Source organism: Bombina bombina, chromosome 3, assembly GCF_027579735.1.
Source record: "Bombina bombina isolate aBomBom1 chromosome 3, aBomBom1.pri, whole genome shotgun sequence".
NCBI classification, from domain to species: Eukaryota; Metazoa; Chordata; class Amphibia; order Anura; family Bombinatoridae; genus Bombina; species Bombina bombina.
Window position 1 is genome coordinate 632,949,965 of NC_069501.1, and position 144,179 is coordinate 633,094,143.

Consider the following 144,179-nt stretch of genomic DNA (forward strand, 5'->3'; position numbering starts at 1 on the left):
TGCTTCAGATACTTCAGAAATAAGCGTGACCTTGCCATCCTACTTTTAGCCTAGCTGGGTAGATTACTGAGGCAAAAAGGCCCTCTTTAATCAGCCTGCCACAGATTGGGGAGAGCTCCTTCCTTTTCAAAGAAGTTTCATAGGCAAAATCCTGGAAAACCAGGATTTTAGTTCTATCTAATATGATAGGAGCATTCTTCCGGGAAAACTGCAAGACCCTAACTTTGTCTTGATAGTTTAGATATTTCGCTATTATAGGTCTAGATCTAATTCTATCACCAGTTACTAGGGGAGATCTCCCTAATCTGTGGACCCTCTCTACTGTTAAGGGTAATAACTCTTGTGAGATGTTTAAAAGCTGGGGAAAGGTCTCAGTTACAAATTTCATTAAATCGGACTGTTGGAGAGTTTCAGGGACCCCAATTATTCTGAGGTTATTTCGCCTGGATCGGTTCTCTATGTCCTCGATCTTATTCTGCATTTCTGTCATAGATAGTGAGTTTGCCTGTAATTTATTATTTATTGCTGTAAGATCTTCAATATCAGAGACTCTTTGCTCAAACTCTTGAATCCTTATTGAGAATTGCTTAACTTCCATAGCCAACGTATGTATATCTTGTTTAATCTCTAACCTAAGAGACTCAAATTTTGGATTCAGAGCTTCTATTATGTTATTCACTAGTGACTGCGAACTTGTGACATCAGAATGTTTTGTAGTAGGGGTTGGTTCAGGATGTAATTCCACCACAATTTCAGGTGTTGTTTTATTCCTCCTGTCTCTGGGTCTGGAAGTCATGGTTGGTGGAGTGGTTTTGTGGTTTAATGGTGAATTTAAAAATGCATCCATACGTGGAATATGAAGAGAAAAAGAAAAAAGAAAAAAAAAAACGTGCACCGCAAAAAAAAAAGCAAAAAGACAAGAAAAGAAGAGAGAAAAAAGTGAATATATTATCGTGAGTGTCAATTTGTGTCTAAGAAAAGTGAGAAGAAAAAAAAAAAAAGGGGGAGGGGAAAGTGAGGAGGGGAAGAAGTGGAGGGTGAAGGTGTGAGGTGAGAAAGTGCCAGTCAAACAAGTAAAAAAGGGGTGTGTAAGACCACCAGGAGTTCTCAGTCCCAGCAGATGGGGGATTAACTCTATGTCCGGTGATTGGTGCCTTAAAGCCCCTAGGCTACTATTCTAGGGTCTAACACAGCTGTTCCTATGCAGCTATTGTGTTTAGGAGACCCCCTTCCAAGGTAATGACCTAGGATATTAATATATTCTAGGTCCTAAATCCAATAGACATATCAAACCAATTTCATCTAAGAGATTAAATTTAACATTTAATTGGGCTCTATAGATATTATCTAAAGTCGGCTTTTCACTTCAACTCAGTATATTATAGACTCCAATTTCCAACAAGTTTAGTTGAAAATGATAGAGAGAATTAGTCCAACTACCAAATTTGCTTCCTTTCCTAACACCTCAGAAAGCTTAAGAGAAGGAACCATAAAGCACACTTTTTGTCCACTTCTAATAATTACTGTGCAATCAATCATAGAGTGCACCCCAGTCCAACAGGAATTAGTAAAGCCTAACACAATGTGTTCAACATATGAGCAGGAAAATTATGTTCAGCTATATTCAAGCTTAATTAAGCATCAATGCTCTACAAAATTCTATATAACAAGCAACAGATATATAGTGTAAAGGTATATAGGTAAAAAAAAAAAAAAAAGGGCAACCCTTAATAAATCATGAGGGATAATAGAGTAGCAAACCCTTAAAAGTTAATATTTCTTTTTTTTCCCCTTTTTTTCTTCTCTTCCAGATCGTCCCTTTTATTTTCAAGAGTCCTTTAAAGTCTCTCCTTCATCCCTTTGGAAAAACCCCCAGAAATTCCTTTATTCAGGGCCCTGTAATGATTTTCAAACTTATCCAACCCGCACTTTCTATAGTGTGAACCCTCTTGGGGATACCAGTTATATTTCTCACTTTGTAAGGAGAGAAGGGACCTTTGCTTTAAGACAGTTATCAAGTCACCGTGTTAAGTCTTAGAAGAAGAAAAGAAATTTCTTAGCTCAGCATTTATTCACCCAGGTCACTTTTTCTTTAAGTTAAAGTTCCTACTCAGCTTTATCTTATCGCTACTTCACCTCTTATGCTGGATCCAGGGAATATTCTCTGGTGAATCAGCTCACTCTGTTCGTGCCGTCTCAGCTTATTAAACCAGATGTTTGTTGTCTGTGGCCTTAGTGAGAGGGAGAGCAAGCAGAACCACGGGTGCTAGACTTTTCCTATGTCTAGTGAATTTTGTACTTACCGACAGCATACTGATGTATCTTCTACTGATGGGGGTCCCTCTGATTCAGAGAATCCTACATCATAGACAGAACTTGATAAATCATCTTTTATATTTAAAATTGAACATATTTCACATACAGTATCTCACAAAAGTGAGTACACCTCTCACATTTTTGTAAATATTTTATTATATCTTTTCATGTGACAACACTGAAGAAATGACACTTTGCTACAATGTAAAGTAATGAGTGTACAGTCTGTATAACAGTGTAAATTTGCTGTCCCCTCAAAATAACTCAACACACAGCCATTAATGTCTAAACAGTTGGCAACAAAAGTGAGTACACCCGTAAGTGGAAATGTCCAAATTGGGACCAATTAGCGATTTTTCCTCCCCAGTGTCATGTGACTCGTTAGTGTTACAAAGTCTCAGGTGTGAATGGGGAGCAGGTGTGTTAAATTTAGTGTTATCGCTCTCACACTCTCTCATACTGGTCACTGGAAATGCAACATGGCACCTAATGGCAAAGAACTCTCTGTGGATCTGAAAATCTGAATTGTTGCTCTACATAAATATGGCCTAGGCTATAAGAAGAATTGCCAAGACCCTGAAACTGAGCTGCAGCACAGTGGGAAAGACCATACAGCGGTTTCACAGGACAGGTTGCACTCAGAACAAGCCTTAAAAAAGCTAGGAAATGATGATACCAATCTAATTTATGTTTTATACAATCTAGTTTATTTAAAAATTCTTATAACACATAAAAACAACAGCAAATGCTTTTCCTAATTAATAAAGGGACGTCTCCCTTATACAACACTTATAAAAACAGACTAGAACCATATAATCCTAGAATTCCAGGTATAAAGGAATTAATTCTATAGATAACAAATGGCAAGCAACACATTTCTAAGATAAATGGTGAATTGAATATTTAAAAGGCACAAATGTATCAGTCCTAACAGCTTTACAGTTCTTCAGTAACAAATACAGTTATAAAGTTACACAGTTACTTTCCTTGGACATATAATATGCTCAGGTGTGCTGGATAGTTAAAAAGGCAAAAAACAGCCAATATTCTGATTTAGGTGCCAAAGCAATCGTGGTTAATGGAAATGGTTAATTTAACAGATGAATACCTTGATGTCTTTAAAGAAGAAGAAAGGAAAACAAAAAAAAGGATAACTACATCACCAGAACGGATCATCACCCCTGACCTCTGAATCAAAGAGAAGGTCAGGTGACTTATCAGAAGCACCAGGAACAAACAGTCTGTGAATCCCTCACAGTGAAGAATATCAGCGGTTGCAACCAGGACAGATTAAGGTACCTCTACACTAATTTGCACTACGTTTTTTAAAACACGCAAACTGAACTTTAAAGACATCAAGGTATTCATCTGTTAAATTAACCATTTCCATTAACCACGATTGCTTTGGCACCTAAATCAGAATATTGGCCGTTTTTTGCCTTTTTTTTTTTTTTTTTTTTTTTCCAAACAACTTTATTGAAAGTAATAAAGTAACATACAATGAATGGGAGACGCAGCTCCTCCATTAAACATGTTCAATAGTTGTCTTGTATTTTCTTACATTTACATGTACAATTTAGGAATTCTGGACATATGAATTTATCATATTAGTTTAGAGAGGAAAGGGGGAAAAAAGAAAAAAAAAGGGTTAAGGGTTTCCAGTGAAAAGGTAAAAGGAAAAGAAAGTGGTGGGCGGGTCCCGTCCCACCCGCAACCAGTCTGAGATATGTTTATAGGTTTTACTTTGAGTGTTTGTAGGTTTCCCAGATTTGGGATATCTCTGCATATGTATCCATTTTGGCATTCTTGAGGTAATAATATTCTTCGAGATCTAAAAGGTCTGTAACTTTACCAACCCACATACCTAATGAGGGGCCTTTATTACTTTTCCAATTTTTGGCTATTAGTATTTTCGCTCCATTTGTCATTATCGTGAACAACCGTAAATAAGGTTTATGTTTAATGTTTGGGGGTTTATTCAGGAGCCATATCAAAGGGTCTAGAGGGAGAACAATCTCCAGGATGGATTCTATTTCTTTAATTACTTGTCGCCAGAAGTTTTGAATGTCATTACACCACCACCACATATGTGCATCATTACTATCTACATGACCGCATCTCCAGCATGTGTTTGGATGGGAGCGAAATAATCTGTGTAATTTCTTTGGAGTAAAGTACCATCTATGTAAGAGTTTGAAATTAATTTCTAGAATAGAGGATGAGATAGATGATTTTCTAGTGGCTTGTAGGATGGCGTGGCTCGTTTGGGGTGTTATTATGGTACCTAGGTCTGTTTCCCATTTTTCCAGAAATAGTGGGATATACCCCGGGGGTTTCTGAGATAATAGTTTGTAAATGAAGGATAGTGTATGTCTGAGTGGTGGTGTTTGTATGCATAAAGATTCAAAGTTTGTCAACGGTCTAGACATATTATTATAATCTTTGTGTTTAAGTATATAGTTTCTAGCTCGTCGGTATGTGAACCAATTGGAGAAACATTCATGTCCGTCTGCAATCAAATCTGACTGTGTGCGAATTGATTCGTTTGTAATCATAGTCCGTACTGCTATATCTGTGGTTTGGTTTATTGGATCTATTGTAGTAGCAGGCGGATACAATATAAACTCCCCATTCTCCAGAAGGGATGTCAGTGGGGATGGTTTGGAGGAAATAAATAAGGATGTGTTAATGATTTTGTCCCATGTCTTAAATGTTTCATTCGTTATCGGGTTAATATCAGTTTTGAGCTGGGGTTTGTTGGAGATGTCCCAACACAGTCTACCTAGATGGGGCTTTTGGTGAATTAGATGTTCTAAAGGAATCCAGCGTTTGTGTTGATAGTGAATATTCCAGTCCAGAACTCTCTGCAAAACAATTGCTTGTCTATACAACTCGAGATTCGGGACTCCCATTCCCCCCTGAGATCTGGGTGAATACATTATGTTTTTGTTTATTCTAGGTGGCTTCTTGTTCCAAATGTAATCATTAAAAGCTTTTTGTATGGAGGGTAAATAGGTGGTGGGTAATGGGATGGGTAGTGTTTGTAAGTAGTAAAGTATTCTCGGGAATATGTTCATTTTAATAACCTCTATACGTCCCAACCAAGATATCTGCTTAGATCTCCACGAAGAGAGGTCGTTTATAATTGTCTTTTTAAGGGGTACGTAGTTCATATTGAACATATCATCGTAGGTTGGCGCTAGTTTGACTCCTAGATATTTAAGTGAAGCATTACACCATGAGAATGATGTGAGCTGTTTTATATTGTATATGTCATGTTTATCAATATTTATACTTAGCATTTCAGATTTGGCCTTATTAATGGTAAAATTTGACAATGTGTGGAAAATCTCTAGTTCTTGGTTTATTGGTGGGAGTGATTCTTTGGGATCTGTGATGGAGAGAAGCATATCATCTGCGAAGAGAGAGACTTTATATTGTTGTGAGCCAATGTTAATACCGTGTATTTGTGGGTTGTTCCTAATACTAGTTGCTAATGTCTCTATTACAAAGGTAAACAAAAGAGGTGAAAGGGGGCATCCCTGACGTGTTCCATTAGTTATAGTAAAGGGGTCGGATAAGGATCCATTTATCAGTATGCGGGCGCTCGGTTGAGAGTAAAGTGAGAAAATACGGGTTATAATTTGGTGGCCTAGGCCTAACTGTAATAACGTAGCTTTTAAGAAGTCCCATGCTATACGATCGAAAGCCTTTTCGGCATCAGTAGACAAGAATAGAGATGGTATTTTTTCTTTGGTGACATAATGGATAAGGTGTACTGCTCTCACTGTATTGTCTTTGGCTTCGCGGCCCGGAACAAAACCAACCTGATCAAAATGTATTATGTGGGGGAGAATTTTGTTCAGTCTATGTGATAGAATTTTAGCAAATATCTTAATGTCCGTGTTCAATAATGAAATGGGACGATAGTTTGCGGGTAGAGAAGTGGATTTATTTGGTTTTGGTATGAGTGTTATATGGGCCTCTAAGGCCCTGTCCGAAAACCCGCTGGAGGACTCTATAGATTGGAAGTATTTTAGCATCTGTGGGGATAGTGTCTCTCTAAATGTAGTGTAGTACTTATGAGTAAAGCCAACTGGGCCCGGAGATTTCCCTGTGGGTAAATCTTTAATTACTAGGTTTATTTCTTCTACCGTCAGGGGTTCATCTAAAGTATCTTTTTGTTCGGGAGTGATAGTTGGAAGTTTTAATTGTTTAAGGTAATTATCTATTGCGATTGGTCGTAATTGAGGGTTTTCTGATTGATGGTGTGGGTTATTTCTAATATTGTATAAGTTTTGGAAAAATTTCTGAAATACTCGTGCTATTTTAGGTGTAGAGTGTTGAGATTGCCCTTGTTCGTCAGTAATGTGTAAAATATATTTTTTGTGGTTTTTGTGTTTAAGGTACCTTGCTAAAAGCCTCCCGAATTTATTGCGGCCCTCATATTGTCTTTGTCGGTTATAAAATGCTTTTCTCTTAATTTCTTTAGATAGGTGTGATGCTAGTTTTTGCTTTTCTATGGTCAGTTCCCTTAGTATCTCCTTACTAGAAGGAGCATGTTTATGTCTGTCTTCCAATTGTTGGATTTTATCTAAGAATGTCTTAATTGCTTCCCTTTTAAGTTTATTATGGTAAGCTTTTATGGCCATCATTTCACCTCGTATGACGCTTTTGTGTGCTTCCCACAATGTTTGAGGAGATGTTAATGGTGAGGTATTTAATTGGAAGTATTCCGTTAGAGCTTTATCAATTTTTAGTGTATTGATAGGGTCGGTAAGTAAATAATCATCTAATCGCCAAACAAAATCTTTTATGGGTTTAGATGGCCATATGAGGGAGCTCACCACCGCTGAGTGGTCTGACCAAGTGATTGGGTTAATTTTAGCTGATTTAAATAGTGCCAGGCCACTTACGTCTGTAAACATGTAATCTATTCTAGTGTAAGTCACATGAGGGTATGAGTAAAATGTATAGTCCCTACTGGACGGATGGAGGGTTCTCCAGACATCTTGGGCGACAATTTGTTTGAGATATGTTTTTATTTTATTTAACTGTGAGGTAGGTAGTGATGATCGCTGTGAAGAGCTGTCTATTTCCGGGTTTAAAACTATGTTAAAATCCCCACACATTAAAAGTGGACCTTTCTGGTAATCTAAAATTTTATTAGTGATTTTTTTAATGAATTTGTGTTGGCCTGTGTTAGGCGCATATATTGAAGCCAGTGTCACTGGTCGGTTATAGAGTATACCGACAATAATAATATATCTACCCTCTCTATCTCTGATGGTGTTTAGTTCTGTGAAGGGGATACCTCTTTTGATTATGATACCAACACCTTGTTTCTTATGTTTGTGATGTGAAGCCCAAAAGCAGATTCCGAACTGGCTAGCAAATGTATTGGGTTCTCTTCCTTTTCTAAAGTGTGTTTCTTGGAGAAACAACACATCTGCTTTCTGGCTACGACCATCTCTCAGTACCAAGGATCTCTTTTGTGGTATATTAAGACCTTTTGCATTGATGGAGTATAGTTGCAATTCGTTAGTGTGTGTGATATGTTTTATTTGTTTAGCCATAATCCGAATGAAATGTGAGATTAATATAGATAGGATATAGGTTACTTACACAAGTATTTTTTCTATTAAGTGCTTTATGGTTGCAGGATAGGACAGGACCGCCAACTAGGTATGGAAAGAAGAGATTTGAGAAAAAGGAAAAACAAATAAAAACGAAAGTAAAAATTAGAGTCATCACAATAACAATCATGAGGTAGCAAGCCATTTTGTAGGTCTCTAGCTCATAGGTAAATATAACATGTAGGGAATTACTTAGTTATACACTATAGTATCTAAACATTATAATCTGTGTGTTTGGGTATGACAATATTGTTCAACTGGTTTTAAATAAACAACTGTTTCTCATTATCTCAATGTTTATGATCTTCTGAGTATCTTACTACCTAAGTCTGTTGTTGCTATTACCTTCATAGCAATCAATCAAGGGCTTTTTAGTTTCTCATATCTTAACTGTTTCGTTAATAATAACCCAATCTCTTATTCAAGACTTAGAACATTAACACAGAACATTTCTGTTTATATGACTTTTGGTATAATGGTAACGTAAACTTTTCAATAAAATAACAGGTATAACCTCTCAAGTTAAGGATAATATTTTGATCACATAGGTAGTCTGTTCTTTGGTATGTATGTCATATCGTGATCGAGTCTGTTCATCTAATGTTCATGAAATCAAGAGGTGACTAATGAGTTCTCAGTGCCTAATTCTAAGTTTAAATCAACAACAAACAACAGTAATACATAACTTTCTATATACTTATCAGATCTTGTCGAACATCTTTATATGTCTGAAGCAATATCTTCTGTCTTTTTCTTCTTTCGTTGAACAGTTGACCAATGTGGTCTCTGAGGGAGAGGGGGGCCATTCTGGTGTGTATTTGAATTCGGGGGGTCAAATTGTGGAAAATCAATGTTCAAGCCTTTAGAAAATGAGTCTATGTCTGTTGGGTCTTTGTATATGTATGTTCTACCTTCCTTCTGTACAATTAGGCTGAAGGGGAATCCCCATCTGTATTTCACCTTCCTTTCTTGTAGTCTTTGAGTGATGAAGCGAATTTCTTTTCTTCTTTCTATGGTGGCTGGGCTGATGTCTTGGAATATTTGAATACTGTATGTTTGAAATCTGATTTCTCTTTGGAGTCGCACTTGTTTCCAGATAGCCTCCTTGTCTAAATAGTTTGTAAATTTGATAATGATATCTCTGGGGGGTTTTGGTGGGATAGGGAGTGGTTTGAGGGCCCTATGTGCCCTTTCCATTGATGTTTCAGATAGCTTGACATTTGGGGCAATATATTCAAACATTTGCAAGAGGTAGGAAGGCAGCGATTCCTTAGTAGCTTCTTCTGGGACACCTCTTATTCTTAAGTTGCTGCGTCGGTTACGGTTATCCAAATCTTCTACTTTCAATTGGAGAGATTGAACTATGGATTCGTGTCTTGTCAGCTGGTGATTGACATCAGACACAATATTATTCAGTGAATCCTGTTCTTCTTCTAAGTATTCAAGTTTTGACCCCATTTCATTTATGTCTTTCCTCAGAGATGACATTTCAGTTTTAATAAATGTTTTTAGCTCAGCGAGATCAGACTTAGAGGGTAATAGTGAGATAGTAGATTGTATCTGAGACAGTTGGTCTGAGTTTGTAGGATGTGTAACAAAGCGCGGTTCTTGTTGTGAAAGTTCGTCTCCTAGGGGTGATTGCACCTGTTCATGTGTCTCTGTTTCTTGTCTAGTGAAGAAAGAATTCACTGATGTGACGCCTGTTAGTTTTTTGTCCGCTTTAGTGTTTTTCTTTGCTGTCATTGTCGAGTTATGCGGCCTGTATATTATGGGTTTCAGGCTGTTTCAATATATGGTTTGGGGAAGGAGATTTAGCAAGGTTCTTACTATTGTGTGTCTCAGAAAGTGGGTGTCTGCAAGAGAGTGGATATCGATAGAATTAAAGTTATATGGTTTTGATAGTCAATCCAAGTACACCTCTCACACTCCACCGTGGCCCCTTCTCGTTCACTGTTTGCTGTATTTACACTGCACTGGCCTGTTCTAAAGGTATCAGTTTTTGACCGTGGCCAGGATATGTGTGTTAGGTGCCGACCCTTTAAAACTTCTTAGACCAAGATCTATAGTGAGTTATTTTTTCCCTCTCTGATCGTGCTGTATTTTCCTCCCTCTTGTTCCCAAATTGCCTTACCGCGTGGTCTTGCGTAATGGCGGTGCACCGCTTGCGATCAATCTCCTCCAAATAGATCCCGCTGTAAGGAACTTGCAGATCCAGGTGGTAGTATAGTTAGGTTGTTGAGCAGAGATCTCAATACTTTACACTATTTTTGTAGGAAAATCATTTGCCTCGTGCCATATTGTAGTCTGCCCCACTCGGTATAGCGGTTTGTCTGTTTTACAATTACGGAGCTCTTTTTCTTCGTTTTCGGCTCACCGGAATCTGTGAGCAAGGTTCATCTGGCAAAGCATAGGCATTTGAAGTGTAAATTCCCAGTTTTGACTATGTTTATTCGTCTAGAGACCTATGGCTTGCACGGAGCTTTTCTATACAGCGGCCATGTCCCTGCACGGCTACGCCCCGCCCCGTTTTTTGCCTTTTTAACTATCCAGCACACCTGAGCCTATTATATGTCCAAGGAAAGTAACTGTGTAACTTTATAACTGTATTTGTTACTGAAGAACTGTAAAGCTGTTAGGACTGATACATTTGTGCCTTTTAAATATTCAATTCACCATTTATCTTAGAAATTTGTTGCTTGCCATATGTTATCTATAGAATTAATTCCTTTATACCTGGAATTCTAGGATTATATGGTTCTAGTCTGTTTTTATAAGTGTTGTATAAGGGAGACGTCCCTTTATTAATTAGGGAAAGCATTTGCTGTTGTTTTTATGTGTTATAAGAATTTTTAAATAAACTAGATTGTATAAAACATAAATTAGATTGGTATCATCATTTCCTAGCTTTTTTTAGCGCTGCTAAATAAACCCCATTTTTTCTTCTTATCCACCATTTAGTTCTCTTTGAGGGAAGAACTTTTTTAGCAGCAGGAATCCACCTTTAGGCGCTCCTATCACACTACTCAGAACAAGCCTTGCCATGGTCAACTAAAGAAGTTGAGTGCACGTGTTCAGTGTCATTTCCAGAGGTTGTCTTTGGGAAATAGACGTATAAGACCTGCCAGCATTGCTGCAGAGGTTGAAGGGGTGGGGGGTCAGCCTGTCAGTGTTCAGACTATACGCCACACACTGCATCAAATTGGTCTGCATGGCTGTCACCCGAGAAGGAAGCCTCTTCTAAAGGAGATGCAGAAGAAAGCCTACAAACAGTTTGCTGAAGACAAGCAGACTAAGGACATGGATTACTGGAACCATGTCCCATGGTCCGATGAGACCTAGATAAACTTATTTGGTTCAGATGGTGTCAAGCGTGTGTGGCGGCAACCAGGTGAGGAGTAAAAAGGCAAGTGTGTCTTGCTTACAGTCAAGCATGGTGGTGGGAGTGTCATGGTCTGGCCCTGCATGAGTGCTGCCGGCACGGGGGAGCTACAGTTCATTGAGGGAACCATGAATACCAACATGTACTGTGACATACTGAAGCAGAGCATGATCCCCTTCCTTTGGAGACTGGGCCGCAGGGCAGTATTAAAACATAACGACTCTCCAAGACAACCACTACCTTGCTAAAGAAGCTGAGGGTAAAGGTGATAGACTGGCCAAGCATGTCTCCAGACCTAAACCCTATTGAGCATCTGTGGGGCATCCTCAAACAGAAGGTGGGGGAGTGCAAGGTCTCTAACATCCACCACCTCCGTAATGTCATCATGGAGGAGTGGAAGAGGACTCCAGTGGCAACCTGTTAAGCTCTGGTGAACTCCATGCCCAAGAGGGTTAAGGCAGTGCTGGAAAACAATGGTGGCCACACAAAATATTGAGACTTTGGGCCCTATTTGGACATTTCCACTTAGGGGTATACTCACTTTTGTTGCCAACGGTTTAGACATTAACGGCTGTGTGTTGAATTATTTTGAGGAGACAGCAAATTTACACTATTATACAGACTGTACACTCATTACTTTACATTGTAGCAAAGTGTCAATTCTTCAGTGTTATCACATGAAAAGATATAATAAAATATTTACAAAAATGTGAGGGGTTTACTCACTTTTGTGAGATAATGTATATTACTTTTGAAGGAAGTTTTATTTACTTTGGGTATTGAGGAGTCTAAACCTCCTGATGATGAATCTTGTAATTGTTTAAATTCTGTATTTAAGACTACTGGTATTACACCTGAATTTTTCCTATTCCAGGTGCTATCTCTAATGTAATTGCTAAAGAATGGTCTAAACCTGAAACCTCTTTTAACCCTTCTTCTAAGTTTAAAAAATTGTATCCTTTGCCTGTTGCTAATTTGGAACTTTGGGAAACAGTCCCTAAAATGAATGGGTCTATTTCCACTCTTGCTAAACGTACTACCATTCCTATGGAAAACAGCACTTCTTTTAAAGATCCTTTAGATAGGAAGCTTAAATCTTATCTTAGAAGGGCATATTTACATACTGACTATGTTCTCAGACTAGTTATATCTATGGCTGATGTTGCTGCTGCTTCTAATTTTTGGTTAGACAGTTTAGTTCAGCAGTTATCTTCAGACCCTGAATTATTCTAACATTGTCCTTTTACTTCAACACACAAATCAATTTCTTTGTGATGCTATTTTTAATGTTATGAAAATCAACGCCAAATCTATGTTTTTATCTATTCTGACTAGAAGAGCATTATGGCTTAAATCTTGGAATGCTGATATGGTGTCTAAAACAAGATTGCTGTCTCTCTCTTTTCAAGGCAAAAACCTTTTTGGTTCTCAATTGGATTATATTATTTCCACCATTACTGGGGAAAAGAGTGTTTTTCTTTCTCAAGATAAAAAATCTAAGTGAAAATTTAAAGCTACTAATCATTTTTATTCCTTTCACCAGAATAGACAACAGAAAACTGCTCCCTTGCCTAAGGCCTCTGGCTCTTATTGGAGACCATTTCCAAATTGGAATAAATTCAAGCCATATAAGAAACAAAATCTGGCCCCTAAGCCTGCATGAAGGTGTGTTCCCCAATCCAGTTCTTCTGGTTGGGGGCAGAATAAAGCTATTTCAAGAATTTTGGGCAGAATCTGTCCAAAATCAGTGGATTCAGAATATAATTTCTCTGGGGTATAAAATTGGATTCAGAATAAGGCCTTCCATGGAAAGATTCTTACCCATGTACAAAAAACCCTGTAAAAGCCCAAGCATTTCTGAAATGTGTTTCAGATCTAGAACTCTTGGGGGTAATTGTCCCAGTTCCTTTTCAGGAACAGGGGTTGGGTTTTTATTCAAATTTGTTCATTGTCCCAAAGAAGGAAAATTCGTTCAGACCAATTTTGGATCCAAAAACTTTAAATCGATTTGTAGGAGTCCCAACTTTCAAGATAGTGGCTATAAGGACTATTCTGCCTTTTGTTCAGCAAGGTCAATTTATGTCCAGAATAGACTTACAGGATGCTGATCTTCACATTCCAATCCACCCAGATCATTATCAATTTCTGAGATTCTCATTTCTAGAAAAGCATTACCAATTTGTCGCTCTTCCATTTGGCCTAGCAACAGCTCTGAGAATATTCTCAAAGGTTCTTGGTGCCTTTCTATCTGTAATCAGAAAGCAGGGTATTGTGGTGCTTCCTTATTTGGATGATATCTTGGTACTAGCTCAATCTTTTCATTTAGCAGAATCTCACACGAAATAGCTATTGTCGTTTCTTTGAAAACATGGTTGGAGGATCAATTTACCAAAGAGTTTCTTGATTCCTGAAACAAAGGTCACCTTTTTAGGTTTCCAGATAGATTCAGTGTCCATGACTCTTTTCCTAACAGAAAAGAGACAATTGAGATTGGTTTTAGCTTGTCTTAATCTTCAGTCTCTATCATTCCATTCAGTGGCCATGTGCCTGGATGTTTTAGGTCTTCAGCTTTGCATGTTGCACCAATGGTGCAGGGATTACACTCGGATATCACAACTGATATTCATAAAACCCAACACTCAACTCTCTCTCATTTGGTGGTTAAACCACCACTTTATTATTCAAGAGGCTTCCTTTGTTCGTCCTACCTAGTCTGTGATCACCACAGATGCAAGTCTTCAGGTTGGGGAGCTGTCTGGGGGTCTCTGACAGCACAAGGAGTTTTGAATCCTTGATAAGCGAGGTTACCTTATATTAGTTTGTCAGACAGACAATATCACTACAGTGGCATATGTAAATCATCAAGGGGGAACTTACAGTCCCCTAGCTATGAAAGAAGTATATCACATACTTTCTTGGGCGGAATACAATTCCTGTCTAATCACAGCGATTCATATCCCAGGTGTAGACAATTGGGAAGCAGATTATCTCAGCCAACAATCTCTACATCCAGGGGAGTGGTCTCTCTACCCAGATGTATTATATCAAATTGTACAGATGTGGGGTTCTCCAGAGATAGATCTGATGGTTCTCCAATACTTTGAAAGGACACATTTCTGCTCTTTCTGTTTTATTTCACAGAAAGATTGGTAATCTTCCTGATAGTCACTGTTTTATCCAGGCTTTAATTCAAAAAAACCTGTTATTAAATCTATTTCTCCTCCTTGGAGTCTTAATTTGGTATTAAAAACTTTGCAGGCTCCTCCTTTTGAGCCTTTGCATTCTTTGGACATTAAACTACTTTCTTGGAAAGTGTTATTTCTATTGGCAATCTCTTCTGTTAGAAGAGTTTCTGAATTGTCTGCTCTCTCTTGTGAGTCTCCTTATCTGATTTTTCATCAAAATAAAGCAGTTGTGATTATTTCTTTCAAGTTTTTGCCTAAAGTTGTGAATTCTAACAACATTAATAGGGAAATTATTGTTCCTTCCTTGTGTCCTTATCCTAAGAATACTCTTATAAGATCTTTGCATTCTTTGGATGTGGTAAGAGCTTTGAAATATTATGTTGATGCTACTAATGATTTCAGACAGACTTCTAGTCTATTTGTTATTTTTTCTGGTTCTAGAAAAGGTAAGAAAGCCTCTGCCATTTCTTTAGCATCTTGGTTGAAACTTCTTACTCACAAAGCTTATTTGGAGGCGGGCCAATCTCCACCTCCGAGAACTACAGCTCATTCTACAAGATCAGTTGCCCCATCTTGGGCTTTCAAGAATGAAGCTTCAGTTGATTAAATCTGCAAAGCAGCCACTTGGTTTTCTTTGCATATCTTTACTAAATTTTACCATTTTGATGTTTTTGCTTCTTCAGAAGCAGATTTTGGTTGAAAGGTTCTTCAGACAGCTGTCTCAGTTTGCTTCTAGGGCCTATAATTTAAGTATATTGAATTTTAAAGAAACGTAATAATTTTTTGGATTTAATTTTTCAGCGAAAACAGCTGTTTTTCATTTTATCCCTCCCTTTATTGTTACTCGTGGACTTCCTCATATTGGGTATTATATCCCATCAGTAACAAGCTCATGGACTCTCGCAACCTAAATTAAACAAAACATAATTTATGTAAGGCGGGAGTCCACGAGGCCCACCCATTTTTTGGGGTTATGATTTTTTGTGTAAAGCACATTATTTATCTTATTCCTCTTTTTTATGCTTTTACTCCTTATACACCTCACCAACTTGGCTATACGTTAAACTGTGGTATGATTGAGATGGAAGGTGTATTTATAAGCATTTGAGGCTTGAGAAACTTTGCACCCTCCTGGTAGGAATGTATATCCTATCAGTAACAAGTTTGTGGACTCTTGCCACTATGAAATAAATTAATTTATCAGGTAAGTTCTTACATAAATTATATTTTCCTTTACACACTAAACAAAGGGGTTAATTAAAAAAAAAATACTTATATAGGGGTTATACAAGGGGTCTCTTGGCCCTTTTAATGAAAAGATACATGCAAATCAATTGTCTTTCAAATGTTGAGTCTTGGGGGTTTCTAGGGCTTAGGGAGCTGCAAATAAAGGGTTTGAATATACCTTCATCCTGCGCCCTTAATCTCCTTACTGTATCCAGGTCTCTGGGGTATGGCGGTTGGCCACTTGGCCATCCCATATGTATTTCACTCTTTTAGAAATAATTTGGATGCCTAGTTATCGCATACAAGCATTATACATTAAACACTCCTTACTGCTTGGACCTTCAGGATGTGGGATACTATATGTAGTTATTTTGGGCTATCTCCCTAGACCTCCCTAAATCACCTAGTAACTGGGTTTCTTAGGAGCATCCTGGATATAATCCTGGATATATAAGTCCACTTCTGGGCAGAACATGGTTTTGAAATAGTTAGAGACTTTTACATTAATGGAGTATGGGATAGCTTTGCATAAATCAGGTCTAAGACAACAATCCCACACACTTCTTATTTTGAATACTTAAGGTTCTGCAGTTTATTATGGATTTGGGTTTTCCTCCAATTTGTGTGCTACCCATTAATAAAGCAGAAAGGTGGCTATCCAGAGCCCTTTGAAAGCCATTGTCTCAACTCTCCCATATTTTCACATAGGGAGTAACTGCTCCAATACACAGTAAGCTTCGTGGACTATTTCTAAACCACTCCTCTCTTTGCTGGAGAATTGCAGCAGCGTGGGTAAAGAACTCCACAAATTGTAGTCATGTCTAAAATTAAAAGAAATGTGGAATAAAACATTTGATATCTGTATGAAGATGCACATTGAGGATATGCATTATCTATACAAGTTCCTTCTTAATCCTAATAATATTTTAAGATATTATTGTATCTTTTACCTTCTTCCTCTACCTTAAAGGGACAGTCTACACAAAAATAGTTATTGATTAAAAAGATGGATAATGCCTTTAACTACCCATTCCCTAGCTTTGCACAACCAACATTGTTAGATTAATATACTTTATAACATGTAAACCTCTAAATATCTGCCTGTTTCAAAGGCTCTATTGTCAGCCTCTTAATCACATGCTTTTGTATTTGCTTTTCAAAACAGGATACTGCTAGTTCATGTGGGCCATATAAATAACAATGTGTTCACGCCTGGGGGAGTTGTTTAAGAGTCAGCACAACACAGCACTAATTGGCTAAAATGCGAGTCAATAGATAATAAATACAAAGTCATGTGATCAGGGGGCTGCCAGAAAATGCTTAAATACAAGGTAATCACAGGTAAAAAGTATATTAATATAACTGTGTTGGTTGTATAAAACCGGGGAATGTGTAATAAAGGAATCATTTATCTTTTAAAACAATAAAAAATATATTGTAGACTGTCACTTTAACTTTTTTCTTTCACCTCTTTCTCTCTTCTCCTCTTCCCGCAGCTATAGTAAAAATGGCAAAGCCAATGCTTTGTCTAGAGTTTCCTCCTAAAAAAAAAACCTGGAAAAAAAAACCCTGAAAGTACAAAAATCTTGCCATGGGCTATTTTTGTGACTCCCCATATCTTCTTCATTGTTTTCCTTGTATCAAAAGACGCTATACCAGTGGATACTAGGTTTTGTTGATGCTTATTTTTCAGTGTTGAATATTAGAAATGTTACCTGTGTTGTGTTTCAAACACTGCAGGACAACCAGGGATGAAAAAACTCAAAAACTTGTATCTCAATATTTCTGGTGGCCTGAACATCAAGTAGCAGTAACATGTGATACTTGAGCAAGGAACAAAACTTGGACTTGTTTTTGACTTGCCTTATTCTACTATAATGCTACTGCCACTTCCAGCTTGAGTTTTCCTTTTCAGCCATGGGACTTCTGGCTTACACAAGGTATTATTACACTGTGGTTGCTTCATTGTTTCCAATTCTAAGCAATAGACCAAGCTTCATGAGACCTAAAAATCCCTTTTCTGACCCTTGTGTGTAAATGGTCCAGCTTTGAATATATGGGGCATATTTATCAAGTCTAGCTTTGACTATATGGGGCATATTTATCAAGTCCAGCTTTGACTATATGGGGCATATTTATCAAGTCTAGCTTTGACTATATGGGGCATATTTATCAAGTCTAGCTTTGACTATATGGGGCATATTTATCAAGTCTAGCTTTGACTATATGGAGCATATTTATCAAGCTCCGTATGGAGCTTGAGGCCCCTTGTTCAGGCTCGCCGGAAACAGAAGTTATGAAGCAGCGATCAAAAGACCACTGCTCCATAACTTGTCCACCTGCTCTGATGCGGTGGACAGAAATCAACCTGATCGAATACGATCGTGTTGATTGACACCCCCTGCTAGCGGCCGATTGGACGTGAATCTGCAGGGTGCGGCATTGCACAAGCAGTTCACAAGAACTGCTGGTGCAATAATAAATGCCGACAGCGTATGCTGTCGGCATTTATCGATGTGCCGTGGACATGATACACTACTTCGTATCATGTCTGCTTGCACATTGATAAATATACCCCTATGAGAGCGTGTAAAAAAAAATATTCCGATTTATATGGATTAATCAATTTATTTTTACTCGATGTAGAACCATATGTTCCGGGTTTGACACCGAAAAATGTAATAGGTATATGTGTGAAAGTATCACTAATCAGACTTGGGGGACGTACGCACTGTGCCACTTCAAGTAATCAATAACCTTCTGCCTCCAGTATTTCTGTAGTTCTAGTTTAAAAATTAAGAAATTTAATTATTGGTAAGTATAAATCTATTTCTAAATTTGAAAACTTCAGTTGTAATCTTGTTCTAGCCAAAGGTTATCTTCTAAATTCATTGAACTGTTGCTCACTTTCTAAAGAGAATGCCTGGCCCAGTGTGATCCACCATAATATACTTTTAAAAATACATACGGCTAGATTACGAGTTTTGCGTTAGGAGGGGTGCGTGAGTTACGTGTACTTTATTTCCATTGCGCACTTTTCATAACGTAGGTATTACGAGTCTCAAAACAACCTTGTAACGTGTCGCGGTAACACGACTACCGCGTTTATTTTTACGCGTAATCACGGCAGCATTAAACATTCTCCCAAAGAGATCAATGATAAATGAAAGAAGCACGGATTTTTCAGCTAACACTCGATCTCGCGAGAAATACGCACTGCTCTGTCATATTACGTATACCACATAATGCACAACAAAAACACAACTCAAATGTACTAACAACAATCACGCAACATAGCACATATGCATTACACATTCACAATCGGAAAAGAAAAAGAATAAACAACATTTACACTAAATGAGGAATACATAAATACGTTACGATCTTGCAACACGGAACAAAACAACAAGAAAAAAGATTTGCACACTCATACACAAACAAAACATTCGCATTCAAGATTATGGAACATTAGTACAAAGAAACATTTACACCACTTCACAAATACAACACCATCACAAATCACAATTTACATTTACAGATAATACTTTTGGACAATGTTATGCAAAACGATCACTATGACATCATTGCATTATACATATTCCACAAATACTAACTCAATATGAGCATGCGCACATTCACACAACTAATACACATTGCACACATACTAATTACTAACAAAGCACACCTGAACATACTTTACTTTGCAAACTGCTACATCATTAAACATTTACATAGGGTATATAAGCACGCTACAAGCATGGCTTCTTTGACTGTGTTGCTGGAGGATTTTTTGGAGATTAGAGAGATTTAGCGAGTTACTGGTATTGTGAGATTTAGTAAATGAGTTAGTTAGTGGTAGTGTGAGAAAGTGAGTTAGTTAGTGGTAGTGTGAGAGAGTGCGTTAGTTAGTGGTAGTGTGAGATAGTGTTAGTTAGTGGTAGTGTGAGAAAGTGAGTTAGTTAGTGGTAGTGTGAGAGAGGGAGTTAGTTAGTGGCAGTGTGAGATACTGAGTTAGTTAGTGGTAGTGTGAGATAGTGAGTTAGTTAGTAGTAGTGTGAGATAGTTAGTGGTAGTGTGAGATAGTGAGTTAGTGGTAGTGTGAGATAGTGAGAGCGGTAGTGAGCGAGAGTTTGTTTGGGTGAGTGTGCGAGTGGATTTTCTGAATACTTAACACATTTACACGCAAACACATTCAATATATACATGCACTTATCAATAACACTGCATACGCTCCATACCCCATCCCCTCTCATACTACACTCCATACCCCATTCCCTTTCATCCCATACCCCATTCCCTGTAAACCCATACCCCATTCCCTTTAAGCACATACCCCATTCCCTGTAAGCCCATACCCATCCCATAGTTAGATTTTGTTTACATATCCTCATTTTAGTCTTTTTCTACATTTTTGTCTGTTGAATACTCCTTACCCTCTTTTATTTATATCCCTTTCACACTTTGAGCACTTTTGTTTCATTTTTTTATTTATTTTGTCCCCCTTTCATTTGGGCACATTCACTTTTTGTTTGAGTATGTCGGGAGGTTGGGATAGGGGGCAGATTAGCCTACAGCTATTAGAGCTGATTAGGCAGGAGGTCAGAGAAGAGATTGTAGAGGAGGTTAGGCAGGGGGTCAGGCAGGAGAGGGGGAGGGAGAGAGGGAGAGGGAGAGGAAGAGGAACAGGATAGGAAGGGGGACAGGAATGGGAGAGGAAGGGGGGGAGGAAGGGGGGGAGGAAGGGGGGGGAGGAAGCGGTGGGTTAAAGATGAACAAGTGGCTGGGCCCAGTGGCGGCCAGTGTAGAGCTTCACAGTCCGGGAAACAGAGGCTCACATCACAGGGGAAAGCCAAGCTGACTAGGGAGGTGATATATACTATGGATGAGAAGGAGGCCCTCATAGAGGCTTATATGGAGAGGGCTAGGAAACTGCAGGCTCAGAAGGCCACCCCTAGGGAGAAGAGAAAGCTATGGCTGGAGATCAGGGATGCCGTTAATGCAGTGGGGGTCCATAACAGGGATGTCAAGTCCATACAGCATCGCTACCGGGACTGCAAAATGGAACTCAAAAGAAAGCTCTCGAGGGAGAGCCAATATCTAACAGGGACCGGTGGTGGTCCTGAAATGATCGTGGAATATTCCCGATGGGAGGAAATGTTGCGTCCCAGCATCTCCGAGGTGGCCATAGTCGGTATCGGAGGAGTCGATACCAGGAATCTGCCACTCTCATCTTCCGGTAAGCTCATTTAATAATCTCTTTACATCAAAAATAATTAATGTATTTAAGGATATGATTAACACAATTACGCTTTTTTAGGCATTATTACGTAAACGCATTCACAATTACCTTGCGAAAGTTGCATTTCACAAAAAGCCATCACATTGGTATCTAGGCTACAGGTTAGGTGTGCATTTAAACAGACTGAAAAAAACACAAATACACATTCAGATTGACCATATAGATAACAGAAACACGGTTTGGAAAATGCGGAAATCATATTGATTGTTGTATATGAAAGTGTATTAATGAGGCTGCCTTTGTAATTCTATTGTAAGCAAAAGCATTTACATGTTTATTTGGAACTGTGCTGATATCTCGATTTCTTTCTTTTTACAATATACAGAGTCTGAGCCCGGGGAGGAGGCAGCACAGCACCCACAGGCTCCTCCTTCACCCAGGTATGAGAGTGGTGCAGATGACCCGGAAAAACAAGACTTACAGAAATACACATTTCTTTCATGTAATTAGCAAGAGTCCATGAGCTAGTGACGTATGGGATATACATTCCTACCAGGAGGGGCAAAGTTTCCCAAACCTCAAAATGCCTATAAATACACCCCTCACCACACCCACAAATCAGTTTTACAAACTTTGCCTCCTATGGAGGTGGTGAAGTAAGTTTGTGCTAGATTCTACGTTGATATGCGCTCCACAGCAGGTTGGAGCCCGGTTTTCCTCTCAGCATGCAGTGAATGTCAGAGGGATGTGAGGAGAGTATTGCATATTTGAATGCAGTGATCTCCTTCTACGGGGTTTATTTCATAGGTTCTCTGTTATCGGTCATAGAGATTCATCTCTTACCTCCCTTTTCAGATCGACGATATACTCTTATATTTATACCATTACCTCTGCTGATTTTCGTTTCAGTACTGGTTTGGCTTTCTACAACATGTAGATGAGTGTCCTGGGGTAAGTAAGTCTTATTTTCTGTGACACTCTAAAGCTATGGTTGGGCACTTTTTTATAAAGTTCTAAATATATGTATTCAAACATTTATTTGCCTTGACTCAGGATGTTCAACATTTCCTTATTTCAGACAGTCAGTTTCATATTTGGGATAATGCATTTGAATGTATCATTTTTATCTTACCTTAAAATTTGACTTTTTCCCTGTGGGCTGTTAGACTCGCGGGGGCTGAAAATGCTTCATTTTATTGCGTCATTCTTGGTGCGGACTTTCTTGGCGCAAAATTTTTTTTTCTATTTCCGGCGTCATACGTGTCGCCGGAAGTTGCGTCATTTTTGACGTTTTTCGCGCCAAAAATGTCGGCGTTCCAGATGTGGCGTCATTTTTGTCGCTAATAGCATTTAGGTGCCAAATAATGTGGGCGTCAATTTTGTCTCCACTTTATTTAAGTCTCATCATTTGTTGCTTCTGGTTGCTAGAAGCTTGTTCACTGGCATTTTTTCCCATTCCTGAAACTGTCATTTAAGGAATTTGATCAATTTTGCTTTATATGTTGTTTTTTCTATTACATATTGCAAGATGTCCCACGTTGCAACTGAGTCAGAAGATACTACTGGAAAATCGCTGCCTGGTGCTGGAACTACCAAAGCTAAGTGTATCTGCTGTAAACTTTTGGTAGTTGTTCCTCCAGCTGTTGTTTGTATTAAATGTCATGACAAACTTGTTAATGCAGAAAATATTTCCTTTAGTAAAGTACCATTACCTGTTGCAGTTCCATCAACATCTAATGTTCAGAGTGTTCCTGATAACATAAGAGATTTTGTTTCTGAATCCATTAAGAAGGCTATGTCTGTTATTCCTCCTTCTGGTAAACATAAAAAGTCTTTTAAAACTTCTCTTTATACAGATGAATTTTTAAATGAACATCATCATTCTGATTCTAATGATTCTTCTGATACAGAGGATTCTGTCTCAGAGGTTGATGCTGATAAATCGTCATATTTATTTAAAATGGAATTTATCCGTTCTTTACTTAAAGAAGTCCTAATTGCATTAGAAATTGAGGATTCTGGTCCTCTTGATACTAAATCTAAACGTTTAGACAAGGTCTTTAGATCTCCTGTGGTTATTCCAGAAGTTTTTCCTGTTCCTGGTGCTATTTCTGAAGTAATTTCCAGAGAATGGAATAATTTGGGTAATTCATTTACTCCTTCTAAACGTTTTAAGCAATTATATCCTGTACCGTCCGACAGATTAGAGTTTTGGGACAAAATCCCTAAAGTTGATGGGGCTATTTCTACCCTTGCTAAACGTACTACTATTCCTACGGCAGATGGTACTTCCTTTAAGGATCCTTTAGATAGGAAAATTGAATCCTTTCTAAGAAAAGCTTATCTGTGTTCAGGTAATCTTCTTAGACCTGCTATATCATTGGCTGATGTTGCTGCAGCTTCAACTTTTTGGTTGGAAACTTTAGCGCAACAAGTAACAGATCATGATTCTCATAATATTATTATTCTTCTTCAACATGCTAATAATTTTATCTGTGATGCCATTTTTGATATTATCAGAGTTGATGTCAGGTTTATGTCTCTAGCTATTTTAGCTAGAAGAGCTTTATGGCTTAAAACTTGGAATGCTGATATGTCTTCTAAATCGACTCTACTTTCCCTTTCTTTCCAGGGTAATAAATTATTTGGTTCTCAGTTGGATTCTATTATCTCAACTGTTACTGGTGGGAAAGGAACTTTTTTACCACAGGATAAAAAATCTAAGGGTAAAAACAGGGCTAATAATCGTTTTCGTTCCTTTCGTTTCAACAAAGAACAAAAGCCTGATCCTTCATCCTCAGGAGCAGTTTCAGTTTGGAAACCATCTCCAGTCTGGAATAAATCCAAGCCTTCTAGAAAAGCAAAGCCAGCTTCCAAGTCCACATGAAGGTGCGGCCCTCATTCCAGCTCAGCTGGTAGGGGGCAGATTACGTTTTTTCAAAGAAATTTGGATCAATTCTGTTCACAATCTTTGGATTCAGAACATTGTTTCAGAAGGGTACAGAACTGGTTTCAAGATAAGACCTCCTGCAAAGAGATTTTTTCTTTCCCGTGTCCCAGTAAACCCAGTGAAAGCTCAAGCATTTCTGAAATGTGTTTCAGATCTAGAGTTGGCTGGAGTAATTATGCCAGTTCCAGTTTTGGAACAGGGGCTGGGGTTTTATTCGAATCTCTTCATTGTACCCAAGAAGGAATATTCGTTCAGACCAGTTCTGGATCTAAAAATATTGAATAGTTATGTAAGGATACCAACATTCAAAATGGTAACTGTAAGGACTATCTTGCCTTTTGTTCAGCAAGGGCATTATATGTCTACAATAGATTTACAGGATGCATATCTGTATATTCTGATTCATCCAGCTCACTATCAGTTCCTGAGATTCTCTTTCCTGGACAAGCATTACCAGTTTGTGGCTCTGCCGTTTGGCCTAGCTACAGCTCCAAGAATTTTTACAAAGGTTCTCGGTGCCCTTCTGTCTGTAATCAGAGAACAGGGTATTGTGGTATTTCCTTATTTGGACGATATCTTGGTACTTGCTCAGTCTTCACATTTAGCAGAATCTCATACGAATCGACTTGTGTTGTTTCTTCAAGATCATGGTTGGAGGATCAATTCACTAAAAAGTTCATTGATTCCTCAGACAAGGGTAACCTTTTTAGGTTTCCAGATAGATTCAGTGTCCATGACTCTATCTTTGACAGACAAGAGACGTCTAAAATTGATTTCAGCTTGTCGAAACCTTCAGTCACAATCATTCCCTTCGGTAGCCTTATGCATCGAAATTCTAGGTCTTATGACTGCTGCATCGGACGCGATCCCCTTTGCTCGTTTTCACATGCGACCTCTTCAGCTCTGTATGCTGAACCAATGGGGCAGGGATTACACAAAGATATCTCAATAAATATCTTTAAAACCGATTGTCCGACATTCTCTGACGTGGTGGACAGATCACCATAGTTTAATTCAGGGGGCTTCTTTTGTTCTTCCGACCTGGACTATAATCTCAACAGATGCAAGTCTTACAGGTTGGGGAGCTGTGTGGGGGTCTCTGACGGCACAAGGGGTTTGGGAATCTCAGGAGGTGAGATTACCGATCAATATTTTGGAACTCCATGCAATTTTCAGAGCTCTTCAGTCTTGGCCTCTTCTGAAGAGAGAGTCGTTCATTTGTTTTCAGACAGACAATGTCACAACTGTGGCATACATCAATCATCAAGGAGGGACTCACAGTCCTCTGGCTATGAAAGAAGTATCTCGAATTCTGGTTTGGGCAGAATACAGCTCCTGTCTAATCTCTGCGGTTCATATCCCAGGTATAGACAATTGGGAAGCGGATTATCTCAGTCGCCAAACGTTGCATCCGGGCGAATGGTCTCTTCACCCAGAGGTATTTCTTCAGATTGTTCAAATGTGGGAACTCCCAGAAATAGATCTGATGGCTTCTCATCTAAACAAGAAACTTCCCAGGTATCTGTCCAGATCCCGGGATCCTCAGGCGGAGGCAGTGGATGCATTATCACTTCCTTGGAAGTATCATCCTGCCTATATCTTTCCGCCTCTAGTTCTTCTTCCAAGAGTAATCTCCAAGATTCTGAAGGAATTCTCGTTTGTTCTGCTGGTAGCTCCAGCATGGCCTCACAGGTTTTGGTATGCGGATCTTGTCCGGATGGCCTCTTGCCAGCCGTGGACTCTTCCGTTAAGACCAGACCTTCTGTCGCAAGGTCCTTTCTTCCATCAGGATCTCAAATCCTTAAATTTAAAGGTATGGAGATTGAACGCTTGATTCTTGGTCAAAGAGGTTTCTCTGACTCTGTGATTAATACTAGGTTACAGGCTCGTAAATCTGTATCTAGAGAGATATATTATAGAGTCTGGAAGACTTATATTTCTTGGTGTCTTTCTCATCATTTTTCCTGGCATTCTTTTAGAATTCCGAGAATTTTACAGTTTCTTCAGGATGGTTTAGATAAAGGTTTGTCCGCAAGTTCCTTGAAAGGACAAATCTCTGCTCTTTCTGTTCTTTTTCACAGAAAGATTGCTAATCTTCCTGATATTCATTGTTTTGTACAAGCTTTGGTTCGTATAAAACCTGTCATTAAGTCTATTTCTCCTCCTTGGAGTTTGAATTTGGTTCTGAGGGCTCTTCAAGCTCCTCCTTTTGAACCCATGCATTCATTGGACATTAAATTACTTTCTTGGAAAGTTTTGTTCCTTTTGGCCATCTCTTCTGCCAGAAGAGTCTCTGAATTATCTGCTCTTTCTTGTGAGTCTCCTTTTCTGATTTTTCATCAGGATAAGGCGGTGTTGCGAACTTCTTTTGAATTTTTACCTAAGGTTGTGAATTCCAACAACATTAGTAGAGAAATTGTGGTTCCTTCATTATGTCCTAATCCTAAGAATTCTAAGGAGAAATCGTTGCATTCTTTGGATGTTGTTAGAGCTTTGAAATATTATGTTGATGCTACTAAGTCTTTCCGAAAGACTTCTAGTCTATTTGTCATCTTTTCCGGTTCTAAAAAAGGTCAGAAAGCTTCTGCCATTTCTTTGGCATCTTGGTTGAAATCCTTAATTCACCATGCTTATGTCGAGTCGGGTAAAACTTCGCCTCAAAGGATTACAGCTCATTCTACTAGGTCAGTTTCTACTTCCTGGGCGTTTAGGAATGAGGCTTCGGTTGATCAGATTTGCAAAGCAGCAACTTGGTCCTCTTTGCATACTTTTACTAAATTCTACCATTTTGATGTGTTTTCTTCTTCTGAAGCAGTTTTTGGTAGAAAAGTACTTCAGGCAGCGGTTTCAGTTTGAATCTTCTGCTTATGTTTTCATTAAACTTTATTTTGGGTGTGGATTATTTTCAGCAGGAATTGGCTGTCTTTATTTTATCCCTCCCTCTCTAGTGACTCTTGCGTGGAAAGATCCACATCTTGGGTAGTCATTATCCCATACATCACTAGCTCTTGGACTCTTGCTAATTACATGAAAGAAAACATAATTTATGTAAGAACTTACCTGATAAATTCATTTCTTTCATATTAGCTAGAGTCCATGAGGCCCACCCTTTTTTGGTGGTTATGATTTTTTTGTATAAAGCACAACTATTCCAATTCCTTATTTTATATGCTTTCGCACTTTTTTTATCACCCCACTTCTTGGCTATTCGTTAAACTGATTTGTGGGTGTGGTGAGGGGTGTATTTATAGGCATTTTGAGGTTTGGGAAACTTTGCCCCTCCTGGTAGGAATGTATATCCCATACGTCACTAGCTCATGGACTCTTGCTAATATGAAAGAAATGAATTTATCAGGTAAGTTCTTACATAAATTATGTTTTTACTTCTGTTATTAACCTTGTATCTATGCCTCTGAAAAATGACCACTTATTTCAGTTCTTTTGACAGACCGGAATTTCAGCCAATCACTGATTAATCCAGGGTAACTATACTGCATGAGCTCAATGGTTTCTATATGAAACACAAAAATATTGCCCTCTAGTGGTCAAAATGCATTCAGATTAGATGCACTCTTCAAGGTCTAAGAAATAAGCAGATGAACCTCCTCGGTTTAGCTATCAACTAAGAATACCAAGAGAACTAAGATAAATTGGTGATAAACGTTTGAGATATATTTTATAAAAATTGCATTTTTTGAGATTTAAATCATTACTGTTTTGCTTGACTTGACTGTCCCTTTAAACAAGAACATATGCTAACATATACTAATCCTTAGGGATTGTTGGTTTATCTATGCGTACTTGTTCAAATAAGAAGATATTTGAATAGGATACTAAGTCTGTATGCCATATTTCTATTGACGTGTTAAATAAAGTCTATTTTCTTAAAGATACATTATAGTGTTTGAATTATTTAAGAAAGACATTTTATTTAGAAGGAATATAGTTGCATGTCCTTTTAAGAGTTACATTAGAAATATATGCTCACAGTAATATATTTGGAGATTAACAATGTGGAAGTCATACATGACACAATACTGAGCATTTACATTAAAGGGACAGTATACACTCATTTTCATAGAACTGCATGTAATAGACACTACTATAAAGAACAAGATGCACAGATACTGATATAAAAATCAAGGATAAAATGGTTTAAAGACTTACTTAGAAACTCTCAGTTTAGCTATGTTGAAAAGTTAGCTGGAAAGCCCATTGCAAGTGGGAAATAAGACACTCCCCACTCCCCATTCTTTTGCATATGAAAAGACCCTTTACACAAACAGGAGCAAGCTGGAGAAGGTAGCTGATGATATTCACATCAAACTTTGGGACTTGGTTAGGAGTGAGAAAATCACAGCAATGGTATTTAAAAATATAATTTATTTAAAAATAAGCAAAACTATACATTTTAAAAACATTATGTCCCTTTAAGAAAAAGACCAGGACATAACATCTCATATATTTAGCATATGATAAAGGTCAATGCATATTGATTACTTGATTCAAATACAATAGCGCATCTTTAGGAATTAGATATGTAGAAAATTCAACACAGCACAGTAATTATTTTTAAAAAGGAAAATATTGTTGACAAACATATTAAACAAGATGGAGTATATTCATGGATTTGCACTTGCCTCAAAATATATTATGCATGAAAAACATATTGCTTTCATTCGTTTCTTCAACGAGACAGCCAACAAAAGAGATTGTTGTGTTCTTTATCAGCTATGGTTCAACAATGTACATGATTGACACAATCCATACTCGTCATGGTTTTAAACTTGTCTTCTCATTCACAAACGTGGGTTACGTGCAAAATCAAATATTGCGGGACTACGTAATCCATTCAGACGGATTTAATACCTTGGCATGTGGCGTCTTAAGCAACATGGCGCATCCGAGATCGCTTAAAAACATCAGCCAATCAAAGGCGCATCCGAGATCACGTAAAAATGCCAGCCAATACAAGGACTCATTTTACAGCATGGCATGTGACGTCTTAAGCAACATGGTGCATCCGAGATCGCGTAAAAACGTCAGCCAATCAAAGTCACATCCGAGATCGCATAAAAACGTCAGCCAATACAAGGACTCATTTTACAGCGTGGCATGTGACGTCTTAAGCAACATGGCGCATCCGAGACCTTGTAACAACGTCAGTCAATCAAAGGCACATCCAAGATCAAAAGGCATCCAATCCAAGGACTAATTTTACATCTTTGCATTTCAATAAGAAACATATTTATATTGTAAAAACTAGTATGTGCTATATTGTTATCTATGAATGTCACGCTAGATAACGTAATACTGTGATATATGAAATAGAATCCATTGTTGGTAATAAGGATATATTTAATTAGAATCAGAGGATTATTAACTATTTAGCAAGCATTTTATGTTACACAATTATGTACGACATTGCAATTCGAACTTCATTTTCAAATTTAAGTTTAATCTTTTGATGAAATGTGTTTAGAGGTAATCTGAAGAGCAGAAAAATACGATGTGGTAACTGCTGATTGGTGGCTACATATATATACCGATTGTCATTGGTTCACCTATGTGTTCATTTAGAAACCAGTAGTGCCCTGCTGCTCCTTAAACAAATGATACAAAGAGACTGAAGCAAATTCTAGAATTTATGGAAAGAAAATTAATTAAAAATTGGATGTTAGACATAAATGAGAAAATAGATTGTGTTTCATGTCCCTTTAAATCATAAATAATGCTACAAGATACATTATGAAAATAGGGATTGGTTATACATTATATGTTACTTATAGCTATGGTGTCCATCTTTACGCTTTAAAAAGGGACACATGAGAAATACATATGTCAGGGATGTTTTCAGATATGTTTAAAGATTTATTTGGAATAAGAATAATGACACATGTATTTAGCAGATGTGTCACTTATTCAAGTTGAAATATGGTCAGCCTACCTATAGCAATATATCGTTGGATCATTAAACAGAAACAATAATAAGAGAAAGATATTAATCAGCTAAAATATGCGCATTACACACAGTGATTGCTTTTGTTAGACTACTACAATAACATATACTGTAAGTGAAATTAGAATACATGTGCGTTCAACATTCAAAAAATAGTCTTTTGAAAAAAATGATATGTCTATGTTGATGTAAAAAGGACAAAAATACATTAGAAATGAATATCCATTCCTTAAGAATTGTGGTCAACATCACTTAAAGGGACATGAAATACAAACAATTAAGTTCACTATTCACAGAGAGGATACTATTTCCATTAAATTCATAATTTACATCGATTATCTCATTTTAATAATCCTGGGATCATTTGTTAAAGGTGCATCAATTCACGAATAGTTTATAAATGAACACATGGATGAGCCAACAACAACCAATATATATATATATATATATATATATATATATATATATATATATATATACAGTTGCAAGAAAAAGTATGTGAACCCTTTGGAATGATATGGATTTCTGCACAAATTGGTCATAAAATGTGATCTGATCATCATCTAAGTCACAAAAATAGACAATCAAAGTCTGCTTAAACTAATAACACACAAAGAATGAAATGTTGCCATGTTTTTATTGAACACACCATGTAAACATTCACAGTGCAGGTGGAAATAGTATGTGAACCCTTGGATTTAATAACTGGTTGAACCTCCTTTGGCAGCAATAACTTCAACCAAACGTTTCCTGTAGTTGCAGATCAGCGTGCACAACGGTCAGGATTAATTCTTGACCATTCATCTTTACAGAACTGTTTCAGTTCAGCAATATTCTTGGGATGTCTGGTGTGAATCACTTTCTTGAGGTCATGCCACAGCATCACAATCGGGTTGAGGTCAGGACTCTGACTGGGCCACTTCAGAAGGCGTATTTTCTTCTGTTTAAGCCATTCTGTTGTTGATTTACTTCTATGCTTTGGGTCATTGTCCTGTTGCAACACCCATCTTCTGTTGAGCTTCAGCTGGTAGACAGATGGCCTTAAGTTCTCCTGCAAAATGTCTTGATAAACTTGAGAATTCATTTTTCCTTCGATGATAGCAATCCGTCCAGGACCTGATGCAGCAAAGCAGTTGGGATGAGGTTTTGATGTTGGTGTGCTGTGCTTCTTTTTCGCCACACATAGTGTTGTGTGTTTCTTCCAAACAACTCAACTTTGGTTTCATCTGTCCACAGAATATTTTGCCAGTACTGCTGTGGAACATCCAGGTGCTCTTGTGCAAACTGTAAACGTGCAGCAATGTTTTGTTTGGACAGCAGTGGCTTCCTCTATGGTATCCTCCCATGAAATCCATTCTTGTTTAGTGTTTTATGTATTGTAGATTCGCTAACAGGGATGTTAAAATTTGCCAGTGACTTTTGTAAGTCTTTAGCTGACACTCTAGGATTCTTCTTCACCTCATTGAGCAGTCTGCGCTGTGCTCTTGCAGTCATCTTTACAGGACAGCCACTTCTAGGGAGAGTAACAGCAGTGCTGAACTTTCTCCATTTATAGACAATTTGTCTTACCATGGACTGATGAACAGCAAGGCTTTTGGAGATACTTTTATAACCATTTCCAGCTTTATGCAAGTCAACAATTCTTAATCGTAGGCCTTCTGAGAGCTCTTTTGTGTGAGGGATCATTCACATCAGGTAATGCTTCTTGTGAAAAGCAAACCCAGAACTGGTGTGTGTTTTTTATAGGGCAGGGCAGCTGTAACCAACACCTCCAATCTCATCTCATTGATTGTACTCCAGTTGGCTGACATCTCACTCCAATTAGCTCTTGGAGATGTCATTAGTCTAGGGGTTCACATAATTTTTCCACCTGCACTGTGAATGTTTACATGGTGTGTTCAATAAAAACATGGCAACATTTCATTCTTTGTTGGGGGGGCAAAGGGGCGTTTTTGGGGAGGGACAAGAAAGTAGGAATGGGAAGGACCGGGAGTGGTTTGGGGTTGGGGAGGGGCTTCTGACTGGGGAGGGGCAGGAGGCTGATGCCCAGAAGTGGAATGTCCATCTGAAATATATAAAAAATAGACAGATATGAAATCAATAAATATTATTATCTTGAAAGAAATAAAGATTCTACATTAGTTAAAGTCTGAATTCTTGTTCTCATAAAATATTGATACAAAGTCACAATAATGACTATGTTTTAAGTTATTGATTGATTGGAATCAAATATAATTACTTAGAAGATTTAATAGATCCTTTAAACTCAGAATGTTCACTGTTATTTTTAATGTAACATTTCATAAATAGATTACAAATCATATTTATCAAAGGTAACATTATGTGCTAATATTGATGAATTGATAATATATTTATCTTTTGTAGAATTTTTCGGTATGCATGTATGCATTTGAGATTGAAATTTAATAGAGTTCTTTTAGACACATGCCCATGGATTGATTTCAGAATATTCAACAATTGAATAATATGGGAGTGTGTAATATTATGAAATTGAAATGGCCACTCCACCTAGCGTTTTAAACCAGGTAAACAATGATTTACATATATATTTTGGCGATTGCCTTTGTAATCTTTAATGGTCTCATTTTAAGCTTGATGCTTCAATCAATTACTCTTCAGAATATATACACAGTAGATACTACCATTCATATTATCGATTAATAATATAATCTTCTCTTTCTGATTCAAATTTTAGATTAATGTTGTGAATCTCTCTTTTACATTAGGATTAAATGTATGTCATCCCAATATTAATAGACACATTCATCAATGCATGCTTTAATTTTTTGGATATATATTTTTAAATATATTTACATCTAATACATCATGAAATTAAAACAAGGATTTTAAACATGATTATGTTTTATGTATACTTAGAAGTGGTTTACAATTTATAAACAATGATGAGATAAGGATATGGTCTGCATCTAGGCACTCAGATGAATAACAATGACTGTCTGGACAATCAGAAGCTGATTACTGTGGTTTTGCATGGAATATGCATGTGACATCATGATGTCATTAATGACAAATCATACATAAATTTAAGAAAAATACAAACATATGTTCATGCTGCATGATATAGAAAGGGGGGCAGTAGTGTATTGGAAAAATAATGGAATAATACATTTTAAAGTGCCAAAGCTGTAGACTTTATTTTTCTTCAAGAGAATGATTTTTAAACAATAATACATGTTCGATACATGTTAGATATATTTGACATACCTTCAGACTCGAAGGGAGCCACTTCCTCCTCCATCTCACATGTTACATCAATCTCTGTAAAACATAACATGTTGTGTACACGTTAAAATCCTATATTCTAACATATGTTACTGTTGCTCAAGGACACACATCAATGTTGCATTAAAGAGATACTGATGCAAAGTTAGGAATTACATCATTTTGATGGAGCATACAAATTAAATTAGATTTGTAATTATCGATGAGTAATAATTACATTTTAGTGTCTGTATTTTTTTATTTTTTTTATTTATTTATTCATTTTTATTATCATTATTTAGCAGCATGGTACAAAAGGATGTCATTGTTGATACAAAAGTTTAAACAGAAACAAATGAGGGAGAAACCATCAGTCTCCAAAAGAAAGGAGAACGAACTCCCATATAGTAAAATGAAATAGTAGAGCTAGACTGTCCGTGATAAGTCCATTTGAAAACAGTAGCCCCACTACATATAAATGCATGGTGATTGACAATGACACCAATGTACAAAACATAACTCAAACAACAACAAAACTATGCCGAAATTTCTTAATTTAAGATCACTTTGTATATATTCTACACATCTAGTGGTATCCCTCGACTTTGTATTTAACTATCAACCTTTGAGAGAAGTGCTAAGCTAAAGAGGTCATTATTAAAGTATCAGGCAGGGGCGGGACCACGTCAGCCATACCTCTCTAAGATAACACTAGGCCTGTCATTCCTCCTAGGTCACTCCTGTAACTTGTGTAAAGCTCCCCCCTTCTATCCTCAGATCATTTTGGATGTCATCCCAGATGAATTTTAAATCATGGAAGAATTCTAACCTATTCGATTTAAAGAAACCGTATTCTTCCATTCTCAAGGTATCTGTTGTGAGAATGCCAGTCCTTTAGGGTCGGGCAGATTTGAGATTTCCAGAACCTAGCGACTAAGGACCTAGCAGAATTCAATGCCAACTGAATTAGTCGTGTTCTTAATTTACATTTACATTTAGGTAACAGGTTCAGTAGGGCCGTTGTCGGGTCTAGCTGATAGGAATCCCCCCGCCCCATTATGACTTGTAGGATATTCTGTATGCCCTCCCAAAAAGGTGACAATTTAGGACATGCCCACCATATGTGTGTCATCGTCCCCCTTTCCCCACAACCCCTCCAACAAAGGTCCGACGAGGCAGGGAAAATGCATTTAAGTCTGGTAGGTGTCAAATACCACCTAGTCAGGAGTTTGTAATTTGTCTCTAAAAATCTAGCTGAGGATGAAGATTTTCTTGTATTATTAAAAATTTTAACCCACTCTGCTTCTGTGATAGTCTTATTCAATTCCCTATGCCAGCTCAGTGTCTGTATTTTTTAAATATTCTTAAAAGCTGAGTACATGGAACATTTAAGAGTTCTCATGTGTGTATCACTTGATGATTGTTGTCTAAAATTATACTAAAAATAAACATATGCTAGCCATGTTCTGAAGCACAAAGGTGTAGACTAAGAAGCTTTGAGATCTTAATCTTAAAAAAATAATAATATATGTATATAATCAGAGGAGTAAATTATATGTTTTATTCAAATGGAATGCTTCATCAGAATCATGATCATAATATTTATTAAAAATACACCTTCAATTACATATGAATGAGTCAATGGACTTACCATTATCCTGCAAAGGCAGGTCACCATTGCTCCTGGATCCCTCTATGCTCACCACAACAACTACATATATTAATGATATTAAAATATATTAGTGAACACAGTTTGGACATCACTAAATCACATTGGTCGAGAATCTAACAAATAATATACTTAGAAATGTGAAGAATAGAGCACTAATATGAACCATAAATTTATGAGTTATTCAAAGTGATTGTTAACAAAATTATGTCTTTCACATATGTTTGATTTCTTACTATATTAGACAGCCAATTTTTCACATATGATTCTATGGCATATATAAATATAAGTATTGATCCATGTTTTGAAAATAATACACACACACAACACTTGGAATAACAAATGGTGACAAATCGAACCTAAGCCATGTGGCACATCGATCCATTTGTGCAATGTACAGTAATCTGTTTTAGGACACAACACATATTTATCACAATGCAAAAAAGAAGATATTTGTAACAATATGTCATCATGGTGCTGTTTGAGTATGCTTATATATATAAAGGACGTCCAAGAGGGAATATGTGATAAGATATCAATATTGTTTCATTAAAACAGTGTAAGGATTAATGAAGATATTTCTTATTAAAGGGACACTGAACCCAAATCTTTAATTTTGTGATTCAGATAGAGCATGCAATTTTAAGCATATTTCTAATTTACTCCTATTATCAATTTGTTTGGGTTCTCTTGCTTTCTTTCTTTGAAAAATAAAGCAGCTAATCAATATTTGGTTTCAGAACCATGAAAAGCACTTGTTTATTGGTGGGTGAATGTATACACCAATCAGCAAGAACAACCCAGGTTGTTCCACAAAAATGGACCGGCATCTAAACTTACATTCTTGCATTTCAAATAAAGATACCAAGAGAATGGAGAAAATTTGATTATAGGAGTAAATGAGAACGTTTATTAATATTGAATGCTCTATCTGAATCACAAAAGAGAAATTTAGTGTTCAGTGTACTTTTAATATTAAATATTAAAATATCTTTATTTGACAATGTCGCTGTTAATGAATTGTCTAGTCCATATGTTGATGTAATGAATGGGACGGAGCATGCAATTACAATCAAATATGTAATTTAAGGATATCATCATGATTCTTTAATTATCCTTTTCTCTTAAAGGTACATGAAACTCCAAATGTGTAATTGTATTAATTTGTATGATTCAAATCCAGCCTGTGATTTAAAAAAACTTTCAAATATAATTTTTGGTGTCTAGTTTGTCTTTGAAAGTTTTATTAAGGTGCAACTATGCACTACTGTTATCTGAAGACATGTGTTGAACAAATGAAAATAGGCAATTTTGTGCATCAAAAAATCAACTGGTGGGGGGCGGAGCCTATAGCTGTTGCGGCAGGACGTGTTTGTTGGGAGCTCCTGCATTTAATCTGCATTTAAGCTATATTTAAGAACTTGTTTCAACTTTTATTACTATCTTTCTTGCTGAGGAACCCAAGATAAACAATATTTAATTATTGAAGAGAGTTTCAGGAATCTACGACATTTCTCGGACCTGCCTATGCTCCTCAGCTTACTCCACTACAATTATCCACGAGGTCGAGAGGCCTCTCCTGTCTGACTGTTAGTGCTGTAGGGGCTTCCGCACTAATACCCCCCCAGGTCACTGGGTTACCAAAACAGTTTCTATATAACTGGATAATTATTATTTAGTACCGTACATGCTATATGCTTCTGATAGAAGGGGAATTGAGAGCTTTTTTAACTACGCAAGCACCTGTTAAAGATGGCATCTGGCGCCAACATACTTCTTGAGGCTGTAGCAAGCTTACTACATGCGCACCATGAAAGGATACTACAATCCTGGTCTGCCGAGTGGAATGCCCTCCGTGCGCTAACTCAGCAAATTGGACATCCAAGAGAGTCACCTGAGCAACCCGGCAAAGCTTCAAGTGTTCGGGAGCTCATTCCCGGCCTGCTAAGCCCTCCACCCCAAGCCCAGGTTCCGGTTAAAGCAACTCAGAATCTGAGCGTACCCGCAAACAACCCTCTAGCTGCTCACCCAGATAGTAATTTCTACAAGAGAGTGTTAAAGATACACCCCTCTACGAAGCAACTGAGGACAGGGGAACCGCAGACTGATGCCAGAGTGGGTGCGGGTGTCATATCCCTTGACCTGAAGGCGACTCACCATTCCCTGAACTTTAGAGACAATGCCAAGCTGGTCGAGAGGCATGAGGACTGGGGGGCCGATGGTCCTGCAGAGCTGCGGCCCATGGTCGAGCAGTCCACTGTTACGGAGCAGAGGATGGTGGCCAGGAGAGAGAGCCCCGTAGGGTTCGCTTTACATGAGATGGGACCGGCTTTTGCCCTGCAGCGTCTCAGATGGTACATGCTGGAGAATGCTGGCCAGATGGCTGTGTATGGCCTCACCCCGGGAGTTGATCCGGATCCTGGGAGAGAGCCCACAGTGCGAGACGCTTATACCTCCTTAGTGCTGGGTGGTTTGCGGAGGGATCATTTTTTCAAACGGACCTGCGGGATTGTGTTGAACTTCTGCAGTGTAGAGGGGTCGGCTGGACAGCGGGTGGTGAGTCAGCCCTTGAAGACACATTTTGTGGATGCCAGCTTGACTCAGAGATGCGGAGTCGGTTGAGACATACACATTCTGAATGCTAAAACTTTTGCTATCTTCATAAGGGACATGAGTCAGACGGCTCCAGTTAAAGTTTATGTCTATATATATATATATATATATATATATATTATTTTCTTTAGACTTTCAATTTCCTGTCTGGTGTTTATGTTCATATTACTCAGATGTGTTGTTTAAATTCTTGCCGCTAGCACTTATACTATTAGCTGGGCTATATACAATTTACATGCAGCTATTTAACACTCCAAGCAGAGCCGTGTTAATTTTTAGCCATATCAACTAACTCCAGTACACGTAACTCCAGTACACGTGGATAGGTAGGTATATGTTATGGTAACCTAAGGCTGGGCTTGTATGCCACTCATTATATACAGGGAAATAGTCTATGTGCAAGGGTATTACAGTAATCCTATAAATACGCTACTGAACTGCCTGTGGCCGAGGCAGTCATACCAGCTAAAGATTTTAAGCTCCCAACCCGAGAATAAACTAATAAATAATGCCCCCGTATACTTAACATATCTGTAGCAGATGAGGCGATCTTATAACATATTTATGAGTGTCCATTACTAATGTTTGACTTCAATGTACATGACTTTATTTTCACACTAGCCTGCCTACCTACTTAGCCTAGAAATGTGGTCCGATATAGCTCATCATGGTGCATTTTAGCAGCCACGGCTAGGATATTTGATCCTAATGTACCCTTGACAGGGAGAGGGAAAATAATCTTTAACTATTTTTATTATGTTACAGAGCTCCCCCCACTAGAGCTCCCCCCCCCTAGGGGTCAGCAAAGATTTCCCCTACTTTTGGGTAAGGTCTGTGAGAACTTTTTTAAGGTAGCGCTCACTATGTATATAATGTGCTGCATGGGTACTAAGTCCTTCCACTAGAGGACAATGTAGTTTCAATTATAAGATTTGCTAGTGAAACAATATTTACCTAGCCTTTACGAAACATAAGATTTGCATATTCCTAACAGACCTGTGCTGATATCCCCACATACTCTTTTCTTTCATTTACTAATAGTTCAGAACATATTCTCAGGCACTATCCTTATTTCTGGTTTGAAAACAACTGGTACCTGTTTTAGTAACTCACCATACTTAAGTGTTGGTTAATTACCATTCTAAATCACATTTCGGGCCCAAGAGTGGCCCATTTTATTATTTTCCCTCCTCCCCAGTGCCCTCCACTATGCTATACTAATATTTCAGGGGGTCCAAGAGTGGCCTCTATATTCCTTTGGGGGTAAACGTTATACTTCGTATATTCTATTATATTCTAAGGGGAACCCACTATAACAGAAAACATGAGGTTATAATTATTTTCTTATTTACATTTCTAAACCTTAGTCATTGATATGATCTCTTCTTCTTGTATTTACACGTCATGCAAATTATTGCTTATTGGTTATTGTATGTATTAAACCTCAATAAAATTGTTTAATAAAAAAAAAAAAAAAATCAACTGGTTGCTCCCAGTAATGCATTGCTGATCCTGAGCCTACCTAGATATGATTTTGAACTAAGGATAACAATAGAATGAAGCAAGGTAGATAATAGAAGTAAATTATAAGGTTTTTGAAAATCACATGTGTCTAAATCATAAAAGTTAAATGTTGGTTTTCATGTCCCTTTAATGATAAGAATAAATTATCAAAGCATATGAGATGTATATTTCTCTAATCTGCACATATGTAAAAATGTATTAGTGTTGTCTAAATGTAGCCAAAAAATGTCAAGCACTACGCAGGGGCAAAATATAAAATGGGCATGCCCCTAAGATTACATTAAAATGAAGATATCAAGAATCGAAGGAATATCTTCAAATACTCATAAATTGAGATTTGTATTACAATGGAATCCCAACTCTGATTCGTGATTCTTCTTTGAAAATAACAAGAAAAGAGAATTAGAGTATCCATATAAATATAGATCAATGTGAATGGATTATGTAATGTTATGTCCAAGTTTGTAAGACAAAGGTAAATTAAAATGAGACATACCATGCTTTGACGAACACGGGCTTGAGGTTCCAGCAACAACATCCATATCTGTAAAATATTCAATCAGGATTGGATATCATTAATACAAATCAGGCCATGGACACGAACAATCAGATTTTTATATTCTAATTGACAAACTAAAATTATATTTGTATTCACGTGAGTTCATTGTTTCCTAAATTAATGTATAAATAAAGAGATCATGTATTCTTATTTTCTATCTTTTATGTCGCTTTAAGTCATTTTGTGTCTTCTTGCATTGTCATCAATTGATAGAGATTGTTCAATTTTTATTTTGATCTTGCTAGTTTAGCTTTTATAATGTAGAATATTGTAAATAAGGATACTGTATTCTTCACATATATACTAATTAATGTATACATTTTAACAACAAGTCTAAAGTTATGCCACTGTTACAGCAAACACATGTTCACGTGTGAGCGCAATTCTATCTTTCGTGATCATTGCGCAATGATTCAAAGCGGAATTGCGCATCCGTGATCTGACCAACATGTTTAAAGTTAGGCCACTGTTACAGCAAACACATGTTCACGTGTGTGCGCAATTTTATCTTTCGGGATCATTGCGCAATGATTCAAAGCGGAATTGCGCATCCGTGATTCAGCATTGATTTGGATATAGTAGTGTAATGAGTATCATTTCTAAAGACTTCAAATATATTTCCAATTGGGTGTATTTCAAGATTCCAATCGTATATTTGTTAATATTGAATGATAACAATTAATATTTAGAACTGTGGTATGATTCGATAGTCAATGTATGAAATGTCGGATGATAGGGATTTCACGGATGCGCAATTTCATTTTAGCTCTGTGATGCATATTCTGGAGAGTGCAAGAAACATCATTCAGATTTCATGTGTGACGATTCTAAATTTAGATATCTAAACATCATATGTAGCGTGTGTTGTGAGATCTATATAGGTTGAATATATGACTATATACACATTGATTAAATATATACTAAAATATTAATATATTATATGAAGTCTGATATTTACCTGCTTCAGCCTCTAGACTTTCTTCTCCCAGGCCACTGGTTGGAGAAGCAGCTGCACTGGCCTCCGGGTCAGGACTTTCTGATCCAGCAGCTGGGAGGGAAGAAGAAGAAGTCGAGGAGCGAGCAGATCTAAATCTGCTGGGGACCCCGGAGATTGAGGAGGGCGCATAAAGTAACCTCATAAGGTTGCAGGTACAGTTTCCGTTGGGGTGGATCCTGCTTTCCATCCCTCCAACGGGCTTTTACCCACTCCCTTATTTGGTCTACTTTATGGCTTAGCCACAACCTCATATCCCCGAAACCTCTGCATGACTTGATCCGGGGTCCTCTGGATGCCACACACCAACTTAACATCATTGGTGATAGACAACCAGAGGGCCTTCCTAATACTCTGCTTCGTCGACTTCTTCTTGTTCCCAAACAGCTGCGGATAGAAGTCCTTGACGGCATTAGCAAGTGCTGTACTCTCCGCCCGTGAGAACCTGGGAGACGTCATGTCTGCTAGGTTTTAGAATATGATATATAATATTATATATATATATATATATATATATATATATATATATATATATATATATATATATCTGCCAGCAGGCATTAAAGAACTGACAAAAATGGCAACGTGTAATGTACTTTTATATTGTGAAGTAAACATGAGATGCACCAAGGAACATGGTATCTGTACATCTGATTGGATAAAATTTTGTAATTTTGTTATCATGTCTGTGAGACCATACTGACTCAAGTTATGTTTGTGTGATGAACTCTGATTGGCCATTCCTTAATGTTTCATATCTTTGTAACTTCCATACACATACCTCCGGGGGGTGCTGTTGCTACATTTTTCATGTAGACTTATTTGTAACTCATGGGACTGTTATGCGGATATGTGTGACGCAGATTTAATATATGTGATCTGTTAAATATTAATTTTACATTTGATCTCTATTTGATTTTTATTAAATATAATCCAGTCACATTAGGAAATGTTTTACACATTTCGATGTTTAATATCGATCCGGTTATTTAATATAAATAAATTTTATTGGAAAATAGTAAACATTGTATGTATTTATTGTTTATTAAATAAATTTTGTGACTTATTGTGAAGTATTAACATATTAACATTGCTCTATTAAATGTATTTATAATGCACATTGATTGCATGCTATTATTGCGTGACATTAGACTAGAATTTTTAAAGATGCGAATCTTGTGTTGAAAGATACGTTTCCCACGCTATATTTCTGAAATGCGTAATTTGTATTTATAATGGATGGAACTTGGATAATCTGCTTATAAATATTAAAATACATGGTTTTTCATTATTTGTAAATAAACCTTGAGCTTGTATTTGTCTGAACTGCTCACATATGTTATTGGGCAACGGCGTCTTTATTTTTAAAAGGACATTACAACCAAATATTTTCTTTCTTTCTTTATCCGGAGAGAGAATACAGTTTTATAAATTAAAAATCAACTAAATTTATTTATATTATTCTTTAGATATCCTTTACCGAAGAAATAGCAATGCACATGGTCGAGCCAATCTCACAAGGCATCTCTGTGCATCCACTAATCTTCAGCTACGGAGCATATCTAGATATGGTTGTAAAGGAAAGTATATCAAAATAATGAAGGAAATTAGATAATAAAAGTACATTTTAATGTTTACAAAGATATTTTATTTCTGAATTCTGAAAGAAACGCTTTTTAATTTCCGTCCCTTTAATGAGCTAATATGCAATCTTTAAATTTTTCAAAATACATCTGTCTAAACATTGTAAATATGCATTGTTGCCCACCCACAAATAAGTAGATATTTCCCAGTAATGCTTTGCTGATCATAAACCTATGCATCTCCATTTCTCAAACTTCAGCTAACATGAAAATAAAGCGTATTTGTATTACCTTCTGTATTGTTTGCCCCACTGTGAATGAAATATCTTCCAATGGCTGTATTTATACAGCTTTACCTTAAAGGGACATTAAGCTATATGTTCTATCCCGATTTAGATGGATAATACAATGTTAAAACAACGTCATATTTAGTTCTATTATCTCATTAGCTTTTATCGCTTGATATTCTTTCCAGAAAATCATATCTAGATAGGCTCTGTTGCTGCTGATTGTTGGTTGCACATAGATGCCTTGTGTCATTGTCTAACCCATGTGCATTGCTATTCTTTAACAAAGGATATGTAAAGACCGAATCAAATTAGATACTAGAAGTAAATTTAAATGTTGTTTTAAAAGATATGTATTATCTCTCTGAATCATTAAATTAAATTTTTGTTTGAATGTCCCTTTAAGGACAAAACCATTAGGAATATGTGGAGTTAACATTGTAGAAATAAACTAAACTAAAGGGGAATGGAAATACCTATAGATATGTGATATCTATCCAACAGGTAAGGAGTATAATTGCTAGAAATTATCTTTTGATATATCTATAGTTAACTGACCCTTCAACTAACTCCACTAGAGCTAAAAAGTAATCAATATGGAATATGGAATACTAGCTTGGTATAAATGTGAAATTAACTGACTTTTTATTTAAAGTTAATTTCTAACATATTACCTTATACATAATTAAAGTCGAATAACCTATATTTAGTGTAAGAATGTTTTTGGATACCTAAGAAAGATTATAGAGATTAGAATTTAAATCTAACATTAAACTACACTGTCACTTTAATGTAAGTTAAACACTTTCATTTCTTAAAAATGAAATGAACAAAGTTGTTCTGTATAATTTATACTACATATCCTCGTCATAAACATTTTATGATTTTAACATCTATGAATCACACAATAAAAGCATACATAGATATATGTATTTAACTCGAACTTAAATTTTGTAAGATACTTGACTTTAACATTATCTGAATAAGCTGGGAAGATATTTTTCATTAATACATTAAACCAAATTAGTATATTTGATATCAGGCATGTGCTTGTAAAATAGATGACTTTAACAGTCATGGGACTAATATTTTGTTTACATGTCAGAATATTAGATGGATATATTTTTTCTTCTCTTACTGTGATAGAGATATGTCTCAAAGAATATGTATTTTTAAAAATTACATTGAAAAATATATAGTATGAAAATAAATTTATTGAAAAAAATAAAAAAAATAAAAAAGGAAATTCATCACAGATGAAACTCTGAAAAAGAAAGAAAAAAAATATTAAAAACATTAGTCATTTAGGTTATTTAATGAAGACATGTCTTAACATCTTCATGAAATCTAATAATTGTTAAATCATCTTGTGTCTATGCTCTAACATGTATTTTTTGTCTTGATATTTAAAACAGGTTCAGACTTGAAATCTATATCTATCTATAATTTGAAATTTATCCCATTATATTGTCTAATCAATAGTTGAATTACACATTAGCATTTAAAATTAGACAAAATAATGCATATCAATTTTTAAAAATATATTTTATATTGGATTGCATGAGGAACATAATTGAATGTAATATTTCTTGTCCCTTCAAATAATATACCTCTATATCAACTATAAAATGTATCCCTTTGTCTGATTGGTCAGAATCTGAGTCCTCTCTAGCACAAAGTAGGGGTAATGTATCTAAAATAAATATATTGTAATATAGGACATGTATATATTACTAATTCTTTGAACATGCAAACTAACCTGGAGGTATGGTCTTTGAAAGGCAATTATCTTCCAAATATCAGTTTATCTTATTCATCATTTTTAAAATAGAGGATTGTCAAATACCATCTAAAAAAAATAATCCAATAGGATGCATCCACAGTCTTGTTCCATAGAATTGTTGGCACTTACCATGTGAACGTGTCTTTGTATGGTTTTCAAGGTCAGCACATTTAAAAGACAATGCCACAGACATGATCACATTGGCATTCTTCACTTTCAGTCTGGTATTCTTCACTTTCAGTCTGGAATTCTTTACTTTCAGTCTTGAATTCTTCCCTTTCAGTCTTGAATTCTTCACTTTCAGTCTTTAGATGAAGTCATCTCCCTAATGGAAGAAAGAGTGTAAATCAAATAATTAATAAAAGTGTGTGACTTAGTTCTGCATCCCCCCCCCCCAAATTTCTGAAACTATTTATATCACTAGCTTACTAAGCTTGTGTAGCATCTTGTGTTATGTTCTATCAATCAAGTGTGAAGATGAGTCATACATTGTGCAGACCTAACCTCTGATGTATTACTTGGAAGCATATAGTATTTCTAGAGGATCCTTCTCTGACTATCCAAAAATCTAGTAATGTGTAAACTAAATACTACATTTTAAAATGTATTCCATATGATGGCTGATTGTGCAAAATTCCCCCCATCCACAGTCCATACATTGTTTATACTTACCATCTGATGTTGTCTTTGAAAACCAGGTGGCAAAGTCATTACAGGACCCAATGCCAGAATCATCTGATGTATAAATTACCTATAATAATAATAATAATAATAATAATAAATTATTATCTTTTTTTAAAATCATTTGATGAACAATCCTAACATGTTTGCACAATTCTCTACTTCTCATTTCCCTAAAATTCTCACATATTCGCAATGCTCCTATCTAACTTCTAGTATTTACCGTCTGAAGTGGCAGTTGATGATGTTTGCTCTGACATTGAGCCCCTCATCCCGGAATGGCCCCTCTAGGACAGGGTCGTCCTCCTCATCTTGGAGGAGGTCTCGGGGGACCTGGACGGCCTGCAGCATCCCAGCCCGCTGAGCATTGTTATGCCAGACGCTGCAGGCTATAACGATCTTCGCCACGTTACTAGGGCTGTATTTGAGGGCTCCTCCAGACCTGTCCAGGCATCTTAGTCTCATTTTGAGGAGCCCAAACATCCTCTCCACTACAGCCCTAGTCCGCTTGTGCGCCCGATTGTAGCGCTCCTGGGCCTCGTCTGTGGGGTTATGCAACGGCGTAATGAGCCAAAGTCGGCTCATGTAACCCAAAACACCTATAAATAATGAACATAACAAAATGACAAATATAATAAATATAGTTCAAATTATTATATTAAAATACAATTCATTTGTGTACACAAAAATCCCCTAAACTAGACATTTGCTGAAATACAATTAGATGGTTGAAGCGCATTCTATATCTGCCCATTTAAGCTAAGACATGCTACATATCTGTTTGGAGATAAAACTAGACATTTGCTGAAAGAGACAAAGACATGGTTAAAGCGCATTCTATATCTGCCCATTTAAGCTAAGACATGCTACATATGCGTATTTCGCATAAACCAGACATTTGCTAAAAGAGAAAAAAATGGTTAAATTGCATCCTAGAGCTGCCCATTTACGCTAAGACATGCTACATATCTGTTTGGAGCTAAAACTAGACATTTGCGGAAAGAGACAATTAAATGGTTAAAGCACATTCTATATCTGCACATTTAAGCTAGGACATGCTACATATGCATATTTTGCATAAACCAGACATTTGCGAAAAGAGAAAGAAATGGTTAAATTGCATCCTAGAGCTGCCCATTTAAGCTAAGACATGCTACATATTTGTTTGAAGCTAAAACTAGACATTTGCGGAAAGAGACAATGACATGGTTAAAGCGCATTCTATATCTGCCCATTTAAGCTAAGACATGCTACATATGCGTATTTCGCATAATCCAGACATTTGCTAAAAGAGAAAGAAATGGTTAAATTGCATCCTAGAGCTGCCCATTTAAGCTAAGACATGCTACATATCTGTTTGGAGCTAAAACTAGACATTTGCTGAAAGAGACAAAGACATGGTTAAAGCGCATTCTATATCTGCCCATTTAAGCTAAGACATGCTACATATGCGTATTTCGCATAAACCAGACATTTGCTAAAAGAGAAAGAAATAGTTAAATTGCATCCTAGAGCTGCCCATTTAAGCTAAGACATGCTACATATCTGTTTGGAGCTAAAACTAGATATTTGCGGAAAGAGACAATGACATGGTTAAAGCGCATTCTATATCTGCCCATTTAAGCTAAGACATGCTACATATGCGTATTTCGCATAAACCAGACATTTGCTAAAAGAGAAAGAAATTGTTAAATTGCATCCTAGAGCTGCCCATTTAAGCTAAGACATGCTACATATCTGTTTGGAGCTAAAACTATACATTTGCGGAAAGAGAAAATGACATGGTTAAAGCGCATTCTATATCTGCCCATTTAAGCTAAGACATGCTACATATGCGTATTTCGCATAAACCAGACATTTGCTAAAAGAGAAAGAAATGGTTAAATTGCATCCTAGAGCTGCCCATTTAAGCTAAGACATGCTACATATCTGTTTGGAGCTAAAACTAGACATTTGCGGAAAGAAACAATGACATGGTTAAATAGCATCCTAGAGCTGCACATTTAAGCTAGGACATGCTACCTATGCGTATTTCGCATAAACGAGACATTTGCTAAGACAGAAATGGTTAAATTGCATCCTAGAGCTGCACATTACACAAACACAACTGTTTTTGAACATTACAGTGGCAATTGTCTAACTAATTAACCATGTTGTGCACAAGTACTCACCAACGAGCCACCCAGGGGGAAACTGCCTGCCCTCAAACTAGCGCCACAGGGACGACTGTCTGAGGATGTGGGCATCATGACAAGCCCCCCAGAATTCGCACACACATGCATAATCCGCATCCGTGCGTCACAAACAAACTGCACGTTCAGACTATGGAAGTGTTTGCGATTTCGGAAGGGCTAGTCGTCTTCTGGAGCACGCAGTGCAATGTGGGTGCAATCTATTGCTCCCAAGACATTGGGCATTCGAGCTATTGCATAGAATTCTCTCTTCAGGCGCCTCCAATCACCATCATTTTGAGGGAATCCTATATAATGCTTACTGACTCGTACCATGGCATCCAGAAAGTTGTCAAAAACCGCAGAAAAGGTACCCTGAGACAGCCCATGCATGTACCCCTCTCCGGATTGAAGACTTCCGAAGGCCAGGACGTGTATGCAACTTAGCATCTTGGTAATACCAGGGATTGCAGTCTGCATACGTCTACGTGGCTCCATATGAGGTTTAAGAACATCGTAAAGGCTAATGAGCTGTTGGCGATTGAGCCTATACTTGTCATAAACCTCGAAGTTGCTCATGTTATCCAAGGTGGGCCTCACCCTGTGAACAGGAGGACCTCTAACCAGACGAGCCCTTTGTCTCTCTTGGAGACACCGAGCCCGCCTGATACTATTGTACACCACTCATGCAACAGCACCAGCAGCAACTAACTGCGGCTCATCCATATTTGCCAAGCTAAGCAGCACAAAGCCAAACAGCAGAGCAAACACACAATGAGTAACAAGGTATGCAAAAACAGAAAAGCGATTTGATACAATGTCGATCACAAGGGATGCTTTGGTCATGTTGTGTGGGGGATTTATAGGTCAATATGTCCAATGGTAGCATGTTCGTAATGATTGCTGATTGTATACACTTGATTGTATCTGAGCGGCGTGAATGCTTTCAAAGTGGGCGTTTTTTTTTAGGTGTTTGCTGAAATTTTGTTTCCCCCAATGAATCGTAATGTGAAAGTGTAAAATATAACATATACAGTGCACCTTTGTGATGTTTGTTCATATGTGTAACAAATACTTATTAAACACGATCTTATAGTAAAAAAACACACGTCCACGCTAACATGAATGAAAGCGCATACTTGTGTATAATGTGCATAGAATCTGATCGATCAATGTTGCTGCAATATTGTTTCTAAATGATAAAGTAACTGCTGACATCTGTAATCTTCTATATATAAGTGATTGGCGAGATGTCAATATTGTACGCGTCCCATTGAAATCGTAATAACAATGAAGATCTTCCGGCTGACATCTGTAGTATTGTATATGTAACGGGGTTTGGCCTAGGCTCACAATTACCCCTGTGGGTCTTTACCCCAGCTACCTCCATGTGCCCTGCAGGCTGATCCTGAGTCTCCGCTACCTGGGAGTTGGGGTACATGACTGTGGCAGTGCCTCCACCTGACTGGGCATCCAGGGCAAGAATGGGTTTCCCAGACAGGAACATAATAAATAACTACAACACACACAGTAATAACAGTAAAACAGTATGAACATGTATTAAAGGATTATGGTAAATAAAAATAAGGCAAGAAATACAGTGGCTAACTAACACACCGACTCTCTCTAACCAGACCCAGCACCCTCCCAAACCACCTGTGAACCCACCCTCAGGCTTCACCCTAATGGCTGATGGGTACCAGTTGGTGCACAGAAATGTTGGGGCCCTTTAAGGTAATCCACATGCATTTAAACAGTTACAGCTCATAGGAAACTGCAATCCACAGGAAGAGCTGTTTATAAGTTTATGTGATGGACAGAATGCCCTGTCAGTATGACAAGGAGAGAGGATACTTCTTACCACTAACAGGATTCTGCACAGGCTGAAAGAAAACTCCAAGGTCTGCCAGTCATTTACTTTGTCTGCATTCTTCTCCACAGCTCTCTCACAGGGTCAGACTGCAGCTGGCAACATACACTAAATCAGCAGAGGAATGCTGTTACTTTACAAGATGAAGTCTGCAGCTCTCACACAGCCAGGCCTCACACACACCTTCACTGCTCTGACATGTCTGCTTCCTCCTGTGTCTTACACTCTTCTTTCAGTTTCACTTGATCACATGACCAACCAGTCTAATAGTTGCCTAGGCAACTTCTCTTGCAGACTGTATACAGGTGCAAATGTTCAACAGGAAGGGCTACATTCTCCCCCTTGTAAAATCCTTGCCTTCCACTGGCAAGGTTCCACCAAGAGGTAAATTGAAAAAACAAAACATATAAATAATAATAAATGCACTAACAGTCCTATAAACAAATGTTAACTATCTTACAGTTTATTCTAGTACAGAGAGGTTCCAACATTCATAATGTCCGCAACCGCATACAGAAAATCAACCATTTTAGACTGTACCTGGGGCATATGTACATAACTGGGTTCTCCGACTTGATCGTAAGTAAGAACCCTGGGAGGCTGTCGTATTCTAGTACCCAGTCTCTGTTCTCTCTGAGGAAGTCCAGAATGTTCCTGGGAATCTTCAGCTCTGGCCACTTGGGTGGGGAGGTCACCAGATGCTTGAGACCCTGGCTTTCCCATGATACAAGAGTCTCTTTTTGGGGTCACAGGCACAAAGTTGGGGCTGTTGGGATTCAATGTAGAGGAGGCTAAGGGAGGAGAGGAAGGAAAGTGCTGTGTTTCCTCAGCAGGAGGAGACCACCATTGATCATCAGCACTAAGAGCTTCTGGGGTCTCTACTGCCTCATTTTCAGGACTCTCCGTTGTGCTTTTTTCCCATTCACTACTACTCCCTTCCTCTTCATCGATATAGGCTATTGGTAGTAGATGGTTCCTATGCCAAGCTTTGATCCGGCCTTCTGGGCCTTTTATATTATACACTGGCAGCCCCTTTAGCTTAGACACAACTTCAAATAGGGTATCCTTCCATCTGTCTGCTAATTTGTGTTTCCCAGGTACCCCTTGTTACGGTACCAACAGTGTACCAAGGTTAATATCAGATGAACAATGTCCTGCATAGGGAATCAGCAATTCACAACCCAGCCAGTTTTCAGGTTTAAAACAGAATGACATTTATTAAAAGGCTATGCCTAGTATTTATGCAGGTCTGACCCCCCCCCCCAGATGGGGGTTGAAAGGCTGTTGTACATTACATGGAGGGAACAAGCCCTTTGACATGATACAATAGAATTATATTACTTAAACACTTCAACCACAAGACACTCTTGGCCCTTCTTATCACTTAGGCGTTTTCTCTCTGGAGGTGATCAAACAATAGAATGCTTAGCACTAATTAGATTATAGCTGGAGCCAGCAACTCTGTCTTTAGAAATTAGTTTCTTAGCTAAACACAATTAACTCCTTCAGTCCTGACAGAAGGGTCTGTCACATATCTCCCCCCTTGTGGAACACTCCGGCAGACCCGGCTTGACCCTTTGGCGGGTCAACCTGGGGATGACCGGACTAGGAGGTGGTAGGCATGTCAGTTTGCCAGGACAATCCATCTGTATTCCCGTTATGAGAGAGAATTCCTGTCCATACAAAGAAGGGTTCAACTTCCTCAGTGCCCAGACTAGGGCTAAACAGTCCTTCAAAATCCCATCAGCTTCTTTACGAGTTTTCTGTACCTGCTCTTTATAGGTATCCACAATCCCTTCATACTGACATAGGGTGCCCTTGAGTTGCTGCACCTCACTATGAGCCAGCGTCAGCTTCTCCTCAAGTGTCGCTAAGTTTGTCTTTAATGTTTCATGTCCCACTCTCAAGCTGGTGTTTTCTGCAGTCTGTCGGTGCAGCTTGTCTAGCAGAGATTCACGTTCTAAACGTGCTTTTTCCTCTGCGCTCCTCTTCTCCTTCATCAGCGCATTGTAACGGGACTTCCACATATCAATAGCGGATAGAGATTTACTGAGCTCAGCGTCCTGGGGCTTAGCAGCTGGGGGGTCAGTCTCTGCTGCACGGATCTGAGCATGGGTAGTCACAGGGTTAACATCAGCGTGACCCATGGGAGCATAGGCAGAAACAAGGGGAGCCAAGTCATTTCCAAGAAGAACATCAGCAGGTAAGTCCTTCTTGACCCCCACATTCACAGGTCTAGCGCCCACTCCCCAATCCAAATGTACCCTGGCAACAGGTAGGCTGAACACATCGCCCCCTGCTACCCTCACAGCCACAGTGTCTCCAGTGTACTGTTTCTCAGACACCAAGTTCTTTTGAAGCAAGGTCATGGTAGCACCAGTATCCCGTAGACCACTGACCTTCTTCCCATTCACTTTAACCAGTTGCCGGTTATTCCGGTGGGCAGCTTGCGCAAGGTCTGTCTCATGTAGGATGCTCCAGCATTCTTGCGCCTCTACGTAGCGGGCCGCAGGCTGAGAGTTACGTGGGATTCCGCCGGCGGGTCTTCTCCAGGACTGTGCTTGGTTCGCTGCATTTAGGGGACACTCTGGTCTTTTGTGCCCTAGTTGCTTACATCCAAAGCACCAAATAGGCTGTGAGTATCCCCGTGAATTGAACCGGGCTCTCTGAGGGTAGTTCGTGGCCGGAGGCCGTGTGGTATAGCGGTGCGCCGGGGGTTGGTAACTGGCAGCTGCTGGGGTGACTGGGGGTCTGTACTCCACTCTAGCAGGGGGCTTAGTGGTAGCAGTGTGCAGTTTGCGGGCATCCATATACTCATCTGCCAGGCGAGCAGCTTCATGCAGGGTGGAGGGTTTACGGTCCCGAACCCACTCTCTAACTCCTGCTGATAACTTGTCAAAGCAATGTTCCAACAGGAATAGCTGCAGCACCTCTTCCCCAGATACGGCTTGGCACCCCGCTATCCAGTGAGCTGCTGTGCGGTGCACCTTACATGCCCACTCAACGTAGGAATCACCAGCTAATTTAACAGTGTCTCTGAACCGCCTCCGGTATGCCTCCGGTGTAACCGCATACCTGGAGAGCAGAGCCTCTTTCACAGTATTATAATCCCCAACCTCCTCATCTGGAATGGCCCGAAAAGCCTCACTGGCCCGGCCGGATAATTTTCCGGATAATATCGTGACCCAGTCCTCTGCGGGTACCTTGTGTAGTGCACATTGCCTCTCAAAATCCGCAAGGAACCCATCAATCTCTCCTTCTGTTTCCAGGAAGTTTTTAAAAGCTGCAAAATTTACTTTTCTCTTTTCCACTTGGGCTGCTGCAGCGCTGCTTTGGCGAAGTAGGTTGGCCTCCACATCTGCTATGACCCGGTCGATAATTTCCGCAGATGGGTTGGGGCCATAATATGCCAGTCTTATTTTAACCGCCCGATCAAAGCTTGCTTCTTCAGGGGTTCTGTCTGATATGCTGGGCCCATTGGTTCCTTCTGTCCCTGGTACTCTTTCCATCTTAGTCAGTATTGTAATAATCCCCCTCTTCCTGAGGTTACTGGCTTGTGTAGTTGCTCTTCTGGGCGATAAGGTTCATTCCGTCGCTTACCACCAATTGTTACGGTACCAACAGTGTACCAAGGTTAATATCAGATGAACAATGTCCTGCATAGGGAATCAGCAATTCACAACCCAGCCAGTTTTCAGGTTTAAAACAGAATGACATTTATTAAAAGGCTATGCCTAGTATTTATGCAGGTCTGACCCCCCCCCCCCCCAGATGGGGGTTGAAAGGCTGTTGTACATTACATGGAGGGAACAAGCCCTTTGACATGATACAATAGAATTATATTACTTAAACACTTCAACCACAAGACACTCTTGGCCCTTCTTATCACTTAGGCGTTTTCTCTCTGGAGGTGATCAAACAATAGAATGCTTAGCACTAATTAGATTATAGCTGGAGCCAGCAACTCTGTCTTTAGAAATTAGTTTCTTAGCTAAACACAATTAACTCCTTCAGTCCTGACAGAAGGGTCTGTCACACCCCTAGATTCTGGAGGAGAACCTTATCTCCCGCTTGGACTTCCCGATGCTTCACTTTGGTATCGTATCTTCTTTTGTTGCGTTCCTCCATTTTTGCCGCAGCTTGAGTGGCCAACTCGTAGGCACTGTGAAGGTTTTGTCTGAGGGTCCTCACATACTGGAAGTGAGAGTCTGACTTTGTCCCATCTGGGGACACCCCCAACCGGACATCTATCGGTAGTCTGGCTTCCCTTCCAAACATTAGGAAATAGGGTGAGAATCCTGTAGACTCATGCCTTGTGCAATTATATGCGTGAACCATGGCTTCTACATGCTTACTCCAGGACCGCTTCTCCACTTGTTTCAGAGTCTCGAGCATGTCTAGGAGTGTCCTATTAAAACGCTCAGGCTGGGCATCACCCTCAGGGTGGTAGGGTGTTGTTCTGGACTTGTGAACCTGCAACATATCCAGCAGTTCTTTGATCAGCTTACTCTCAAAGTCTCTACCTTGATCAGAATGTATTCGATTGGGCAGACCGTAGTGCATAAAATATTTCTGCCAGAGGACCTTGGCTACGGTCACAGCCTTCTGGTCTTTAGTGGGAAAAGCCTGAGCGTATCTGGTGAAATGGTCTGTTACTACCAGAACATTCCCAATTCCGGTAGTATCATTCTCAATACATAGATAGTCCATGCACACAAGATCCAGGGGTCCTGTACTTCTCAGGTGGCCCATAGGGGCAGCTCTCACAGGCAGAGTCTTTCTCTGAATACATCTTCTGCAGGTCTTCACATAATGTTCAACATGTTCTCTCATGCGAGGTCTTGTACCAGGCCATAGGTCTTGTCTACCCCAAGATGCCCATGTTGATCATGGAGAGCTCTCAGGACCATTCCCCTATATCTATGAGGTAACACTAGCTGCTTTCGACCAGGGTGGTCATGGTATTTTATAATTCTATAAAGGATTCCATCTTCTAGATGTAGTTTACTCCATTCTCTCCAGTACAAATCTCTTTGTCCAATGGGAAGGGAGCTCATTAATTTAGGGTTCTTGGCTCTCATTGCCTTGAGGACTGTACCTATATACCAGTCCTGTGACTGGGCTTTCTTCTTGTCTTCATTGGTTATGTGAGACCACTGTTGGAGCATTGCTGGAGCACAGAATACCTCTGGTATGGCTTCTGGGGAGTGACATATGGAGTCTATTCCTCTGAGTTCAGAGAACTCATCCTGCCTCTCAGCCACTACATATGTTTGGCACAGGGCTCCTACCCCAGGCACAGGGATTTCTTCCCATTCCTACTTTTCTTCATGAGGAGGAAGTCCAGGTCTGCGGGACAGAGCATCCGCACTGACATTCTTAGGGCCTGGCTTGTATTTAAGGCTGAAACTATAGTTTGACAATGCTGCCAGCCACCTATGCCCTGTGGCATCCAGCTTTGCTGTTGTTTGAATATAAGTAAGCGGATTGTTATCCATCCTTACCTCGAATGTTGCTCCATATAAATAGTCATGTAACTTGTCCACAATTGCCCACTTGAGCGCCAAGAATTCTAGCTTATGGACCGGATAGTTTTTCTCTGCACCAGTTAGACTTCTACTTATGTAGGCCACTGGTCTTAACCCTTCCGGGTAGCTCTGATGCAATATGGCCCCTAGGCCTTCCATACTGGCATCAACATGGAGCACATATGGTTTCTCGGGATCTGAATATGCCAATACAGGAGCTTCTGTGAGTCTTTTCTTCAAGATTAAGAAGGCTTCTTCGCATCCTGAGGTCCATTTCTTTCCGAAGGAGTCTTTAGGACTTGGCGCCTTAACACCCTCTATAGCAGAGGTAGTCTTTAACAGGTTGTGTAGCTCTCGAGCAATCTTTGAATAGTCTTTCACAAACCTCCGGTAGTAACTGCAGAATCCAAGAAATGAGCGCAGCTCACTGATGTTATCTGGCCTGGGCCAGTTCATCACCGCTTCAATTTTGGTCGGGTCAGTTGTCACACCTTGTGCGGAAACAATGTGACCTACATATGTAACAGAGTTCTGGGCAAATCGACATTTGTCTATTGATAATTTCAGACCCTCTGCTTGGAGTCGATCCAACACCTTCAGCAATCGCTGTTCGTGCTCTTCTGGTGTCCTTCCAAACACTATGAGGTCATCAAGATAGACTAGGCACTCTTTGGGATTCATATCCCCCACAGTCTTCTCCATCAGCCTTTGAAAGGTGGCGGGAGCTCCAGTGACCCCTTGGGGCATCCTGGTAAACTCGTAGAATCCCAAGGGACAGATGAAAGCTGTCTTTTCCTGATCCTCCTTCTTCATGGGTACCTGATAATACCCAGACCTCAAGTCCAGGACGCTGAACCACTGGCTTCCAGAAAGGGCATCTAGCAGATCTTCTATCCGTGGCAGAGTATATTGATCTGGCACAGTCCTTTTGTTTAAAGTCCGATAGTCTATGCAGAGCCGGACTGTGCCATTCTTTTTCCTAACTACCACTATGGGTGAGGCATATGGACTTCTGGACTCTTTAATAATGCCAGATTCTTCCATCTGTTTGAGTATATCCCGGACATCTTCCAAATCTCGAGGGGGTATTCTCCTTGATCTTTCTCTGAAAGGAGCTGGGTCAGAAAGTCTGATAGCATGTGTGGCACTCTTTGCACATCCCACATCCATTTCTTTCCTGGAGAAGACTTTCTCTCGAGTAGCTAATTTGGATCGGAGGCTATCTCTCCACTTTTGTGGTAGAGGAGAATCTTCCAGTTCAAAAACTATAGGTCCTTCATGATCACCTCCCTGTTCTGCCTTTACAGACATTACTGAAGAGACTTGGTCCAACAAGTGAATCACACCAATCTTCTGGTGACGATCAATTCTAATCTCTGTGGGTGTTAAGTTTCTTATCATTATGGGAAAATATTTACACCAGTGATTCCGCCAGTCTTTCACCTCAGGTATGAGAGTCCACCCTTTTTTTGCATCCTCCTCAGGCAAGGACTCAATGAGGTATTGCCTGGTTCCTCCTGATATTTCATGGTGCATAGATGCTATGGCTCGTAGAGTCTTAGTCTCTCCAGGCCTTACAAATAAAGGTTCTTTCCCCGAGTAGTGGCATGATCCTGGTCTAGCTTGTAGGGCTAGTCGATGGCATTCTTTCCCTAGAACAGGGCTGACTTCCATCAGTCTGGTTAGAGATACATCTCCCACTTCAGTTAGGTAGGCCCTGAACATGTCCTGCACCATTCTTGCGTTGGTACCCAAAATTATTGGGGCGCACATTGTTTTCTTCATGGAGCATACAAGAGCTTCCAATTCCATAGGGCAGATCATTCCTGTGTTTAACTGTGGGATGGTTATTGTCACTCTTATACATCCCTCTACAGGCTGGGCCTGAGATCCCACTCCCCACAACTGCAACTCTCCTGCTGGCTCCAGGGGAATATGTTTTAGATGATGGTCATAGAAGTCTCTATTAATGATGGTGACCTGGGATCCAGTATCTAACAAGGCCGAGGCATGAATATCTTCTATTTGTAACTGTATCAGAGATTTGGGCCCGATCTTGGCCCCACAGATAATATGGGTGTGTTTTTTTTTTCTTTTCCTGAAAGGACTGGTAGCTTGAGCCTCCTCCAGCTCAATAGCTAGTACATCTACTTCTGTATCTGATGAATTAGTGGGACACTCCCGCTTGAAATGCCCTGATTTTCCACACTTAAAACAGTTCCCTCGGGGGGACTGTTCCTCTGGGAATAACCTTCCTGTGGTCTCCCTGCGGTGCTGCCTCCTGGTAGGAGAATAATCTGTTCTTCTTGGCGATGACTTAGACAATAATTCTAATTCAGCTACCTTTTTTTTAAGGACGAACAGTTCCATATCCTCTTTCTCTGCAGCTTTAGAAGAATTTCCTTTTTGTGGAGCAGATGGGAACATTTGGTTCTCCAGTATTTTTGCTTTTCGGATCAGTGTGGAATAGGACAAGACTTGATCATCCAACTTAACTCTTAACATGATCATGACTGGATCATTGGTAAGGCCTCCCTTCTGAATTTGTTTGGATAGTCGAGCATCCAACTCAGATGCAGTGACTGCTCCATTATGAAACAGTTTTCCCAGTGACAATTGTAATCGATTGATATAGTCTGAAGCTTTCTCATGTTCCTTCTGTTTAGTGGCTAGGAACTTGATTAATAGATCATCAGAGTCCTCAGATTTTCCATACGCATCCTGCAAAACTTTCAGGTAATCTTGTGCGGTAGCTTGTTCATTCACTCCCCTAAACAGCCTTATCATATTCATAGCTGGGAAACGAAGACTCTCCATTATTCGTTGTTTTTTTATGTTATCCGTACAAGACCATTCTTCCAATAATTGTACAGCATTATCCTTCCAGGCCTTAAAGGGTTCCTCCCCAGCAGGAACAGGCTGATTCCCAGAAAACACTTTCAGCTTACGGTAACTGTGGGTATGGGTAGCTGTTACTATGGCTTCTGAGAGTTTTTGCAGTATTTCAGATATGTTACTCTCTCCTGAACTTGTGGTTCTCAATAGGGAATCGCCTGGTTTTGGGGATGTTGGAGATGAGGGAACCACTAGATCTGGGGTCTTAGGGGCAGTTGTCCCTTGCATACTGGAAAAGTAGACATTTCGTTTGGGGATGGCCCCAGTCTCTACAGGGGTAACCGGTAATCTCCTGGGGGGTTTCTCTGACAAAGGGGACAGAATCTGGGAATAACTTGATACATTAAAGTCTCTTTGGCCTATAGTGGAGGGTTGCTGCAGTGTAACCCCTTCCTCCTTATCAGGGAGAGCGTACACTAAGCGACATCCTTCAGGAGCTGTTTCAAGAAGGTATAGACATGTAGGCCTATGACGGCCTCTCAAATCTGCATGGGAATATACTAACATGTAAGTTTGACCGTATGAATCATGCAGGATATCTCTGATGGTAGCCATCTCTATTCCCAGTATAATCTCTATGCACTTGGTGACATGTTTTATCTCACTATAGGGAGGTACCTGGCATATCATCACTGCATGATGCAATGGTACCTTCTGTTGCTGGGCCCAATCTGTTACAAATGGGAGTGTGGGCTGGGGAATTAACGTATCCTTACTGGGTCTACCCCAATTTATCTCAGCAGTGCCTCCAAATGTAACGGGGTTTGGCCTAGGCCCACAATTACCCCTGTGGGTCTTTACCCCAGCTACCTCCATGTGCTCTGCAGGCTGATCCTGAGTCTCCGCTACCTGGGAGTTGGGGTACATGACTGTGGCAGTGCCTCCACCTGACTGGGCATCCAGGGCAAGAATGGGTTTCCCAGACAGGAACATAATAAATAACTACAACACACACAGTAATAACAGTAAAACAGTATGAACATGTATTAAAGGATTATGGTAAATAAAAATAAGGCAAGAAATACAGTGGCTAACTAACACACCGACTCTCTCTAACCAGGCCCAGCACCCTCCCAAACCACCTGCGAACCCACCCTCAGGCTTCACCCTAATGGCTGATGGGTACCAGTTGGTGCACAGAAATGTTGGGGCCCTTTAAGGTAATCCACATGCATTTAAACAGTTACAGCTCATAGGAAACTGCAATCCACAGGAAGAGCTGTTTATAAGTTTATGTGATGGACAGAATGCCCTGTCAGTATGACAAGGAGAGAGGATACTTCTTACCACTAACAGGATTCTGCACAGGCTGAAAGAAAACTCCAAGGTCTGCCAGTCATTTACTTTGTCTGCATTCTTCTCCACAGCTCTCTCACAGGGTCAGACTGCAGCTGGCAGCATACACTAAATCAGCAGAGGAATGCTGTTACTTTACAAGATGAAGTCTGCAGCTCTCACACAGCCAGGCCTCACACACACCTTCACTGCTCTGACATGTCTGCTTCCTCCTGTGTCTTACACTCTTCTTTCAGTTTCACTTGATCACATGACCAACCAGTCTAATAGTTGCCTAGGCAACTTCTCTTGCAGACTGTATACAGGTGCAAATGTTCAACAGGAAGGGCTACATATATATAAGTGATTTGCGAGATGTCAATATTGTACACGTCCCATTGAAATCGCAATAATAATGAAGATCTTCCAAACTCTCGTTTACGTATAAGTAGTATTGTAGTATTGAATGAGAAACTTCTAAAAGGGGCGATACAGTCCAAAAGCTGTAATCTGTATGGTTGAAGCTTATAATGACATCATCATATTAGCAGCCTGCCTGTCTCGTTTGTAAATCTTCATTCTGTTGTATTTTACAACATTGTTATTGTGTGCTGATTAAAAATATAAATGTGTGCTTTGCTGTTGTGTGATGCGTGTTATGTACATATAAGTATGTATTGTGTTTCTCTCCCACATACAGGGCCGCCACTAGAAATTTTGGGGCCCCTGACTTAACCATTGATCAGGCCCCCCCCCCCCCCCCTCCTTTGACATGTGCAATTTTTGACCAAGTGACTAAAACGTATATGCACTTTATTCTTAAGTGTCTATTTAAACTTGGAAATGTTATAAAGGTAGTAACATACACTGACACACACACACACTCACACATAAGGATTCACATATAGACACTCTAGCAAACACGCAAAGAAACTCAGAAACAGAAACCCAAACAGACACTTATTGTACTTGTTTACATTGACCTGACAAGTAATGAGGTAAACTACAGTTTTGTAAAAAAAGGAGATTTAGAAAACAAAATATGGAGTTCTTATTATCTTTTTGTAAAGGAAGATGCCAACTAAATGATGACAACAGCATGCAGTGGCTGAAAGGAAGGGCCCTGAACTGCCTAAACAATAATTTAAAGGTTAAATGGTAGATTGGTGACTTCAGGAAAGGTCTCATTAGTCTCAAAGTCTGTAGAAAAATGTGAATAATCAGTAGTAGGGTCATAATGTCCTAAAAAGGAAGACAATGGACACACACACACAAACTCAAACTTGCACATACACCCAAGGAAACACCAACAGAGACAGCCTAAAAAAAACACAAAGACATACACACACACACAAAGACACCCACAGAAAACACAGAAAGACATACATACACCCTCACAGAGACACCCACAGAAAATACACACCCTCACAGAGACATCCACAGAAAACAGACATAGATACACACACACACACCCTCACATAGACATCCACAGAAAACAGAGACATACACACCCACCCTCACAGAGGCATCCAGAGAAAATACACAAAGACAAACACACGCCCACCCTCACAGAGACACCCATAGAAAAAGCTCAAAGACATATGCATTCACCCTCACAGACATCCACAGAAAATGCACAAAGACATACAAACCCACCCTCACAGAGATACCAACAGAAAAAATACATACACACTCATAGAGACACAAACCAAAGCACAAAGACATAAACACAGACACCCACAGAAATACTCACAGGAGGAAACATTTATGCACCTTGCATCCCCTAAATCAACAGTGTGTGACATGCATGATAAAAAAAAATGCAGAAATTAAGAGATCACTTTTTAAAGAATCATATTTGTAAATGTGCAAACAAAAATAATTCTGTGAATTCAAAATTGTACATTAATGATCTGGGTAGATGGCTAGATGAAGAAAAGTACTTTTAAAAGGTTGACATATGTTTGTTTGATATTTTCCCCAACCAAGAGCACCACTTCAAATATAGTGTACAAATGTTCCCATCTGTCAGCTGTACTTGTGGATTTTGAAAATGCTGTACTCTATATGGTCTTGGTGGAACCATAAGCTGTGGTACTCATACCATTAGATCTGGTTAAATGCAGGATTTAAGCTTGTTGGTATGCATTTCAAAATTAAGTCAGCTGTAGAGTAAACTGAACAGTTTTAAGTTAACCTGTCTCATTTCCAACACTGAGCAATCTTAGTCTGAGAGTATAACATGTTATGCAGATATAAAAATCTTAGATAAAATGCCTCCTTGTATCTGGAAAGTCCTTGCATAAAGGGGCAGTAAACTGGAATGTAATATATATATCATTTGTGTATTGAGGAGGAAACATTTCTGCATGGTTTTAAATATAGAATTTCTACAGCATTGTCAAATAATCATAAATACACTGCTGCTAAAAAAATGTGTTTTTATGGACCCCTGGCCCCACCATACAACTACTACCACACTGAAGTTACAATCTTAAATTGCACAAAGAAATAAAAAACATTTGCCAAGTAAGTCCTACCTCCTCTGCAAATGAAAGTGATCTGCCGTCTGACTCAGGCACATACTGTACAAACAAAGTGCCAAGTCTGTCTCACATTGTGCATAGTGGTTTAGTCCACACTCAGAAATCCTCTCAAATGCTAATACTTTACTCCTTGTAATAACATTTCCCATGCTCAATTAGCACTCTGTTGTAGTACCCACTGGTGGCTGCCAAAATTTAAAAAAAAAAAAAAATTTTTTTTTTTTTTTAGTTCTTGCCTCATGGGGCCCCCCAAGCCCATTGGGCCCCTGACAGGAGTCACCCCTGTCACCCCCTGATGGCGGCCCTGCCCACATATGCTGATTTATATGAAGCAGTATAGCAGTTGTTTCTTCCAAAAAAGTGACAGCTTTAATATTTTCTAATGATCTGTTCTTATTATACGTAATTCCTAATGGTATATTATGAGTGAATCATGATGTTAAAGGGACACTAAAGCCATAATTTATCTTTCATGATTCATAGAGAGAATCTAATGTTAAGCAACCTTCTAATGTAGTTGTATGATGTAAATGTGTTCATTGTTTATATGTGTTTTTTTGACCATAATATCAATGCACATGTATGAGTCAATGACAAAAGTCATGTATGTGCATCCATCAATGATCATGTGTTGAGCCTATGTAGATATGCTGTTCATCCAAGCATATGAGTTGAATAAATGAAATGTTATAATAGAGGTAAATGAGACGTGTTTGTGAATAATGAAATGTAAAAATTATTTTTCTGTCCGTTAAATTATGATGTAATTTTTCAAACCGATTTCGTATTGGTGATGGTGATTTGTAGTTGATGTAATGTAAATTTATATAACAATTTGATGTTGTAGTGAATTTCACACAAGTAAAAGCCATAACTCCACAGGGAAATAGTAAATTCTTCATCTATTTGTCATAGCGGGACTAACGCAAGAAAGAATGAGTTAGTTTCACAATTATAACGCTGGTATGACGAGTTTTCTTGTCTACGCATTTTGCGTGCATTAGGTAAATCTGTCTGTTGCGTGCACGAGCACTTCTTCCCCATAGAAGTAAATGGAGGAGAAAAATTTGTTGAGAAATAAAATCCAACACTTGTTTTGAGCGTAAAGTGAATGATGTCATGTTCTTGTGTGAAAAAGTAGCTAAATTGTGTTTATTTCCTAATAAAAATCTTATTTGTGTAGGTAATGTGCTGTATATTGTTTGTATGTATCTCATTGTGTATGTATGTGATAATATTTGTAGTTAGATGTAGCTATATGAGTGTATGTTCCCGTCTGTAATGTAAGTCAATGGAAAATGGATTGGTGTGGGGTTTTTTCAAACACCCGAGATCTTGTAAACTTTGATCCGTTCTATTTTGACATGAAAATGAAAAATCTCAAAAATAAATATTGTGTAGTGTTTGTATGAGTGTAAGTGTACTTTGTGTAATGTTTTTGAAGTGATTTGTGGATGTTTTTGTTAGCGGTATATGATTAACTACTGGGTCTGGGTTTACGTTAATGATTTGAGCACAGATGGATATTTTTGTGGTGTTACGTAAACTCGTAATACCAGCGGTAGGGAAAAAGCAGCGTTAGGAGGCTTTTTCACGCATAACGCACAACTCGTAATCTAGCCGATATTTATTAAAAATATCAAATTCTACTCAAATGCTGCTTTCTTAATTTTAAAACTACATGATGTTACTAGTTAAAGGGACATTAAACATGAAAATGCATTTTATAAGCATAGTATTGGGATTATTACTGCCTCCCTTTAGTCATGTGTGCTGCTATTTTGAATGCTAGCTTCACTGCATTATGGTGCCGATATGCAGCAACATAGGTTCCAAAATTGTGGTACCCATAATTAGAGGGAGATGCATGAATTGTATTTAGTGTTTAATGCCCCTTTAAATATTTATTTTTATTTTTTAATAAATTTGATTAAATTATATTTACTCTTCTAGAGCTACAGTTACAGAATTTAAATGAATGCATCTTTCTACCTTTATTTTCCACAGGTACCACATTTAAAGATCTTTTTCTTTCACACTTGTAGAACAATATCAGTAGTAAATGGATTGTGGTCTCTGGCTACTGGAGTAAGTGCAGCATCCATAATTCTAAAAACATAATTTATGCTTACCTGATAAATTAATTTCTTTCATACTGGTGAGAGTCCACAATCCATTACTCCTTGGAACTACTCTTCCCTACCACTAAGAGAAGGCAAAGTTTCTCAAACTCCCAAAACTCTATAAAACCCCTCTTACCACACCAGTACCTCAGTCTAAAGTATAGCCTAGCACATTTAGGAAGGAAAAGTAATAAGAGCCAACAAAATAGTAGCAGGAAAAAAGCTGTGTGCATAAAAGGAAAAAAAAAACAACCCAGAAAAATAACCGAGTGGGGTCTCATGGACTCTCACCACCATGAAAGAAAGAAATTTATCAGGTAATCATAAATTATCTTTTTTTTGTTACAGGTGGTGAAAGTCCATTATGCATTACTCCTGGAAACTAATACCCAAGCTGTGGAGTCCACCAGTAATAACAGAACATGGTGGGATCTAAGAAACATCTTTTTCACTGAGAAACTAAAACTACAACCCTAATAGAACTTAAAGGAAAGGCAATACAAAATAACCAACAGGCAAAAATAAATCAACCTGAGACAATTGCCTGAAGGACACCCTACCAAAGGCTGCCTCAGAAGAAACAAGAATATTAAAATGGTAGAAAAATATGCAAAGAAGACCAAATAGCTGACTAGCAAACATTGGTCCATTAATAAAACATTTTAAAAACACAAAAAGTGACAACTGGACTGAAAAAATGAGCAGAAAGCCATCCAGGTGAAGGCTGACCTGCCTCCAAGAAAACTATATGAATCAAAAGCTTCAACCAAGAAGCTAAAGAAACAGCAAACATTCTCTGAACTTCCTAGAACCAGCAGAAGGAACAAACAAACTAAAAGTTTGCCTGAAAACCTAAGTAATGTAAACATTACACTACGAAGCTCCAACTGAATCCAAAACACGAAGAGACCACTCTGAATAATAAAGACAATGCCCCAACTTATGTATTCAGAAAAACATAAACGTATCCTAAAAGAAAAATAAGATAAAAAGGAACACAATAAAGAGTAGACACTCTTCTAACAGATGAAATAGCTACATTAAACAAAACTTCTAGAAAGAAGTTTAATATACACCTGACCCAAAAAAGAGGAACTTGCAAAATCCTTAAGAACAAATAAAGGTGCCAAGGATGAAAAATTGATAATAACAGGCTTAAGTCTATGCCAGACTAGGACTAAACCATGAATGTCAGAATGATTAGCAATCTTCTTACAGAACATAACTAAAAAGGACAGAAAACTGACCCTTCAAGAGAACTTGCGGATAAACCTTTATCCAAATAATCCTATAAAAATAGCAACAAATCTGGGAATTAAAAAAGAATGCCAAGAAAAACTTGATTTGAACACCATGAAATAAAGGCCTTCCAGACCTTTAAATAACAATTCCCCTAGTAACAGACTTACAAGCCTGTATAAGAAACTCAATAACTAAACAAATATTTCAAAGGGTTTCTGATTTGATCTCCATGCCATCTAGCTAAGAGAACTAGAATCTTGATAGAAAGAAGGACCTTATAATAGAAGGTCTGGATGCAAAAAAAGCAGACAGAACATGATCTGCATGCCAAATACTGCAGGAACACAAGTTACCAAAGCTCTACCTGCCAAATCTTAGCAATCACCCTGGAAAAAAAGACCAGAGGTGAAAAAAAATGTAGGTTTGCCATAATTACCACTGAACTACCAGAGCATCCACAAACACAGTTCAAAGAATCCTGGATCTTACACAGTACCTGGGAAAATTGAGATTCAACCGGAAAGCCATCAGAACTGTCTCTAGGTGACCCAAAAATGTATTATCTGATAGGACTTAACCAGATGAAGAGACCACTCTTCCAGATGGAAGAACTAAAGACTGTGAAAAAAATACTTTCCAGTTATACAGTTCTATAAACACCCTTCACGTGTGCATCCAGTATTTATATACACTATATGGCCAAAAGTATGTGGACACTACTAATTAGTTAAAGAGACAGTCAACCATAGAATTGTTATTGTTTTAAAAGGTAGATAATCCCTTTATTACTCATTCCCCAGTTTTGCATAACCAACACAGTTATATTAATGTACTTTTTACCTCTGTGATTACCTTGTATCTAGGAACCTTCTTCCAGCCCCCTGATCACATGACTGTGACTGTTTATTATCTATTGTCTTAAATTTAGCATTGTTTTGTGCTAAATCTTAAATAGCCCCCTGTGCCTGAACACAGTGTTATCTATATGGCCCACGTGTACTTTCTGTCTTTTTGTGTTGAAAAGAGATTTAAAAAGCATGTGATAAGAGGCAGCCCTCAAAGGCTTAGAAATTAGCATATGAGCCTACCTATGTTTAGTTTAAACTAAGAATACCAAGAGAAAAAAGCAAATTTGATGATAAAAGTAAATTGGAAAGTTGATTAAAATTACATGTCCTATCTGAATAATGAAAGTTTAATTTATACTTGACTGTCCCTTTAAGGTGTTTCAGACACAACCCATTGCTAAGACCTGCTAATATACAGCACACATCCATGAATCTCCACAGACAAACATTGGTAGTAAAATGGATTATACTGAATATCTGTAGCATCACTCACAACAGAGTTTCAAACTGCCTCTGGAAGCAACATAAGTACAAGAACTGTGCGTTGAGAGATCATGAAATGGGATTCCGTGACCAGGCAGCTGTACACAAACCTCACATCAACATGCACAATGCCAAGCACCTGTTGGAGTGGTGTAAAGCACACTGCCACTGGACTCTGGAGCAGTGGAAATGTGTTCTTTGGAGGGATGAATTATGTTTTTCTAACTGGCAATATGATGGAAGAATATGGGTGTGGAAGATGCCAGGAGAACACTACCTACCGTAACGAATAGGGCCTACTATAAAGTTTGGTGGGGAAGGGATTATGGTCTGGGGCTGTTTTTTAGAATTTGGGATATGCCCTTAGTTTCAGTGAATGGTCATATTAATACTACAAGATATAAATATATTTTAGCCAATTATGTGCTTCTAACTTTGTGGCAACAATTTGGGGAAGGTCCTTTCCTGTTCCTTCATCACTGTGCCCCTGTACACAAAGCGAGGTCCATTAAGACATGGTTTGACCAGTTTGGTGTGGAGGAACTTGAGTGCCCTGCACAGAGCCCTGGCCTCAACCCCACTGATCACCTTTGGGAGCTAGCCCTTCTTGTTAAACATCAGCGCCTGACTTCACAAATGCTCTTTTTGCTGAAAGGGCTCAAATTCCCACAGAAAGACTCAAAAATCTTGTGGAAAGCCTTCCCAGAAGAGTTGCTTATTTATATTTATTGGTAAAAAGGTAATTAAATTATTCTTACATGCAAGTACTAGAATGAAAAGAGAAAATATCATAAAATGTATATGCCAATTTATAGGTTCTTATTAAAGGTGTATGGTACTTCTTTCTAACTTTTTTTCTAATAATTTAAAACCTTTGAAGTAATAATGTCTACATTATTATTGCATAGTTTAAAATATTGGCACATATGTACAATATATATATATATATATATATATATATATATATATATATATATATATATATATATATAACAAAATGAATGTTAAAGTTGATATGTGCATTGTCTTAGGTTTAGTTTATAATTTCTTTTGTTAAGAATTTCTAGAAAATATACAAAACTCAGAACACCTTCAAGCATCCATAGGCGATAACTCATTCTGCTTACATTCTGTCCTGCATTATCATCTCCACCTAAATATGATTTAATGGCAGAAGAACATATTTTTAGTCTTTATTTTATTAGGATAATTCATGTTTGGAACATGGTTCTATTAATCATGAACATAAAAATAACAGTAGAAGAATGTACGCCAGTTAAATCACATTGGGAGAGAGTAAATAAACATATAAAATTGGGTCCATTTTGTGCCAAACTGGTTTCATCGTGCTGAGTTCTTGTGAATTACAAAGGCTAATCCATGCATTAAAGTTAGTTCCTGTTCCGATATGAAAGAGAGTCTAATAAAGGCAGATTTCCAAATGGGTAAGCAGTGTGCAATTTATTTTTTATTGTAGCATGATGAGTAGAGCAACATGTTTTTATAGCTGCAAGTACTTTGACTGTAACATAGCTGTATTTTTGCCAATAACTTGTCCTGCATAAAACTGTTAAATTTATAGGGTTTATATAAGGTACTGGGCTCTATCATTTACAAATTGTTTTCCCTGAGAACCAGCTGAAATTGTTAAAATTAACATTGCTGTTTGAACCTTGTTTGTTCTGAAATATAACCTTTAAATGAAAAGTGTATACAGCGGCATTTAAAAGATTCTTAATCAGTAACAGGTTTTTACAAATAGACATTAAATCATATTATTGTTTTTTAAACTCTCTGTAAAATGACATACTGTGTAATAGGCAATAAAATAAGTTGAATTGATTAAGAAATGCTGGTCAATTAAAATTTTGTAAGGACTAAAAAAAAGTTCTTGTATTTAAAAAAACCTTAAGATGAAAATATCTATGTATAGATTTGATACATCACCAAGAACAAAAATGTACCTCTATAATAATGGTTCCTTGTGGGACCATAGGACCCAGGCAGCACTTTAACAGGATCAGCACATGGGGAGAAAATGGTTGGCTTAAATATCATAAAAGTTACCAAGTTACTTTTATATATCTATGTATCTCTTTTGCTTTTAGGATGCAGTGCAATGGTTGGGTTTTGAGTGTAGTGGAAAGAAAGTTGGACGGGGCATCATTCTTTGACCCAGGTTGAACATGATCAGAGCAATTCTTTGAGCTGGCCCTGAATGGAAGCCATTATGAAAAGGTGGAAAGAAGACTGGCAGAGACAGTTTTATTTAATATGTTTTTATTGAGGTTGTGCAAATAATACAACATAAATGAATTACTATAATATAGATATGACACAAAATTCAGTGTAACAATATATATTGACACAAGTGAAATCTACACAATGAAGAGGTAGGCGTCTGGAACCTCCATTTTTATGTCATTTTCTTAACAAGTGTCCTCACTTGACACAGAAGGTAACGCTTTCCCTCTCAAAACTTACATATTTTTAGAAGAGGAAATTTAGCATTTTAAGTGGTCACTTTTAGTCCTAGATATTTAATAAGAATTAGCAACTGATATTATAAATGATATTAACAATGGGCGATGAGAATATATAGTATAATGATATAATTAATGTATACCTGTATATTGTGTAGAGAACAAGTTAAGATATACTGATATAGTATATAAGTAACAAAACAATACTATAAGGTTTTAGCTTAGCTTAAATGATATATACGGTTACCAATTTAGTATAGAAGAAGCCTCCTTCTTGAAACATTCAGCTATAGTATTGTACCTTTTCTGTTAAATTATGAACAAGTTAGACAGAGGGTAAATGTATTATTGCTTTTGATTACAAGTAAAATAAGGTTAATGAGGCACATTATAGGAAATCCTAAGTAAACAATTCGTATCTGTATATCTCGTATGGGGTACTACTAAACACAATTATATGTTTTTGGAGAGCTGAGGGGTCTGATGGTCTAGTATTGGCAGTGGGCCTTCATCATGTATTCATATAGAAGCAGTCATGCAGCCAGATTTCAACCAAGACTCTTTTAACATAATATTGGCATATTAAGTTCTCACCAGAACAGCTAAATATTCAGATGATAAGCATATTATATTATATAATGAAAAGCTACTCTACTCCCGTTTTGGTGTATTTTGCGTCTTGGGTATCCAATAATGAGAGCAGGAGTTCTGGTAACTGTCTTATTGTAGATCTGTTGCATTTGAAAATAAAGAAGTCAACCATACTGTTATATCTAAGGACTCCTCATGCTCGTGAAGGAGGCAGTTGAACCAACTCAGCTCGCAGAACGGATTCTAGTGTAGTGCCTATTGGGTGTTCTAGTTCCCCTGCATCATGTTGGGAGCTAGTCTCAGCAATCGGATTTCCATGCCATTTTGTGGCTCCTTGCATGTTCTCTCTTCTCCCCTCGTTCTCCATGTTAGCAACAGTGGACTCACATGTGGGTCGGGTCAGTATTTCTAAACCACGATTCATCCGTAATGATGATGCTTTAGTTAATTCACTACTATAATCAGCTGCTGGACACCCAATAAAAGGGGGAAGGAGGATGCCATCTTATGGGTGATAGAATCATGCACACCAAAAGACTCTGTAATGTGTTGTGATAACCGGAGGTAATGCACATCTAGTAAAGCGCCCAGCTCCTCTTTGAGTAGATGTATTGTGGGTTCCATGTCCTGTACGGGTCCAATATCAGTTGAAGAAAGACTGAATTACCCCGTTTACCAGGGGGGGGGGTTAGAGAATTGCAAGGCCGCCACCAATAATCCAACGGTCCAGACCAGTTCGCAAGGTATTGGTATCATCTGTTAGAGCAAAGATTTAGAAGTTCTAATGTAGTATTGATATAGTTGGATGTAATATACAAGTTTAGAAAATTGGCGGATTATCCAAGATATACTAGCAGCAACTGGTAATGCAGCCTATCATGGCTGCTGTCCAGACATGCCTCCCCAGGTTTCTTTTTTTAACTGCTTGCCTTGATAGAGGAAGTTTCCTAACCAGACCTTGACCATTGAAAAACATTGAACAACATGTGTCTGACACATTTCCTTGTTGTGATAAAGTGGGGGCTTGTTGCCGCTAAATCAGGTTGCTTAAATGCAAACTACATGAAATCTGCTGTATCTAGATTTTTTTTATGTACTGGTGTCTCTATTATAACATGGATTATGGAATTCTTAATGGTGCGCAAATTGCCCCTTGCACTATCACCTATCTGCTCCCAAAGACAGATATATAATGGAAAGATACAAGAAATATATAAATTGGTGAGAGTGCGCTAGCAGCAGCAGGGGATGTGTCACTGGTATAGGCAAATATATAAAATCAATAAAGCAAATAAGTGATAAAATACAAACACATTTATATCAATAAACACATAGGTAAAATCCTGAATTGGTTCAATTGTGCTAAACAGCAGCAGGGAATGTGTCACTGATAGAGGCAAATGTTGTTTGAATATATTATGAAATCAATAAAGCAAATTTGTTATAAAATACAAACATATTTATTTCAATAAATAAACACATAGGTAAAATCCTGAATTGGTTCGATGGTGCTAAACAGCAGCAGGGAATGTGTCACTGATATAGGCAAATGTTGTTTGAATATATTATGAAATCAATAAAGCAAATTTGTTATAAAATACAAACACATTTATTTCAATAAACACATAGGTAAAATCCTAATTTTATGACAGGTCTTAAATATTTAAGAACTTAAAGAGTAAAGGCAAGTATTTCAATAATTTAAAAATGCTATTGCATAGAGTTAAAAGAAAATTGGGGATTTACATATACAACTTGTTTGCAAGTTTAGAAATATAGTGGTGCACCACTCTTTATGTTGCGGTAGTAGCTGAATAGCTGATATATCCCCAATCCACCTTATTATTTTGGTACAAAAGGTTTGACTGTTTGCACACAAAACAAAGTAAAGTCACACTTTGAGAAGAAAAGCAAAAAATATGTGTATATATATGAATCGTTTCAATAAACGACTAGTCCCAATTGTATTTTCCTTTAAATATACGTTCCTTGTGCCTGTATAATTTCTTAGTTCTGTAGTTTATAAAGTGCCCAGTTTCATTTTGAGGCAATAGTTCGTAGTTGGATCGTGTGTATAATTGGCAATATCGGCTACTTTACCTCTGCATGCCTTTCAGTCTCTTCGTGGGTATGTCTCCTCCACTCACCTTCTGGCATAGGTAACGCTGCAGCCTCGCTGATAGTCGTTTGATGTCACACACCAATTTTTTCTCCTGAAAGTAGATCCGGCTTCCACTCTGCGCAGAGAGTATCTGTAGTTTTGGATGAAGAAAAATAGTGCCAATGCAATCCTTGGTCACTATGTATTCCTTTTGTTGTGCAAAGTTAGATTCCTGTAGGCAGTAGGACCATCAACGCGTTTCACCACTTGCTAGCCGGATCTACTTTCAGATTCAGATTCTAATTCTAGATAGTGAATGTCACGGATACCAAACAGCTAAGGCTACCCCCAACCCCCAACAACATCACCCCTGTTGTTTCTCAGTGGTTTTGGGCTCCTCGGAGCAGCCACAATTTCTGGAAGCTTTTGTTTGCATGGTTTTGTGTTCCAAACTTGTTTAGAGAAGAGCTGGTGTATGACCAGGAAAACCCTCCTAGGCTGGCCGGGCTCCTGGAACTTCCGGTTGGCCGCCTCACAACGGACATCCGCCTAACACCTCTCAGGCTTGCTGGGCTCCTGGAACTCCCGGTCGGCCACAGGACAGCAGGACACTTGCTAACTTTATCCCTGGTCGCTCCAGCAGCTCTTTGCCCCAGAGCTCCGCTCTTTTGGGGATTGGTAGCCCCTAGGGAGGACAAGAGCTGGGGGAATTATCGGAGGGGAGCTCCTTTGGGAACCGGGGGTTTTGGGCTCCTCTAACCCCATAACTTCAACAGACTGTAATTCGGGTCCCCAGTAATGAATCATGCTGATTTTCGGACTGTGTCATCTGGGGACCAAGAGCTTTAAAACACCCTGGAAGTGCCGCTCCACCGAAATCACGCCAAAACCGCCACCCCTGTGTCCTGAGACTGTGGCTGCTATGGAGGTGCCGGTCCATCTGGAGGGGCGGGAATGGTGGGAAAATTGTGGGATTGTCCAGGGTCTTATCAAGATGAGCTGTGTGTATAAAAGGATTGTGTGTTTTCAATAAAATCAGTTCTGTTTCACTTGAATGCTAGTATGTATAGTTATTTGGGTGGGCTCCAGCTAAAATCACTTTCCTGGGCTACAAAGCAGCCTGTTCCAGGCAGAGGAAGGACACTCTGGCAGAGCTACCTAGTCTGGGTAGCCGGAGTCTGCCACAGGATGGGACTCTAAGTACTGGTGCTGTCGGGCATCAGGGGTGGCTACAGGCTGTGGTCATTTGCCAGCTACATAGCTGCAGTCGGCAGGGAGGAAGCAGGACCCGTTTGGCGGAGCTACCCAGTCGGGGTAGCCGGGGTATCCGTCACATTGGCTGGCAGAGGTGAGATCTGCTTCTTCCACATGATTCCTGCTGACAGAGGAGAAGGGCCACAGTAGCCGGTAACTATGGAAGTCGAATTTCTAAGGAGAGTACAGGAGGCGCTGGCCCAGCTGGACGGTCCTATTTACCAACAGGACGTGCTGGAACAGAGGGACCTGATCTGCCGGGATCTCTGGTGGGAGGCTCTTCAACAGGAGCAGGACAATGGAAAGGTCCTCCCCACGAATGACACAAGGTTCCGGGTTCGGCGGACCGTGAGAGTGCCTTTCCTGGGAAAACAGCCAAAGAAGGAATGGCTATCTGTTCTACATAGTCTGGTCCAGCAAGAGATGTGGGTGGAGGAGGGCTATCGGGCCCTCCAATGGCTTGCTATGCAAGTGCAACCATGGCTGGAGGATTGCTGCCCCACAGAGGGCTTTGACTTCGGTGGCCCTGGATTGCTATTTACAAAAAGGACAGAGGACCCACAGTTTAGGAGCGAGACGGACCATGGTCTGGAGGATATCTCTGGGCTCCAAGAGGAACTACTGGATCTCTTGGAGGAGACCTGGCTGTTAGACGATCTGGATTTTATAATTGACCAGGAAGAGGCACTGGTTGAGGAATACAAGAGGCTGCTAGAACTTGTTAAGAAGCGTGTCAAGGGTAAACATCTCTGGGGTGCAGCCCTCTGGGATTCATGGAGCTCGACCATGGAGGGGTGGCAACAAAGAAAAAGGGAACCAGGGCTGCTGGATCTGGATCAGCAGTCTGGCTCCGAGCTTATGGTCTTGGACCAGGGGGCCACCCTAGTCGAAGCGATGACAACTGGGCAGAGAGCCGCCGGCCTCTGCTCAGCCCTTGCAGCAGCTCTGGTAAACCAGGTAGAGGAGGTAGTCATCCTCCCTCCTCTAACACAGAACCCCATCCCGGGAGAGGAGACAGTTGGTCTCTCTCCCCAGGGGCAGAGCCAGGTACAGGGAGAGGAGACAGTCGGTCTTTCTCCCCAGCAGCAGAGCCATCCCCTGGGAGTGGAGGTAGTCATCCTCCCTCCCCTTACAGAGAACCCCTTGCAGGGAGAGATGGATGTTGATAACTCTCCCCAGCGGCAGAACCCCTTCCCGGGAGAGGAGACAGTTGGTCTCTCTCCCCAGCGGTAGAGCCAGGTACAGGGAGAGGAGACAGTTGGTCTCTCTCCCCAGTGGCAGAGCCATCCCCTGGGAGTGGAGGTAGTCGTCCTCCCTCCCTTTACACAGAACCCCTTGCAGGGAGAGATGGATGTCAATAACTCTCCCCAGCGGCAGAACCCCTTCCCGGGAGAGGAGACAGTTGGTCTCTCTCCACAGCGGCAGAGCCAGGAGCCGGGAGAGGAGACAGTCAGTCTCTCTCCCCAGCGGCAGAGCCAGGTACAGGGAGAGGAGACAGTCGGTCTCTCTACCCAGCAGCAGAACCATCCCCTGGGAGTGGAGGTAGTCGTCCTCCCTCCCCTTACACAGAACCCCTTGCAGGGAGAGATGGATGTCGATAACTCTCCCCAGTGGCAGAATCCCTTCCCGGGGGAGGAGACAGTCGGTCTCCCTCCCCAGCAGCAGAGAAGTTTCCCATGGAGCAGATTTTGCAGACCTCCCTCCCCAGCGGTAGATCTTCTTCTTGGGAGAAGAGACAGACGGTCTCTCCCCTCAGTAGCTTGGCAGGGTCTCTACCCTTTTTTCATCCCAGAGTATTTCTCACAGGGGGGTACCCGCTCATGCAGTTGGTGCCACAAGTTTGGGCACCCGAGTTTTGCCTGCCCCACAAAGGAGCAACTTCCACCTACACCTGGGAAACCAGCAATGGCTTTGTTGGATACCCTCCCCTGCATTTGGTTCCACCAGTTTGGGCACCCGAGTCTTGCCTGCCCCACCAAGGAGCAACCTCAACCTACAGTCTGGGATGGGTATACAGCTGGGAAACTGGCACTGGCTTTGTTTGTGGGTGGGTCAGCCGGTACTAAACAGAGTGTCACAGAGAGAGGCAGTGTGGCCATGGAACTTAAGGACACTGGAACTTGTGGGACAGCAATTGTTTGGGAGCCAGCCTTAGCAAACTTGTTTGGGAAATTGCATTATGTGACTATCCATGCGCCCAGGTCGCAGGGTATAAACGCCAGCAGAAACACGCCAGGAGGCCCCAAGCCCAGGAGAGATGTGATAACCTTCCCCAGTAACCGAGAAGTGGGGGGCCACCGTCGGACAGCCCCAAGCAGACCCGTTAAGGGTCCAGTCGGGTCTGCTGAACTGGAGGAGGGGAGATGTCACAAATACCAGACAGCTAAGGCTACCCCCCATCCCCCTACAACCTCACCCCTGTTGTTTCTCAGTGGTTTTGTGCTCCTCAAAGCAACCACAATCTCTGGAAGCTTTTGTTTGCATGGTTTTGTGTTCCAAACTTGTTTAGAGAAGAGCTGGTGTATGACCAGGAAAACCCTCCTAGGCTGGCCGGGCTCCTGGAACTCCCGGTCGGCCACAGGACAGCAGGACACTCACTAATTTTACCCCTGGTCGCTCCAGCAGCCCTTTGCCCTAGAGCTCCGCTCTTTTGGGAATTGGTAGCCCCTAGGGAGGACAAGAGCTGGGGGAATTATCGGAGGGGACCTCCTTTGGGAACCGGTGGTTTTGGACACCTCTAACCCCATAACTTAAACGGAATGTAACTCCGGTCCCCAGTAATGAATCATGCTACTGTGGCATCTGGGGACCGAGAGCTTTAAAATGACACCCTGGAAATGCCGCCGATCCACTGGGATCACCCCCAACCTGCCACCCCTGTGTCATGGGACTGTGACTGCTATGGAGGTGCCGGTCCGTCTGGAGGGGCGGGAATGGTGGGAAAATTGTGGGATTGTCCAGGGTCTTATCAAGATGAGCTGTGTGCATGAAAGGAGTGTGTGTTTTCAATAAAATCAGTTCTGCTTCACCTGAATGCTAGTATGTAGTTATTTGGGTGGGCTCCAGTTAAAATCACTTTCCTGGGCTGCATAGCAGCCTGTTCCAGGCAGAGGAAGGACACTCTGGCAGAGCTACCTAGTCTGGGTAGCCAGAGTCTGCCACAGGGTGGGACCCTAAGTACTGGTGCTGTCAGGCATCAGGGGTGGCTACAGGCTGTGGTCACTTGCCAGCTACATAGCTGCAGTCGGCAGGGAGGAAGCAGGACCTGTTTGGTGGAGCTACCCAGTCGTGGTAGCCGGGGTATCCGTCACAGTGAATTATTACTTATCAGTTATTGACTTAGGTATAACATGTTTATTTTTAAAGTGAGATTCTCTATGGGAAAGAAACCTAAAGCTTAAAGCTTTTTAAGGACCATTAAACACAGCAGAACAGCACAATCAACAAATGCTGAATAACAAGACAATATAAAGACAATATAAAGTAAATAGATTAGAGGAGCTTTTACTTTAGAAAGGTATGGCTTCTATAAAACACAAAAATTTATAGATTGATTCCACATAATTCAATTATACTGGGACCAGTACAAAGTAACATGAGAAGTTTCACTATAGACCTATTGTAATGTATTAACCCCTAATCCGCCTCACTCCCGCCTCAATAACCCTATAATAAATAGTATTAACCCCTAATCTTCCCTCCCTAACATCGCCGACACCTAACTTCAATTATTAACCCCTAATCTGCCGACCGGACCTCACCGCTACTCTAATACATTTTTTAACCCCTAAAGCTAATTCTAACCCTAACCCTAACCTCCTAAGTTAAATATAATTTAAATCTAACAAAATAAATTAACTCTTATTAAATAAATTATTCCTATTTAAAGCTAAATACTTACCTGTAAAATAAACCCTAATATAGCTACAATATAAATTATAATTATATTGTAGCTATTTTAGGATTTATATTTATTTTACAGGCAACTTTGTAATTATTTTAACCAGGTACAATAGCTATTAAATAGTTAAGAACTATTTAATAGTTACCTAGTTAAAATAATTACAAAATTACCTGTAAAATAAATCCTAACCTAAGTTACAATTAAACCTAACACTACACTATCAATAAATTAATTAAATAAAATACCTACAATTATCTACAATTAAACCTAACACTACACTATCAATAAATTAATTAAATACAATACCTACAAATAAATACAATTAAATAAACTAACTAAAGTACAAAAAATAAAAAAGAACTAAGTTACAAAAAATAAAAAAATATTTACAAACATTAGAAAAATATTACAACAATTTTAAACTAATTACACCTACTCTAAGCCCCCTAATAAAATAACAAAGACCCCCAAAATAAAAAAATGCCCTACCCTATTCAAAAATTAAAATAGAAAAGCTCTTTTACCTTACCAGCCCTTAAAAGGGCCCTTTGTGGGGCATGCCCCAAAGAATTCAGCTCTTTTGCCTGTAAAAAAAAAACATACAATACCCCCCCCCCAACATTACAACCCACCACCCACATACCCCTAATCTAACCCAAACCCCCCTTAAATAAACCTAACACTAAGCCCCTGAAGATCTCCCTACCTTGTCTTCACCACACCGGGTCCCGATCTGTCCAGAAGAGCCTCCGAAGTCTGGATCCAAGCCCAAGCGGGGGGCTGAAGACATCCATCCTCCGGCTGAAGTCTTGATCCAAGCGGAAAGAAGAGGACATCCGGACCGGCAAACATCTTCATCCAGGCGGCATCTTCTATGTTCTTCCATCCGACGATGAGCGGCTGATCTTCAAGACCTCCATCGCGGATCCATCCTCTTCTTCCGACGACTAGACGACGAATGAAGGTTCCTTTAAGGGACGTCATCCAAGATGGCGTCCCTCGAATTCCGATTGGCTGATAGGATTCTATCAGCCAATCGGAATTAAGGTAGGAAAACTCTGATTGGCTGATGGAATCAGCCAATCAGATTCAAGTTCAATCCGATTGGCTGATCCAATCAGCCAATCAGATTGAGCTCGCATTCTATTGGCTGTTCCGATCAGCCAATAGAATGTGAGCTCAATCTGATTGGCTGATCCAATCAGCAAATCGGATTGAACTTGAATCTGATTGGCTGATTCCATCAGCCAATCAGAATTTTCCTACCTTAATTCCGATTGGCTGATAGAATCCTATCAGCCAATCGGAATTCGAGGGACGCCATCTTGGATGACGTCCCTTAAAGGAACCTTCATTCGTCGTCTAGTCGTCGGAAGAAGAGGATGGATCCGCGCTGGAGGTCTTGAAGATCAGCCGCTCGTCATCGGATGGAAGAACATAGAAGATGCCGTCTGGATGAAGATGTTTGCCGGTTCGGATGTCCTCTTCTGCCCGCTTGGATCAAGACTTCAGCCGGAGGATGGATGTCTTCAGCCCCCCGCTTGGGCTTGGATCAAGACATCGGAGCCTGGATCGATCGCTGATACCCGGTGTGGTGAAGATAAGGTAGGAAGATCTTCAGGGGCTTAGTGTTAGGTTTATTTAAGGGGGGTTTGGGTTAGATTAGGGGTATGTGGGTGGTGGGTTGTAATGTTGGGGGAAGTATTGTATGTTTTTTTCCAGGCAAAAGAGCTGAATTCTTTGGGGCATGCCCCGCAAATGGCCCTTTTAAGGGCTGGTAAGGTAAAAGAGCTTTTCTATTTTAATTTTTGAATAGGGTAGGGCATTTTTTTATTTTGGGGGGCTTTGTTATTTTATTAGGGGGCTTAGAGTAGGTGTAATTAGTTTAAAATTGTTGTAATATTTTTCTAATGTTTGTAAATATTTTTTTATTTTTTGTAACTTAGTTCTTTTTTATTTTTTGTACTTTAGTTAGTTTATTTAATTGCATTTATTTGTAGGTATTGTATTTAATTAATTTATTGATAGTGTAGTGTTAGGTTTAATTGTATTTAATTGTAGGTATTTTATTTAATTAATTTATTGATAGTGTAGTGTTAGGTTTAATTGTATTTAATTGTAGGTATTTTATTTAATTAATTTATTGCTAGTGTAGTGTTAGGTTTAATTGTAACTTAGGTTAGGATTTATTTTACAGGTAATTTTGTAATTATTTTAACTAGGTAGCTATTAAATAGTTATTAACTATTTAATAGCTATTGTACCTGGTTAAAATAAATATAAAGTTGCCTGTAAAATAAATATAAATCCTAAAATAGCTACAACATAATTATAATTTATATTGTAGCTATATTAGGATTTATTTTACAGGTAAGTATTTAGCTTTAAATAGGAATAATTTATTTAATAAGAGTTAATTTATTTTGTTAGATTTAAATTATATTTAACTTAGGGGGGTGTTAGGGTTATGGCTAGACTTAGCTTTAGGGGTTAATACATTTATTAGAGTAGCGGCGAGGTCCGGTTCGGCAGATTAGGGGTTAATAATTGAAGTTAGGTGTCGGCGATGTTAGGGAGGGCAGATTAGGGGTTAATACTATTTATTATAGGGTTATTGAGGCAGGAGGCAGGCGGATTAGGGGTTAATAACTTTATTATAGTAGCGGTGAGGTCCGGTCAGCAGATTAGGGGTTAATAATTGTAGGTAGCTGGCGGTGACGTTGTGGGGGGCAGATTAGGGGTTAATAAATATAATATAGGGGTCGGCGGTGTTAGGGGCAGCAGATTAGGGGTACATAACTATAATGTATGTTGCGGCGGTGTACGGAGCGGCAGATTAGGGGTTAAAAATAATATGCAGGGGTCAGCGATAGCGGGTGCGGCAGATTAGGGGTTAATAAGTGTAAGGTTAGGGGTGTTTAAACTCAGGGTTCATGTTAGGGTGTTAGGTGCAGACATAGGAAGTGTTTCCCCATAGGAAACAATGGGGCTCCGTTAGGAGCTGAACGCTGCTTTTTTGCAGGTGTTAGGTTTTTTTTCAGCTCAAACTACCCATTGTTTCCTATGGGGGAATCGTGCACGAGCACGTTTTTGAAGCTGGACGCGTCCGTAAGCACCGCTGGTATTGAGAGTTGCAGTGGCGGTAAATTATGCTCTACGCTCCCTTTTTGGAGCCTAACGCACTGAAAACCCAGCCATTCTGTGAATTCTAAATACCAGCGGTATTTAAAAGGTGCGGCCAAAAAAAAGCACACGTAGCTAACGCATCCCTTCTAACGCAAAACTCCAAATCTAGGCCATTGACTGCTGTTGTTGAAAAGAGGAAACATGTTACTAAAAAAGACAGGATAAATAGGGATTAGTTCACATCGCTTTTCTGTTTTCTTTTTTTTCTTTTTTCTTCATATGCCACAACTCTTTTGTACTTCCTTTATTTGATAATACTTCATCTGTATCCTTCATCTGATTATTGTTTATGTAAAAATTACATCACTGTTGTTTATCCTTTGTAAATGATTGTAAATTTAATAAAGATGAAGGGGAAAAAGACAATACAAAAAGTACTTTTAATTTTTTTTTTATTTCGAATGTTGTAGTAGATTTTTTTTCCTGACACATTTCAAAGTTAGTTTCATTGTATTTCCCACTGCATTATGTGACAGCCATCAGCCAATCACAAAATGTATATATGTATACACTATTTCTCTTGCACATGCTTATTAGGAGTTGGTGCCTCAGAAAGTGTGCATAAAAAATTGTGCATATTTATATAATGGAAGTGAATTGGAAAGATGTTTAAAACTGCATGCTCTATCTGAATCATGAAAGTTTATTTTTGACTTGAGTGTCCCTTTAATTCACAGAACACATTTTACAGTGGTCATGACGACTGCATTTACAAGTTAAGCAGATGGTTATTACCCCGTATTACTACTTTGTACGTTTATTGCTTCCTTGTTAAACTGATATATGAAGAGGTGCTCTATAAGCAGAAATATCATGTTTGCAAAGTACATAGTACAGTAGTGGAATGTGAGCGAAATACACAAACATTATCAGCACAAACTGTACATGTGTTGCGTAATACTTATTAACTATTTAGAATTCATTATCTCATGGTCTTCATCTATTTTTTTTGTGATTCATGACAAATGCCTGACTTTCGGCTGACCATCTTTTGTTTGGTCTAAGAAATCCTTTTTTGCAAGGCTGGCAGTTTGTCAGTACATTCAGTTCCTTCTAAAAGCTTCATAGAATATTTAACAAACAACACAGTTTTCTAAAACGCATCTTTCATTATGTATTGCTTATAGGTCCAGAACCCAATTTGTGTCTGCCAAATAATCTCAGGCCGCCCGCAGCAGAACGCTAGCTGAGGCGTTCAGCATGGCATAAGCTGCAGGCACATAAAGGAGCTTTAAAGGGACAGTCAACACCAGAATTTTTGTTGTTTTAAAAAATAGATAATCCCTTAATTACCAATTCCCCAGTTTTGCATAACCAACACAGTTATAATTATACACGTTTTACCTATGTAATTACCTTGTGTCTAAGCATCAGCTGACTGCCCCCTTATTTCAGTTCTTTTGACAGACTTGCATTTTAGCCAATCAGAGCTGTCTCCATGGTAAATTCCCATGCATGAGCTCAATGTTATCTATATGAAACACATGAACTTATGGTGTAGTGAAAAATTATCAAAATGCATTTAGATTAGAGTCGGCCTTCAAGGTCTAAGAAATTAGCATATGAACCTCCTAGGTTTAGCTTTCAACTAAGAATACCAAGAGAACAAAGCAAAATTGGTGATTAAAGTAAATTGGAAAGCTGTTTAAAATGAATCTGAATCATGAAAGTTTTTTTTGGACTCAGGGGCGGTTCTACACAGGGGCCCACAGGGGCCAGTGCCCCTGTAAAAATGTCCCTGGCCCCCCCTGTGGCCCCCCCTGAGCTGGCCACTGAGCTGACTGAAAAATACCGGACAAGATCAAGGCTATTTATCTGCTTCCCTGAAACGCTGTCTAGTCAAAGTGTGGGGTTAACAAAATGAAGTAAATATATACTGCATATGTATGTGTATTGATTTGTGTGTGTATGTGTGTGTGTGTGTGTGTTTGTATATGTGTATGGATGTGTGTGTGTTTGTATATGTGTATATATGTGTATATATGTGTGTGTGTGTGTTTGTATATGTGTATGGATGTGTGTGTGTTTGTATATGTGTATATATGTGTATATATGTGTGTGTGTGTATATATATATATATATATATATATATATATATATGTGTATATATGTATGTATGTATGTGAATGGATGTGTGTGTGTGTGTGTGTGTGTGTATGTATACATTTATACACACACACACACACACATACATATATATAGTGTGTGTATATGTGTTTGTATATGTGTATGGATGTGTGTGTGTGTGTTTGTATATGTGTGTGTATATATATATATATATATATATATATATGTGTGTATATATATATATGTGTATATATATATATGTATATATATATATGTGTGTATATATATATATATATATATATATATATGTATATATATATATATATGTATGTGAATGGATGTGAGTGTGTGTGTCTGTATGTATACATTTATACACACACACACACACACACACACACACATATATATATATATATATATGTATATATATATATATATATATATATATATATATATAAAATTTTGTTTCTGTTTTTTTAATGTGCCCCCCTGATTAAACACTTGGCCCACCTTGGCCCCCCCAGTAAAATTTGTCTAGAACCGCCTGGACTTGACTGTCCCTTTAAGCATGAAGTACTTTTTTACTTCATAACTGAAAGTTCCCTTTATTGTTGCACTGGTAAATACTAGCGTTTCACAAATGCTAGGATTTAACATTACTTTAAACAAAGCTTTTTTAATGCACTTGATAGCATCCTATATTTCAATTGTTGGTGTATTCGTATTACAAGTCATACATTAAAGGGACATAAAACCCCAAATTTGTATTTCATGAATCAGATATAACATACAATTTTATCTCCTGTTCCTCCCGGAGACATACTGCAATATTTTTTTACAAAGGGGATCATGGAAAACCGATTTAACAATTAGTGTGACCAAATTTGAGCTTGCTTCCATTGAGCTGTTAAAAATGGAGCCGTAAGCTACCGAAGTGGCCGACAGCTAAAAGTAAATTACGGCTCCATTTTAGTACCAGATTTCCATTGAAAAGGTTACCGCTTTGCGAACAGTCGCTCTTTTTGTGTAGGTGTAAGTAAGGGTTGTGTTAATGCTTCACCCCGATGCCGGATTTCTAAAACATTAATAGGTTACTATGGAAACCCGACCTTATATTACACTCGATCGCATATACGGTGCTGCATACAAGGGGGCCCCGTATATTTTACCTGTGGCTCGCTGTTAAAATAAAATCAAACACCTAACGCATGCGCAATATCTACCTCTCAACCGCAATCAAAGTTATTAACCCCTAAACCGCCATCCCCCCACAACGCAATCTAGCTTTTTAAACTACTAACCCCTAATCCGCCATGCCCCCACAACGCAAACTATCTATTTAAACTATTAACCCCAATCTGCCATTAACCAACATCGCAATTAACCTAATACATCTATAAACCCCTGAACCGCCAAACCCCACAACGCAAATAACTAATTACTAAGCCCCCTAACCTAACACCCACTAAATTAACCCAATTACATAAATTAAAATAATCATAAATTACAATTAAAATAAAAAACCTAACATTGCTTAAAAAAAACAAAGTTTAAATTAAGCTAAATTAAACCTAATCCCTATGCAAATAAAAAGCCCCCCAAAATAAAAACACCCCCTAATCTAATACTAAACTACCAATAGCCCTTAAAAGGGCCTTTTGTAGGGCATTGCCCTAAGCTAAACAGATATTTTCCTTAAAAAATTACTAAATTCCCCTTCTAATAATAAAATCCCACACCCACCAAATCCCCCAAAATAAAAAAACCTAACACTAAAAAATCCTAAACTACCCATTTCCCCTAAAGGTGCATGTGTATGGGCATTGTCCTTAAAATGGCATTCAGCTCTTTTACTACCCTTAAAAGAACATTCAGCTCTTTTTTCAATTGCCCAAAATCCCTAATCTAAAAAAATAAAAAAATAAAAAAAAATAAAGCCTAACTTTAACCCCCAGATAGGTACTCACGGTTCCTAAATTCCGGCGGTGAAGTCTTCTTCCAAGCGGCGACCTCTTCTATCTTCATCCAGGACTGCGGAGCTGAAGACCGGCGACCGTGGAACTGAAGACCGCCGACCGCGGAACCATGGAGCATGGAGGATCCTCTTCGTATGATCGCTGCTGTACACTGAATAGTAAATTTAAGGTACAAGATTAAATATGGCATCTCTTGCATTCCTATTGATTGATTTGATTCTTCAAATTCAAATCAGCCAATAGGATGAGAGCTACTAAAATCCTATTGGCTGTTCAAATCAGCCAATAGGATTTCAGAAGTCCTCATCCTATTGGCTGATTTGAATTTGAAGAATCAAATCAGCCAATAGGAATGCAAGGGACGCCATATTTAATCACGTACCTTCAATTCACTATTCAGTGTATGGCGGTGATCGTACGAAGAGGACCCTCCATGCTCCATGGTTCCGCGGTCGCCGGTCTTCAGTTCCGCGGTCCTGAATGAAGATAGAATAGGTCGCCGCTTGGAAGAAGACTTCACCGTTGGACTTGAGGAACCGTTAGTACCTATCTGGGAGTTAGAGTTAGGCTTTTTTTTTTAATTTTTTAATTATTAAAATTTTTTTAGATTAGGGATTTTGGGCAATTGAAAAAGAGCTGAATGCCCTTTTAAGGGCAGTAAAAGAGCTGAATGCCCTTTTAAAGACAATGCCCAAACAAATGCCACTTTAGGGGCAATAGGTAGTTTAGGATGTTTTAGTGTTAGTTTTTTTATTTTTGGGGGTTTGGTGGGTGGGGGGTTTTACTGTTAGAGGGGGGACTTAGTATTTTTTTAAGGAAAAGAGCTGTTTAACATAGGGCAATGCCCTACAAAAGGCCCTTTTAAGGGCAATTGGTAGTTTAGTATTAGATTAGGGGGTGTTTTTATTTTGGGGGGCTTTTTTATTTTCATAGGGATTAGGTTTAATTTTTAATTTTTGAAAATGTTGTTTATTATTTTATGTAATGTTAGATTTTTTTATTTTCTGTAATTTTAGCTTCATTTAAACTTATTTTTTTTTTTTAAAGTAATGTTAGCTTTTTTATTTTAATTGTAATTTAGGATTATTTTAATGTATGTAATGGGGTTAATGGGGGTGTTAGGTCAGGCGGCTTAGTGATTAATTATTTGCGTTGTGGGGTTTGGCGGTTTAGGGGTTAATAGATTTATTAGGTTAATTGCGATGTGGGTTAATGGTGTTGTAGGGGGCATGGTGGATTAGGGGTTAATAGATTTAATAGATAGTTTGCGTTATGGAGGCATGGCGGATTAGGTTGTTAATAGATTTTATAGATAGTTTGCATTGTGGGGTATGGCGGTTTAGAGGTTAATACATTTATTATAAATTGCGATGTGGGGGGATGGCGGATTTGGGGTTAATAGTTTAAATAGGTACTTTGCAATTTGGGGGCATGGCGGTTTAGTGGTTAATACATTTATTATAAGTTGCGATGTGGGGGGATGGCGGATTAGGGGTTAATAGTTTAAATAGGTACTTTGTGATGTGGGCGCATGGCAATTTAGTGGTTAATACATTTATTATACGTTGCGATGTTGGGGGGATGGTGGATTAGGGGTTAATAGTTTAAATAGGTACTTTGCAATGTGGGGGCATGGTGGTTTAGTGGTTAATACATTTATTATTAGTTGCGATGTGGGGCGGATGGCGGATAGAGAGATTTTGAAGTGTCAGGTTAGATTTCAGTGGGGCTCTTTGAGGCCCTTTTCCTGTTTTACACCTAGTTGAGCGGCTTCCTATACTTTGTATGAGACACGATAATGTTTTCGGCAGCCAGAGTCCGGTTGCCGAAATTGAATTATAACCAGTGATCGGCAAGGTGTCCATACACGGACACTGGGACGCCGCTCAGTAGTGGGAAAGTGAGTGAGAGAGAGGGAAGAAGCAAGTTGTCTGCAGTGCAGCCTGTGTCAACAACCCGTGAGCTGTGACCTGTCCCGATTCCTTGATCTGTGCGGCAGCCTGGTGCTGGTGTCTATGTGTAGAAGACCGCCGCCTACTCTGATAAACCTTACCTAATCATGTAGGTAACCAACCATGATGATCATGCGATTAACATCAAGGTGAGTGAGTTTGGTTAGGAGTTGCATACTCTCAATAAAAAAAAATAAAAAAAGAAAGGTTAGAATTTTGAAAACAGTATATACTAGTATACCACAAGCAGTCTTTAAATAAATGTTATTTTAAACTTGTTTAATTAGATGACTAATTTGTACTTGTAGAACAAGACCAGGGGCATCCAACAAGCAGACCATTTGACAGCAAAGTGCCGCTCTCTTGACTTATAGAAACTTAGAATGGGTTGGCAGATGTGGCCCATCTAGTCTTCCCAATTTTCTGAATACTTTTATTAGTTCCTTCTCTTATACCTAGCATAACCTTATGCCTATCCCATGCATTGTTAAACTACTTCACGGTCTCTACCACTTTTGCTGGATGGCTATTCCACCAAGCATCCACTACCCTCTTGGTAAAGAGAGTGTTTTTGATGTTTTTAATTTGAAATGTACCTTGGTGTCCTTCACTAAGGTCTGTACTTTGGAAAATGTCTGCCACAGCATTGTTCCGTGCCTATCCCTGTTTATAACGGGCCTTTGGAAGCAGTCGATAAACGATATTGCTTCTGACAGCTTATTTATCGGTTTGTGAGTGCACGCAAACAGAATTACGGCTCAATGGAAGCGAGTTCTTTGTTGTTCCGAGGCTGGGGTGTAAGCATAGTGTGCCCTGAAGTGCTATGATAGGGTGTGACTAATGGTCACATGATATACTTACTACAGGCAGCTGGGTCACATAACAAATAACACTGGTCTACAGTCAACAGTATAAGCTTTAATAATTTTTATGATAACTGAATATAGGAAAGCAACTGTCACAGAGCTGAGGTTGAGCTGGACACAAATTCTGTGGACACAGAAAGGGTGATTGGTAGCTATTAGCAAGAAATGACATTGATTTCAGTTATATATATATCGAAATTGTATTGAAGTGATAGACAGTGAAATTGATGTATCTTTATCTAATGATCTACAGGTTTCAGTAATGCATTTTAGTTATATGCTTTAATATGCTGGCTGTCTACAATATATTTCCTTTTTTTCCTGCATGAAGTTTTGAGACTTACTGTAGAACCAAATAATCTTTCACACTCTGGCAACATCAGTTGAATTACAGGATAAAGCTAAATTTTGCCTTTTCATATGTTTTTTAGGTGGTTTGACCTATTTTCCTTTCTGACCGGATTGGCAAGCAATTTGCCTGTTATGTTGCCATTTCATAGTAACCACACACTTATTGTGGTTTGTTCTGTATCACAGATATGGCTGCCAAGAGCTGTCTTTTTCTGTCCAATTTTTCATTTGGCTTTGATTGGCTGTATGCATCAGTGTGTGCTTGAGTAATGGTTCTGTAATCCTTAAGCCTGTTTTTGTAACTGAGTTCATGCTATAATATGACCCCCATGTAAATAGATTGATGCATGCATATGAGTTACTTAAGGTAATGTTTGGATCATTAGAAATAAATGAAGAATGCTTAAGCTATTAGAGATGTTGTCTGATTTTATTGAGAATGTCGGCCTCTTTTGTGCAGGCACGCTACATGCTTGAGAACTACAATTCTCTGGGAGTTTGCATAGTCCACCACTTCATGATCAGGCTACATTAGTATAGGGAACTGATGCATGGAGAGTATATTATTTAAATCTGAATAGAATGCATTAATGATTTATTAAGATGATATTAAGAAATGATGAAGAGATATTTTACTCTAGTAATAAAGTTCAGTAACATAATAGTAGACCAGGCTACCTCCTCATAAGGGGCGTAACTAAACCTCACTGGACCCCAGGGCATAGGATGTGATGGGACTCCCTATTTCAACAGCACCCTTTCTGGCTGTTTGAAATTAGGAGAAGCTGGACCGGTAGCCACAGGAGAGAAGATATACTGCTTCTCTATGAATGCATGATTGTATGTTATCCATCCCCCTTGGTTAGCCTGCACCAGAAGATATGCACTTGCGCATCCTTCCTGTACATATATGGTGGTGGTTTTCCTGTATGCCCTGTACGTATGTGGCAGCCATATTGGAAACCCTGCTACCATATTTGCAAAGGCAAATCCATACAGTTTACTTACATTGAGCCCTATTTTGCCAGGGTGGGCACACTTAGGGGCTCATCAGTCTCCCCCTGTAGCTAAACCAGTACTGATTGCAGGGGCAGATGGGCCTGGTCTCTGAGACCCTTGTTTTTATGCCATGAACCCTCATGGTGACTTGATAGCTTGTTTAAAAACTCTGGGATAGATTACAAGTGGATCGGTAACTACCGCTTGCGCTAAAGTTATAATTGTGGTAGCAGTAAACCGTTTGCGTGAGTCGGGTCGCACTGATATTACAAGTTGAAAGTTAAAAGTTTTTGCTATAGCGCTAACTTGACTCGCGAAAAAGGTTACCGCTAGGGCAAAAATAAAAAAAGGTAACACCCTACTTGCACGCTAACCCCAATCACTATAAGCCCCTAATGTAATAACCCCTAAACCGCCACATAGTCCACCACAAACGTCCCATTACACTATTAACCCCTAAACCACCATTACCCCACATCGCAAAGTAACTAAATAAACTATTAACCCCTTAACCGCCATCCCCCACATGGCAAAGTAACTAAATAAACTATTAACCCCTTAACCGCCATCCCCCACATGGCAAAGTAACTAAATAAACTATTAACCCCTTAACCGCCATCCCCCACATGGCAAAGTAACTAAATAAACTATTAACCCCTAAACCACCATCCCCCCATATGGCAAAGTAACTAAATAAACTATTAACCCCTTAACCGCCATCCCCCACATGGCAAAGTAACTAAATAAACTATTAACCCCTTAACCGCCATCCCCCACATGGCAAAGTAACTAAATAAACTATTAACCCCTTAACCGCCATCCCCCACATGGAAAAGTAACTAAATAAACTATTAACCCCTAAACCACTATCCCCCCATATGGCAAAGTAACTAAATAAACTATTAACCCCTAAACTGCCATAATCTAACAACCCGGAACTTAACCCAAAATACAATACTAAAAAATTACTAAATAAATCCTATCATTAAAAAAAAAAAACTTACCTGGAAAAATAAATAAAACCTAATGTTACCTTTAAAACAAAACATTGCAAAAATAAAAACCTCTAACATTACAAAAACTAAAAAAAAACTAATATCACAAGAAAACCCCCCATAAGATTACAGAAAATAAAAACTCAAAATTTACAGAAAATAAAAAAGTAAACACCCAAAAAAAATAAAATAATTAATCCTATTCTAATATCCCTTAAAAAAAAAACCCCTTCAAATAAAAATAAATAAACTACCAATAGCCCTTAAAAGGGCCTTTTGTAGGGCATTGCCCGAAAGCGATCAACTCTTTAGTGAAAAACCCCAATAACCCCTCTAACATTACACCCCCACCCCCAACTCCCCAAAATAAAAAAAATATGTAAAAAAATACCTAAATTACAAAGTACCCTGAAAAGGGCATTTGGATGGACATTGCCCTTAAAGGGACACTGAACCCATTTTTTTTCTTTTGTGATTCAGATAGAGCATGCAATTTTAAGCAATATTCTAATTTTCTCCTATTATCGTTTTTTTGTTCTCTTGTTATCTTTATTTGAAAAAGAAGGCATCTAAGCTAAGGAGCCAGACTATTTTTGGTTCAGTAAGCTGGAATTTATCCACCAATCAGCTGGTGAATTTATCCACCAATCAGCAAGAACAACCCAGGTTGTTCAACAAAAAATGGGCTGGTATCTAAACTTACATTCTTGCTTTTCAAATAAAGATTCAAAGAGAATGAAGAAAATTAGAAAGTTGCTTAAAATTGCATGCTCTATCTGAATCACACAGGAAAAAAAAAATGGGTTCAATGACCCTTTAAGAGAACATTCAGCTTTTTTGCTGCCTAAAAAACTTAAAACTCAAATCTAAAAAAAAGCCCCCAAAAAACAACAAAAAACTAACACTAACCCCAAAGTTGGTACTCATTGATGATGATGGCGGTGGATGTTGGTCCTCTTTCAAATTCAAATCAGCCAATAGAATGAAAGCTTTTTTCTTTCATTCTAGTGACTGATTTGAATTTGAAGATTAAAATCAGCCAATTGGAATGCAAGGGTACCCCCATATAAAAGGGGTACCTCACATTGACTAGTGTGTGGCTGGAGACTGCATGAAGAGTAGCTCCATGTTGAAGTTCTGAAGAGGAGGACTGACATCGCAGCCACCGTCACCGCCGGTATAAAGTTAGAAGATGGACCACTGGGATGAAGATGGATGCACCGACAGGATAAGGATGGATGCACCGACAGGATAAGGAAGATGGAGCGCCGCCGCAATCATCATCGGTGAGTACCAACTTTGGGGTTAGTGTCATTTTTTTTTTTTTTTTTATTGTGGTGGGTTTTTCTTTGTTTTATAAATTAGGGTTTTTATTTTTTTGGGCAGCAAAAGAGCTGAATGCCCTTTTAAGGGCAATGCCCATCCAAATGCCCTTTTCAGGGCACTTTGTAATTTAGGTTTTTTTTTTTAGAATTTTTTATTTATTTTGGGGATTAGGGGGTGTAATGTTAAAGGGGTTAGTTGGATTTTTCACTAAAGAGTTGAACACTTTAAGGCAATGCCCTACAAAATGCTGTAATGTTATTTTTTTTTATTTTTTTGTAATTTTATGTTTTTTTTATTTTCTGTAATACTAGAAGTTTTTATTTTCTGTAATGTTAGGGTTTATTTATTTGTGTAATGTTAGGGTTTATTTATTTTTGTAATGTTAGGGTTTTTTTATTTTTGTAATGTTAGGGTTTATTTATTTTTGTAATGTTAGGGTTTTTTATTTTTGTAATGTTAGGGTTTATTTATTTAAAGTAAGATTAGGTTTATATATTTTTACAGGTAAGTTTTTTGTTTTCTTTAAGGTAATTAGGATTTATTTTGTAATCTTTGGGTATTTTAATTTGGGTTAGGTTAGGGGGTGTTAGGTTAGGTGTTTTAGATGATAGTTTATTACTTTGCAATGTGTGGGCTGGCAGTTTAGGGGTTAATAGTGTAAATTAGTGTTTGTGATGTGAGGGGGATGGCGGTTTAGGGTTTATTACTTTATTTAGGTAGTTTCCCATGGGGGGTGGCAGTTTAGGGGTTAATAGTGTGTTTAGTGTAGCTATTTCACCTAGACAAATTCTTGCACAATCACATTTACTTTAAACATTTAATACAAGTGCTTAGCGCTTTACGTTCCCCATATAAAATATGGGGAGTGTAAATTACAGCGAATTTGGGCAAACTCATTTGCGGTAATTTTTAGAGCGTTCCACTTGCTATATGGATTTAAACGTTAAAGAGCACCGCATTAAAGAGCACAGCAACCTTGTGATCACTTTTACGCTCCTAGCGTTATCAATAGCACTCCACTTGTAATCTAGCCCTCTTTGTGCAGTGGACCAAGCATACACAGGACATAGTCCACAAGTAGTTAAAGGGACAGTCTAGTCAAAATTAAACTTTCATGATTCAGATAGGGCATGCAATTTTAAACAACTTTTCAATTTACTTCTATTATCTAATGTGCTCAATTCTTTAGATATCCTTTGTTGAAGAAATAGCAATGCACATGTGTGAGCCAATCACACAAGGCCTCTATGTGCAGCAACCAATCAGCACCTACTGAGCATATCTAGATATGCTTTTCAGCAAGTGATATCAAGAGAATGAAGCAAATTAGATAATAGAAGTAAATTAGAAAATTGTTTAAAATGACATGCTCTTTCTAAATCACGAAAGAAAAAAAATTGGGTTTAATTTCCCTTTAAAGTTTTTTTTATCATTTTACCAAAATAACAATAACAAGCATCCAAATAAAAAATAACGCACCATTTCTAGTACATAGAAGTATACACAGTATAGCAAAGATGTCCTGAAACTCTCTAGATACCAAAGTTCTAAATCCTTCCTTGTTAAATAATGGTTATAAATAGGATATCAACTGGAAAAACATGTAACCACCAAGTTGGCAAACAAAACTTGGCTGAATCTAGGATTATCAGGTATGAGAAATCAAACCACAGAGTCAATAGTCATCCTACTGGTAATAAAGGACAAATAGACCAAACGCCTCCTGGAACAAAATAGTTGTTTTAGGGATGATTGTTATAGTGCAGTAAAAGACATAGAAGTACTGGATATTGCCATAAAGATGGTCATTATAATGTTATGAAAGTTATTTGTTCTGTGGCAATAAGTTGTATTGGTTTATAGTACAGCTCACACTAAGTAATGAACATTCAAGATACAATAGGCACTTTCAGAAAAGATCCCTCAACAGCAGACACAAACAGGGTGTGACTTACTAGACACCTCCAGCCACACAATACAGTTTATGGCCTTCCTTATTTCACAATCCAGTTGTATGTGATCTATGGTGGAAGTGGGTGTTATGCTGAATTATATTATTCAATTAATTGTACTAATATTTTTATATACAGTATTAGAAACTTTGCAGCACTCTGCTAATGATATTAAATACAGAGAGGGTACTCCTACTAACATCTGTTTAAACAAACAATATTGGACTAGATTGTGAGTGGCATGCTCATTTTTAGCTTGCACGCTAACTGCGCTCAAAGTAAAATCTTAACGCAGTCGGGTTAGCGCACATATTACAAGTTGAAAGTAAAAAGTTAGCGCGTGAGCGGAACGCAATGCACACTAACTTTAAGACTTTGGATATTGCGACCGTGTTTACACATTCGCCCTATAGACATCAATGGAGTGTGCTGTTAAAAAAATTAAATAAATAACACTCGCTCGTGCACTAAACCTGACACTGCGTTAGACCAACTGTGCTAAACCAAAAGGTAGTTATGAATACTATATATATATACTGTATATATATATATATATATATATATATATACACACACACACCGGTATATATCTATACCTATATATCTATATTAATATATACACATATAGATATTTATATAGATATATATTGTATATACATGTGTGTGTATATATATATATATATATATATATATATACTGTATATATACTGTATACACATATATAAATTATACACACATACACATATTTAGACATATCTATATACATTGGAGCTCTTCCCAGTGTAAACACTTTGTCATATACTATATCCATTTTAACCCCTATAAAACCTTTTAATTATTTAAATCATATCTTTTTTGTTAAAAAAATGTATATATATCTGTGTAATACATTATTTTATTTGTTTCTGATGTGTTTTGTGCAATTTTTTTTTTAAACCTTACAGTTTACTTCAGGTCTCAAGGTGCACTAAATATTCTATCACAGTTTTGGCTTGCGCTCGAGCACAAACTATAACTTTCAACTTGTAATACCAGTGCTAATTAGCACATGAGTGATATCCATTGAACGTATAGGTTGTGCTTGAGCGAACTCAAGCGCACCAGCCCTTCTCTGGCTAAAGCGCTTTACCGTGGCGAGCTAATGGTAGTGCAGTCAAGCAAAACAGGTTATTGTGCACGTTATCATTAGGTTGACACTTGTAATGTAGCCCATTATTAGCAAACCCCTTCAAGTATCTCTGGCCCAGATTAATTTTCACCAAAGATACTGTATAATTGTAACACATTTATGAGTCTCCTATGGATAACAAGAGAAGGAAGCAAAATAAATTAAATAATAGAAGTAAATTGGAAAGTTTTTTAAAATTGTATTCTCTATCTAAATCATGAAAGACAAATTTTGGGTTTCATGTCCCTTTAAATCCACATTCCTGGTTTCCTTTGCTGTGGACATTTAGAACCTCATTTATCAAGGAGTTGCCGCACTGTCAGCTGCAGGTTTGCATAAGTGAACCTGTACGTGAGATTTAAGAAGCAGCAGTCACCACTTCTCCACCTGTTATGTGGCGTATGTCAACCCCCCGGACTTTTCTGACTGGGTGATTGATGGCCCTTGCTCGCTTTTTTAAATCTGGCCCTTAGGGGCAACCTGAGCTAACCAATTACTGTGTTGGATGCTGCAGACAGCTGAATTGCTCAACAGGAGTGGAACTGCCACTGGTGCAGCAGGTGCAGTGGCACCAGGGCCCAAGTGCTGGGGGAGACTTTTATTAGTTCAGGTTAGCTATCTGTCTATCTATCTATTTATCTATCTATCCTTTAAAATCATTAAACAGGGCAGCATGTATATTATCACTATTGCCTACTACTGAGTTATCTTCAGGGGTTGGCCCAAAAAAAAGTTGCACTGGTGCCGTCTGTTAGGTAGGTCACTGCCCAGCGCTTAAAGGAACATTAAACACCTCCTTGTAAAAACAATGCTTTGTCCCACACTCCCTGAAGAAGACAAAAAGCAAAAAGCTAGGTTCTGAAAGTTTTTCAAATGACATAAATCAGCTATTTGATTTGCAGTGATTTTAAATGACTAAATTTGCTTTTTGGTATCCTAAGGAGTATGGGGCAAGCACAGTTTTTAAACAAAAGCAAAAGGTGATTAATGTCCTTTTATGAATAATAGAGGTGGCAGAAGCGGACCTACTCAATAGAGGGCCCTGGTTCAAAACCTTTTTTTGGTCCCGTTGAAGGTAATTAAGTAATAGCAATAAAATAAATGATTCTCTGTAAATTGAACATGCTGCACTATATAATGATGTAACTATGTACTGATGAGTATGCTGCACAATATAATGATAATGAGTATCTATACACAGATAATGACCCCACAGACACATGCCTATGTATAGTCTCGCTGCTATCCCCTGTGCCATTGCACTTACTGCAACACCACCAATGGTAGTTCCACCCCTGAGAGGTGGTCTAGTCTCTTGGAGAAAGTGGAAAAAGCACATTCTTTAGCCGTATTTTACAGTGAAATAAAACAAAATAAATAATGAATGAAGCAATGATGTTATATTTTACTTAATTAAACATTTTACAGAGAAAATAAATGTTGAGTTTAATTTCTCTTTAATATAAATTGTATTAGCTTTTAGCCAACAGAAACTGGCATAAGTTTGCCATGAATGTCATGGATAATTTCTGGTGACATAAGGCTATAGATTCCCTAACCTCAAGTATCTGACGTGGCTACAATAATTGGAAGTCTATATTCTCATTATCTAAACAAGCTGCTTAATTTATGAATGGGTGTAACTATAAGGTAAGGAAATGTATCACATTATAGGGCATTAGTCCTAAAGCCCGTGTACACGGGCCAATTTTTTTAAATACAGCGGTTCCAACTCTTGCTCCCTCTCTGTCCCCCTCTCTTTTGCTCTCTCTCTCTCCCCCTCTATTTTGCTCTCTCTCCCCCTCTTTTGCTCTCTCTCCTGCTCTCTCTCTCTCCCCCTCTCTTTTGCTCTCTCTCCCCCTCTCTTTTGCTCTCTCTCTCCCCCCTCTTTTGCTCTCTCCCCCCCCCCTCTTTTGTGCTCTCTCTCCTCTCTTTTGCTCTCTCTCTCTCTGTGAGTTACTGGAGAGAGTATCTATTAGAGATGTGCATTTGTTTTGTTTACTGAAGAGAAAATCCGAATGCACCAAAGAAATTAAAATAAAATGAAAAAATACTGACAAAAATTGTAAGTATTCATTTGTTTCCTTTAGTTTTTAAGGGGTTAATACTTACCTGGAGAGCTTACTTACCCGCTACTCTTCTTGTCACAGCCCTGGCCACGCTAACAGAACACTTAGTGCACTCGGCTCCTAAGACGTGCACTAAAGTTAGTACTTTACCAAGAGCGTTAAGCCTCCTTTTAGCGCTGCTGCGGCTCTGGCAAGAAGAGGAGCGGGTTAGCGTGCTCTCTAGAGCGTGTTAATGTAAGTATTGTTACTATTGTAGCTACGGGAGAACTTAATGTAAGTATTGTTACTATTGTAGCTACAGGAGAACTTTTAACCTGTGGCGTTAAAACATCTACATTAGTTTTAACAAAAACTAAAAAAACTAAAAAGTTTTAAACTAAACAAATACTGAATAGTGCAGCCACCGAATATTGGGGGAACAAATTTCCCTGAATATTTGGAACACAAACGTAATATATATGTTAAAGGGACAATAAGCACCTTATAATTGCAACACATTTATATTGTGTTGCTATAGGATAACATATCAGCCAAGTCTAAATGTTTTTAAAACAAATTAACATCCTTTTTTACTGCAATTATTTTTCAGTAGCCAAACTCCACCCACCATTTGCCTTATTTGAAAGAGCCAATCTGGGATTTAGTCTACAGACAACAAGGCTATCTACTGCCATAAAGTTAGAATAAATTACTCTCGGCGAGATTACGAGTTTTGCATTAGAGGCTATGCGGTGCTAATGAGCAGTTTTCTCTCACTGCTCACTTACGTATATACAGCGCTGGTATTACAGGTTTTTACAAACCCGGCGTTAAAAGACAAAAAGTGAGCGTAGAACAAAATTTTGCTCCACACTTCACTTCACTTCAATACCAGCGCTGCTTAAGTCAGCGGTGAGCTGGTCGTACGTGCTCGTGCATGATTTCCCCATAGGAATCAACGGGGAGAGCCGGCTGAGAAAAAGTCTAATACCTGCAAAAAAGCAGCGTAAAAAACTCAGTAACGCAGCCCCATTGATTCCTATGGGGAAATAAAATGTATGTTTATACCTAACACCCTAACATGAACCCCGAGTCTAAACACCCCTAATCTTACACTTATTAACCCCTAATCTGCCGCCCCAACATCGCCGACACCTGCATTATATTATTAACCCCTAATCTACCGCTCCGGACATCGCTGCTACTATAATAAACATATTAACCCCTAAACCGCCGCACTCCCACCTTGCAAACATTAGTTAAATATTATTAACCTCTAATCTGCCATCCCTAACATCGCTGCCCCCTACCTACATTTATTAACCCATAATCTGCCGTCCCCAATGTCGCCGCCACTATACTAAATGTATTAACCCCTAAACCTAAGTCTAACCCTAACCCTAACACCCGCTAACTTAAATATAATTACCAGAAATCTAAATAAAAAATAATATTATTACCTAAATAATTCCTATTTAAAACTAAATACTTACCTGTAAAATAAACACTAACGGCTAGATTTAGAGTTTTGGCGGTAACGACCCGCATAGCTAACGCTGGCTTTTTTTCCCCCGCACCTTTTAAATACCGCTGGTATTTAGAGTTCACAGAAGGACTGCGCTAGGCTCCAAAAAGGTAGCGTATAGCATATTTACCGCCACGGCAACTCTCAATACCAGCAGTGCTTACGGACGCGGCCAGCTTCAAAAACGTGCTCGTGCACGATTCCCCCATAGAAAACAATGGGGCAGTTTGAGCTGAAAAAAAACCTAACACCTGCAAAAAAGCAGCGTTCAGCTCCTAACGCAGCCCCATTGTTTCCTATGGGGAAACGCTTCCTATGTCTGCACCTAACACCCTAACATGTACCCCGAGTCTAAACACCCCTAACCTTACACTTATTAACCCCTAATCTGCCGCCCTCGCTATCGCTGACCCCTGCATATATTTTTTAACCCCTAATCTGCCGCTCCGTACACCGCCGCAACCTACGTTATCCCTATGTACCCCTAATCTGCTGCCCCTAACACCGCCGACCCCTATATTATATTTATTAACCCCTAATCTGCCCTCCACAACGTCGCCGCCAGCTACCTACAATAATTAACCCCTAATCTGCCGACCGGACCTCACCGCTACTATAATAAATGTATTAACCCCTAATCCGCCTCAATAACCCTATAATAAATAGTATTAACCCCTAATCTGCCCTCCCTGACATCGCCGACACCTAACTTCAAGTATTAACCCCTAATCTGTCGACCGGACCTCACCGCTACTCTAATAAATTTATTAACCCCCAAAGCTAAGTCTAACCTTAACCCTAACACCCCCTAAATTAAATATAATTTAAATCTAACGAAATAAATTAACTCTTATTAAATAAATTATTCCTATTTAAAGCTAAATACTTACCTGTAAAATAAACCCTAATATAGCTACAATATAAATTATAATTATATCGTAGCTATTTTATGTTTAATATTTATTTTACAGGCAACTTTGTAATTATTTTAACCAGGTACAATAGCTATTAAATAGTTCATAACTATTTAATAGCTACCTAGTTAAAATAATTACAAAATTACCTGTAAAATAAATCCTAACCTAAGTTACAATTAAACCTAACACTACACTATCAATAAATTAATTAAATAAAATACCTACAATTATCTACAATTAAATCAACTAAACTAAATTACAAAAAATAAAAAAGACCTAAGTTACAAAAATAAAAAAATATTTACAAACATTAGAAAAATATTACAACAATTTTAAGCTAATTACACCTACTCTAAGCCCCCTAATAAAATAACAAAGACCCCCAAAATAAAAAAATGCCCTACCCTATTCTAAAATTAAAATAGAAAAGCTCTTTTACCTTACCAGCCCTTAAAAGGGCCCTTTGCGGGGCATGCCCCAAAGAATTCAGCTCTTTTGCCTGTAAAAAAAACCCATACAATACCTCCCCCCCCAACATTACAACCCACCACCCACATACCCCTAATCTAACCCAAACCCCCCTTAAATAAACCTAACACTAAGCCCCTGAAGATCTCCCTACCTTGTCTTCACCACACCGGGTTCAACGATTGGTCCAGAAGAGCCTCCGAAGTCTTCATCCAAGCCCAAGCGGGGGCTGAAGAGTGACGTCCATCCTCCGGCTGAAGTCTTGATCCAAGCGGCGGCTGAAGAATTCCATCTTCGGGCAGAAGTCTTCATCCTATCCGGGCAGAAGAGTAGATCCGGACCGGCAAACATCTTCATCCAAGCCGCATCTTCTATGTTCTTCCATCCGATGACGAGCGGCTCCATCTTCAAGACCTCCAGCGCGGATCCATCCTCTTCTTCCGACGTCCTAAAACAGAATGAAGGTTCCTTTAAGGGACGTCATCCAAGATGGCGTCCCTCGAATTCCGATTGGATGATAGGATTCTATCAGCCAATCGGAATTAAGGTAGGAAAATTCTGATTGGCTGATGGAATCAGCCAATCAGATTCAAGTTCAATCCGATTGGCTGATTGGATGAGCCAATCAGATTGAGCTTGCATTCTATTGGCTGATCGGAACAGCCAATAGAATGCAAGCTCAATCTGATTGGCTGATGGAATCAGCCAATCAGAATTTTCCTACCTTAATTCCGATTGGCTGATAGAATCCTATCATCCAATCGGAATTCGAGGGACGCCATCTTGGATGACGTCCCTTAAAGGAACCTTCATTCTGTTTTAGGACGTCGGAAGAAGAGGATGGATCCGCGCTGGAGGTCTTGAAGATGGAGCCGCTCGTCATCGGATGGAAGAACATAGAAGATGCGGCTTGGATGAAGATGTTTGCCGGTCCGGATCTACTCTTCTGCCCGGATAGGATGAAGACTTCTGCCCGAAGATGGAATTCTTCAGCCGCCGCTTGGATCAAGACTTCAGCCGGAGGATGGACGTCACTCTTCAGCCCCCGCTTGGGCTTGGATGAAGACTTCGGAGGCTCTTCTGGACCAATCGTTGAACCCGGTGTGGTGAAGACAAGGTAGGGAGATCTTCAGGGGCTTAGTGTTAGGTTTATTTAAGGGGGGTTTGGGTTAGATTAGGGGTATGTGGGTGGTGGGTTGTAATGTTGGGGGGGGAGGTATTGTATGGGTTTTTTTTACAGGCAAAAGAGCTGAATTCTTTGGGGCATGCCCCGCAAAGGGCCCTTTTAAGGGCTGGTAAGGTAAAAGAGCTTTTCTATTTTAATTTTAGAATAGGGTAGGGCATTTTTTTATTTTGGGGGTCTTTGTTATTTTATTAGGGGGCTTAGAGTAGGTGTAATTAGCTTAAAATTGTTGTAATATTTTTCTAATGTTTGTAAATATTTTTTTATTTTTTGTAACTTAGGTCTTTTTTATTTTTTGTAATTTAGTTTAGTTGATTTAATTGTAGATAATTGTAGGTATTTTATTTAATTAATTTATTGATAGTGTAGTGTTAGGTTTAATTGTAACTTAGGTTAGGATTTATTTTACAGGTAATTTTGTAATTATTTTAACTAGGTAGCTATTAAATAGTTATGAACTATTTAATAGCTATTGTACCTGGTTAAAATAATTACAAAGTTGCCTGTAAAATAAATATTAAACCTAAAATAGCTACGATTTATATTGTAGCTATATTAGGGTTTATTTTACAGGTAAGTATTTAGCTTTAAATAGGAATAATTTATTTAATAAGAGTTAATTTATTTTGTTAGATTTAAATTATATTTTACTTAGGGGGGTGTTAGGGTAAAGATTAGACTTAGCTTTAGGGGTTAATACATTTATTTGAGTAGCGGTGAGGTCCGGTTGGCAGATTAGGGGTTAATACTTGAAGTTAGGTGTCAGTGATGTTAGGGAGGGCAGATTAGGGGTTAATACTACTTATTATAGGGTTATTGAGGCGGGAGTTAGGCGGATTAGGGGTTAATACATTTATTATAGTGGCGGTGAGGTCCGGTCGGCAGATTAGGGGTTAATAATTGTAGGTAGGTGGAGGCGACATTGGGGGCGGCAGATTAGGGGTTAATAAATATAATATAGGGGTCGGCGGTGTTAGGGGCAGCAGATTAGGGGTTCATAGGAATAATGTAGGTTGCGGCGGTGTGCGGTCGGCAGATTAGGGGTTAAAAAATTTTAATAGAGTGGCGGCGATGTGGGGGGACCTCGGTTTAGGGGTACATAGGTAGTTTATGGGTGTTAGTGTACTTTAGAGCACAGGAGTTAAGAGCTTTATAAACCGGCGTTAGCCCAGAAAGCTCTTAACTCCTGACTTTTTTCTGCGGCTGGAGTTTTGTCGTTAGATTTCTAACGCTCACTTCAGCCAAGACTCTAAATACCGGCGTTAGAAAGATCCCATTGAAAAGATAGGATACGCAATTGGCGTAGGGGGATCTGCGGTATGGAAAAGTTGCGGCTGCAAAGTGAGCGTTAGACCCTTTCCTGACTGACTCTAAATACCAGCGGTAGCCCAAAACCAGCGTTAGGAGCCTCTAATGCTGGTTTTGACGGCTAACGCCAAACTCTAAATATAGCCGTTAGATAGCTACAATATAACTAATAGTTACATTGTATCTAGCTTAGGGTTTATTTTTATTTTAAAGGCAAGTTTGTATTTATTTTAACTAGGTAGAATAGTTATTAAATAGTCATTAACTATTTAATAACTACCTAGCTAAAATAAATACAAATTGACCTGTAAAATAAAACCTAACCTAGGTTACACTAGCACCTACACTACAATTAAATAAATTAACTAAATTAAAAACAATGAAATAAATTAAATTAAATTAGCTAAATCACAAAAAAAAAAAGTCTCCCCAAAATAAAAAAAAACCTAGCCTAAGCTAAACTATCAATAGCCCTTAAAAGGGCCTTTTGCGGGGCATTGCCCCAAAGTAATCAGCTCTTTTACCTGTAAAAAGAAAATACAAACAACCCCCCAACATTAAAACCCACCACCCACACAACCAACCCCCCAAATAAAATACTAACTAAAAAAACCTAAGCTCCCCATTGCCCTGAAAAGGGCATTTGGATGGGCATTGCCATTAAAAGGGCAGTTAGCTATTTTGTGGCACAAAGCACTAACCTAAAAATAAAACCCACCTAATACACCCTTAAAAAAACCTAACACTAACCCCCTGAAGATCAACTTACTGTTCTGAAGACCGGACATCCATCCTCAAGGAAGCGGCAGAAGTCTTCATCCAACCGGGCCAAAGTCCTCAACGAAGCCGGGAGAAGTCTTCATCCAAGCCGGGCGAAGTGGTCCTCCAGATGGGCAGAAGTCTTCATCCAGACGGCATCTTCTATCTTCATCCATCTGACGCGGAGCGGGTCCATCTTCAAGACATCCGATGCGGAGCATCCTCTTCATCCAGAGTCTTCTTACTGAATGACGGTTCCTTTAAGTGACGTCATCCAAGATGGCGTCCCTTAGATTCCGATTGGCTGATAGAATTCTATCAGCGAATCGGAATTAAGGTAGAAAAATCCTATTGGCTGATGCAATCAGCCAATAGGATTGAAGTTCAATCCTATTGGCTGATCCAATCAGCCAATAGGATTGAGCTTGAATTCTATTGGCTGATTGGAACAGCCAATAGACTGCAAGCTCAATCCTATTGGCTGATTATATCAGCCAATAGGATTTTTTCTACCTTAATTCCGATTGGCTGATAGAATTCTATCAGCCAATTGGAATCTAAGGGACACCATCTTGGTCACTTAAAGGAACTGTCATTCAGTAAGAAGACTTCGGATGAAGAGGATGCTCCGCGTCGTATGTCTTGAAGATGGAGCCGCTCCGAGTCGGATGGATGAAGATAGAAGATGCCGTCTGGATGAAGACTTCTGCCTGTCTGGAGGACCACTTCGCCCGGCTTGGATGAAGACTTCTCCCTGCTTTATTGTGGACTTCGGGCCGGTTGGATGAAGACTTCTGCCGCTTCCTTGAGGATGGATGTCCAGTCTTCAGAACAGTAAGTCGATCTTCAGGGGGTTAGTGTTAGGTTTTTTTAAGGGTGTATTGGGTGGGTTTTATGTTTAGTTTAGGGCTTTGGGCCGCAAAAGAGCTAACTGCCCTTTTAAGGGCAATGCCCATCCAAATGCCCTTTTCAAGGCAATGGGGAGCTTAGGTTTTTTAAGTATTTTATTTGGGGGGTTGGTTGTGTGGGTGGTGGGTTTTACTGTTGGGGGGTTGTTTGTATTTTCTTTTTACAGGTAAAAGAGCTGATTACTTTGAGGCAATGCCCCGCAAAAGGTCCTTTTAAGGGCTATTGATAGTTTAGTTTAGGCTAGGGTTTTTTTATTTTGGGGGGGGCTTTTTTATTTTGATAGGGATATTAGATTAGGTGTAATTAGTTTAAAGATCTGTAATTTGTTTTTCATTTTCTGTAATTTAGTGTTTTTTTTTTGTGATTTAGCTAATTTCATTTAATTTATTTAATTGTTTTTAATTTAGTTAATTTATTTAATTGTAGTGTAGTGTTAGGTGTTGGTGTAACTTAGGTTAGGTTTTATTTTACAGGTCAATTTGTATTTATTTTAGCTAGGTAGTTATTAAATAGTTAATAACTATTTAATAACTATTCTACTTAGTTAAAATAAATACAAACTTGCATGTAAAATAAAAATAAACCCTAAGCTAGCTACAATGTAACTATTAGTTATATAGTAACTAGATTAGGGTTTTTTTATAGGTAAGTATTTAGTTTTAAATAGGAATAATTTAGGTAATAATATTAATTTTTATTTAGATTTATGGTAATTATATTTAAGTTAGGGGTTGTTAGGGTTAGACTTTAGGGGTTTAGGGGTTAATACATTTAGAATAGTGGCTACGACGTTGGGGGCGGCAGATTAGGAGTTAATAAGTGTAGGTAGGTTGCGGCGACATTGGGGGCAGCAGATTAGGGGTTAATAAAAATAATGTAGGTGTTGGCGATGTTGGGGGCAGCAGATTAGGGGTTAATAAGTATAATGTAGGTGTCGGCGATGTTAGGGGTGGCAGATTAGGGGTTAATAATATTTAACTAGTGTTTGCGAGGCGGGAGTGCGGCGGTTTAGGGGTTCATATGTTTATTATAGTGGTGACGATGTCCGGAGCGGCTGATTAGGGGTTAAAAATTTTATTTTAGTGTTTGCAATGCGGGAGGGCCTTAGTTTATGGGTTAATAGCTAGTTTATAGGTGTTAGTGTACTTTTTAGCACTTTAGTTATGAGTTTTATGCTACGGCGTTGTATCATAAAACTCTTAACTACTGACTTTAAAATGCGTTAGGGATCTTGACGGGGTAGGGTGTACCGCTCACTTTTTGGCCTCCCAGGACAGACTCGTAATACCAGCGCTATGGAAGTCCCATAGAAAAAAGGGTTTACGAAGTTTACGTAAGTCGTTTTGCAGTAAGGCCAAAAAAGTGTGCAGTGACCCTAAACCTGCAAGACTCGTAATATCAGCGATAGTGAAAAAGCAGCATTAGGACCTGTTAACGCTGCTTTTTCAGCCTAATGCAAAACTCGTAATTTAGCCGTTTGTTTTGTATTTGTTTTTATTTCAAGCTAAATGGTGAAAGATATGTAGCAGGATTAGCCTTGAGAAGTCAGCAGGGTACTTTTCATATTCTGGGATGTAGAATTTGCTCAATTTCAGAGCTAAATTACATGAAAAAGGGACAAAATAAATAATGAAAATATATAGTAAAGATGTTTCATTACACATAACTAAACATTTTATATAACAATCTTAACGTGTTTACTGTCCTTTTAAATAACAACATCAACAAACACCATTGAGTGAAAAGTCATGGAACATATAATAACAGAGCGATCAATTCAGACAGTGGGGCATATTTATGATATTGATAAATGCTAATAGCATGCACTCTCGGCATTTATAATTGCACCAGCAGTTCTTGTAAACTGCTGGGGCAATACCACCCCCTGCAGATTAGCGGCCAATCGGCTGCTAGCAGGAGGTGTCAATCAACCCGATCATATTCGATCGGGTTGATTTCTGTCAATTTCTGTCCGCCGTCTCAGACTCAGAGCAGGCGGACAGCTTATGGAGCAGCTTCATAAATATGCCCCAAAATTACAATTTGACACCCCATTTTGCAAAAATGTTTTTTGGGCCACCCTAAGGTAATTCAGTAGTAAGCAATATTAAGAGGTCGATTTATCAAGCTGCAGCGGACAGGGATGCATATACGCGCCCCAGTCCACCGCAGCTCGCCTCTGGGGGGCTGAATTCTCCTGGCGGAATTCAGCATTGCACACGAGCGCTATTTTGCGCTCTCGTGCAATCCCACCCCCTGCCTGCATGCCCGCGCAAGCCAATCACGCGCGTGCAGGAGCTGTCAATCTCCCCGGAAATTCACCACATACGAGTTGGCAAAAGGGTAGGGAAGATTGTTAAATATGGTGTGAGAACCTGCAGCCGTAGGCAGGGGAAAGCCTGCCAAAGAGGTTGATGAATCGACCCCTTAGTAATAATATGCATCACATAAGATCAGAAATCTTTTATATTTAAAAAGTTAAATAACTTTACAGAAAATGTATTCATTTTATATATATACAAAATTAACATATTTTCTAACAGATTATAAAAAAATAAAAATAATAAAAAAGATTATATTTATGAAAAGTAGAAGAATTCTAGATTAGCTGTTTTACTAATTGAAAACACCACCTGCTGTATTTTCCTACGTGATCACAAACATCTGTAGTAAACTGCCACACGTGCCACAAATTTTTGCAACAAAAGCCAGACGGAGTAAAAGTAGCGCATGACACAAGTTTATAAAGTAATGTGATTGTTGGCCATGGAATAGGCTACACCGCATGATGCTTACAAAATTAAAAACAGAACAAAGCTAAGGGCAGCCAGCGACATATTTAGAATTACTTTACAGGTGTATTTAACACTCAGCATAATTTGGCATTTTTTAATCTGAAATAGATGTTCTTAAGTTTACTGTTCCTTTAAATGAAATGCAAAAAAAAAAAAGGAACCAATTTATAAAGGACATCAGATTTATTTCTGTGACATCATCAGATATACAAATTAGTGCACACTATGAAATGTTTATTAAAGTTGGCAGGACAGTAATAAACCTGTGCCAACAGTGTGTGCCTGGCCCTAACAACAAGACATTCTAATTAATTACAATAGTCTTTCAGAACTAAAAACATCCAGTGATTCTTGTACACTGTGTGGTGTGTTGTATGGGGGAGGGGTAAGGGACTTTCACGGTAATGGAAATTATTTTGACTAATTTCCTTTGTTAGAAGAGGGGGAATTCCTAGTGTGTGCTATAAATACATAATCATGATTCAATAGGCAGCATCAGTGCAAATCATTTACAGTTACCTACAGATATATCAGTTTGTCTCTAGGCTAAAGTACAGCATTTGCCATTTTTTTATTTTAAGTCTGTAAAATGAATTGCTATGCTGTAAGTATAAACAAAAGGAAAGGTTTAACACAATAGTAACAATGCAACACATATTTTATTGCACACTGCTTACCATTGCATTTATGGGTGGGTTTTATAGCGAACTAAAGTGAACTGAAGTTTAGAAAATGTATATTAATGTTTAGAGAACGGTTATTATTATTATTATTATAATCATTATGTATTTGTGTAGAGCTGGGTACAAAAATAAGGGTACATAAAGACAAAGATTTGTGGTAAGTTATAAAATATACAATGGACTAAAGAAATCAGGGTAGAGTGTTCCAGAAGACAGGAGCAACACATGAGACGTATTGGAAGCGAGAGAGGAAAGTAGAGGTAATAGAGAGGGAAGTAGAGGTAATAGAGAGGGAAGTAGAGGTAATAAAAAGAGGGAAGTAGAGGTAATAGAGAGAGGAAAGTAGAGGTAATAGAAAGAGGGAAGTAGAGGTAATAGAGAGAGGGAAGTAGAGGTAATAGAGAGGGAAGTAGAGGTAATAGAGAGAGGGAAGTAGAGGTAATAGAGAGGGAAGTAGAGGTAATAGAGAGGGAAGTAGAGGTAATAGAGAGAGGGAAGTAGAGGTGATAGAGAGAGGGAAGTAGAGGTAATAGAGAGGGAAGTAGTGGTAATAGAGAGAGGGAAGTAGTGGTAATAGAGAGAGGGAAGTAGAGGTGATAGAGAGGGAAGTAGAGGTAATAGAGAGAGGGAAGTAGAGGTAATAGAGAGGGAAGTAGAGGTAATAAAGAGGGAAGTAGAGGTAACAGAGAGAGGAAAGTAGAGGTAATAGAGAGAGGGAAGTAGAGGTAATAGAGAGAGGGAAGTAGAGGTGATAGAGAGAGGGAAGTAGAGGTAATAGAGAGGGAAGTAGAGGTAATAGAGAGAGTGAAGTAGTGGTAATAGAGAGAGGGAAGTAGAGGTGATAGAGAGGGGAGTAGAGGTAATAGAGAGAGGGAAGTAGAGGTAATAGAGAGGGAAGTAGAGGTAATAGAGAGGGAAGTAGAGGTAATAGAGAGAGGGAAGTAGAGGTAATAGAGAGAGGGAAGTAGAGGTAATAGAGAGGGAAGTAGAGGTAATAGAGAAGGAAGTAGAGGTAATAGAGAGAGGGAAGTAGAGGTAATAGAGAGAGGGAAGTAGAGGTAATAGAGAGAGGGAAGTAGAGGTGATAGAGAGAGGGAAATAGAGGTGATAGAGAGAGGGAAGTAGAGGTAATAGAGAGGGAAGTAGAGGTAATAGAGAGAGGGAAGTAGTGGTAATAGAGAGAGGGAAGTAGGGGTGATAGAGAGGGAAGTAGAGGTAATAGAGAGAGGGAAGTAGAGGTAATAGAGAGGGAAGTAGAGGTAATAGAGAGAGGGAAGTAGAGGTAATAGAGAGAGGGAAGTAGAGGTAATACAGAGAGGGAAGTAGAGGTAATAGAGAGGGAAGTAGAGGTAATAGAGAGAAGGAAGTAGAGGTAATAGAGTGGGAAGTAGAGGTAATAGAGAGGGAAGTAGAGGTAATAGAAAGAGGGAAGTAGAGGTAATAGAGAGAGGGAATTAGAGGTAATAGAGAGAGGGAAGTAGAAGTGATAGAAAGAGGGAAGTAGAGGTAATAGAGAGAGGGAAGTAGAGGCAATAGAGAGGGAAGTAGTGGTAATAGAGAGAGTGAAGTAGAGGTAATAGAGAGAGAGAGAAGTAGAGGTAATAGAAAGGGAAGTAGAGGTAATAGAGAGGGAAGTAGAGGTAATAGAGATAGGGAAGTAGAGGTGATAGAAAGAGGGAAGTAGAGGTAATAGAGAGGGAAGTAGAGGTAATAGAGAGAGGGAAGTAGAGGTAATAGAGAGGGAAGTAGAAGTAATAGAGAGAGGGAAGTAGAGGTAATAGAGAGAAGGAAGTAGAGGTAATAGAAAGAGGGAAGTAGAGGTAATAGAGAGAGGGAAGTAGATGTAATAGAAAGAGGGAAGTAGAGGTAATAGAGAGAAGGAAGTAGAGGTAATAGATAGAGGGAAGTAGAGGTGATAGAGAGAGGGAAGTAGAGGTAATAGAGAGGGAAGTAGAGGTAATAGAGAGAGGGAAGTAGAGGTGATAGAGAGAGGGAAGTAGAGGTGATAGAGAGAGGGAAGTAGAGGTAATAGAGAGGGAAGTAGTGGTGATAGAAAGAGGGAAGTAGAGGTAATAGAGAGGGAAGTAGAGGTAATAGAGAGAGAGAAGTAGAGGTAATAGAGAGGGAAGTAGAAGTAATGGAGAGAGGGAAGTAGAGGTAATAGAGAGAAGGAAGTAGAGGTAATAGAAAGAGGGAAGTAGAGGTAATAGAGAGAGGGAAGTAGATGTAATAGAAAGAGGGAAGTAGAGGTAATAGAGAGAAGGAAGTAGAGGTAATAGATAGAGGGAAGTAGAGGTGATAGAGAGAGGGAAGTAGAGGTAATAGAGAGAGGGAAGTAGAGGTAATAGAGAGAGGGAAGTAGAGGTAATAAGAAGAATAGAGGTACAGAGATGGGAAGTAGAGGTATAGAGAGGGAAGTATAGGTAATAGAATAGGAAGTAAGGGTGATAGATTGAGGGAAGTATAGTAATAGAGAGGGAAGTAGAGTTATAGGAGAGGAATAGAGGTAATAGAGAGGGAAGAGAGTAATAAGAGAGAGGGAAGGAAGTAAGAGAGAGAGGAAGTAGAGTGATAGAAAAGGGATGTAGAGGTATAGAGAGAGGGAAGAAAGTAATAAAAAGAAGTAGAGAAATATAAGAAAAGTAGATGTAATAGATAGAGAATAGAGTTGATAGAGAGAGGGAAGTAGAGGTAATAGAGAGGGAGTAGAGGTAATAGAGAGGGAAGTAGAGGTAAAGAGAGAGGAAAGAGAGGTAATAGAGAGAGGGAAGTATAGGTAATAAGAGAGGGAAGTAGAGGTAATAAAAAGAGGGACGTAGAGGTGGTGGAGAGAGGAAGTAGATATTAAACGAAGAGAAGGAGAGTGGTAATAGAGAGAGAAGTAAGGTGGTAGAGAGAGGGAAGTAGAGGTAATAAAGAGAGGGAAGTAGAGGTAATAGAGAGAGGGAAGTAGTGGTAATAGAGAGGGAAGTAGAGGTAATAGAGAGAGGGAAGTAGAGGTAATAGAGAGAGGGAAGTAGAGGTAATAGAAAGAGGGAAGTAGAGGTAATAGAGAGAGGGAAGTAGAGGTAATAGAAGAGGGAAGTAGAGGTAAATAGAGAGAGGAAGTAGAGGTAATAGAGAGAGGGAAGTAGAGGTGATAGAGAGGAGGGAAGTAGAGGTAATAGAGAGAGGGAAGTAGAGGTAATAGAGAGGGAAGTAGAGGCTAATAGAGAGAGGGAAGTAGAGGTAATAGAGAGGGAAGTAGAGGTGATAGAGAGAGGGAAGTAGAGGTAATAGAGAGAGGGAAGTAGAGGTAATAGAGAGGGAAGTAGAGGTAATAGAGAGGGAAGTAGAGGTGATAGAGAGGGAAGTAGAGGTAATAGAGAGAGGGAAGTAGAGGTAATAGAGAGGGAAGTAGAGGTAATAGAGAGAGGGAAGTAGAGGTAATAGAGAGAGGGAAGTAGAGGTAATAGAGAGAGGGAAGTAGAGGTAATAGAGAGAGGGAAGTAGAGGTGATAGAGAGAGGAAGTAGAGGTGATAGAGAGGGAAGTAGAGGTATAGAGAGGGAAGTAGAGGTAATAGAGAGAGGGAAGTAGAGGTAATAGAGGAGAGGGAAGTAGAGGTATAGAGAGGGAAGTAGAGGTAATAGAGAGAGGGAAGTAGAGGTAATAGAGAGGGAAGTAGAGGTAATAGAGAGGGAAGTAGAGGTAATAGAGAGAGGGAAGTAGAGGTAATAGAGAGGGAAGTAGAGGTAATAGAGAGAGGGAAGTAGAGGTAATAGAGAGAAGGAAGTAGAGGTAATAGAGAGGGAAGTAGAGGTAATAGAGAGAGGGAAGTAGAGGCAATAGAGAGGGAAGTAGAGGTAATAGAGAGAGGGAAGTAGAGGTAATAGAGAGAGGGAAGTAGAAGTAATAGATAGAGGGAAGTAGAGGTAATAGAGAGAGGGAAGTAGAGGCAATAGAGAGGGAAGTAGAGGTAATAGAGAGGGAAGTAGAGGTAATAGAAAGGGAAGTAGAGGTAATAGAGAGGGAAGTAGAGGTAATAGAGATAGGGAAGTAGAGGTGATAGAAAGAGGGAAGTAGAGGTAATAGAGAGGGAAGTAGAGGTAATAGAGATAGGGAAGTAGAGGTGATAGAAAGAGGGAAGTAGAGGTAATAGAGAGGGAAGTAGAGGTAATAGAGAGAGGGAAGTAGAGGTAATAGAGAGGGAAGTAGAGGTAATAGAGAGAGGGAAGTAGAGGTAATAGAGAGAGGGAAGTAGAGGTAATAGAAAGAGGGAAGTAGAGGTAATAGAGAGAGGGAAGTAGAGGTAATAGAGAGAGGGAAGTAGAGGTAATAGAGAGAGGAAGTAGAGGTAATAGATAGAGGGAAGTAGAGGTGATAGAGAGAGGGAAGTAGAGGTAATAGAGAGGGAAGTAGAGGTAATAGAGAGAGGGAAGTAGAGGTGATAGAGAGAGGGAAGTAGAGGTAATAGAGAGAGGGAAGTAGAGGTAATAGAGAGGGAAGTAGAGGTGATAGAGAGAGGGAAGTAGAGGTAATAGAGAGGGAAGTAGAGGTAATAGAGAGAGAGAAGTAGAGGTAATAGAGAGGGAAGTAGAAGTAATAGAGAGAGGGAAGTAGAGGTAATAGAGAGAAGGAAGTAGAGGTAATAGAAAGAGGGAAGTAGAGGTAATAGAGAGAGGGAAGTAGATGTAATAGAGAGGGAAGTAGAGGTAATAGAGAGAGGGAAGTAGAGGTAATAGATAGAGGGAAGTAGAGGTGATAGAGAGAGGGAAGTAGAGGTAATAGAGAGAGGGAAGTAGAGGTAATAGAGAGGGAAGTAGAGGTAATAGAGAGAGGGAAGTAGAGGTGATAGAGAGAGGGAAGTAGAGGTGATAGAGAGAGGGAAGTAGAGGTAATAGAGAGGGAAGTAGAGGTAATAGAGAGAGGGAAGTAGTGGTAATAGAGAGAGGGAAGTAGAGGTGATAGAGAGGGAAGTAGAGGTAATAGAGAGAGGGAAGTAGAGGTAATAGAGAGAGGGAAGTAGAGGTAATAGAGAGAGGAAGTAGAGGTAAAAGAGAGGGAAGTAGAGGTAATAGAGAGAGGAAGTAGAGGTAATAGAGAGAGGAAGTAGAGGTAATAGAGAGAGGAAGTAGAGGTATAGAGAAGGGAAAGTAGAGGTAATAGAGAGGGAAGTAGAAGTAATAGAGAGGGAAGTAGAGGTGATAGAGAGAGGGAAGTAGAGGTAATAGAGAGGGAAGTAGATGTAATAGAGAGGGAAGTAGAGGTAATAGAGAGAGGGAAGTAGAGGTAATAGAGAGGGAAGTAGAGGTAATAGAGAGAGGGAAGTAGAGGTATAGAAAGAGGGAATAGAGGTAATAGAAGAGAAGGGAAGTAGAGGTAATAGAAGAGGGAAGTAGAGGTGAATAGAGATAGGGGAAGTAGAGGTATAGAGAGAGGAAGTAGAGTATAGAGAGAGGGAAGTAGAGGTAATAGGGAGAGGGAAGTAGAGGTATAGAGAGAGGGAAGTAGAGGTGATAGAGAGAGGGAAGTAGAGGTAATAGAGAGAGGGAAGTAGAGGTAATAGAGAGGGAAGTAGAGGTAATAGAGAGAGGGAAGTAGAGGTAATAGAGAGAGGGAAGTAGAGGTAATAGAGAGGGAAGTAGAGGTAATAGAGAGAGGGAAGTAGAGGTAATAGAGAGGGAAGTAGAGGTAATAGAGAGGGAAGTAGAGGTAATAGAGAGAGGAAGTAGAGGTAATAGAGAGAGGGAAGTAGAGGTAATAGAGAGAGGGAAGTAGAGGTAATAGAGAGAGGGAAGTAGAGGTAATAGAGAGAGGGAAGTAGAGGTAATAGAGAGGGAAGTAGAGGTAATAGAGAGAGGGAAGTAGAGGTAATAGAGAGAGGGAAGTAGAGGTGATAGAGAGGGAAGTAGAGGTAATAGAGAGGGAAGTAGAGGTAATAGAGAGGGAAGTAGAGGTAATAGAGAGGGAAGTAGAGGTAATAGAGAGAGGGAAGTAGAGGTAATAGAGAGAGGGAAGTAGAGGTAATACAGAGAGGGAAGTAGAGGTAATAGACAGGGAAGTAGAGGTAATAGAGAGAAGGAAGTAGAGGTAATAGAGAGGGAAGTAGAGGTAATAGAGAGGGAAGTAGAGGTAATAGAAAGAGGGAAGTAGAGGTAATAGAGAGAGGGAATTAGAGGTAATAGAGAGAGGGAAGTAGAAGTGATAGAATGAGGGAAGTAGAGGTAATAGAGAGAGGGAAGTAGAGGCAATAGAGAGGGAAGTAGAGGTAATAGAGAGAGTGAAGTAGAGGTAATAGAGAGAGAGAAGTAGAGGTAATAGAAAGGGAAGTAGAGGTAATAGAGAGGGAAGTAGAGGTAATAGAGATAGGGAAGTAGAGGTGATAGAAAGAGGGAAGTAGAGGTAATAGAGAGGGAAGTAGAGGTAATAGAGAGAGGGAAGTAGAGGTAATAGAGAGGGAAGTAGAGGTAATAGAGAGAGGGAAGTAGAGGTAATAGAGAGAGGAAGTAGAGGTAATAGAGAGGGAAGTAGAGGTAATAGAGAGAGGGAAGTAGAGGTAATAGAGAGAGGGAAGTAGAGGTAATAGAGAGAGGGAAGTAGAGGTAATAGAGAGAGGGAAGTAGAGGTGATAGAGAGAGGGAAGTAGAGGTAATAGAGAGAGGGAAGTAGAGGTAATAGAGAGAGGGAAGTAGAGGTAATAGAGAGAGGGAAGTAGAGGTATAGAGAGAGGGAAGTAGAGGTAATAGAGAGAGGGAAGTAGAGGTAATAGAGAGTGAAGTAGAGGTAATAGAGAGAGGAAGTAGAGGTAATAGAGAGGGGAAGTAGAGGTAATAGAAGAGAGGAAGTAGAGGTAATAGAGAGAGGGAAGTAGAGGTAATAGAAGAGAGGAAGTAGAGGTAATAGAGAGGGAAGTAGAGGTAATAGAGAGAGGGAAGTAGAGGTAATAGAGAGAGGGAAGTAGAGGTAATAGAGAGGGAAGTAGAGGTAATAGAGAGAGAGAAGTAGAGGTAATAGAGAGAGGGAAGTAGAGGTAATAGAGAGAGGGAAGTAGAGGTAATAGAGAGAGGGAAGTAGAGGTAATAGAGAGGGAAGTAGAGGTAATAGAAGAGGGAAGTAGAGGTAATAGAGAGAGGGAAGTAGAGGTAATAGAGAGAGGGAAGTAGAGGTAATAGAGAGAGGGAAGTAGAGGTAATAGAGAGAGGGAAGTAGAGGTAATAGAGAGAGGGAAGTAGAGGTAATAGAGAGAGGGAAGTAGAGGTAATAGAGAGAGGAAGTAGAGGTAATAGAGAGAGGGAAGTAGAGGTAATAGAGAGAGGGAAGTAGAGGTAATAGAGAGAGGGAAGTAGAGGTAATAGAGAGGGAAGTAGAGGTAATAGAGAGAGGGAAGTAGAGGTAATAGAAAGAGGGAAGTAGAGGTAATAGAGAGAGGGAAGTAGAGGTAATAGAGAGAGGGAAGTAGAGGTAATAGAGAGAGGGAAGTAGAGGTAATAGAGAGAGGGAAGTAGAGGTAATAGAGAGAGAGAAGTAGAGGTAATAGAGAGGGAAGTAGAGGTAATAGAGAGAGGAAGTAGAGGTAATGAGAGAGGGAAGTAGAGGTAATAGAGAGAGGGAAGTAGAGGTAATAGAGAGAGGGAAGTAGAGGTAATAGAGAGAGGGAAGTAGAGGTAATAGGGAGGGAAGTAGAGGTAATAGAGAGGGAAGTAGAGGTAATAGAGAGGAAGTAGAGGTGAATAGAGAGAGGGAAAGTAGAGGTAATAGAGAGGGAAGTAGAGGTAATAGAGAGAGGGAAGTAGAGGTAATAGAGAGAGGGAAGTAGAGGTAATAGAGAGAGGGAAGTAGAGGTAATAGAGAGAGGGAAGTAGAGGTAATAGAGAGGGAAGTAGAGGTAATAGAGAGAGGGAAGTAGAGGTAATAGAGAGGGAAGTAGAGGTAATAGAGAGAGGGAAGTAGAGGTAATAGAGAGGGAAGTAGAGGTAATAGAGAGAGGGAAGTAGAGGTAATAGAGAGGGAAGTAGAGGTAAGAGAGAGAGGAAGTAGAGGTAATAGAGAGAGGGAAGTAGAGGTAATAGAGAGGGAAGTAGAGGTATAGAGAGAGGAAGTAGAGTTGGTAGAGAGAGGGAAGTAGAGGTAATAGAGAGAGGTAAGTAGTGGTAATAGAGAGGGAAGTATAGGTAATAGAGAGAGGGAAGTAATGGTAATAGAGAGGGAAGTAGAGGTAATAGAGAGAGGTAAGTAGTGGTAATAGAGAGGGAAGTAGAGGTAATAGAGAGAGGGAAGTAGAGGTAATAGAGGGGGAAGTAGAGGTAATAGAGAGGGAATTAGAGGTAATAGAGAGGGAAGTAGAGGTGATAGAGAGAGAGAAGTAGAGGTAATAGAGAGAGGGAAGTAGAGGTAATAGAGAGGGAAGTAGAGGTAATATAGGGAGGGAAGTAGAGGTAATAGAGAGGGAAGTAGAGGTAATAGAGAGGGAAGTAGAGGTAATAGATAGAGGAAAGTAGAGGTAATAGAGAGAGGGAAGTATAGGTAATAGAGAGAGGGAAGTAGAGGTAATAAAAAGAGGGAAGTAGAGTTGGTAGAGAGAGGGAAGTAGAGGTAATAAAGAGAGAGAAGTAGAGGTAATAGAGAGAGGGAAGTAGAGGTGGTAGAGAGAGGGAAGTAGAGGTAATAAAGAGAGGGAAGTAGAGGTAATAGAGAGAGGGAAGTAATGGTAATAGAGAGGGAAGTAGAGGTAATAGACAGAGGTAAGTAGTGGTAATAGAGAGGGAAGTAGAGGTAATAGAGAGAGGGAAGTATAGGTAATAGAGGGGGAAGTAGAGGTAATAGAGAGGGAATTAGAGGTAATAGAGAGGGAAGTAGAGGTGATAGAGAGAGAGAAGTAGAGGTAATAGAGAGAGGGAAGTAGACGTAATAGAGAGGGAAGTAGAGGTAATATACGGAGGGAAGTAGAGGTAATAGAGAGGGAAGTAGAGGTAATAGAGAGGGAAGTAGAGGTAATAGATAGAGGAAAGTAGAGGTAATAGAGAGAGGGAAGTATAGGTAATAGAGAGAGGGAAGTAGAGGTAATAAAAAGAGGGAAGTAGAGGTGGTAGAGAGAGGGAAGTAGAGGTAATAGAGAGAGGGAAGTAGTGGTAATAGAGAGAGGGAAGTAGAGGTGATAGAGAGACAAGTAGAGGTAATAGAGAGAGGGAAGTAGAGGTAATATAGGGAGGGAAGTAGAGGGAATAGAGAGAGGGAAGTAGAGCTAATAGAGAGGGAAGTAGAGGTAATAGAGAGAGGGAAGTAGAAGTGATAGAGAGAGGGAAGTAGAGGTAATAAAGAGAGGGAAGTAGAGGTAATAGAGAGAGGGAAGTAATGGTAATAGAGAGGGAAGTAGAGGTAATAGACAGAGGGAAGTAGAGGTACTAGAGAGAGGGAAGTAGAGGTAATAGAGGGGGAAGTAGAGGTAATAGAGAGGGAATTAGAGGTAATAGAGAGGGAAGTAGAGGTGATAGAGAGAGAGAAGTAGAGGTAATAGAGAGAGGGAAGTAGAGGTAATAGAGAGGGAAGTAGAGGTAATAGAGAGAGGGAAGTAGAGTTGGTAGAGAGAGGGAAGTAGAGGTAATAAAGAGAGAGAAGTAGAGGTAATAGAGAGAGGGAAGTAGAGGTGGTAGAGAGAGGGAATTCGAGGTAATAAAGAGAGGGAAGTAGCGGTAATAGAGAGAGGGAAGTAGTGGTAATAGAGAGGGAAGTAGAGGTAATAGAGAGAGGGACGTAATGGTAAGAGAGAGAGGGAAGTAGAGGTGATAGAGAGGGAAGTAGAGGTAATAGAGAGAGGGAAGTAGAGGTAATATAGGAAGGGAAGTAGAGGTAATAGAGATAGGGAAGTAGAGGTAATAGAGAGGGAAGTAGAGGTAATAGAGGGGGAAGGAGAGGTAATAGAGAGGGAAGTAGAGGTAATAGAGAGGGAAGTAGAGGTAATAGAGAGAGGGAAGTAGAGTAATAGAGAGAGGGAAGTAGAGGTAATAGAGAGGGAAGTAGAGGTAATAGAGAGAGGGAAGTAGAGGTAATAGAGAGAGGGAAGTAGAGGTAATAGAGGGGGAAGTAGAGGTAATAGAGAGGGAATTAGAGGTAATAGAGAGGGAAGTAGAGGTGATAGAGAGAGAGAAGTAGAGGTAATAGAGAGAGGGAAGTAGAGGTAATAGAGAGGGAAGTAGAGGTAATATAGGGAGGGAAGTAGAGGTAGTAGAGAGGGAAGTAGAGGTAATAGAGAGGGAAGTAGAGGTAATAGATAGAGGAAAGTAGAGGTAATAGAGAGAGGGAAGTATAGGTAATAGATAGAGGGAAGTAGAGGTAATAAAAAGAGGGAAGTAGAGTTGGTAGAGAGAGGGAAGTAGAGGTAATAAAGAGAGAGAAGTAGAGGTAATAGAGAGAGGGAAGTAGAGGTGGTAGAGAGAGGGAAGTAGAGGTAATAAAGAGAGGGAAGTAGAGGTAATAGAGAGAGGGAAGTAATGGTAATAGAGAGGGAAGTAGAGGTAATAGACAGAGGGAAGTAGAGGTACTAGAGAGAGGGAAGTAGAGGTAATAGAGGGGGAAGTAGAGGTAATAGAGAGGGAATTAGAGGTAATAGAGAGGGAAGTAGAGGTGATAGAGAGAGAGAAGTAGAGGTAATAGAGAGAGGGAAGTAGAGGTAATAGAGAGGGAAGTAGAGGTAATATAGGGAGGGAAGTAGAGGTAATAGAGAGGGAAGTAGAGGTAATAGAGAGGGAAGTAGAGGTAATAGATAGAGGAAAGTAGAGGTAATAGAGAGAGGGAAGTATAGGTAATAGAGAGAGGGAAGTAGAGGTAATAAAAAGAGGGAAGTAGAGGTGGTAGAGAGAGGGAAGTAGAGGTAATAGAGAGAGGGAAGTAGTGGTAATAGAGAGAGGGAAGTAGAGGTGATAGAGAGACAAGTAGAGGTAATAGAGAGAGGGAAGTAGAGGTAATATAGGGAGGGAAGTAGAGGGAATAGAGAGAGGGAAGTAGAGCTAATAGAGAGGGAAGTAGAGGTAATAGAGAGAGGGAAGTAGAAGTGATAGAGAGAGGGAATTCGAGGTAATAAAGAGAGGGAAGTAGCGGTAATAGAGAGAAGGAAGTAGTGGTAATAGAGAGGGAAGTAGAGGTAATAGAGTGAGGGACGTAGTGGTAAGAGAGAGAGGGAAGTAGAGGTGATAGAGAGGGAAGTAGAGGTAATAGAGAGAGGGAAGTAGAGGTAATATAGGAAGGGAAGTAGAGGTAATAGAGATAGGGAAGTAGAGGTAATAGAGAGGGAAGTAGAGGTAATAGAGGGGGAAGTAGAGGTAATAGAGAGGGAAGTAGAAGTAATAGAGAGGGAAGTAGAGGTGATATAGAGAGAGAAGTAGTGGTAAGAGAGAGAGGGAAGTAGAGGTGATAGAGAGGGAAGTAGAGGTAATAGAGAGAGGGAAGTAGAGGTAATATAGGAAGGGAAGTAGAGGTAATAGAGATAGGGAAGTAGAGGTAATAGAGAGGGAAGTAGAGGTAATAGAGGGGGAAGTAGAGGTAATAGAGAGGGAAGTAGAAGTAATAGAGAGGGAAGTAGAGGTGATATAGAGAGAGAAGTAGAGGTAATAGAGAGAGGGAAGTAGATTTAATAGGGAGGGAAGTAGAGGTAATAGAGAGAGGGAGGTAGAGGTAATAGAGAGGGAAGTAGAGGTAATAGAGAGAGGGAAGTAGAGGTAATATAGGAAGGGAAGTAGAGGTAATAGAGATAGGGAAGTAGAGGTAATAGAGAGGGAAGTAGAGGTAATAGAGGGGGAAGTAGAGGTAATAGAGAGGGAAGTAGAGGTAATAGAGAGGGAAGTAGAGGTAATAGATAGAGGAAAGTAGAGGTAATAGAGAGAGGGAAGTAGAGTTAATAAAGAGAGGGAAGTAGATGTGGTAGAGAGAGGGAATTAGAGGTAATAAAGAGAGATAAGTAGAGGTAATAGAGAGAGGGAAGTAGAGGTAGTAGAGAGAGGGAAGTAGATGTAATAAAGAGAGGGAAGTAGAGGTAATAGAGAGAGGGAAGTAATGGTAATAGAGAGGGAAGTAGAGGTAATAGAGAGAGGTAAGTAGTGGTAATAGAGAGGGAAGTAGAGGTAATAGAGAGAGGGAAGTAGAGGTAATAGAGGGGGAAGTAGAGGTAATAGAGAGGGAATTAGAGGTAATAGAGAGGGAAGTAGAGGTGATAGAGAGAGAGAAGTAGAGGTAATAGAGAGAGGGAAGTAGAGGTAATAGAGAGGGAAGTAGAGGTAATATAGGGAGGGAAGTAGAGGTAATAGAGAGGGAAGTAGAGGTAATAGAGAGGGAAGTAGAGGTAATAGATAGAGGAAAGTAGAGGTAATAGAGAGAGGGAAGTATAGGTAATAGAGAGAGGGAAGTAGAGGTAATAAAAAGAGGGAAGTAGAGTTGGTAGAGAGAGGGAAGTAGAGGTAATAAAGAGAGAGAAGTAGAGGTAATAGAGAGAGGGAAGTAGAGGTGGTAGAGAGAGGGAAGTAGAGGTAATAAAGAGAGGGAAGTAGAGGTAATAGAGAGAGGGAAGTAATGGTAATAGAGAGGGAAGTAGAGGTAATAGACAGAGGTAAGTACTGGTAATAGAGAGGGAAGTAGAGGTAATAGAGAGAAGGAAGTAGAGGTAATAGAGGGGGAAGTAGAGTTAATAGAGAGGGAATTAGAGGTAATAGAGAGGGAAGTAGAGGTGATAGAGAGAGAGAAGTAGAGGTAATAGAGAGAGGGAAGTAGAGGTAATAGAGAGGGAAGTAGAGGTAATATAGGGAGGGAAGTAGAGGTAATAGAGAGGGAAGTAGAGGTAATAAAGAGGGAAGTAGAGGTAATAGATAGAGGAAAGTAGAGGTAATAGAGAGAGGGAAGTATAGGTAATAGAGAGAGGGAAGTAGAGGTAATAAAAAGAGGGAAGTAGAGGTGGTAGAGAGAGGGAAGTAGAGGTAATAGAGAGAGGGAAGTAGTGGTAATAGAGAGAGGGAAGTAGAGGTGATAGAGAGACAAGTAGAGGTAATAGAGAGAGGGAAGTAGAGGTAATATAGGGAGGGAAGTAGAGGGAATAGAGAGAGGGAAGTAGAGCTAATAGAGAGGGAAGTAGAGGTAATAGAGAGCGGGAAGTAGAAGTGATAGAGAGAGGGAATTCGAGGTAATAAAGAGAGGGAAGTAGCGGTAATAGAGAGAGGGAAGTAGTGGTAATAGAGAGGGAAGTAGAGGTAATAGAGAGAGGGACGTAGTGGTAAGAGAGAGAGGGAAGTAGAGGTGATAGAGAGGGAAGTAGAGGTAATAGAGAGAGGGAAGTAGAGGTAATATAGGAAGGGAAGTAGAGGTAATAGAGATAGGGAAGTAGAGGTAATAGAGAGGGAAGTAGAGGTAATAGAGGGGGAAGTAGAGGTAATAGAGAGGGAAGTAGAGGTAATAGAGAGGGAAGTAGAGGTAATAGAGAGAGGGAAGTAGAGTAATAGAGAGAGGGAAGTAGAGGTAATAGAGAGGGAAGTAGAGGTAATAGAGAGAGGGAAGTAGAGGTAATAGAGAGAGGGAAGTAGAGGTAATAGAGGGGGAAGTAGAGGTAATAGAGAGGGAAGTAGAAGTAATAGAGAGGGAAGTAGAGGTGATATAGAGAGAGAAGTAGATGTAATAGAGAGAGGGAAGTAGATGTAATAGGGAGGGAAGTAGAGGTAATAGAGAGAGGGAGGTAGAGGTAATAGAGAGGGAAGTAGAGGTAATAGAGAGAGGGAAGTAGAGGTATTAGATAGGTAATTAGAGGTAATAGAAAGAGGGAAGTAGCGGTAATAGAGAGGGAAGTAGAGGTAATAGAGAGGGAAGTAGAGGTGATAGAGAGAGAGAAGTAGAGGTAATAGAGAGAGGGAAGTAGAGGTAATAGATAGAGGGAAGTAGAGGTGATAGAGAGAGAGAAGTAGAGCTAATAGGGAGAGGGAAATAGAGGTAATAGAGAGAGGGAAGTAGAGATAATAGAGAGAAGGAAGTAGAGGTAATAGAGAGAGGGAAGTAGAGGTAATAGAGAGAGAGAAGTAGAGGTAATAGAGAGAGGGAAGTAGAAGTAATAGAAAGAGGGAAGTAGAGGTGACAGAGAGAGAGAAGTTGAGGTGATAGAGAGAGGGAAGCAGAGGTAATAGAGAGAAGGAAGTAGAGGTGATAGAGAGAGGGAAGTAGAGGTAAAAGAGAGAGGGAAGTAGAGGTAATAGAGAGAGGGAAGTAGAGGTAATAGAGAGAGGGAAGTAGAGGTAATAGAGAGAGAGAAGTAGAGGTAATAGAAAGGGAAGTAGAGGTAATAGAGAGGGAAGTACAGGTAATAGAGATAGGGAAGTAGAGGTGATAGAAAGAGGGAAGTATAGGTAATAGAGAGGGAAGTAGAGGTAATAGAGAGAGGGAAGTAGAGGTAATAGAGAGGGAAGTAGAGGTAATAGAGAGAGGGAAGTAGAGGTGATAGAAAGAGGGAAGTAGAGGTAATAAAGAGAGGGAAGTAGAGGTAATAGAAAGAGGGAAGTAGAGGTAATAGAGAGAAGGAAGTAGATGTAATAGATAGAGGGAAGTAGAAGTGATAGAGAGAGGGAAGTAGAGGTAATAGAGAGGGAAGTAGAGGTAATAGAGAGAGGGAAGTAATGGTAGTAGAGAGAGGGAAGTAGAGGTGATAGAGAGGGAAGTAGAGGTAATAGAGAGAGTGAAGTAGAGGTAATATAGGGAGGGAAGTAGAGGTAATAGAGAGGGAAGTAGAGGTAATAGAGAGGGAAGTAGAGGTAATAGATAGAGGAAATTAGAGGTAATAGAGAGAGGGAAGTACAGGTAATAGAGAGAGGGAAGTAGAGGTAATAAAGAGAGGGAAGTAGAGGTGGTAGAGAGAGGGAAGTAGAGGTAATAAAGAGAGAGAAGTAGAGGTAATAGAGAGAGGGAAAAGGGGTGGTAGAGAGAGGGAAGTAGAGGTAATAAAGAGAGGGAAGTAGAGGTAATAGAGAGAGGGAAGTAATGGTAATAGAGAGGGAAGTAGAGGTAATAGAGAGAGGTAAGTAGTGGTAATAGAGAGGGAAGTAGAGGTAATAGAGAGAGGGAAGTAGAGGTAATAGAGGGGGAAGTAGAGGTAATAGAGAGGGAATTAGAGGTAATAGAGAGGGAAGTAGAGGTGATAGAGAGAGAGAGAAGTAGAGGTAATAGAGAGAGGGAAGTAGAGGTAATAGAGAGGGAAGTAGAGGTAATAGAGAGAGGGAGGTAGAGGTAATAGAGAGGGAAGTAGAAGTAATAGAGAGAGGGAAGTAGAGGTAATAGGGAGGGAAGTAGAGGTGATAGAGAGAGAAGTAGAGGTAATAGAGAGGGAAGTAGAGGTGATAGAGAGAGAGAAGTAGAGGTAATAGAGCGAGGGAAGTAGAGGTAATAGAGAGGGAAGTAGAGGTTATAGAGAGGGAAGTAGAGGTAATAGAAAGGGAAGTAGAGGTAATAGAGAGGGAAGTAGAGGTAATAGAGATAGGGAAGTAGAGGTGATAGAAAGAGGGAAGTAGATGTAATAGAGAGGGAAGTAGAGTTAATAGAGAGGGAAGTAGAGGTAATAGAGAGGGAAGTAGAGGTAATAGAGAGAGGGAAGTAGAGGTAATAGAGAGGGAAGTAGAGGTAATAGAGAGAGGGAAGTAGAGGTAATAGAAAGGGAAGTAGAGGTAATAGAGAGGGAAGTAGAGGTAATAGAGATAGGGAAGTAGAGGTGATAGAAAGAGGGAAGTAGATGTAATAGAGAGGGAAGTAGAATTAATAGAGAGGGAAGTAGAGGTAATAGAGAGGGAAGTAGAGGTAATAAAGAGAGGGAAGTATAGGTAATAGAGAGGGAAGTAGAGGTAATAGAGAGAGGGAAGTAGAGGTAATAGAGAGAGGGAAGTAGAGGTGATAGAAAGAGGGAAGTAGAGGTAATAGAGAGAGGGAAGTAGAGGTAATAGAAAGAGGTAAGTAGAGGTAATAGAGAAAAGGACGTAGAGGTAATAGATAGAGGGAAGTAGATGTGATAGAGAGAGGGAAGTAGAGGTGGTAGAGAGAGGTAAGTAGTGGTAATAGAGAGGGAAGTAGAGGTAATAGAGACAGGGAAGTAGTAGTAATAGAGAGAGGGAAGTAGAGGTGATAGAGAGGGAAGTAGAGCTAACAGAGAGAGGGAAGTAGAGGTAATATAGGGAGGGAAGTAGAGGTAATAGAGAGAGGGAAGTAGAGGTAATAGAAAGAGGTAAGTAGAGGTAATAGAGAAAAGGAAGTAGAGGTAATAGATAGAGGGAAGTAGATGTGATAGAGAGAGGGAAGTAGAGGTGGTAGAGAGAGGGAAGTAGTGGTAATAGAGAGGGAAGTAGAGGTAATAGAGACAGAGAAGTAGTAGTAATAGAGAGAGGGAAGTAGAGGTGATAGAGAGGGAAGTAGAGGTAACAGAGAGAGGGAAGTAGAGGTAATATAGGGAGAGAATTAGAGGTAATAGAGAGAGGGAAGTAGTGGTAATAGGGCGGGAAGTAGAGGTAATAGAGAGGGTAGTAGAGGTAATAGATAGAGGAAAGTAGAGGTAATAGAGAGAGGGAAGTATAGGTAATAGAGAGAGGGAAGTAGAGGTAATAGAGAGGGAAGTAAAAGTGATAGAGAGAGGGATTTTGAGGTAATAAACAGAGGGAAGTAGAGGTAATAGAGAGAGGGAAGTAGTGGTAATAGAGAGGGAAGTAGAGGTAATAGAGAGAGGGAAGTAGAGGTAATATAGGGTGGGAAGTAGAGGTAATAGAGAGGGAAGTAGAGGTAATAGAGAGAGGGAAGTAAAGGTAATAGAGAGAGGGAAGTAGAGGTAATAGAGGGGTAAGTAGAGGTAATAGAGAGAGGGAAGTAGAGGTAATAGATAGGGAAGTAGAGGTAATAGAGAGGGAAGTACAGGTATTAGAGATAGGGACATAGTGGTAATAGAGAGAGGGAAGTAGAGGTGATAGAGAGGGAAGTAGAGGTAATAGAGAGAGGGAAGTAGAGGTAATATAGGGTGGGAAGTAGAGGTAATAGAGAGGGAAGTAGAGGTAATAGAGAGAGGGAAGTAAAGGTAATAGAGAGAGGGAAGTAGAGGTAATAGAGGGGGAAGTAGAGGTAATAGAGAGAGGGAAGTAGAGGTAATAGATAGGGAAGTAGAGGTAATAGAGAGGGAAGTAGAGGTAATAGAGAGGGAAGTAGAGGTGATAGAGAGAGAGAAGTAGAGGTAATAGAGAGAGGGAAGTAGAGGTAATAGATAGAGGGAAGTAGAGGTGATAGAGAGAGAGAGAAGTAGAGCTAATAGGGAGAGGGAAGTAGAGGTAATAGAGAGAGGGAAGTCGAGGTAATAGATAGAGGGAAGTAGAGGTAATAGAGAGAGGGAAGTAGAGGTGATAGAGAGAGGGAAGTAGAGGTAATAGAGAGAGGGAAGTAGAGGTAATAGAAAGAGGGAAGTAGAGACAATAGAGAGAGGGAAGTAAAGGTAATAGATAGAGGGAAGTAGAGGTGATAGAGAGAGAGAAGTAGAGGTAATAGAGAGAGGGAAGTAGAGGTAATAGAGAGAGGGAAGTAGAGGTAATAGAGAGAAGGAAGTAGAGGTAATAGAGAGAGGGAAGTAGAGGTAATAGAGAGAGGGAAGTAGAGGTAATAGATAGAGGGAAGTATAAGTAATAGAAAGAGAGAAGTAGAGGTGACAGAGAGAGAGAAGTAGAGGTGATAGAGAGAGGGAAGTAGATGTAATAGAAAGAGGGAAGTAGAGGTAATAGAGAGAAGGAAGTAGAGGTAATAGAGAGAGGGAATTAGAGGTAATAGAAAGAGGGAAGTAGAGGTGATAGAGAGAGGGAAGTAGAGGTAATAGAAAGAGGGAAGTAGAGGTAATAGATAGAGGGAAGTAGAGGTGATAGAGAGAGGGAAGTAGAGGTAATAGAGAGAGGGAAGTAGAGGTGATAGAGAGAGGGAAGTAGAGGTAATAGAGAGAGGGAAGTAGAGGTAATAGAGAGAGGGAAGCAGAAGTAATAGAAAGAGGGAAGTAGAGGTGATAGAGAGAGAGAAGTAGAGGTGATAGAGTGAAGCAGAGGTAATAGAGAGAGGGAAGTAGAGGTGACAGAGAGAGGGAAGTAGAGGTAATAGAGAGAGGGAAATAGAGGTAATAGAGAGAGCGAAGTAGAGGTAATAGATAGAGGGAAGTAGAGGTAATAGATAGAGGGAAGTAGAGGTAATAGAGAGAGGGAAGTAGAGGTGATAGAGAGAGGGAAGTAGAGGTAATAGAGAGAGGGAAGTAGAGGTAATAGAGAGTGGGAAGTAGAGTTAATAGAGAGAGGGAAGTAGAGGTAATAGAGAGAGGGAAGCAGAAGTAATAGAAAGAGGGAAGTAGAGGTGATAGAGAGAGAGAAGTAGAGGTGATAGAGAGAGGGAAGCAGAGGTAATAGAGAGAGGGAAGCAGAGGTGACAGAGAGAGGGAAGTAGAGGTAATAGAGAGAGGGAAGTAGAGGTAATAGAGAGAGCGAAGTAGAGGTAATAGATAGAGTGAAGTAGAGGTAATAGATAGAGGGAAGTAGAGATAATAGAGAGAGGGAAGTAGAGGTAATAGAAAGAGGGAAGTAGAGGTAATAGAGAGAGGGAAGTAGAGGTAATAGAAAGAGGGAAGTAAAGATAATAGAGAGAGAGAAGTAGAGGTAATAGAGAGAGGGAAGTAGAGGTAATAGAGAGAGGGAAGTAGAGGTAATAGAAAGAGGGAAGTAGAGGTAAAAGATAGAGGGAAGTAGTGGTAATAGAGAGAGGGAAGTAGATGTAATAGAAATAGGGAAGTAGAGGTGATAGAGAGAGGGATTTAGAGGTAATAGAAAGAGGGAAGTAGAGGTAATAGAGAGAGGGAAGTAGAGGTGATATAGAGAGGGAAGTAGAGGTAATAGAGAGAGGGAAGTAGAGGTAATATAGGGAGGGAAGTAGAGGTAATAGAGAGGGAAGTAGTGGTAATAGAGAGAGGGAAGTAAAGGTAATATAGAGAGGGAAGTAGAGGTAATAGAGGGGGAAGTAGAGGTAATAGAGAGAATTAAGTAGAGGTAATAGATAGGGAAGTAGAGGTAATAGAGAGGGAAGTAGAGGTAATAGAGAGGGAAGTAGAGGTGATAGAGAGAGAGAAGTAGAGGTAATAGAGAGAGGGAAGTAGAGGTAATAGATAGAGGGAAGTAGAGGTGATAGAGAGAGAGAAGTAGAGCTAATAGGGAGAGGGAAGTAGAGGTAATAGAGAGAGGGAAGTAGAGGTAATAGATAGAGGGAAGTAGAGGTAATAGAGAGAGGGAAGTAGAGGTGATAGAGAGAGGGAAGTAGAGGTAATAGAGAGAGGGAAGTAGAGGTAATAGAAAGAGGGAAGTAGAGACAATAGAGAGAGGGAAGTAAAGGTAATAGATAGAGGGAAGTAGAGGTGATAGAGAGAGAGAAGTAGAGGTAATAGAGAGAGGGAAGTAGAGGTAAGAGAGAGAGGGAAGTAGAGGTAATAGAGAGAGGGAAGTAGAGGTAATAGAGAGAGGGAAGTAGAGGTAATAGAGAGAGGGAAGTAGAGGTAATAGAGAGAGGGAAGTATAAGTAATAGAAAGAGGGAAGTAGAGGTGACAGAGAGAGAGAAGTAGAGGTGATAGAGAGAGGGAAGTAGATGTAATAGAAAGAGGGAAGTAGAGGTAATAGAGAGAGGGAAGTAGAGGTAATAGAGAGAGGGAATTAGAGGTAATAGAAAGAGGGAAGTAGAGGTGATAGAGAGAGGGAAGTAGAGGTAATAGATAGAGGGAAGTAGAGGTGATAGAGAGAGGGAAGTAGAGGTAATAGAGAGAGGGAAGTAGAGGTAATAGAGAGAGGGAAGCAGAAGTAATAGAAAGAGGGAAGTAGAGGTGATAGAGAGAGAGAAGTAGAGGTGATAGAGGGAAGCAGAGGTAATAGAGAGAGGGAAGTAGAGGTGACAGAGAGAGGGAAGTAGAGGTAATAGAGAGACGGAAGTACAGGTAATAGAGAGAGCGAAGTAGAGGTAATAGATAGAGGGAAGTAGAGGTAATAGATAGAGGGAAGTAGAGGTAATAGAGAGAGGGAAGTAGAGGTGATAGAGAGAGGGAAGTAGAGGTAATAGAGAGAGGGAAGTAGAGGTAATAGAGAGAGGGAAGTAGAGTTAATAGAGAGAGGGAAGTAGAGGTAATAGAGAGAGGGAAGCAGAAGTAATAGAAAGAGGGAAGTAGAGGTGATAGAGAGAGAGAAGTAGAGGTGATAGAGAGAGGGAAGCAGAGGTAATAGAGAGAGGGAAGCAGAGGTGACAGAGAGAGGGAAGTAGAGGTAATAGAGAGAGGGAAGTAGAGGTAATAGAGAGAGCGAAGTAGAGGTAATAGATAGAGGGAAGTAGAGGTAATAGATAGAGGGAAGTAGAGATAATAGAGAGAGGGAAGTAGAGGTAATAGAAAGAGGGAAGTAGAGGTAATAGAGAGAGGGAAGTAGAGGTAATAGAAAGAGGGAAGTAGAGATAATAGAGAGAGAGAAGTAGAGGTAATAGAGAGAGGGAAGTAGAGGTAATAGAGAGAGGGAAGTAGAGGTAATAGAAAGAGGGAAGTAGAGGTAAAAGATAGAGGGAAGTAGTGGTAATAGAGAGAGGGAAGTAGATGTAATAGAAATAGTTAAGTAGAGGTGATAGAGAGAGGGATTTAGAGGTAATAGAAAGAGGGAAGTAGAGGTAATAGAGAGAGGGAAGTAGAGGTAATAGAGAGAGGGTAGTAGAGGTAATAGAGAGAGGGAAGTATAAGTAATAGAAAGAGGGAAGTAGAGGTGACAGAGAGAGAGAAGTAGAGGTGATAGAGAGAGGGAAGTAGATGTAATAGAAAGAGGGAAGTAGAGGTAATAGAGAGAGGGAAGTAGAGGTAATAGAGAGAGGGAATTAGAGGTAATAGAAAGAGGGAAGTAGAGGTGATAGAGAGAGGGAAGTAGAGGTAATAGAAAGAGGGAAGTAGAGGTAATAGATAGAGGGAAGTAGAGGTGATAGAGAGAGGGAAGTAGAGGTAATAGAGAGAGGGAATTAGAGGTAATAGAGAGAGGGAAGCAGAAGTAATAGAAAGAGGGAAGTAGAAGTGATAGAGAGAGAGAAGTAGAGGTGATAGAGGGAAGCAGAGGTAATAGAGAGAGGGAAGTAGAGGTGACAGAGAGAGGGAAGTAGAGGTAATAGAGAGACGGAAGTACAGGTAATAGAGAGAGCGAAGTAGAGGTAATAGATAGAGGGAAGTAGAGGTAATAGATAGAGGGAAGTAGAGGTAATAGAGAGAGGGAAGTAGAGGTAATAGAGAGAGGGAAGTAGAGGTAATAGAGAGAGGGAAGTAGAGGTAATAGAGAGAGGGAAGTAGAGTTAATAGAGAGAGCGAAGTAGAGGTAATAGATAGAGGGAAGTAGAGGTAATAGATAGAGGGAAGTAGAGGTAATAGAGAGAGGGAAGTAGAGGTGATAGAGAGAGGGAAGTAGAGGTAATAGAGAGAGGGAAGTAGAGGTAATAGAGAGAGGGAAGTAGAGTTAATAGAGAGAGGGAAGTAGAGGTAATAGAGAGAGGGAAGCAGAAGTAATAGAAAGAGGGAAGTAGAGGTGATAGAGAGAGAGAAGTAGAGGTGATAGAGAGAGGGAAGCAGAGGTAATAGAGAGAGGGAAGCAGAGGTGACAGAGAGAGGGAAGTAGAGGTAATAGAGAGAGGGAAGTAGAGGTAATAGAGAGAGCGAAGTAGAGGTAATAGATAGAGGGAAGTAGAGGTAATAGATAGAGGGAAGTAGAGATAATAGAGAGAGGGAAGTAGAGGTAATAGAAAGAGGGAAGTAGAGGTAATAGAGAGAGGGAAGTAGAGGTAATAGAAAGAGGGAAGTAGAGATAATAGAGAGAGAGAAGTAGAGGTAATAGAGAGAGGGAAGTAGAGGTAATAGAGAGAGGGAAGTAGAGGTAATAGAAAGAGGGAAGTAGAGGTAAAAGATAGAGGGAAGTAGTGGTAATAGAGAGAGGGAAGTAGATGTAATAGAAATAGGGACGTAGAGGTGATAGAGAGAGGGATTTAGAGGTAATAGAAAGAGGGAAGTAGAGGTAATAGAGAGAGGGAAGTATAGGTGATATAGAGAAGGAAATAGAGGTAATAGAGAGAGGGAAGTAGAGGTGAGAGAGGGGAGTAGAGATAATAGAGAATAAAGTGGAGAGATGTAGGTAAGAGGTTGATTGAAGAGGGCGGGTCAGAGAGTATATAAAGTTGAATGAGGAAATATAGTTGGCAGTAAGGTTGTTGAGTGCTTTATAAGTAAGAGTTAATATTTTGAATTGTATTCTAAGTGTAAGGGGAGCCAGCGTAGGAATAGGCAGAGCAGGGTGGCTAATGCAGTTCAGCAACTTAGGTGGTTTAATATAGCTGAATCATTCCTGATATATTTGAGAGGGGAGGGGCAGTATTTGGGAAGGCCATTAATGATGAGGTTCCAGTAGTCAATACATGACAAAATGAGGGAATGAATTAGTATTTTGGTGGTTTCTTGGTTAAAGAAATGGAAAATTCTAGAAATGTTGTGAAGCTGAACATGGCAGGATTTGGTAAGCATGTGTATATGAGAAGTGAATGTGATTTCAGAGTTGAGTGTGACACCAAGACAGTGGACATGGGATGAGGTGTTAAAAAACAAAATTTATGCTTACCAGATAAATTTATTTCTTTCCTGGCAGGGAGAGTCCACGACTTAATTCCTTACTGTTGGGAATATCAACACCTGGCCACCAGGAGGAGGCAAAGACACCCTAGCCAAAAGCTATAAATATCCCTCCCATGTCCTCTATTCCCCCAGTCATTCGTCCAAGGGAACAAGGAAAAACAGGAGAAACATTAGGGTATAAAGGTGCCAGAAGAAAAAATTTAAAGTGAAGCCACCAAAAAGGAAAAACTAACAGGCGGGGTCCTGGACTCTCCCTGCGTCCTGGACTCTCCCTGCCAGAAAAAAAGAAATTTATCTGGTAAGCATAAATTTTGTTTTCTTTCCAAAGGCAGGGAAAGTCCACAACTTCATTACTTACTGTTGGGAACCAATACCCAAGCTCCAGAGGACACTGAATGAAAATCGGGAGGGAAAACAAAAAGAATATAAAGGCTGAACCTAAACTGAGGGCACCACAGCCTGTAAAACCTTTCTCCCAAAGGCCTCTTCAGCTGAAGCAAAGCCATCAAATTTGTAAAGCTTTGAAAAAGTATGTAAGGATGACCAGGTAGCCGCCTTACAAATCTGATCCATAGAGGCTTCATTCTTAAAAGCCCAGGAAGAAGCATTTGCTCTAGTGGAATGTGCCGTGATCCTCTCAGGAGGTTATTGTCCCGCTAGCTCATAAGCTAATTGGATGATACTCCTCAACCACATGGATAAGGAAGTCACAGTGGCCTTCTACCTCTTGCGCTTACCCGCATATAGAACAAATAAGGATGAAGATTGGTAGCCTTGGTAGCCTGAAGGTAGAATTTCAAGGCACGAACCACATCCAGATTGTGGAGTAACCGTTCCTTAGAAGAGGAAGGATTTGGACAAAGGGAAGGAACCACAATCTCTTAAAGGATTACTTTCTGTTATAATTTTTAAGCCAAACTACTAACATATTAAAGTTAATAAACATTAATTAAAACCTACTGACCTATATTTTCTCCAAAACGAAGTTTCATAACGTTCTAAAAGTTATATCTTTTATTTGCCGATGATGTCACGTTATCCTGCCCACTATTTTCAGCACTGCATGTTCAAAATACTTAAACCAATGAAATTGTGTTCAAAGCGCTATTTTGAAACCTAGGTATTGTAAACGGATTGGTACAGAGCAAAGGATACCCGCGGAGTGGGTTTGGAAAACAATTAAATTTGCAGACAAGATTTCTGATATACGGTAGAGATATGTTAATGAAATGCTATTGATAAAAAGCGTATTTGGGGTAGTTAGTTAGTAACAGGCATAGAAAATATTTACTTACAGTGGCCCTTTAAATAATGTTGCAATGCGACACCATCTTAGGAAGGAACCCTAACTTGGTATGGAAGACCACCTTGTCAGCATGAAAAGAAAAACCAGATAGGGAGAATCACACTGTAAAGCAGAAATTTCAGAAACTCTGCAAGCAGAGGTAATAGCCAACAAAAACAGAACTTTCCAGGATAACAACTTAATATCAACTGAATGCTTAGGCTCAAACAGAGCCTGCTGCAGAGCACGAAGAACAAGATTTAGGCTCCAAGGTGGAGCAACAGGCTGGAAAACAGGTCTGATTCTAGTCAGAACCTTAACAAAGGACTGCACGTCAGGGAGATCGGCTAATTTCTTGTGCAGTAAGACCAATAGAGCCGAGAGCTGGCCCTTCAGAGAGCTGGCAGATAGGCCCTTCTCTAAGCTGTCCTGAAGAATCGATAACATTCTAGCGACTCTCACTTTGTGCCAAGGGAAACTGCGTTCCTCACACCAGTGAAGATAAGTCCTCCATACCTTATGGTAGATGCAGTCTTACAAGCCTGAATCAATGTGTCTATGACACTGTCAGAAAATCTTCTTTTGAACAAAACTAAGCGTTCAATCTCCATGCAGTCAGCCTCAGAGAATCTAGGTTTTGGTGTACGAAGGGACCTTGTATTAGAAGGTCCTTCTGATAAGGTAACCTCCAAGGAGGAGACAATGACATTCGCAAACCAGGTCCTTCAGGCAATGATGGAGCTATTAGAATTAATGGAGCTTGTTCTTGTTTGATGCAAGCCACTACCTGAGGCAGCAGAGCCAAGGGAGGAAACAGATATATGATACTGAACCTCCAAGGGACCGCCAACGCATCTATCAACTCTGCTTGGCGATCCCTCAATCTTGACCCATACCTTGGTAGCTTGGCATTGAGACGAGAAGCCATGAGATCCATTTCTGGCGTCCCCTATCTGCAACAGATCTCTGCAAACATCTCGGGGTGGAGAGACCATTCTCCCGGATGAAAGAATTGCCTGCTGAGGAAATCTGCTTCCCAGTTGTCCACTCCCGGAATGTAAATAGCTGACAGAAGACAGTTGTGAGCTTCCGCCCACTGTAAGATTAAAGACACTTCCTTCATTGCTAGGGAACATCTCATTCCTCCATGATGGTTGATGTAAATTACTGAAGTTATATTGTCTTATTGGAATCTGATATGCCGGGCTGAATCTAGTTGGGGCCATGCTCTCAACACATGGTGAATCGCCCGTAGCTCCAGAATGTTGATCGGAAGAGAAGATTCTTCTTGAGACCACAGCCCCTGAGCCTTCCTGGGATCCCAGACAGCTCCCCAGCCTGAAAGGCTGGCATCCGCAGTCACAATCTACAAGGATGGTCTCATGAAGCATGTGCCTATGGATAGGTTATCCTGACAAAGCCACCAAGGGAGAGAGTCTCTCATTAGATTGTCCAGGACCATCAAGTGAGACAGGTCTGAATGATTGCCATTCCACTGTCTCAGCATACATAGTTGTAGAGGTCTGAGATGAAATCAGGCAAAAGGAATCATGTCCATACAGGACACCATGAGCCCAATTACCTCCATCCACTGGGCCACTGAAGGTCTTAACGTGGTCTGGAGGGAAAGACAACTCGCAATCAGCTTGGAATGTCTCTGATCTGTCAGAAATATTTTCATTTGGACTGAGTCTATGACCGTACCTATAAAAAACACCCTGGTACTGGGAACCAGAGAACTCTTTTCTAGATTTATCTTTCATGCATGTGACCGAAGAAGACTAGATGCAATCTAAAAAGGCTGTCCTCTTCTCTGGTCTTGAAGATAGTCTTGAGAGAAGGAATCTGCCCCTGGGAGGATGAGACTTGAATCCTATATTGTATCCTTGAGATACAACATTTAAACACCCAAGGATCCTGAACATCCCGAAAAACCAAGCGTCTGAGAAAAAAGACAGTCTTCCCCCTACTCGATCCGATCCCAGATCAGGGGCTCCTCCTTCATGCAGATTTGTTATCTGCAGGCTTCTTAACCTGCTTGGATTTGTTCCAAGACTGGGCAGGCTTCCAAGTGCTCTTGGACTGCTCGGGCTTAGAGGACAATGGAGCTCTTTGGGGCTTGTCTGAACGAAAGGAACAAAAACTAAAAGACTGACATCCCTTAGGTCTATTCTGATGGAATCCAGACCAGGTCCAAATAAGATCTTCCCCTTAAATGGTAGAGAAAGGAGTCTTGACTTAGAGACCATATCCGCTGACCAAGACTTTAAACAAAGGGCTCTGCGTGCAACGACTGCAAAACCTGAAGTCTTGGCATTTAAAGCACAATCTGCATGTTTGCATCACAGATAAAGGAGTTGGCTATTATCAGAGCCTTAATCCTATCTTGAATCTCCTCAAAAGGGGATTCCAACTCAATGAGTTCTGATAGGGAATCACACCAACAGGTGGCTGCCCCTGCAACCTCGGAAACCGCAACTGCCGGCTGAAAAAGGTATCCCATATGTTGAAACATCCTTCTTAGAAAACTCTCCAATTTTTTTTCCACAGGTTCCCTAAAAGAGGAGCTATCTTCAAGGGGAATAGTAGTGCGCTTCGCTAGTGTAGAAATTGCTTCATCCACCTTAGGACTGGAACTCCACAATTCTAGCTGAGACTCATTCATTAGAAATAATATTTGCCATGCAAACTGGGACAAGGAAGGTCTGAGGAGCGTTTTTATCTTCATAGACCCTATCTAGTTTAGGGATTTTAGGTATCTCAGGAAGCTTTGCTTCAGGAACTTCTAAAGTAGATAAAACCTCCTTTAAAAGAAAGCGCAGATGCTCAGTTTTAAACCTGAAAAAAGGTTCCTGAGAAGGAGTTGGTTTAACTTCTGAAACCTCTCACTTCGACAACTCGCACTCTGACGCTACTGAGTTTACCTCATTCTCAGAGAGCTGACACATACTTGCTAAGTCAGATTGAAAGTTAGATAAATCTAGGTCTGTAAAGCTATGTTAGACCTTTCTCTTATGTTTCACTCAGGGCCGTGGACACAGCAGATTGTAACTGCGTAGTAAAGGCAGCTGTAAAAAAAAAAACTCCTGTAGGAGGAATAGGCGTGCTGTGGGGAACTGCATGTGAAACAGGGTTAAAACCAGGTTGTGGAGTTAGGGTCGGCATCTCCTGGACAACCAAGTCCTGAGAGGTTGACGGCTTAGAGGGGTTAAATTTGTTAGAAGGGTTAACATCTTTTGCTCCTTTTCTGGACTTTAGAATATCCCCTAGGCAAATGGAATGGAGTTGTGCAGGAGAACTGACCAAGGTCTCCTCGCAATATAGGCAGGCATTACAGATGTCATAGAACCCTCTAAAGTGTTAACAGATACCTCTATCCCGCACCAACGGCTGGGGCTCTCACCGCCTCCTAGATACCCAGAGCAAGCTCCCTGTCATGTTCTAGACTGTGAAGCAGGAGAATCAGTATCGCAATTCCGGAGCTGATTGCATCTGATCACGTGGTGTGCAAATAGGTGCCTCCCCCTTCTTAGATAGAAGCATGCGAAAAGAAACTGTGCAGCAATCTAAATGTTCCAATGCCTCTGCAGTTCCGTTATGCCTTAGCCAAAGCACACTGGACCCTTCACAGATGCCCTAGAAAAGAGCTAAGCCGCAAACAATCCCCATACTGTTCCTTCTTCCCATCTCCATGTATAAGGAGAAAAATAGAAATATCCCTAGATCCTGTAGAGGTGTAAATGAGTCACACTGTGACCGGAGGAATCCCTAGATTCAATAAATAAAAGGGACTTAGCCCCAGGATCAACGCTGTGGAACAGACACAGCCTCTCAGTGTGTGACAGTCATTAATGATGACCTGAGTGAGAAGGGAAAAATAGTGTAACTCATCAACACTGTTTCCCCAGGATTTGTTACATTAGTAGGCTAGATCTAGTCACAGGAAAACTTCCCCTGTATCTCTAGACTCTAACTTTCATCAACACTCTAATTGAGAGATTCACATGACTACTTCAAGCTCCAGTCCTCTCTTGCAGGGAAAATACCCATTAAAAGACTATCTTCTTCTAACACTTTCTCTGCTGTCCTCCTCTAGTGACGAAAGGCAAAGAATGACTGGGGAGATAGGGGAACTGGAAGGGATATTTATGGCATTTGGCTGGGATGTCTTTGCCTCCTCCTGGTGGCCAGGTGTTGATATTCCCAACAGTAAGGAATGAAGTTGTGGACTCTCCCTGCCTTTGGAAAGAAATAGAGCCTTCTACAGTAATATAAATGCCAGATGTAGGGTATCTGGGAGGGGGGGGGGAATAAGAAGCAACTCGGTTTTAGATAGATTGAGTTAGAGGGAGGGCAAAGAAAATTACATGCTCTAGGTGAATCATTGACTTTCATGTCCCTGTAATCTGGTTTTCTTTGACCGCCATGTTGATTACATTAGGTTTACATTGAAAGGAACTGATTTGATACTGTTAAAAGTTGTCTTAATTTTCATCTTACCTTCACTTTATCTATGCATAACTCTCAAATTTTGGATTTTACTTTGTTTTGTATGCTAATGTAGTAAAAATTTAAACCAGCAGATGCCAACAATTTTCTAAACTATGACAGAAGCCTCTACATTTAATGGAAGCACAAAATACCATATAGACAAATTTAATGTAAGTCAGAATTGTTCTAATCTAGCATATTTTATGGAAGAATCAGAACTCTTAAAGACAAGGCTGGATTGGCCTACCAGGATACCAGGAGACTTTCTGGTTGGCTGTCGCAGCTGAGGGCTGGCCAGTGGTGCTGCTGGTCAGGTGATGCAGCTGCATCACCTCTCCTCTTTTCTCCTCTGAACTATATGTATTAAGATGTATTAAGTATTTCCGTGTAAATTTTATTTCCCAGACCATATACCATTTTAGTAGCCCTCCTTTGGTTTCTAAAGTCTAGTCAAGTCACACTGTGAGTGACACACTGTTTTGAGTGTCTTTTCAAGATCACTATACGTATGGATAATCATTATCACACTGTGAGGGAGTAATTGATGAAATGTAAGTTGTATGGTGCCTGTATAACAACAATGTGTAATTTTTAACTAATATAATTTAATTATGAAAACAATATTAGGGAAGGAGTATACCAGTATAACCTTGGAAAAAATGGGGCGTTTGCATTCTACAGACTCAATGGATAATAAGGCTGGTAATCACATTTTTCCAGAGCTGCTTTTTATTCCCACAGGGACACAAAACCCAACATTTTTCTTTAAAGGGACAGTAAACACCAGAATTTTTGTTGTTTAAAAAGGTAGATAATCCCTTTATTACCCATTCCCCAATTTTGCATAACCAACACAGTTATAATAATACACGTTTTACCTCTGTGATTACCTTGTATCTATGCCTCTGCAAACTGCCCCCTTATTTCAGTTCTTTTGACAGACATGCATTTTTAGCCAATCAGTGCTTGCTCTTAGGAGCTTCACGTGCCGGAGCTCAATGTTATCTATATGAAACACATGAACTAACGCCCTCTAGTGGTGAAAAACTGTCAAAATGCTTTCCGATTAGAGGCAGTCTTCAAGGTCTAAGAAATTAGCACATGAACCTCCTAGATTTAGCTTTCAACTAAGAATACCAAGAGAACAAAGCAAAATTGGTAATAAAAGTAAATTTGAAAGTTGTTTAAAATTACATGCCCTATTTAAATCATGAAAGATTTTTTTTTACTTTACTGTTCCTTTAATGATTTAGATTTTAATGACTTTCCAATTTACTTCTGTCTAATTTGCTTCATTCTTTAGATATCATTTGTTGAAGAAAAGCAATGCACATGGGTGAGCCAATCACACCAGGCATCTATGTGCAGCCACACATCAGCAGCTACTGAGCCTATTTAGATATGCTTTTCAGCAAAGGATATCAAGAAAATGAAGCAAATTAGATAATAGATGTAAATAGGAAAGTTGTTTAAAATTACATGCTCTTGGGGGCGGAGCTAGCTCGCAAGAGGAATGGATGTGTTTCTGCATAGCTACGTGATAACTAAATAATTATACCAGTTTAAGAGCCAAATTACAACCCGGATTTCACTTAAACATTTGTCGCAGACAGCCAACTACCCCGTTTGGGCAGTTGAGCAGATTCAGAGGATTTATACTTTTAACAGGCAGAGAGCTCTGCCACAAGGTCACTGGGAGCCGGAGTCTTGGGCCTGGCAGAAAGTGGAGCACAAGGTTGGTTGGGTGAGAGCTATCTGGACTTCACCAACACAGAATCATCCCTGTTGTCGAAGGGTCCTGAGCTCCAGTCTGCCTGGTCATCCTCTGGGGTCCCCGAACGAAGTTTCAAAAAGCCAGATGAGGAAAAAGCAACAGTAGCATTTTGGCGCGAAACGCCAGATTAAAGGTACGCCATATAATACACAGAGCGGGTCCGACCGCTAGAATACCACTAATCTGGTCAGACTAAGACCGCATCAGAACAGTTGTTCTCTGCTAAAGATTTATACACCTAGATTTAGAGTTTTGCGGCCGAAGGGGTGCGTTAGCTACACGTCTTTTTTTAGCGCTGCTTCTAAACAACGCTGGTATTGAGAGTTCTCTGAAGGGCTGCGTTAGGCTCCAAAAAGGGAGCGTTGAGCCGAATTTACCGCCACTTCAACCCTCAATACTAGCGTTGCTTACGGTAGCGGCTAGCTGGAAAAACGTGCTCGTGCACGATTCCCCCATAGGAAACAATGGGGCAGTTTGGGCTTGAAAAAATATAGAAAGGAAAGAAGGCGCCATAATAGTGCAGGGTCAAATGTGTCAGCTGTTACCCCACTATAATGTCCCGTACTTACAAGATGTTCAGCACCAGAATAGTGCTATACAGGCATTCTGGGCTCTTAGCAGTCGCCCAGCTAACTGTTCCAGATATAACTGCACGGCTCTTCTCACAAACAGCACGTATCAGAAAGCCCCAGCATCAGATCTTGGCGATCCCTGTACTCCTGGTCAGCTAGCGATGGGAACCAGCACTCCGTGTAAAACACTGCTCCCTCTTTAAGTCAGTCTCTTTCACTGACAACCAAATTGGTGATGATAGATATAAATTAAAAAGTCTACAATCAACCTTAAAAAGTTCCGTGGCAAGCCAATGTATAAAATATACAGACTTATTATTAAAATGCAAACACGACGTTTCACGGTCCAAGACCGTTTTATCAAGTGTATTGCTCAATTAAAAACCACGGCTATTTAACATGCTTGTTCAGCGGCGGATCCTGAGACGCTGAACAAGCATGTTATATAGCCGTGGTTTTAAGTACGGGACATTATAGTGGGGTAACAGCTGACACATTTGACCCTGCACTATTGTGGCGCCTTCTTTTCTTTCTATATTTTTGGTACTACAGGAGTGTATCCCAACTACGTTCAGAAGAAGCAGCCTGCCACTGATGACAGTGTGATTTACCATAACATCGTATCTATTTCTCTAGAGGAGGAAATACTACAACTAAAGGACTATCTCCTTACATGAACTGATAAGTGGACATTTTGTATCACAATTAATTATTTTTTTTTTTAGCACTGTTATAATTTTGTTATTATTTGCTTCTAGGTAGATATAGTGATTGGCTATATACTATTTTGACACAGTATTATCCTATGTGATTTGATAATGATCCTATAGGGAAACAGTTTCTAAGTCTGCACCTAACACCCTAACATGAACCCCGAGTCTAAACACCCCTAACCTTACACTTATTAATCCCTAATCTGCCGCCCCCGCTATCACTGACACCTGCATTACACAATTAACCCCTAATCTGCCACTCCGTACACCGCCGCAACCTACATTATACCTATGTACCCCTAATCTGCTGTCCCTAACATCGCCAACACCTATATTATATTCATTCTGCCGACCGGACCTCGCCGCTACTATAATAAATGTATTAACCCCTAAACCGCCGCACTCCCGCCTCACAAACACTATAATAAATATTATTAACCCCTAATCTGCCCTCGCTAACATCGCCGCCACCTAACTTCAAGTATTAACCCCTAATCTGCCGACCGGACCTCGCCACTACTATAATAAATGTATTAACCCCTAAAGCTAAGTCTAACCCTACACCCCCCTAAATTAAATATAATTTTAATCTAACAAAATAAATTAAATCTTATTAAAGTATTCCTATTTAAAACTAAATACTTACCTGTAAAATAAACCCTAATATAGCTACAATATAACGAATAATTATATTGTAGCTATTTTAGGATTTATATTTATTTTACAGGCAACTTTGTATTTATTTTAACTAGGTACAATAGCTATTAAATAGTTATTTACTATTTAATAGCTACCTAGTTAAAATAATTACAAAATTACCTGTAAAATAAATCCTAACCTAAGTTACAATTAAACCTAACACTACACTATAATTAAATAAATTAAATAAATTACCTACAATTAAATAAACTAAACTACAAAAACAAACAAACACTAAATTACAAAAAAATAAAAAAAGATTACAAGAATTTAAAGCTAATTACACCTACTCTAAACCCCCTAATAAAATAACAAAGCCCCCCAAAATAAAAAAAAATCCCTACCCTAATCTAAATTACAAAAGTTAACAGCGCTATTACCATTGAAGTTCAATCCGATTGGCTGATCCAATCAGCCAATCAGATTGAGCTCGCATTCTATTGGCTGTTCCGATCAGCCAATAGAATGTGACCTCAATCTGATTGGCTGATTGGATCAGCCAATCGGATTGAACTTGAATTTGATTGGCTGATTCAATCAGCCAATCAGATTTTTCCTACCTTAATTCCGATTGGCTGATGGAATCCTATCAGTCAATCGGAATTCGAGGGACGCCATCTTGGATGACGTTACTTAAAGGAACCTTCATTCGTCGGGTAGTCGTCGGGGAAGGAGGATGTTCCGCGCCGGAGGTCTTGAAGATGGAACCACTCCTTGTCGGATGGATGAAGATAGAAGATGCCGCTTGGGTGAAGATGTCTGCCGTTCCAGATGTCCTCTTCTGCCCGGATAGGATGAAGACTTCTGCCGGTCTGGATGTCCTCTTCTGCCCCATCGGATGAAGACTTCGGCCCAGTTGGGTGAAAACGACTCAAGGTAGGGAGATCTTCAGGGGGGTAGTGTTAGGTTTATTTAAGGGGGGTTTGAGTTAGAGTAGGGGTATGTGGGTGGTGGGTTTTAATGTTGGGTGGTGGTATTCTGTTTTTTTTTACAGGCAAAAGAGCTGATTACTTTGGGGCATGCCCTGCAAAAAGCCCTTTTAAGGGCTGGTAATAGAGCTGTTAACTTTTGTAATTTAGATTAGGGTAGGAATATTTTTTTTATTTTGGGGGGCTTTGTTATTTTATTAGGGGGCTTAGAGTAGGTGTAATTAGCTTAAAATTCTTGTAATCTTTTTTTATTTTTTGTAATTTAGTGTTTTGTTTTTTTGTAATTTAGTTTAGTTTATTTAATTGTAGGTAATTGTAGGTAATTTATTTAATTTATTTAATTATAGTGTAGTGTTAGGTTTAATTGTAACTTAGGTTAGGATTTATTTTACAGGTAATTTTGTAATTATTTTAACTAGGTAGCTATTAAATAGTAAATAACTATTTAATAGCTATTGTACCTAGTTAAAATAAATACAAAGTTGCCTGTAAAATAAATATAAATCCTAAAATAGCTACAATATAATTATTCGTTATATATTGTAGCTATATTAGGGTTTATTTTACAGGTAAGTATTTAGTTTTAAATAGGAATACTTTAGTTAATAAGATTTAATTTATTTCGTTAGATTAAAATTATATTTAATTTAGGGGGGTGTTAGGGTTAGGGTTAGACTTAGCTTAAGGGGTTAATACATTTATAATAGCAGCGTCGAGGTCCGGTCGGCAGATTAGGGGTTAATACTTAAAGTTAGGTGGCGGCGATGTTAGGGAGTGCAGATTAGGGGTTAATAATATTTATTATAGTGTTTGTGAGGCGGGAGTACGGCGGTTTAGGGGTTAATACATTTATTATAGTAGCGGCGAGGTCCAGTTGGCAGATTAGGGGTTAATAAGTGTAGTTAGGTAACGGCGACGTGGGGGGGCAGATTAGGGGTTAATAAATATTATGTAGGTGTCGGCGATGTTAGGGGCAGCAGATTAGGGGTTCATAGGGATAATGTAGGTGGCGGCGGTGTGCGGTTGGCAGATTAGGGGTTAAAAAAATGTATTATAGTGGCGGCGATGTGGGGGGACCTCGGTTTAGGGGTACATAGGTAGTTTATGGGTGTTAGTGTACTTTAGAGCACAGTAGTTAAGAGCTTTATAAACCGGCGTTAGCCCAGAAAGCTCTTAACTACTGACTTTTTTCTGCGCCTGGAGTCTTGTCGGTAGAGGGTCTATTGCTCACTTCAGCCAAGACTCTAAATACCGGCGTTAGGAAGATCCCATTGAAAAGATAGGATCTGCGGTATGGAAAAGTCGCGGCTTGAATGTGAGCGTTAGACCTTTACCTACACGACTCTAAATACCAGCGGGCGGCCAAAAGCAGTGTTAGGAGCCCTTAACGCTGCTTTTGACGGCTACAGCGGAACTCTAAATCTAGGCAATAGTAAATAATACCTCCTCCACAAGCTACGAAGGCCAGCAGTGTTTCACCACACATATTCAACTCAGCCCAGATTCTATAAGCACTGAAAACCCGTGGCCCTCTAAAAGCTCCAAATATAAAAAGGAGAGACTATAACTATTATTCATATAGACTTATTCACCGTATACAGAAGGGCTTAATAACATATTTCTGCAAGGTCCCCTCTCTCCAACCTACACAGTACAGTAGCTAAGCAGACAGGGGTGAACTTAGATTACCATAATACCATCAAATATCAGGCTTAAGGGGTAAAGTTCAGAGACTGATCACAGACTTCATTTAGTCCTACAGCAAACATTTGCAACAGTTCTAACAGAGAGGAAGCTCTTTATAAGGGGCCTTACTACTGACTGCACCTGTTAGACCTTTTCAATCTTCAACTTTATAAACAGATAAATCCGACCAACAAATAAATAAATATCGAAAAGACTGAGACCACGATTTGACAGCTAGAAGTTTTTGGAACATCATTCTGTTAGTGGGACATTCGTATACGCAATTTACCTGAAAAATATAATAATCTTCCAGATGTCATAAAACAGATTTTCCAACTATTACTTCCTGAAGAAGATAAATCGCTTTTTCTGATGGATAGAGTCTGAGCTTTGACCAAACTACCGAATCCTGGGGCTTCCAGAGACGTTATAACAAAACTCCATTATTACCACACATTATGCAAGCTGTCCGAAGAGTTTCAGAAATCACTTTCGAGGGGCATAAGATTCAACTATTTGCAGACCTCTCACCCATCACTCTAAAGAAAAGAGGAGAATTCAAGTCAATTCTAACCGCATTATCCAAAGCCCCGATAAAATATACATGGGGGTTTCCATTTCGACTGACTTTCATGGTGAATAAAACCTCTTTCTCCTGTTCTACAGTGGAGGAGGGACAGACTATCTCAGATAAATTGCAATTTGAAAAAACAACTCCACAAGAAGAGCAATCTCCTAAACCCCAATGGAAGGCAATACCACGCACCTGGACACCAGTCCACAAAACTGCGAAAGCACAAAGATGTAGCCAAGGATCAGAGAGCCCGACTTGAAACCAATTTGGTGACACTTCTGTTATGTACACTATGCAGAATAATTCCCAATCAGTGGGACTTTCTGATTTTTTTCTAACTTCTTTGAATATGCAGGTTCAAAAGAACTGTTTTGGAGTGACAGATCTAAATCCTACTACTAATTTTACAATTTTTTCTCTTTTTACCTAGGGTCTATATTACTCTTTACGAGAGATCCACCATTGTTTCTGTTTATACTTATATTTTGTTTAACTTCAGTAATTTTTGCCCGAAGACTGTTACTTTTTTCTTATGTTTGAATCCAGATTCTGGGTTCTGACCGATTATGGTCGTCTGTTATGTGTTTTACTGTTTTGGTTATTTGTTTTTCCAATTACTAATAATTGATTTTCTATTTCAAGACTATGCAAATTCTGTATATTTGAGATTTATATCTTACGCTCGCTGAAGTACATGTCCAAGAGTTCTGTGAGGGTACTCACAGAACTGTATATTTTAGGATAGATTATATTCTAGTAAACCAGGTTCTGTCCCCCTTGATACTCGCCTCTGATATTTTACCAGCAACCTGGTCAGATCATAACATTATGCTCACATCAGGTCTAATTGTGACCCCTCTAGAAATAGGAGTTGGACACTAAATCCAACTCTGTTTAGAGATAAACTGTTCACACAGATTTTACCAACAGAAATAAACCAATTCTTGGAGACAAACCATAACTCAGTATCAAATCCCATCCATATTTGGGGTGCACTCACGGCATTTACGAGGGGTATACTGATAAAAGAATCTAATAAGCAGAATAGGAATTATTTGCAACAAGTTCAATAACATAAACAGGAGATTTCGCATATTCAATCTCAACATCAACTGAATCATGACAGTAGAACTCTTAACTTATTAAATGATAGGAAATCCTCCCTTGACCCTTGATAAAAAAATGTTTAATTATTTTTATTGAGGTACTCAAAGTAGGCATACAAACAGTATAAACATACAAAGAAAAATGTCAAACAGTGAGTTTTCATATAGTATCAAGGGAAAGATATACAGTCCAGCTTAGCTTAACCATGGTGTGTCAATTCTTCCACACAACTCTCCAACAAGCGATGTGCAGTTAATGACAGCAAAGTTGATATATGGTGCCTATACATAAGGGAACCATCCGTATCTAACTTTAGAGGCCACTCTTGGACCTAAAATAGGGAAACATGTCTGAAAGTGAGGGAAGGTAAAATGAAATGGAGAGACCACTCTTGGATCTCACTCTTATGACCTCAAATTTTATAGTTTATTTTTCTGTGATGCTAATTCTTAACAACAACCAGGAACTATATTTTAGTAAACAAACTCTTATCTGGGGACTCTGTGGACCTGAACTTCCAGGGGGCACAAAAAATAAAAAAACAGATGTTGGTCACTCTGGAGCTCTTAAATATCTAAAGTAGATGTTATATTGAGCAGATAACTTAAAAGAAAAATAGAAATAGCAAGGAGGCACAATATGTTAGAATCTGTTGCATATCAAGGAATCTATGTTGCGAGGAGGTTGGTACATTTACAATAGGTAGGACTAACTTTGAAGTGAATCAGTTACTTGTTGCCTGATCTGTGCACCAGGGCTAAGTTGGAGTCAGTCACCAATTTGCAGGAGCTAGGTCAGTATATTTTAAAGAATCAAACTGAGAAACATTATGTGTCTTTGTTAAAGGAGAACCAAATATATACTAGTTGATTAGGGAACAATGCTATATAGAAAAAGGCCTTATAAAGGTAAAACCAAAAGTCCTATACCCAGTAAGATGTGTTGTCTACAATGCAAAGATATCAGAGTAATTCCCCAGGATTAAGGGAGTAGCTAAAGTGAGAATGCCTATACTGTCTCGGCCGCTGACAGTTCGGCATTGGTAGTAATGCATAGGGGTGAGAGTTATAGACCTAACATAAGCCCATGGGATCCAGTATCATAATAAGATATCTATTAAAAAGTGTATAAAAGAGTTTTAACTGACCTTAGTTTTTCTAGAGTGGGAATACTTAACATAGTGAGGACATATATATATAGGTGTGTCATCCGTCATGCGATTAACTTTTAGGAATTTCAATAACTTAAATAGTTCAAAACATCAGACGCCTATTTGTATATTTGCACTAAATGTACATGGTAATTAATACACTAGCTGCCAACGTTGGAGATAAAGGGTTATTCACATAGTTCTCCCATTAGGTTGCGGTCCCTGCAGCAGTGTCCAAACCTACTTCATCCCCAAACCTCGGGCTCTATTGCCGCCATAAGGGTACTTGTGTTCTAGGCTTGGATCAGTATAGCAAACTTAGCTACCAAAGAAAGTTCCCATGGCGGCGATGGCATTATAATATAACAGTCCCAGTGGTTATCCGTAGGCGGCTTAAGAGACATCAATGCAAGAAACTTAACTTTAACTGTCTCCCGCACCTCCGCCATCTGAGCAATACTCAGTCCTCACCCTATGCCGGAACGCCATGCCAAATAAAGCGCAGCAGAGATATGTCCCAGAGACATGGCCAAACAATGTCCCATCATAACGGCCAGGATCTCCATGCAGTCCACCTCCATGCCTGCCACAGTCTTACCGACTTGCGTTAGGTAAGGTGGAAGTAGATCATAGAGCTCCTTCTTTAGTGCATCTAAGGGGATAGTGAGACTTTTGGTAGCGTGAGGATCTATAATGCGATTCGAGAGCGCAATATTCTCCAAGTTAGTCTCGTTGGGTAAGTCTTTGTCGCTAAATGTTTTCAACAGCTCTAGTTTCTGGCAATCCGACTCCAGTGGTTGTAAATAGCCGAGAGTCGCTGCATATGCTTCTTGCTGAGATTTAAGTCCTCCATTAGTTTTCTCTACGGGATCAGAAGTAGAGGCCTCGCTGACATTGAAACACCGATCCACTAGAGAATGTAGCTTGAGGAAATGCTCCTCTAAGACTGCTCCAATTGC